A 121,557-nucleotide genomic window follows, 5' to 3' on the forward strand; every position below is an offset into this window, starting at 1 on the left:
TTTATTTTTAATTAATTTTTTTTTTATTATTATTATAACAATATTTCTTATTCTTTCATACAATATATAACACATAAAAGGTGAAATTTTTATATAACACATAAAGAGTCATTACATATGGTCAAAAAAAAAAAAAAAGAGCACCCAAAAAAAACAAAAAATATGTAAAATCTTTGGTTTTTTAAAATAATGCAATTTATTTAAAGAGAACCGGAGAAAATAAGCAAGAAAACAGAAAACATTCAAAATCAAAATCACTTTACATTTATTGTTTTATACTAAAAATATAATATTTTTTTTTTTTTTACTTAAATAAACCGTTTTTATTATATATAAACACAAATACTGTATACATATAAAATATTCACAAAATGTTTAATTAAACATTCAAGATATACGCCGCGAATAATGTTAGTAAGTCTATAGATAAACTCGAATAGTACAGTAAACCCATAAAGACAACAAACCAAAATATTAACACAATATTCTTAAAAAAAAAAAAACCAAAAGAACAGCAAAACGGTTAAGTTCTTCCTTTTGCCTTGTCTTTTTTTTTGCACGCGAACACCACCAAACATTTATTTGTATAAGATCTTCATCTGTTCAACGATAAATCAAGACTGTTTTGCTTCCTATATGATCGTATTACTTATTGTTTAACATAAAATATATAATTTTGCGCTACATATATGTATATACAGTGGAGTTAGAGTAACTAATAACGAAACAACTCTAATAATGTGGTTTTTTGTCTGTTGAACTTAAAATTTATTTTTATTTTTTTTTTTCATTTCTTTTCATTTCATTTCTTTAATTTAAATCAAAAGAAAGAGTATATAAAAGTAACAGAAATAGAGTTGGGTCAAATCAAAATAAATGCTTGAAAAGTAGCACATTTCCTTCTAACAAACAAAAATAATGCTACTTACATACATACTTTCCTTCATATACCAAAATGTTTCTTATGATTGCATATATTTAGGATGAGACAAATAAAAAATTAAAATGGTTGAATACAGGAGTTAATTACGTGAGTTAAGATAAAAAATTAGTTAAGATATTTTTGATGGTATGACATTTACCGTTTAACTTTCTAAATTTATAGAAATTTGTAAAAGTTTACAGTTTTGGAAATATAAATTGTCGAAATTCAAATAATATTAAAATATTAAAAAGCGAAAACTTGAAAGTGGATGAAGATGGGAAAAAATTTTCTTCTAACGAAATAGGCTATTTATTAGTACCTATAGAAGCTACTAATATTTCAGACTCCTACAAGATATCGTAAATGAAGCAAAACAAATGAAGTAAACAAAAATATGAAGAAAACGGATTTTAGATAGCGTTTAATTTTAATGGCCATTTTGTTTTAATTTTTTTTTTTTAAAGTTAAACTATAGGTACTATGACGTGGTAGTAGAAGCCAGAAACTATACTTTTCGGTATTTCCAATATTTAAAAACTGTTTGTGATTTCGTTACAACAATTAGTATAACAATATCAATTTTAAGGAGCAAAAAATTTTAAAGGGATGGAGGAGACAGGTAAAAGTTTTCTTCTGCGGAAATAATTTTCTAGTAAACACTTACATATTTATATATAAAATTTCAGCTTTTTACCTTAAAGGGTGTTGGAGTTTCAAAAACAGACACACAGGCAGACAAAATGAAATTAATAAGCACTTTTTTTTTCAAATTTTTTTTTTTAGAAAAGTACTTAAAAAATAAGAAGTTAAGAAATAACAAAACTAACATCATGAATCTGGCAATCTGCACTTATATAAGTAATAAATATTGTTGCTTTAACTTCGTCATTATTGTGAATATTTATATACTTAGAAAAGTAAAGAAAGTATTTATGCATATTTTGTCTGTGCTAACAAGGCAAAACATCGTATATATAATGTGTAAAAATTAATATTTGTGAGTATATCAAACTTAAGGATTTAAAGCTGTTATTGGAAAAAAAGTTGATGGGATCTACTGATGGTGGTAATGATTGGAGTTGATGAGATAGCATATACATATACATACTTTGTTATTACCACTTTCTAAATGGCAATCGGAGTTAATAGGTTTATTATGTATTATGCTGACAAATTCACAAATTTACAAAATTTTTTTGCGCTTCTCAACTTGCCATTATTTGATATAATGTAAGGTAAATGGATTTAATCACCAATTTTTTTATGTAATGGCGTCATTGTACAGTATTCTAAAAGAAAGTATTATAATTCAAAATTATTTATATACTTTTCTTTATACTTTACTTTATTAATTCGTTTACTTGTCACATTTTTTATTTTCATTTGCTATATTTAGATTTCATGTCGAATTCATAAAAAAATCTGGAGAATTTTTTCATACATAGTATTAAACAGTAGTACTTGCAAAATTTATTAGCGAATTCGCCTTACATTGTAAACCTATGTAAAATTATTTTTTTTAAGGAATACATGTTATAGTTATTACCCAGGCCATTTACTTCTTCAAGGTAACAAAAATATCCAAAAGTTAAAACACACATTTCTGCATATCTACCGTATGGTTTCGTTACTGCAGTCTGTAATTAAAACCAAGTTATAATACCAACTGCGAGGTTAATATTTTTATTCATTTTTCCTCATTTTCGGCTTGCTTTATGTATTTGTTGCTTGCAATTGATTCGATTATTCTAATATATTAATTTTCTTTTTAGCGGGAACTGATGACTTCGGCAATTTTGAATTATTGCCACAGAATAAAAAGTTTATAATGTATGTGTGATGTTGGTGAAAAAAAATATATTGAATATTCTATATATTTGTACAAACATACATTATGGTAATGGTAACATTTTGTTAAAACAAAGAAATAGAAAATAAAAATCAAAAGCACAACACAGAATCAGACACAAACAGAACAAGAAGAAGATGAAGAATACCATAAATTTGTTAAAGAAAAAAGGTGAAATAAAACAACACAAGAGAGTTGAATTGGATTTGAAATTGTTGTTGCCAATTCGTATAGAGCATAAGAAAAGAAATAAGAAACGTTAAAACTTATCGTACATAATTATAAAGCAAATTAACTTTAAAATGAGAAGAAGAAAAAAAAATTTGACTAGTAAAAAAAAAAAGGTGCGATCTTTAAGTCTCTCTATACTGTTTTAATATTATGTGTATAGGTATAGGTACATATTTATGTATATATAACAAATATTTGTACATAATATACTTAAAGGTATGCGCTTTACAGATTTTTTTCATATTTTTTGATTTTACATATTATTTTTGTTAGTACACTTTCTTCATCATATAGGTATATAATGTAGATGGTTTTTATATACGTAAATACAATAAAAATAATTAATTTGTTAAAATTTATGTAAATGTATTATTAAATTAAAATTTCATTAACGGTTAAGACATAGGATGAGCCGTAGAAAATCTTTTTTTTTTTTAGATTTACTTATACCTAATGGTGCATGAGCTTAAATTGTCTTTTGAACTTAAATTGTTAATATTATCCCTGTAAATTGTTATTTATTTATTTTCAATGTAAAAAACTTACAAAATTTTTATATCATACTTACATAATTATATTATTTTAGCAATACTCCGATTCCCAAATAATTTGTATTTTGCCACCACCAGCATTAATTTAATCTCAATTCAATCGCAAATATGAAAAAGCCCTTATATTAATTACAGAAAATTCCATTTACATATATTGTTATTAATTTTTTTTTGCCTTAATGTAAAATTACGTATATACTGTTTAATAATTTCAATATAATTTTAAAAGAATCCCTCAGATCACGTGTTATATATGAAAATGTAAAACCTTATATAATAAACAAGTTTATTCATTCAATCCGGAATTATAATTTAATAAAATATTGTTTAAATTAAATATGTATAGCTAAAAGAATAACAATTCAAACTTATACAAATTTAGTACTGAATACTTATCTTCTCTATTATATATATATATACTAGTTATAATGAGAAATAATCAAAAAAAAATTTGCATAAAATTGCACTATTTTATATCAAAAATTCATGTATTACCAAAATGAAAAGCATAAATAATAATAAGAACCTTATTTTGCCTTACAAAATTAGGAATACCCGATATACATAGGACAGTTAACAACAAAGTCTCATCTATAAAAATGAGAATTTTTTTTTAAATTAAAAATACTTAACAATAAACTTTCTCCACACCTACATATATGTATAACAAACTTCTCTGCTTATCGAACAGTTTAGAGTTTGTTATATTGGAGTTTTACTGTATTTTTAAGGAAAATGAAGACTGTACATTTTTATAATGAATTAATTATAAATATAAAAATTTTTCGTTTCTCAAATATCCTATGATTGAATGGATCAATCACATAATTTTCATAATTTCATTAAAAAACTTCTTTTTTTTTTTTATTCAAGCAATTTTACAGGTGGGAATTTTTATATAGCTGTATTTTTTATTCTTCTTTCTTTTATAATTCTTTAAATTTTTTTTTTTTGAATTTTTTAACATTTATTTTTTCTGCTTCACAATTCGCAATACATTTAAAAGTTTTTTATTTATGAAAATGTAAAAATTTTAAGATATAGTTAAAAAAAAGAATTGCAATTTTTATGGTATACTATTTAAATATAATTATTATTAATATTAAATATTAAAATAGAATTTAAGAAAACGAAAACTAAAAAAAAAAAAATTGTATAACACTTATTAAAAAATTAATTATAATGATGAACCGTTTTAATATAAATGCTCTACTATTTAAATTCAATTACTTAATTTATTTATCTTGCTATTCCTTCTGTAATTTTTTTAATATTATATAATTATTTCATTATAATAATAATTAATGAATTGATTAAATTTAAGAGAATAAAAAATATTAATTGAAATTTTTAACATATTTGTTATATTTTAGAATATAACAAATATAATTTTAAGAATATAATATTTTAAGAATCTAAAATTAATTACCACAACTTACATAGGTACAAATTAAAGTATTAACTAAGAATTTTCGTCGAAAATAAAAGAATTTTCAAGAAGACCCTTAATAAACCAAATAGATAGCAGCCACTATGACGGTATCGTTATTTTATTGTTTATTTGGCAGGATTCTCCTTATTCTATGTTTTAACATATTGTTTGTGGTACTTATATGGCTTTTTTTGATTTCATATCCAGTTGGTGTATGAAAAAAAAACCTCTTTGTTGATCAAATATTTGATCTGCTAAAAAAAACACATAAATCTGTTCTTAGAATATATAGAATATTATTTCACATTATTTCGTTCCTTCTTTTAGTCACAATTAGGAATAATTTGAAAAAAAATTCTTATTATTAATATAAATGTAGGCTCTCGATTACCTGTTCGTCATTTCGCCTGGGTCTCTTTACAGAAAATAATTTCACTATAATAATAAATTATTGTTTCTCAATTAAAATCCTTACAATATAATTTTTTAATAATATATTTGTGCTAAAATCAGAATTATTTTTCAAGTTTTATTAAAAGTACTACTATTTATACTTCTATTATACCTGATTTGAATATTAGGTATAACAGGAGTATTGCACCAATAAGTACAAAAATATGGAAAATTTTGTAAAACATAAAACCGGCTTTTTAAATTAATTTTTATTTTAAGTAAATGTTTTTAATCACTAATTTGAATCACTGCACATTTCAAGAATTACTCTACTCTTTCTATTATATTTCGATTTTTGAGAACGGTTTTTTCTATTTTCTTAGGCGTTGAGTTGAAATGTGTTAAGTACTCGTATTTTACAAGCTATTGCCTTTAATTTACGTATGTTTTTTTTGTTTCTTACTTAAAACTTTTGTTATAAAAATTTGGGAGAAAAGATTAAGCATAATTATTTAAGTAGGTGATGAACATAAAATTCAATATAACCACAATATAATTAAAATTGTAGGTTTGACATCATTTAAGACTAATAAACAGCATGATTATTTTTGCTACCCATTTCGTTTATAACTATTTTTGTTACTATCATCCACTTGTTTTTAGTATCCTCCTGAATACTAGTATACGAATTCTATTATGTTGACTAAATTACTTAATTGTAAATTAGTTGGCAAGTATTACCTGAAGAATTTATTGTTATACAAAATTAGAAATTGATCAAGGCAAAATTGCTGATATTTTCTTTGTTAGCCTTGTTTTTAAAATTATTTTCATGTAGAATTTATAAACATATGTGATTATAAAAAGTTGAATTTGCATTATCATAAAAATCTGATTAAGTAATAGCTACTTAAAACATTTATACAATATTTTAATATTACATTTTAATTAAATGTTAATTAATTTTTAATGATTATCTTAATAAAATCATTTAAATACTCTATACAAAAGTAATACAAGACACAAAAAAAAAAATTACATTAAAATAATATTAATCTTCTCCCACACCCAACATTAACTTAATGTGGATATAAAATATGTAATCCTATTATTAAAATAGACATGTAATTCAAGTTCAACATTAAAAATACAATTTTAAAATTTATAATTGTTTCGATCAATGTATGTATGTATTTATATTATATGAACGGAAATCGGAAATTTGTTTACCGTAATTTATTGAATAGTATTTTTCTTTATAACAATTTCCGGACATAATGTACTACAATTTTTTTTTATATCAACATTTCAAGAAAATGTTACAAGAACCTTAAAATATAACAGAAATGAATTTACTGCGTATTCATATAATAAAAATTGCAATTAAAATATTAAAAAAATGTTGATAAAAATCTTCAATTAAAATTAATAAACACATTTAAATCGTCTGATATTATTATGTACCTACATACATAAATACATAAACAACAAAGATATAAAATAAAAATATTAATAATAAGATTATCACAATATTCATCTGTTATACTCTTACCGGTTAATTAATATTTATTTATATACGTACATTATAGTGTGTACAAAATCTAGTCATACCACGGCATCTGGTATTTTGATAAAAAAAAAAATATTTATTAAGAATTTATTTAGTGCAATAAAAAATATGAAAAAAAATATATTTTATATAATAAAAATTTTTACACAATTTCCTTTTTTAAACTTGAGGAAAAAATGTTTTTTGTTCTATTTTTAACGCAACAAAAAAAAAAAAAATAAAACGCATGAATACTCTAGATATGCAATTTTCATTTTTTATTGCTGCTTCTTCTTCTTCTTCTTTCTTTATTTAAATGTTGCAATTGCGAATATAATATGCAAAACTAGATCAAAAATTAATAATTTATTATTTATAACAATTTTTTTTTTTTCCATGTCATCAACTTGTTCATTTAAAACTACATAGTGTATAATCAAAACATACACAATATTATTTTATCTATAGATATCCCACATAATCTTGACCATATCTTTAAATGTTCTAGAAATATTTTCTTTATAATATTCTACTGTGTGTATGCGTAAATATGCATAAAATGAAAAATATTTTTCAAAAATTTTTTTTTTTGCTTATTTTCTTCATTTTTTATTGATTTTTCATTTCAAAAAAAAAAAAAAAAAAAACAAAAAACCAAGATATCAGGTTCTAAACATGTAAATTTCACCAATTTCACTTTTGTGAAACCGGACTTTTCTTCTTTTACGACTACACTAAATACCTATACGTACAATAATATATAATTATTATATTGATATAATCGTATAGATATACATAGATGGTACATAATATATCTGAAAATCACAAAAAAAAAAAAAAAAAATATTGACCTTCACAAAATCTCTAAAGTAGGCACCATTCATCTTCTGATATTATTCTCTATGCAAACAACCAAAGCATAAAGAAAGTTAAAATTTAATTAATTATTTAAATTGCATTGCATATACAATTATATTATTTATTTATTTACATAATTATACTATATAAATAATGGATATAATGGATAAAATATATAGATAGTATAGTAAGAACTTGTTAATTTTATTATTATTTTAAAAACAGAAGTGAATAATAAAATTTATTCTAAGTAGAAAACTAGTATGTATTTTTCTACATTTATTATACCTTATATTTACATATATTATTATAAATGTATATACATATACGATTTAATTTTAATTCATATTTAAGAAAATAAAATTAAGGAAAAAAATATAAAAGACAAAGAATTAAAATAAAAATTGAATTTCACTTTAGAATCATGCTAAGAACAAGATTTTTCTTTCTGTTATCATCATGTTAATCAACTTTCATAAAAATAGAACTTTTATTTTTAAATTTAGTAAAATTTATTAATAAATTAATTTTGTTTAATTTTCGTTTTTTTATTCTTTTCTTTTAAATTTTTAATTTTTATTATCAAAAATTTGGATGCTTTTCATAGTGGGTGAAAATATTTGAGAGATCTTCATTTAATCTTACCATTCATTATGAAAACTTTTTAGGATTTAAAATTAACATTTAAATTTTAAATATTATTTTTAAAGACACAGACATATTCCTAAAGAGAATTAAATGTTTTTTATATCATTATATATTTTCATTTTCTTCATTATTTTATTAAGTTTTTCTCTATGAAAGCCTACATTTTTACATTAAAACTAAATTTTCATTTAAAATTTTAAAATTCATTTAATATTATTGTAAGTTTAAAATTGTTTTTAAAAATTTCTAAAATACAACTTAGTATTAAAATTAAATAAGAAAATGCGAATTTTTAGAATATCAATTTAATAAAAAAATGCATTCTAGTATACATAATATATTGAAATATCTATGAACTCAATTCACGAATAAATAAAATTTCTCTTTTGGAACATCGCATTATTATTTCTTTGGAAATTGTTTTTATTCTTATGGTTCTTTAATTAACAATTTTTTTGATATTCGTCCACATTCTATTAAAAGCATCAATTAAGATTCTGCTGTATTATTCAAAGTGTAAGGTTTCCAGCTAAAAATTTGAAATTCTCTAATTTTTTGATAATGTAATTGTTAAAAAAAATTACAAAGATGATATAAAATATCATAAAAAAGAAAAGTATACAATCATTAAACTAGGTTATTGATTTGGATAAAATAAAATCAATTTATTTTCTTTTAAAATTGGGTAATCTGAAACAAGAAAAATATTACATTGCCTCATTAATTCAAAGATATTTAAAGATATAAGAGTATAATTTGGTAGAATTAATTTTGAATTAGAAATTAATTTCTAAATTATTTTTAGCTTAGTTATAAAAAAAAAAGCGCATACTGCATTATGAGACGACTATGAAAAATATATTATTACAATTATTAGGTTTTTTAGGTAACGCTTTTTGAAAAATAAAATTGAAAACTTTGCAATTTTTTTTTTACATAATATATATTACTTTTATTTAATTCGTTTTCCATGTTTTTCTTTATTACATTTTTTTTAATTAATGTTATGAATGAAAAAAAAAAACTAATTTTTATATGAAAGAAAATCAATGAGAAACTTTTTTATTAATTAGCTTTATTAAATATAATTTTTGCCCAAGTAAAATTAAAAGAGCTTTTTTTTGTTTTGTAATTTGTAATTTTTTTTTTGATCATTTAACTTTGATCCATTGAAATCGTTTCTGAGTTACTATTTGATATTGAATCCTTTTGTATTAATTCGAATATTTTATTGAGCTCCTGTGTTTCTTTAATTAATTTTAAAAACTCTGATAATTGTTGATTTTTATCTGAAATAAAATTATTGTCTTGAAATTATTTAAAAATAAATATAAAAAAGAAATACACCCACCTGCTTTAGGTATAGATGCTAATGCAACAACAGCTCTTAAGGCTGATCTCTTTAATTCATCTTGTTTTTCATATTCTTGTTTCACAGAATTTGCTTTAACTTTATGCGTACATGTTGTTCGTAATTGCAATACGAATTGATCCAATCCTTAAAAATTTAAAATATTAAAATATATTTTATTTTTACTAAAATATCTATTTAAAATTTACTTAAAAGAACAGCTTCAGGACATAGTACAGCTAAACGAGCTGTCATTAAATATGTTAACATTTTAATGTCATAATGATCACGAAGACCAGCTTGAACATGATCCAAAAATTGCATCACATCTACTCTATCTAATCCTTGCTCTAATAATGTATACATACATTCAAATGCAGCTTTACGGATATCCAAACCATCATCAACTGTATGTTTAAATGGACCCATTTCGACTTCCCGTATTAACTCGTCCTATTTAAAAAAAAAAAAACAAAAAAAAAAACAAAAATTAGAATATACACAATTTAATAAAATACATTAACTATTATACTTTGACTTTTGTTTCGTCATACAACCATGGTAACAATGTTGGAAGTAAGTCTCTGACAAGACTTGGTTTATTATGAACAGCTGAGTTAAATGCAACCAAAGCGACCCGCCTTACAGAAGGTTCTGGATCGCGTAAAGAAAATAAAAATTCTCCAATACATTGTTTTAATAAAATATCTATAGGCTGTGGTTGATCAGAAATTGTAAATTTAACAGCAGTTACAACTGCTGTCCTCATTTGAGGACTTCCAGTTCGAAGTGATTGTTGTAAACAAGGCAATAATTTTTCTGGATTCACTAAAACTAATTTTCCAAGACATTCTGCAACAACATTGCGTGATCCTTCTTCTGAGCATTCACAGTGTTTAAATAATTTATCCCATATTGATGGTACAGATGGTATTAATTGCTCAACTCCCTTCGGTGTAGCTGATAACGATGAAATAACCTCCTTGAGTGAATGCAATAAAAGATATTGCCTTCGAGGCTGTACTTCAATTTCATATAAAATCAATGGCAAATATGTTTGGAGATTGCCAACAGCTACTGCACCCAAAGCATGGCTCGCAGCGCTTTTTACATCTTCAGATGAAGCTCCAAAGCATTCGATAATTGTTTGTGGTAAAAGATCAATAGAACTCAAATCACAATAACGACCGATTTCTCCAATAGTCAACAAACAAAATACTAAATGAGAATCATTGCGGGATTTTGTTATATCTACTAGAAGCTTAGAAGCTAATGGTATAGATTCTAATGATGATTTTTGAGTCAACGCTGCCACACATTTTGCTAAAGAATGATAAGCTTGTTTGTGCAGCTGATCTCCTCCTTGTAAAACTGGTTCTGTAAGCATTTCCAGTAATGTAGAATATCCCAACCCCGGTATTTCAGCTTGCACTAAAGCCTAAAATTTAGAATATGTTACATTTAATTTTTGCGACTTGTATTGTCCATTACTTACTTGGAATAGATCTAGAGTGCAACTCAACGCTGTTCCTTGTAGCAAAGGAGAACGCACCAATGCAAGAACATTTGGAGTAAACTGATCGTAAATTCCAACTAATGCTTGAGGTTGTCTTTGAGCTGTTGACGTTAACAAAACTAAAGATAACTGGGCAATATGTAAGTCAGAATCTGATATTAAGGGCTGTATTTCTATAACAGCAGTTTGTAGTAGTTCAGGTGGAAATGCATGACTGTAATTATTTACTAATTTGTTTAACAAAGCCAATGAATTCAGTTTAAGAGCACGCTGATTTTTCCTTAAAAATGAACCTAAGGCCGGTATAAGTTCATTCAGAATTGGTGAAATATCAATTTTGAGTGGTGATGCAGCTATCATTGTCAAAGCTCTAACAGAGCTTAGACGAGTCACTTCGTTACGCAAACGTTCCATAAATAATGGCAAACAGGTATTCAATTCACTTTTAAGAAAATCACCTAAATTAGCAACAATTTGTCCCATACAAGCAATTGCACGTTCTTTCACTTCTTGATCAACTTCAGAAGATTTTAATTTTTTAAATGTTGCCTGGTATAATTGTTCAATATATTGCGTTGCTTCGAAGTTTGTTTCGTTATCTAATGGTCGTATTACTTTCACCAACTGCTGCAATACAGATAAAGCTTCTGTAGCTATTTTATAAAATGCATCGAAAACCGCTGCGACAACCAATGGTACAAGTACAGAAATATGTTTATGGAAAACTTGTGGATTATGTCCTTGTAATAAACTAGATATAAAAGCCAATGCATCTATCTTCATATTAGATGTGGAATTTTTATCACTCAATGAATAATGTATACCACCAACAATACAATCTAAGTGGTTTGCAAGCGCACCGGGATATGCTTGTAAAAGTTCACGTAACAATAAAAAGCAATCCTGACGCGTTTTAACAGACTTTTCTCTCATTAAGGGTGTTATAGCTTTAACAATTGCAGGAACTTGATCTTGTAATAAGCATATTGAACCGGACACTTGATCCATTGAGTCAGCATTTTGCATTACATTATCAATCGGTCGTGTTGCTTTTAAAAGAGCAATGTATGCATGGAAAATATCAGATTTCACATTTTCTTCCCTTTCTGAAATTAATTTATCATTACGAAAAAATTTTTAGTAAAATATATATTTTGAATAACCTTTAAATCGGGAAATTAAAGTTGGGGACAATGTTCTATAAAAATCTTCGACCAATTCATGTCGTGTAATAATAACTGCTTCGATACACTTGGCTGCTGCTCTTCTTACTTTCCAACTTAAATCATCATCATCGCTATATTCCTCGCTGTCCACATATTCATCATCTTCAGTATCCATCGACACACTAACTTCTCCATCATCTGCTTCGTAATTATAATTTGGATCGTATACCAAATATTTCACACATAATTCAATTATCTTTAATAAAAATTAAATTCAATTTTTGTAAACAAATACTTATTGTATTAATTCTTTATTACCATTGGTATGTGGGGCAAAATAGGATCTGGGCATCGGTAAACAAACGCCTCACAAGCTTGTAAACAAAACTCCCTTAATTCATCATCCTCACATCTACTATATTCTTGCAAAATGACCATTATTCGACCAATATGGTTACACAATCTATGGCCCGCATATCTGCAAATTGAGGCCAAACATTGTATATACGTACGAATTGCTGCAGGATTTTGAGGTTTTTCCAAACCTTCAACTAAATGATCGATAACTTTATTATAGGCATCATTATTGCATAATACTAATAAATGTGATAACGCAACGATTGTTCTCTTCCTCACGGCTTGTCGACTTGAGCCTAATTGCGGAACAAGTGCTTTTAATATCACATCATGAAACGGTGTTAAGAAATCACCAAAACGTGACAATAGATCTGATAAAATATCCAACGCTTCCAGTTTTACAGAAACATCTTCCTAAAATTGTAGAAAATAATATATATATATGTACGTAATTGATGATTGAAATTATTAGAGAATCTCACTTTTTCTATGGCGCTGCTTAATTTTCCAGTAATTCTCTGACAAACATTTGGAGCTAATGAATTCGATGACTGTGGTAATTCCGATATAACTGTCTTCAATCCAATGCTTGATATATCTCTTAATTGTTCACTATTTGAGGTCATATTACCACACAAAGAATCTACAATTGTTTCAACTTGAACTTCTTTAACCTTATTCACAAGGGGACCCAGACACTTAACAGCAAGATTTTGTACTTCGCCATTCTTATCTTCAAGGAGCCGCAAAACCATACGAACAACCTTCTTTTCACTTTCATCATCTAATTTTATACTATCCTTTTGTAATTCAGTCATTAAATCGTTGGTTGCCATAAACCGAAAATCTTTATCAGTTGATGTCATCTAAAATACGAAAATTAAATAAAAAATTAACCAAACTTATTTTTTCCTTCTTCTTTCAAGAAATTGTATATACCAACCTTTTCGAGCAAATTGGCAATTTGATGATATTGATGAGAAGCCATTTTTGCGAAATCCTCTTTTTCAGTAAAATAATTTATAATTCGATTTTACAACTTCTTTTCCAAAATATAATCAATTAATTAATGCACATCCAAAGATGTATAGATATAGAAAAAAAAAATTACTTAAAACACAGATTGCAAATTCACACAAAAATCCTCATTCAAAAATTTAATTTGACTTCTCAAACAGGGCAGGGATGTGTTTAATAAAGTTGCCACTTGCCGGGATATCTAATTTTATTACTTACGCTAGCAACATCCTTAAGTATTATATTTCTTAAAAATTACAAAATGATGATTTTCAGACATTCTTAGGTAGCGTTTGCATGTATGAAAAAATCCGAGATTAAATCTAAAACATAGTCCGATTACAATTTATTGGTGTAAAATGAGAAACAATGTAATTAACGTACTTGGACCACCTGGTTTTCTGTCAGACATATGTAATTTAATTTCAACAATAATGTTATAGGTATATAAGTATCATTTTGCTGAAAATCTTATTTACAAATTTAATTAAATTAAATAATATTTAGGACAACCAATAATTTAATTGTAAGGGTAAAAATCTTAGTTTTTTTCTTTTTATGCAATTTTCTTATAAAATATTTTTTTTCGTTATTCAAGATTAGAATTTGTATAAGCAAAATATAATAATGCCGCCCGGCATTGTTTAATATAAAATGTCGGTTAATTTTAATAGTTTTATATGGCAAATGATCTCTAGTTTCCGAAAATAATTTATTTAAATTTTTAAATTGCACCCATTCCGAGTAAAATGCATTTAAAAATCCCAAACCATATAGGATACCATTTTTTACACAAATGGGAAAAATTAAAAACTATCAATTTTTTTTACCAAGAAAAGTTTCGAAAAAAAATTTTTTGAATACTAGATTAATTTTTTTTTTTTGTAGAAAATTCCAGTTTTTCGTTATTAAAAAATATTTGTTGATAAATTTCAATTTTTAAAAAATCAAATTTAATTTGTTAAAAATTTGATTTGGGAAGTAATTATTTTTCGCTTTGAAATTTTTCAAATTTCATTTTTATTTCAAATAGCACATAATGAATTCAATTAATTGAATTTAATTGAAAAAATCATCAAAAAATATTAAAATATATTCTTTTTAGTTTCAAACACCAAAACCCTTGAAAAATATAAAATCAAACCTGTTGTGGTTGCCACAAAGAAATTGCTGTGGTATAAATTTAAGATAAAAACAGAACGAAACGCGAGCAATTTTCAGCGGCTAAATGTTAAAATTTACACGGAATAAAGATTTTATAAATCAGACTAGTCCAAATAAATTGAAATTAAAGTGCGAAATTAACTAAGGGAAATAAAGTAGCCTAAAAACTCTATTTTATCGCTGGTGTTTTTTTTTTTTGACACCATTTGCTTGCATGTGCGTCTGATATTACATGTAAAATATCGAACAATTGATTTTGCCGTTCCATTTTTATTCTGCATTAACAAAAGAAATTTTCCATCGTTGCCTTTTACCAATTTACTTCTGTTTTTACACATAAATAGAATCACAACATTAATTATTTTTGACAATTGCTTACTGCATTCATTTAGATTTCCATTTAAATTTCTTTAGTGTGCGTTCAGAAAATCATTGCATTGATATACTGAAGTAGGAAATAGGAATTAAATGACAATCCATTTCAATTGACATATTGAAAATAGGTGTAAAGAAAAGAACATAACAAGAATTTTTTTTCATACCTTGGCTTATCACCATAAAAAAATGTATATATATATATATAACTTTATAATATATATTTTTTTTTCAGTATATAATTTTTATTATCAGATTATGGATTTATCAACTCGAAGTTAGTAGTTTATATAAGAGAAAAAAAAAAATTAAAAAAAATTAAAAAATAAATTGAAATGTTTAAATTATTAAATATAAAAAAATATAAACAAATATTTGCAATTAGTTAAGATTTTAGTGAAAATAAAATATAGTTATAATTAAGTTGTAAAAAAAATATAATTAAGTTTTTTCTTTTCTGCATTTTCATTTCCCTATCTTACCATAAAAATCTTATCTTATACAAAGGGAATTAACAAAAAAAAGTATGATGAAAAAATGAAAAATTTAATGTAGATACCCTCTTAATAAAATATTTTACAGTGACAAAAAAAAAAATATTTCAAGTAAATTTTGGAAAAAGCTAAAGAAAATTAGAATTTGTGTTTAAAAAGAAATTAAGTGTAATTTTAAGAGGAAAGAATTATGATAATAAAAAAATAAAATATAATAAGCTTTAAAGTAAGGTATTTGGTGTGCTACAAACAAATTTTAGTTATAATTCTAAAATATACATACATACATACATACATTTATTAATGCAGAAGAATACCTAAAAACCAATTTACCTACTTACATATTTTATAAAAAGAAAAACTTGGATTATGTTGGATCTCTTCACTTAAAACCTAAATTTCCATAACCTACCTAAATGTTGGAGGCAGAAACTTAGAATTAGAATTGGGTCCCCTTTTTGCTTCTTTTTTGTACAAAAAGAAAAGGGAAAAACGAATCGAACACAGAAAGAAAAATATCAGAAGCATAAATTTATTACCTACCCCATTCTACCTTGAAATTAAGTCAAAAAAATTTCTATCAATAATAAAAGAATTTTGAAACAACATGCTAAAAGAAGAATGTCAATTTAAAAAGATTAAAAAGAAAAACAAAAAAATATTGCACAAATTTACAACAAATGTCATCCATTAATTGCTAAGTCTTATTTTATTACAAAAAAAAAAAACAGCAAAAATAAACAATAAAGAATAAATAAATAAGCATAAAATTAAGCAATTCAGCTAAATATTAAAAAAAAAGAAAAACTAGTTAAATTCAATTCTACCTACATATTTAAATCTTTTATCTACAAAATATTTTTTTATATGTAGGTATGCAAACATACATACATAAAATATACAAGAATATGAAAATTAAATCATTATGTACTTAGCCTACTATTAAAGGTATGTAAATAAAAAAAAAAACTTCTTGTACCTACCAACTTCAATTTCAAGTGATTTTCCAAATAGAAAAAAAAAAATCTTTAAAACCATTTTTATTCATTTTTAGTTTCTACACCATATTATTTCGGATTTTCCATATTATTTTGGAAACGTACATAAATCAAAAAAATTATGGATTAATAATGAAGAAAAAATAATAATATTATTGTATATACATCAAGTTTAAGGGAAGAAATCAATTGAATTCATTGAACGGAAGCCGGAAAATTTTTCAACAATACTTCAATTGAACTATACATAAATTTACAACAGTATAAGAATAATGATTACACCAGAAATGTTTATTCATACAATAATACAAAATATTTTCTATATGTACAGCAGTTATATAAAAATTTAACTTTATTAGTAAAATTAAAATTAAATTTTTTTTTGTTTTGTTAATAACATTCATCATCTACAACCCACCCACATTTAAACAACAAATACAATAGCAGCAAACAACTGCAATTTTTTTTTTCTACTTTTATTGAAAGTTAACTTAAAAGAAAATGTAACTATACACCTATATCTACATTATATACATACATATAGATATAAAAATCAGAATTATATTAACGGTGTAAAAAATCTGATTAAAAAAATGTTCGCATATTATTAAGGAAGCCATACAAAAAATAAGAAGAAATAAAAATTAAAATATTTATGACTAAAACTACTTATTTACTACTTATTCGAGAAAAGTTAAAAAAAAAAAACAACAAAAAATATAAAATAAAAAATATAAGTTAAAAATTTCATATCTTTGTAAGAAAAGTAAATTAAATTTAAGTATAAAAAGTGAAATATTAAAAAAAAGAATATAAAATTAGAAGAATTAAGAATTAAGAGAAGAAGAAATAAATTATTAAAGCAAAAATAATGGATTGGATAATAAATGATGAACTTGGATTAACAGTCCGTCATTTGGTGGGATGGGCGGCAGCATCAGCAATGGTTGTTGGCGGTGTTATACCATATGTTCCACAATATAGAGAAATTAAAAAAACTCAAGATGCAGAAGGTTTCTCATTATATGTATGTTTAGCATTGTTAAGTGCAAATTCATTAAGGATATTCTTTTGGTAAGTATTTAAGTAGGTACCTATCCTACCTATACCAATAAGTATACTTTATTTCTATTTCTTTTTATATCCTACATAATTTTAATATTAAATTTTATTTTAGTTCTAATTTATAATTTTATAACTACTTACTAACATTGTATTCATATATATACAATTTATGTATTTATATACATATTATAGTCATGTATCTATAGAACCAGATTAGGGGCACCTATATACATATATACGTATATATAAAATTCTTAATGTTTTTAATCAGGAAATTTATTAAAAAAAAAGTTTTTAGCTTTTTCGCTTTTTGTTACTGCCTTTCCTTTGTTATTGTATTTTTTTTTGTGTTCTGTTCTGTTTTTTTTTTTTGCTGTGATGTGAGTGATGTGTACATGCACGATAGCGTATTAAATTCACGGTCGTTGATACTTAAGTTCATAAAAAAATGCCTACGTAGATTTTAGATTTTTTTTGTTGTTGTTGTTGTTGTTCTCTCACAACTAATTGACCTCAATAATTATTCAGATTGTAAAAAAATCGTATGTATTTTTTTTTTTAAATAATAATTATTTAAAATTTTTGACATGATTTTCTTTATACATATGTACATATATGCAATTATTTAATAAAGAAATTTTTATTTATTCCAAAAATAAATTGAATTAAAAAGCTGGTGACTAACTTGGTTTTTCTTTGATAATAAAATATATGCCACTCGCTACTGCTTACTTATTAATTTACAAAACAGAAATTTTATTTATTTTCTTATTACTCGTACAATTTCTATTTTTAAAAGTACTTATGATAGCAATTTAAAATAATTTTTCGGTATTTTTATTTCAAGATGCTCTATATGCTTCTATGTGTATATAAGTATATGCATTGTGGGAATATAAAAAAAATAAAGCTCATTCTTACAATTATAAGCATTTTAAAATTTATTAAAAGAAAGCAAATGATTAAATAATTTTCAATTCCTTAAGCTAATAAATAAGTAAATAAGGTACTTATTAAGAAAAAAGAAATTTAAGAATGATAGTATTCTTATTGGTAATTTTCAATTATAATTAAAATTTCTATTTAAATACAGTAAAAATCTAGTTTTAGTGTACACAATAAAAACAACGACATATTCTCATTCTATTAAATAAGTTGAACACTATATTAAATTCCAAATAAATCATGAGCTGAAAAGTAGTTTTTAAAGTTCTCTTATGTTTCTAAGAGTGACTTTGGTTGATTATTGAGATATCGTTATCTGTAGCCCATTGTATCTGCACACAAAGTTGATTTTGTAATACCAATTTCTTTAGATATTGTTGTAACACTAACTTACACTTGGTTCCAAAGATTTTTTTAAATGTTTTCTTTTAATATTTTGTTTTCGGCATTTGAAAAAAAATTGACTCAAAATAAAGCTGAACACGATAATAAATTATACACATCCTTTCGGGTATGTATCCATATTTTGCAGTTATGCACTTCTTATTTGATTAAAAAAATTACATGTGGGCAAAAAAGGCATTGCTTATAAGTAAAAGAATTTTGCTTATATGAGTATTGCAAATAATTATTTTCGACTGTATTGCTCTTTCCTCTAATTCAATATAAAAACTCTTCGTTACATTGAGAGAAATAAAAAAAAAAACAGTTTTGTAAAATTTGTTCACTTAATGTTGGGCTCTTCTCTTAAGATTGTTGCACAGTATAAGTAAGGCAGTCAATGCTAACATATTTGTGTGTTTACTCTGCTCGAAAGTTCATAAAATTTTGGTGTTCAGTAGAGCAGATTTCTATTGTAGTTACAATACAAATTATACACAAGACGTATACTTAAATAAGTACCTAAATAAAAAATAAAAAATTTTATTTAAAATTATTTAAAAGAAATTTTTCTTTTATTTTATTAAAAAAAAAAAAATTAAAATAAAAGTAGCAATGCATTCAATATAAAATTCAAGGTTTTGAAATATTGCACTGGCAATGAATGCAGTTAAGTGCATAAAAAAAAAATAAATATTTAAAGAAAATTGATAATGACTTGTACGACTGGAATGCCCTTACTTGATAATATTTTTAAATTATAGTTTTACTACACATGGTTTACAAAAATTGGTTTTCTGATTTAAATTGAAAAATAACTACAAAATCAATATATTTCTGTCTTATCAGTTGTTTCCATCGTGATCATCTTTTATAGTGTCGTTTAGGAACTAAGCTTTTCATATATACTTACATATATACTCATATTTAATTCCGGTTAAACTTTAATTGAATTGAAAAATCAATAAAAATATTTACAATTACATTATTGTAGTACTTAAGTAAATTATTTTAAAAAATTCAGTAAATTAAATTTTAATTTTATAGACAACAAAAAAAACTTTCGTATTTACAAATATGGTTTAAATGGATTCAGATATGGATTAATATTTAAATTGATTTTTGGAAAATTTCAAGGAAACTTGTTTTTAATTTCATTTACTTACTTAATTTTATTATTCAACATATTTATATTTTATTGCTATGAAATTAAACTATAAGACAATTAGACGACAATGCTTATAAAATTTATTAGGATATTTGATTTGAACAGGGTTATCGAAAAATTTAATGAATAATAATACTTAGCTCTTAACAATAAATTCCCTACTTTTACAATAATTAATTGAAAATAATTTTTTAAAAATACTTTAAAAGTTGGGAAAATGAAAGAAATTTGACATTGTCCATATATTTTCAAGGTTTAGGTTTTAAATTAAAGATTTTTCCTTTTTTTTTTTGTGAAACAGCAAGTGGATTTCTAATTAATTTAGACACTTTAATTCAATGATATTGAAATTATTCAAAAATTAAGATAATTTTTTTAAAATTCAATTGACTTAAAATTTTTTGCCTAAAATGTACGATTAAGTTTCTCATTTAAATTTAATAAAAAGCAACATTGGCTTACACCGAAATCATCAGAATGCTGCATATTACATATTATAGTAATTTGTACAATTTTCTAAATCCGATTTTTATTGCATATTAAAAGTCCGTCCTTCTTAAAATAAAAATTCCGTAATTCTTGAACGTTACTTGATATTCATTCAATATCAAACATAACCAAAAAATTCTTGTTACTTTTTGCCATTATCATTGAATTCATTGTTATTCGTACATTATCCGAAATGTTCGCTCCCCAAATTTGATAATTTTATCGTCAATCCATTTAATTTTCAGATCTGAATAAAGAAAAATCCAAACTTCGTAACATAGTAAATTATTTTTTTTAATAAATTTTTTGAAATGTCAAAATTTGTTTGGCAAAATTTTAAAAATTCACTCTTAGTGGTTTATTTTAATAATTTCAGATGGCAAATGATCTCTATTTTCCGAAAATAATTTTTTTAAATTTTTAAAATGCGCCCAGCCTAAGAAAAATGCCTTTAAAAATCCCAAACCATATAGGGTACCATTTTTTACACAAATGGGAAAAATTAAAAACTATCAATTTTTTTTACCAGGAAAAGTTTCGAAAAAAAATTTTTTGAATACTAGATCCATTTTTTTTTGTAGCAGAATATTATAATTTTTTGTACGTAAAAAATAGTTTTGAAATTTATTGAAAAATATTTGACAATTCTCAAATTTTAAAAAATCAAATCTAGTTTGTTAAAAATTTGATTTGAGAAGTAATTATTTTTCTCTTTGGAATTTTTCAAATTTCGATTTTATTTCAAATAATACATAATGAAGGAATCTAATTAAAAAAATTTTTGAAAAATACTACTGATTCATTATGGATTAATTATTATTGTAAGATTTACAAAATTAAAATAGCTATACTACAGAATACAAAATATTACCTGTAGAAAAAAATTGCGGAACAGAAGAAATTCTGAAAATACAGAAAAAGTCCTCAATTCTGGAACAAATATAGAAATCCGGAGATTCTTGCAAGCTCCATAAGGATTTAAGAAGAAAAAATGAAAATAGTGTTATAATTTGAAGGGTTTAAATTTTATTTTCTGAAAATTTCATGAAATACTGTGGAACTTTTGAATAATTTTTTTTAAATATTAGGTAATATCATTTATTTTAATATTTAAATACGGATTTAAATTAATTAAATAGATAAAGTGTGGTGCAACATTAAGTCCACGCTATTTTAAACTTATATTGTTAATTTATTTCATTTAATTTATATAATCTACATACAATTACAAGCAACTTGTTATTTATTGAAGAAACGTAAATTTAAATATTATAAATTTAAGATTTATAAAAGATTTCTTATCTTTTAAATCTCATTTCAAAATTTTATTATATTTTCTGATTACTTAAAATCTTTGTTATCATCATGTATACTTATATTTTCATTTTGTTATCTAAATATCTTTAGGTATGACTCGCTATATGATTTACCTTCAATTTCTTAGAAAATTATTCTGAATTTTTGTAAAAATTCCAACAAATCACCAAATATGATAAATAATTATTACACATACTAGTTGTAAAGATAACATTAGTTCCCTTAAAAAAAAAAATAAAAACAAATATGAGTAATTTGTTATAAATTTTATTTTTTTATGATAGCATTTTTGTGATAATGAAATAATTTAACATTATTTATCTAATAAATAAGATAAGAGCAAACCCTAATTTAACTTGACGTTCCCTTTAATTTCATAGTACAAGAAAAATTGCAGGTGTGCTTTGAGTAAGAGTTACTTCTTTCAAAAAATATTAAAATATATTACAAAGTCAAGATTATTTACTACTTACCTCGTACTCAAAAAATTTTCTTTACCAAACTACAAAAATTGAATTTACCAATAGTTTATTTTTAAATTTTGCCCAAATTCTTTCTTAAATCTAGTCTTTTTTTTCAATTAGAACCCAAAACCATAAAAGTAAAACTTACATACATAATTTATTTTATTATTGTAATATTGCCTAAATGAATTGCCTATATACAGAGTGTCCGAAAGAGACTTGATTATATTACTGAATCATTATAATAAAATGTCTTCAGATAAACAAAAAACATTTAAGTCGAGACATTTTACTTTTTGGGTCCTCCTTCTTGAATTATAAAGCCTCCAATATGAAATTTCTGAAACCCTTATAGTTTGTGCATTTTAATTGATAATTCTGGAAATATAACAGGCTAAACAAACTTTGTAGGCTCGTTTTTCTCATGATATTTTCTAAATTAATCAATCAAAATTAGACGGTTCTTCGAGATTTCAAATTTGAGGGCTAATAATTTGAGAAGTAGAGCACAAAAAATTTATTTTTTTCTTCTAAAGATAAACGCAATCTATCAGCTTGCTTCAAGATTACCGTCGAGTCTTGGTCACCCTGTATGTAATATGAATATGTATAAATAAGATTTTTTAGTAACATTTTGATTTTAAATTTCAAGGTGAAACCTCTTTTTCTATACACACATACATACATTTGATAAGTAAAACACTCGTAATGAAAAGAGAATAAATACAAATTTTAAATATTCTGCTGCTTTTTTTTACATTGTGGAAAAATTGTACTTTGATTTATTCAATTTTATTTTAGCTTTATTTCCGGAATTTTTTCAAAATTATTTTCTACACATATAACCATTTATATATATTTTGAAAATCAATAAATTTGAATAAAAAAATTTACATAATCAAATTAAAAATACCGTTTAATACAAGTTTTGTTTTTATATAAAAAAATTTTCATTGATTAAATTGTTATCAAAATAAAAGCAATAAAAACAGAACTAAAAAAAATACGCTTTTTATATAAAAAAAACGTGACCACCAGCAAAATGTGGTCAAGATATGCTAAAATTTTACAAAAATTATTATTATTCTTGTTTCTTTATTAAATACGGTAAAAAAAATATTTTAAATTATCAAAACTCGTAATTTATTAAAAATTTTAAAAATTATTTATTTCTAGGCTATTTTTCGATCAAAAATTCAAGTTTGTCTGTAGTTTAGAAATTAATGATAACAAAAAAATAAAGAATTTGGTTTGCTTTTTTTTATTTATAAAAATTGTTAATTAATTTCTAAATGTTGTTTTTATCAGAACCTATAAGTACTGACCTATAGTCCGCTCCTTATTAAATGAGTAATTATACATTTTTGTTATTATTATAAAGTCGCTGAACTCGAAATCAAACCGACTATTAATTTACTTACATATATGTATATGTCATTCTGATTTTTAAATCTAAATCTAAAGGGTAGTCCAAAACTAGTGTTAAAGCTTTCGAGAGATGATTTCTTAGAATGAATCAACATTATTTCAAAAATTTTCAGTTTTCTAACCCAAAAATTTCGTTTTCTAGAATTTACATAAGTACTACGTTCGAAACTCCAACTGATTCAAAGCTGTTATAAATATTTGTTAGATTAAAATCCGAAACTAAAATTAGAAGAGTGTTAAAGAAAATAAAAAACGCACATTCCTTATCGTTTCCTGAAAAATTACGCATTCCTACGTTTTGCCCATTATGTTTTAATTCTATTTCATTGTTTCGGTTCATTATGTGTCTATTGATATTCACTGAAAGAAAAATTCCAAATTTTATTGAGAAATATTAAGAATTTCAGAAATATTCATTCAATTCTGTAATATTTTACAGAATTCCTTTTTTTAAAATTGTGCTGTAAAGAAATTCATATTTTTAACACTATTCTTGCTCTTGCATTTATTTTAAATAAATTTATCGGTTTCAAATTGTTAAAAATATGCTTAACATACGGTTTTGTAAAACCATTTTATTCAATATATAAATTAATTTATGTGTACGTACTTTAATTTCTTACTCACCATATACATCGCTTGTAATTTCTAGAAATTATTTTTTTATTTATATTATGTTTTTAAAAAATTTATAAATGAATACATATTGGGAAAATCAATAAAAAAAAAATAATATTTTTTTTATGGTTTGCAAAAATACATTAATTTAATTCAAGTGAATCATTTATTTTGTTGAAATTATAAGTTGGAAATTTGAAACTTTAATAATATGAAGTGCAAAAGATATTTGGACAATTATATGTAAAAAATATAAGGGTTATGAATGCAGATAGATTTTTGATTTTTAGGAAAAAAATAAACTCAAATTTATTTACTTTATTCATATTTTTTTTTTGATATTAAATACCACGGAAAATACAAAAAAAAAATTGAACACGCACTCTTCAAAACTAATTTTATTTTAAATTTAGTCTTACTAACCGCATTGCATGCAATAAGAGTGATTATCTGATGGTACTTACCCTATTTTACAAGACTACGTTTTCCACGGAAATGCGTTTCTTCATGCTATATCGGAAAGCTTAAATAATCTAGTTTTATAGAAATGTTTGTCTGTGTTCAGTTTAGAATCTCAGTTCGGCTTAACCGATTTTAAAGAAAGTTGTAGGTCTCTGGAACCGGATTTTTACTAACCGGCTCGATTTTACGTTTTTGACCATTTTTAAGAAATAATCATATTGGTAATTTAAGTATTATATTCTCCTATAATACTCGTATTTTAAATTTTCATAAATTATTTTTTACAATCCAGAAATTAAATGGTATTTGGAGAAAAAATATAGCCGGAGATATGAAAAGTAATTCACATTTTTGCTATGTTTAAAAATTTTTCTTAGAAAATCCAATTAATATTTTTGAAATTAATGAGTTGTCTTTTATTATGAGGTGTAGGAATATTTGAAGCAGTACTACCTATGTACAGTAGTAGCTATGAAAACATTAAAAATGTTTTTAATTTTTTTTGCAAATTCAAGTTTGTTTGAACACAAAATATAAACCTTTTTGAAATTTTCACTCTATGTTTTAACATTCGCCTTAAAAGTATCAAATGTCCTTACACATAACTACACTGTGTAAGAATATACTTAAATTTCCATTTAATACATTTTATAAAGTACATACATATTATAGACATATTTGATTGATATTTAAAAAGTTAGTTTAATGATTTTATGTCCTAAATTTTAAACTAAAATATTTTCTATTTCTTTAAAAAAAATTCACACTATTACAAAATTGGATCAATATCTTGAACTATATACTTTTTTTTTAAACATAAAAATTTTAAATTCTATGAAGGACGTAACACAGAATTGAAAAAAGAAATTTTATGTGCAATTTAAACGAGGGTATAGTAACAAAATTCATGATATTTTATGCTTTTCGGTAATGATTTGCGAATGCAATAGGCTTAGAAAAGGTTCTACAAAATATAACGCTTCTGTTCTGTGTTGTATTTATTAACTAAAATTTGATATTAATTTTTTATAACTTAAAAATTACTCGCCGTCCTTTTGACGCCCATCATTAGTAAAAATAAATTTAATATCAAAATAAATTAGGTATATAAAGAAATATAATAAAAATTTTTAAATTATATTTTATTTATTTTAAATTTAATTTTTGTGAATTTTCAATAATTAAAGAACGCATTTTTTTTTTGTATTTTTAGGTTTGCAAAACGTTTTGAGCTTCCTTTATTAGTTCAAAGTGTTGTAATGAATATTACAATGTTTCTAATGATACATTTATGTGTTAAAGTTAAAAGAAATAGTACTGTAATAGCTCATCATAAGGATGTTGCATTTTCAGGTAAATTAATTTATTTTTTTTTTAATATATTATAAAATTTTAAATAATTATTATTATAAAATAAAAATATTTTAATAAATAATGTAATTTAAAAATATTTTAAACCAATTTTAAAGTAAAATTAAAATTTTAATAGTAAACTGTACGTGTGTTCGAATATTTTTAATGCAATATTTTAATTACGTAATTTTTGTAAAAAGTTTTTAAACCGGTTGATTCCAAAATTTTTAATTTGATGTCTGTTTTTTTTTTTGTTAATATAATATATTTTATTAGAAAATTCGGAAAATCACATACAATTTTTAAAAAGACCAACTATATAGCATTTATGCTGCCTAGCGTTCGTAATTTTGTTGATTATTGCAATGTTAAAAGTTTCTTACAACTTTATTAATTGCCTTTATTATTTAATTTTTTTTGTATTAATTATTAATATAAATAATATGGAAAATCAGAACCACATTCAGCATGTTATTTATAAAATATCGTACAAAATTACGATATTTTATAGAATCGTATACGATATTTACGATATTTTACCACAATTACGATATTTCATAAAATCGTATATTTATTTAAATAAGTTCTACTTAAATATCGTAACTTTTTATAATAAATATTTCTGAAATAAGTACTTTACTTTTTTTTTAATTTGTTTCAACTGTACTCATTAATTTAAGATTATTGAAATGGGGTGAAGAGCTTTTTTTTTACAGATCAACGTAACCTAATTAATCATTTATTTTTACATGGAATTTGTTCGGTAATTTTTATGCTTTTGTATTGGATATTAAAAGTGCAATAGAATTTATAATTTTTTAAAAATATTGCTGTAACAAAAAAAATAACAAAATTTTATTAACGTAATATAATTGGGGCACTTAATTAAAAATTAAAAATATATTGTATCTAGTAGTAGCAGCACTATTAAAAACGCCTTTCTTACTAGTATAACCGCCACACGGTAACGTCTACTACTAGGCCATCAAATATATTATCCAAAATGTAAATGAAAATGAAATATTCCTACAATAAATTCGTATTAAAATTTAAAAACAAATTCAATTTTTAAATACATAATTTTCTTAAAAAAAATAAATATTTTAAAATTGGTTTAAATAATTTTTGTATAAAATTTAATTTGCTATTATATAATAAAAATTATATAAATATAATTATAAACACATTAATTAGACATAAAAAGAAAAAAATGCAAAATAAAAATTTTTAATTCAAAATCTAAACAAATAGAATTAAAATAATTACAAATTTATATAAAATAAATATAAAATACATGAAATTAATTTTATTATAAATAAATAAGTATATAAATATTTATTATATAATGTATAATACTTGTATATTTATAAACATTCGAAAGAAAAAAAAATTACAACTCAAAAAATTCGAAAAAAAAAAACTTAAACACAAAAACAAAAAAAAATCAATCAATAAAATATTAAAGGTGAAGATAACACTGAGCCTAGAGTACAACAAATAATTGAAGATTCTGAAGGAGCTGGATTATCATCATCACCGGGTGCATTAAAAAGAGTTCGTTCAAGGCATTATTTGAGTGGTATGTCATCGCTTGCACGATATACACACACAATACATAAATAAAATATATATTTAGAGAATTTCTGTCATATTATATACTTATACTCTTTACTCTTTTAATATAATAATCATACAAATTTATAATTATTATGTTTTTAGTATAATTATAAACAACAACAACAAAAAAAACTAAACATACATAATATTTAAACTATTGAGCTAAAAACAAAAACCATGAAAAATTAAACTCATTATTTAAATTGGAATTTATTTGTTTTTTTTTTGTACTTTTTATGTTTTCATTCTGTTTGAAATATTATTTTTCGTGTAAATGATGCATACTCTAATAATATTCTGTGGCAATAAGGAAAAACAATATAAGTATATAAGTCAACTGAAGTATATAATTAAGATATTACCGCATATTTGAATTTATAATCCAAAAAAATTTGATTAAATTACCCAAATAACAAAAAAAAAATTGAGAAACTGTTCTGAAAATTTTTTTTAAAAGAACATTTCCAAGAAAAATAAATGTGGTATATTATTCCACAATGTCAAAAAGCGAAAGTTCAGAAATCGCATACAAAAGGTTTATTTAAAAGCAATACTTAATACTATATGATACTTTTATTGACTAAATGCAATGAATTATCACTTTCTTTTGTTTGACAATTTTGAGTTTTTGTCGTTGTAACTTCTAGCTACATACATACTTAGTTTTTAAAACGTTTTTTATTATCACAAATTTTCTAAGCCAACCTTATGTCAATTTATATATATTTACTAATACATATTGGTAAATATTGATTGTCAAAATTTTATCAAAAAAAGCATCAAAAATTTTTAAATACACGATTTATTTTTCTCTGCATTTCAGAAAACCATTTTATACAATATAGGATGTTATAAATCAGTTATAAATAGTTTTCCAAATATATTCAAAAAGCAACTGTAAATTACTTATAATTTAAATTGTTTTTCGTTATTACCACAGAATTATAATCTATACATTTATGTTAGATTTCAGTTATTTTATTTATTTGTTCGTTTGTTTGTTCGTTCGTTTGTTTGTTCGTTACCGCCCGCCGACTGTTTTTAGTGTTATTTTTTGTTTTGTTTTTTTTTTATAATATTGTTCTTTATATTTTTTCAATATTTAAATTATATTAATAAAATTTAATTAGCAATATTAAAAATTATCATGTTTTTGTATTTTTAATGTCCTTTTTCTAAATTTTTTTGTAATAATTATTAATTATCATAGTAGTGATAACCTATATAAGTAATAAGATATGCTAAATTATAAACTAATAATCATAATTAAATTAAATAATCACACATATACTTAATGAAATATAATTGGAAAAATTATATAAATTATTTAATTTAGCACATCATATGCATTTTAAATTGGAGAAATATTTTATATGTATGTATGTATTGTATATTTAAATTGTATGTGTAATTATTTTTAATTAAGAATTTTCTAAGCAATAAGTGAACTAAAATTTTATATCTAGCTAAAAGATTATAAAATATATTTACGTACTTATGTTTCTTAAATTTAATTTAAATAAGTCTAAGTTAAATCATTTAAAATTTTATTAGAATTCTATTTATGTATAATGTAGAGAAAGGTTTTTTTGAATTCTTTTCATATTTCGCCGTTTGTTCTTCTCAATGAAATAATATTTTTTGAGATAAAAGCTGTCTTCATTAAAGCATAAATACGGTATTTCTGCAATTTACAGTTTTCGGTAACGTACTGCAAAAGTAGTTAGACAGTAGTTTATTTATATTGAGTAATGTCATCGTAATACCACATTGTTGTAGTTAGCGCAGCTAAAAATTTTTATATACGTACTCTTGTGTAGAATTTTGACATTTACGTTTTTACATTTTATTATTTAGATGCAATATAATCTGTTATATTGCGTTTTAATAATATAGCAATATTTTTAATAAAAAAAATAATGTAGTGAAAAGTTTTAAAACCGGTAAATTTCAAAGTTCCATCGATTCCAAAATAATGTAGTGAAAACAAGTTTGACAATTACAGAATTTCTACAATAGTACTACAAAAATGTAATCAGCAGTTTTCAATATTGAAATTTCACTTACTCTACCTTAAATTAAGAGCAGTTTTTTCCCAGATTAATGAAGACTAGGGTAATCATAAAGTTTTTAATATCATTACATAATAAAAATTTTTGATTCTCAAATATTTTTTTTAAATAAATTTTTCCATATTAATTTATCTATATATATATGATTTACTTAAATATTTGATTATAAAATTTTAGTCATTACATTTTAATTTCAAATTTTAAAGTTCTTATGTGCTCAAGTTTGTAATATAATGTACTAATATCAAAATAAATTTATTGTGTTAGATAATTCAATTTTATTCTTTACAATTAATAATAATTGTGAATTTTATACACTTATCTCAATTTAGTGCATGTTAACTTATAATATACTCACATCTATTTAGATTATATACATATGTATATATGATACTCAATTAATAACATTAAAATATCACCGAATTAAAATACATATAGTTGAAAAGCGTTAGAAAAAATTTTCTATTTTGTGTTTCCACTTTAATAATAATACGATGTCTTAATATGGCTTTAAAGTTATTCGCTTTTGTTATTGTAAAAGAATATTATACATATTTTATGTACTTATATGTAGCTTAGAATTTAAATTAAATTATATTATATGAACGCGCATATTGTAAACAATACTAAAATTTATTTATTAAAGCTCTATATATGCTCATGCTAAACTTTATATATATATAACAACTTTTTTTTTGTTCAAATGAAAAATGAGATAAATAATTTTATATTTAAATTTCATTTTCGGTAAAAGAAATTTAATTCCTTTACAAAAATGTTTTGTAACGAGAATGCAACATTTTATTTTTGTGCATTTGTGTTATTTACTGAAATTTAAATTAAATATGTCTGTAGAAGGAAATTTTAAATTTTCTTGATTACAAACAGCAATACGATATAATGATTATTTGGTTTATTCAAAATCGTAATTAAGCTAGTTTATTTAGTAAAATTTTTCATCTTTAATATTTCTAATAAAGTTGCATTTGACAACATCAACTTGGAGAATTTCCATACAAATTTTCAATTGAATGTAATTTTATGTCATTTGATTGCAAAAATAGGCGTTTTTTTTAACATAAAAACAGGTACTGTCAAAAAATATATCCGTGTTTGTTTTTTTTTTATTTCACAGCGTTCAGAGCTAAAAATTACGATTCTCTATGATTAGAGCGCTCTATGTGCTTGAAAAAAAATTCAGATTTCACAGAACTCATTTTGGCATTTTAATTTGAAAAATACTGAAATAACAGAATAAGCTTTATATGGTTTTCATTTTTAAAGTTAGAGCTTTTCAAATTAAAAAATTTTTTCACCTGATGTGTGAGTGCTCTGACAACTGTGAATCTTATTAGATTTAACCTCTGAACTAAAAAAACAAATACGATTAATATAATATAAATGTAAATGTCATAGTCGTCGCATAATTGACGCTCTCGAATAAATATCAAACACTGTCGCAGCGCGACAACTAATAATAATTTTAATTATTTCAGAAAATTAAATAAAATCAAGCTTTTGCAAATAAATAAAATTTATAAAGAAAAAAAGAACGCAAATAAAATGCAACCATGAAATTAAGTCACCGTTTATTTCATTTTTTTTGTAAATTCTATTTTTGTTCTTAACTTTATAATAAACCTATAAATGTGTATTATATATACATATAAATATATGAAGGAATATATATGTACATACATATGTATCTTTTTTCTCTATTACAGTTCATTATCTTACAATTTAATCCGAGATTATTTATGTAAATCTTTTCTATTTTTGTTGTTTTTCTTCTAATTATTTTTCATTCATTTATGTTAGGGTTGATTTGTTTCTCTAATAAGTCTATACAAATACCATATAATAATATGGAAAATATAGCATGTACTATGCACTCGATTTATTTTATAAGTATTTATAGAAAGTATTCAATTTCTTGCTTACTTATGACACAATTGAAATTTTATCTATAAAGTATTTTAAAGAATATTTAGATGGAAGATATCGGCAAGATAGGCGATATTTAAGTAGTAAGAGAAATTTTAATTATTTAAATTGTGGTTTGCAAGTAAACTAAGCATTTAAATTTATTTTTTTTCGAAAATAATATCAAATACATACGTATTATGTACTTAATATTATCGATACTAAAGATCAAATATATACTCATGTCCCCTTGTTAGAGAAATTTAAATAGTTTCTTATTTAATACTTTTCTTTATTAGTTTGTATTTGATATGCATAAGTACGTAAATATAAAAAAAAATGTAACTTATAAATATAAAATCTTTATAACTAGTAAATTTGGACATTTAAACTTCATAAATCCTTTGTATATACAAGTATTACTCTATAATTCGCAATAACTCGTTGTCGTGTCTGAATTCGTATGTCTGCGCGCTTGAATACGAAAAAATACGAATACACAGTAATATACGGAACGAATGCTTTATATGCGAAACATATTTTCTTATTTAAATTTTATACAAAATAATTGAAACTAAAACATATCATAACAATAAACACACTTTCATATTTTTACAATATTTAAAAAAAAAAAAAAATTTTGAAAAATTCAATAATTTCTCATAATATTCTAAAAATTTCAATCATTTTAGAATTCATGACAATTGTTGCTAAATTTTGATTTTAAAATACAATAAATTTTCATTTAAATAATAATTTAAACAACAGCTGGTCAAACAGTTCTTATATACTAGCTTTTTTTTAAAATAAATAACATTTACAATGAAACACTTTTGCAAGCTTACCTCATATTAAGTTCGTTTAATATTAATTTGATTTCCGAATTAAAAATTCGGAATTGAAAATTTTATTTAAAATCATAAAGCATATGACAGTTCTAATAATAACTATTTTTCAAAATATATATGCGTAGGTGTATTATAAATATTAATATAGAATATGTGAGTATAAAATCAGTTCTTTTTTAAAATAAAATTTATTTAGAAAATTAACAAATTACTCTTTTATATTTAAACGCGTTTCATTTAACGACGCGAATGAAATTCGTGATCCATTAGTGTAACATGGTATACATGAAATAAACACAGCGACACATGGTGTAGAAAATTGGTGTTATACTCACAAATTCAATATTATAAATAATTTTAAATATATTGTATAAGCATTAATTTATAAGATCAGTCAGAGAGAGCACACTTAATATTACTTCTTTTGATAGCCATAAATATCATTAATAAAGTATAATTAAGTTATTAATTTTCTTACTTACATTTTTAACTCTTTTTTTTTTAAACATATCTTTGCTATATTGCCATGTTTTTGATTGAGAATTTTGATATTAAAGTTTTAAAAAATGTTTTAGTTATTGAATTTTTAAGAAAAATTTTTATTAATTATTTTGTTGTATAAATAGATATAGTAGAAATTTTTAAGCATGTAACATTAATATTAAATATTATTTTAATTTTCACATACCACAATTAAAATTTCATTGAATACAGAAAAATTATTTATTTTTTATACAAAATTTAAGGTACGTCATTATTGTTATAAATGTGATCAATAAAAAATATAAAAAAATTTACAAAAATACTTGAAAATTTGCCATAAGAACAGAAACAAAAATTAATTTTACATAAACATAATTTTTTAGTTTTGTTATATTTAAAACAGCATACAAGTATATTAATTTTTTTTTTTAAATATTTACATTAATTTATTGAATATTAATTGTCTTATTTATTATTTAATATAAAATTGTATTGTATCTTTGTTATTTTTGTCATGTATGTATGTATGTATATGTAAAGCGTTTTTTTTTTTCAATATTAACCATTTTTATATATTTTTGTTTAATTTATAGTTTTTTAATTAATTATTTTTATTACAGATTTCGATCCAAAATATTTCTGGTCATGGACTGATTTTCAATCATATCTCGATTTTATGTTGTTTTTTTGGGCGGTTGGCGCTGCAATAACATATCTAATGTTACCTTATGACTGGTTTATGGAAACAGTAGGGTTTTTAGCAGTTTTTACAGAGGCTATGCTTGGTTAGTTTCAAAATACTTTATTAAAATAAATACGTTTTCTTATGTTGAGATAATTTTCAATTCAATTTGAAATTAAAATTATTTTTTGTATCTATAATTCTTTTGTTATTTTATTTTTATATATATTATGTATGTATGTGTTATTAAAATAATTTTGTTTCGTATTAAATAAAGGTGCTCCTCAATTTATGAGAAATTTTCGCAATAAATCAACATATGGTATGAGCATACACATGGTTTTAATGTGGACGCTAGGTGATATGTTTAAGACTGTTTATTTTATTGTAAGAAATGCTCCAACTCAGTTTTGGGTTTGCGGTTCGTTACAAGTAAGTAAAAATTTTTTCGATTTCGTTCTTTTTTAAAATATACATATATATGTATGTATATATTTTATAATATAATTTGAATTAAATTTTAGGTCAGTTTAGATATTGCAATTTTATTACAAGTATGGATTTATCGAAAAAATACGGATAGACGAAATTCACATCGTGGAGATTAGCAGTTTGCCCCCGAGGACCAACAACAGGCTAATAAACAATTAATATCATCAACAACATCATTAAATAATCCAAATGACGCATTCGATCAAGACGGAGATCCAAATCAACATTTAATTTGTATTAATACAAAACATTCGCATTATATGTTAAATAAAAAATTTGCTAATAATAATAATATAAGTTTTAAATCTAAAAAGAAGAAATTAAATCCACAGCAACAATTTTTTCATGATAATCGAGGATTTCAGCATGCAGTAAATAGCAGTCAAAACAGTGAAGAAGAGAATATGTCAATTAATAGCATAGGATCAAATCATTTTATTGCAATATCAAATAATACAAATTTATCTAATTATAGTGATAAATCAAGTAAGAAGCTAACTGAACAATTAAATCAAATTCAAATAATTGAATGTAATAATAAAGAGATTATAAATTCGCACGATAAAAAACTCCGTGAAATAGATACTAAACATAATATATGTTGTCATAAAACATGTTGTAATAATATTCACTGTCACGGCAAAAAGAATATCACAACATCACATCGCACTAATATTAAAAGTTGTTGTTTTACAACACCAAGCAAAAAATGCATAAATTTTGAAAAATCTTGTCCATATTCTAGTCAATTTCATGCACAAGAACAACAATTAATTCACTCTTGTAAAAATTCCATAAGATCTAAAAATTCAGCAAGGTCTTCCTATCATTTATGCCGTTGTTATTATAAAGGTAAAAAATCGCAATCATCTTGCCATCACCAGAATCAATGTAATTGTGATAAATATATTCACCCTCATCAAGAGCACGAAAATTATAGAGCATCTAACAATATTAGTCATAATATAAATAAAACATTTCATTCAAATGAGCAAAATATTAAGTGTTCTCACGAGAGAATCATATCAAATGATTCGATCGCTTCCAGTGCATCCAGTACATCAATTCGTACATTAAGCAATAATAATAAAGCAATAATAAGTGGAGCTTCAGACGCTGATAATGAATATGTTTCTGCAGATGATTATCAAAAACAAATCTCAGAAGACGATGAACATCTCAACAGGAGTAAAATTCAAGGGATGAGAAGTTCAAGGCAAAATATTGAATCAGATAACACAAGTTTAAGCAGTAATCAATCATATTTGCCTACTACAAGAGATCATTCTTTTCATACTTGTGCAGATAATAGCTCTAGATTTGATAGCAGTATGCAAAGTAGAAAAATATTTTGTAAGGGTACAAACAGAGATTCAACCTTAAGCAGTAGCTATGATGAGCGCAATGTATTAGAATCAGATGATGACGGTGATAATTTGCAAATGAAATTTCAATTAAAAAAGACGAAAAACCGTCGCTTAAAAGCTGTTATTCATGCTAGTGACGCACTTTCCAAAAGTCTTAAAATTGATAAGAGACATGATAGTGATGATAAAGAACAAAAAATAAAGTTTTTAAAATATGAAAAAACTGAAGTTGATATACACAAAGAATATTATTGCAATGCATGTCGAAACTGCACAAGTTGCAGCAGTACTAGTACACTTCATGAGGATCAACAAACATATAGTCGCAGTCGTGAGAGTCCACTAACTAATGGTGATGAATTCTTAAATATATACTGCAAGCATTGTTCAAAATGCCGAAAAAACAAAACTGAGAAAAATTTAGAAACTCCTTTTCCATCGGAAAATAACACAATCGGTATACTAAATCGTGGTCGTTTACGAGATTTCCATTGTATTTCCTCCACCAGCACAGAAAGTTTTTGTTCTTGTCGAACCCATCAATCTTCTACAATTGCTTCTAATAGTGTTGTGTTGGAGCATGATGATGAAGAAAATATTAACGTCATTGACACATTGGATTGCGGTTGTAATGAGTATATTGGGAGTAGTTGCAGCGATCCATCTGATTGTTGTACACTTTGTTCATGTTCATGTGATGAATGTAATTATTTGAAAGATAAATATGGTAGGAAACCATCTAATACTCTTACGCATGTGACACCACCGCCACAATTGTCTTCTTCAGCCACATCGTTAACATCAAGTTTAAATCAAATTGTTTTAGAAATACAAGATGAGAAAATTTCTTCAAGTTCAAATAGACAATATTCATCATCACAGTCATCATCTCCAGAACGACATAATAATAAAATTATAGTCCAACCATCACAACATACTCAACAGAAATTTGTCAGGGTTACCAGTTTTGTTGCACAACCTGACATTGATGACGACAGTGATAAAATGGAATTCAATACCCAAACAAGTAAGGAAAGTGAAAAATCAAGTGATGGTGAAAGTTCAAAGAAAAAATGTAAACACAATAATCACAAACATCATAAACATAAACATATAAAACAAATGGATCCAGGTTTATGACGTAGTGTTTCTTTAGTTGCATGGCCAGAAATAGATTACAATTTTCTATTACAACAAACAATACGTAAATCAACAGAATTATGTGAAACTATTGAAGCCGCTGAGCAATTGGAAAATATCAAAAAAATTTCAGTATCTAACACAAATTTATCAATTAAAGCAGATGAAAATACAGACGAATCAGTGAAGGATGATGAATGCCAAGATTTATCTATTGAAACAATTCCAAGTGAATTAAAAGAATTACAACCGTCACCGAAACTATCACCTGAAAAAATACAACATTCACAAGAAGAATTAAATAATATTGAATTGAAAACTGCGGCAGCTATTGTTACAAATTTAGATTCTGGTTCATGCACATCAATTATTACAAAATCATTAAGTCAAAGGCAATTATCTGCATCAACACTAACTTTAATGCCATCCACATCAGCAACATCCGCATCATATGGTATGATTACAAGTAATGCCAGTGATAGTCAAACTATTATTGTGCATAAAAAACATAATCTATTATGTGCTACCAATAATAGTGACAATAAATTAACAGCTTACCAAAAAACATCTAAATCATGCGAATGTATTAAATGTGATCCAATTTTTACAAAAAAAGATCATTCAATGGAAATCATTTTATAGCAATTTAAATTTGTAATTAAATTTTTTTCAGTTTATATTTACTTTACATTAAGAACTATTAATATTGCTTCCATAAGCTACCCAAAAAGAGTAAGATATTCAATGATTATTCATACACAATGCTATAAAATTTAAATCATAAAATTATTATATACAACAATATAAAAATTGCTTTTAAAATATAATAAAATTTTAAATGAAAGCAATATAATTAATTTATTTTTGAAAAATTAATAAAATATCTTTATTTTTATAATTATGTTAATTAATGTAGAAAAAATTTACAATGTAAAAGTATTAGAGGCTGGGATTCTAATATTATTAAATTACAAAAAAAAAATATATATTTTTTTTTTGTTTCAGGACTTTAATATCTTATTTATTTAAGATGAAGAAAGATTTACGATACAATTAATTTTTTCATTTTTATTTCCAAAATTAAAAGCTAGTAGATGAAGCTTTGAAATCCCAACTGACCTTTACTTATTAAATATGGCATAAAAGAAATTAAAGAGTTACTAAAATACTTACACATGTTATCTTCTATTTGATTATGTGCAATTTAAACTAATATAATCTGAAATATAAAACTTCAGTATACGAAGAAATATTAATATATCATATATTATTTTAGTATTAATAAAATTATGGTTAATATGCGTAGGTAGCACATTTCAAAGCATTTCGAAAGGAATTATAAGGAATAAGTTGCAATAAATTTAACTTAAAATAATGTAATCAAAAATATTGAAAAACATAATTACAACTTAATTTTATAAAATAATTCCGGTTTCCACATTATTTGAAAAACATATTTAAAAAAAAAAGCACAATACTACTTAAAAAGTTAATATTTAATGAAAAGTTTGAAAAATTTAAAAATAAAGATTTGATAATAGAAGCTTTAATTTTAATTAGTATAATGCTATATAGATGATATGACGAGAGGATTGAAATTGTAAGATAAAAAAAAAATTTACATTTTAATTTTAAATGTTTTCAAAATATAAGATTGAAACGTAATTTAGTTTTAAAATAATATATGTAATTCTGAAAATCGAATCGAATATAATAACGACAAAGACTTAAAAATTAATTCAATCATATCTTTAAAAATATTTTCAATATCCGTGTTTTAACAATAACCTTTTCGCCTATTTATACACAACTATGCTCATAAACTTTCCACATAAAAATAACTTTACTAATTGTATAATTTAAAATAAAATTGCAAAAAAAATAAATTTAATAGTTTTAATTTTATTTTAATAGGATTTCGCAGAAACTGCACTTAATTTTTCCTAAAATCGCTTGTATTTATCTATTATTTTCTTTCTTCATATTCCTAAAATAATATACAAAAATATTGTTAATATAATATTTATTATATAATATTATGATCGAATTAATTGCGCTAACCTTATGATGTCATAAAATTTATGAAATGAATTATAATTAAAAATTTAAATCAATAAGAAAAAGCAATATTAATTATAAACGTCTTAAGAGAACTAAGTTTATTTAATAAAAATTAAAAAAAAATGTTAAATATAATATACATATATTTAATAAAATTTCCATCAGAATGTAATAGCTTTGAAGAAAATTCTAAAATAGAAAATGATTATTTCTCATTTAATATTATAAAACTAAAAACCATCCGCGAGAAAAGTTCCAAAAAAAATAGCAAAATTTTAATCGATATAGTATTCAATTTCAATATATTAATGAAGTAATTACTAATTATTATTAAAAATATCGTCAGCTACTTTAAGTATATAATAATATAAAATTATAATATTGACGATAAAGAAATATAAATTAAATAATTCTATTTATAGAATTTAAAATATATGAAAATATCTAAAAATACAAAAGAATTTTTCGATTGTATTTTATTCATAATAAAATTCAATAACTTAATAATTGTATAAAAATGATAATTTTTTAAATAGAACTGAAAGGAATTTGTATCCGTCCAGTTAATATTAAAAAAAAAAAAAATAAAAAAACAGAAACCCCAAATTAGTTAAAAAATATTTATTTTTTTTTTGTCCAGATTCTCATTGTTTTACAACGATAACAATTCGATTCGATTTTCTTGAATTTAATACAATTTGTTTTTTAATATTATCACAATTTTTTTTTGTGATAATTTAATTATGTATTATAAATTGCATGGATTAGAAAACTAAAAACATGTACTAAGTTGTTGATTGAATACAAAAAATCCTATTTTCAAAAATTTTAAATCCAATTAAATTATATATTTTTAAAAATTGTAAATAAATTAATTTTCATAAAATCTTTAATTTGATCACAATTTTCAATTTATTTCAGTCGCTTATAATCTTCAAATATTTAATTTCAACTCAGCCTAAAACGAAAAAAAAAGCAAAAAAGAAAAATGGGTTGTTATAAAACCAAAAATATTAAATAAATTATATTAATTTTTTTTTTTATTTTAATAATACAATCAAAAATGATCAAAATAAAATTTATTTAATTTAAATTAAATTTAATATAAACAATAAATGTATATATAAATATTTTATTTATGCATATGAAAATTGAATTGAAGAAAAATACAAATAAGAAATATCAATTTTATTTGATATTAAAATAATAATAATAATAATTATTATAATTAGAATTAAATGTGTATTAGTTCTACAATAATTTTTATTATTAATTATAAATTGTTAAAAACAAAATCAATTTATTAGTAATAATAAATAATATACTTATATTCAATCTACAATATCATATTCATATACTATATTATGTACAAATATAAATTAATTACTGAAAAAGAATAAATTGTATATTTTAAAAAAAAATTAAAGAAAATTTCCTGTAATTTTGAAATTAAAATTAAAATCTAATAAAATTGGATTTATCATAATTAAAGTGGTGAAAAATAAAAATTGTTATAACAAAAAAAAACACACATTATACACAAAATAAACGACACGAATTGTATTTAAGAAATTTTACAATTTTTCAAATTTATATATTTAATTAATGCATAATAATCTGTATATTCCATTTAATTAAGGCAACAAAAAAAAAAAAGAAACAAAATTAAAAATAATTAATTAAATTTTTATTTTATTTCGCACTTTAAATAAAATGCAAATTAAATATTCATTTCAAAAATAAATAGAAAAAAAAACCAAACAAATTCCTTTAGTTAAAATTTTCAGTTAATTGTAAATAAAATATTTAAAAAATTATATAATATATATTAAATTAAATTATTATATAAATAAATTTATTGTAAAAAAGAAATTTCCTTTTTGCTAGATCAAATTTTTTTCCTAATTCAAATTTACTACTAATTAATATATGTATATAACATATTTTATGTACATAATCATATATATATATATATAAATATATATTAATAATATCTATTTAAAAAGTGATATCTATATTTAGCTAATTAAAATATTATAAAAAAAAAAAAAAAAACTTCTTTAATATATAGGAAGAAGCAAAATTATTTTAAATTAAAAAAAAAATGTATTCTTTCATTCAAATGATTTGGTTTTATATTCCTTAATTCTTATTCAATTTTCATAATAATTTTTTTTTATTTTATTATACTTTATGAATTAATGAATGTTCTTAAAATATATACCTATTTTTTTAGAAAATTTCAAAAATTCTATTATGTATATTATAATATTAGTAATTAAATTTAAAGACAGAAAAATAATAATATTATATTTGTACATTGTATGTACCATTTGTTCATAATATACCCAATAATATTTAATATATATAACAGTTTTGAAAATTTAAAAATAATATAAACCATTAATTAAAAATTATGTTAATTAAATTTTGATTAATTCAATTTGTTCATTCCTACTCATTATCAGAATCCATCCCTCCTATGTATTACAATTTTTTATTGTATGCATAAAATAATTGCTTAATTTTTAATTTCAAAATTACAATTTCCAATATTTTAGAAATTGCTTTTTATTTTCTATTTAAATATAATTGCAAGCTTTATTAGCTTAGCATTAATTCTACTGCATTAATTTTTTGCATTCAAAACGTTCTGTTTTTATTTTAAATTACTTAATTTACAATAAAATATTAATTACATTCAAATAAAATTACAATTAAATTTTCTATATTCAATTTTATTGTTAAAAATTAATTATTTTTGTTTAAATAATAAGATTAAAAAGGAAAAAAAATATCATTTAATTTGAAAATTTGTAAATTAAAATTAATGTACAAAATTGCGTTTGATTGCACCTTAAAAAACACTCTAGACAAAAATTAAAAAAAAAAAAAAACAAAATAATTATATTTTTTAATGTGTTTTAAATTGAAAATTTTTTTTGCATTAATTATTAACTTTTGCTCTTGACCAAATTAAAAAAATTATATTCTAATCAAAATTATATAACCAAAAAAAAAAATGAAAAAAAAAAATTCTCTTGTTAAAATTTTTAAAAATATTTAAAATTATTATATAGAAAGTGTGTATGTATAAGCAAATAACGTCCCTTTTATTATTAATTAAGTTTATTTTTTTATATATATTTTGATTTTTTTTTTAATTAATTTTTTTAATTGCTTAGATGTACTCGTTAACTGACTTCACTTTCGCCACTAAGAAAGAAAAAAAAATATTGTGTTAAAAAAGTTAAAAAAAAAGTAAAAACCATTATATATTTATATATAAATAATTGAAAAATAAAGCTAATAGAAATGAATTATTAATTAAATATTTTTGATGAATTGCGAAAAAAAACAAATATAATTTATTTCTTCTTCTAGTTCATTAGTGTAGAAATGAAAATTTGGAAACAAAACAAACACGTACATAAAACAAAATATATTTTAGTATAAAAAAATATTTAATTCGCATTATTAATATTATTATATTATATAAATAATTTCATATATTTAATATGACAATACTAAATATATGTTGTATATATATCTATTTTTGAGATCATATGTATTTATTAAAATTAAAATTATTAAATATTATGAAGAGATTATTAATAATTCTTTTGAAAAAAACAAAAAATCAAAATTTAAAATTAATTGTACATTATAAATTTTGAATTATACATGATATATAATTATAAAATATATATTTTAAACATATTTAAAATTGATCAGAATGCTTTTTAAAGTTTAAAACAAGAATAAAAACAATAAAATAAAGAAATAAGTTTATTGGCCCTTGGTCCTTAAATGTGGGGCACAAAACAATTATATATTAACAAAAAAAAAAAATAAAATATGTAAAATATTTAGTTAATTATTATTATTATAATATTTTAGTTTTAAAATAATTATATAATTTAGATATATTTTAATTTTAAAATTTTTATTTTATTATATAGAGTAAATTTTTTTTTTTTTTAAGAAAATGTGTAGTCATTTATATTTAAATTATAATATTAAGATTATTTTTTATATAATTTAATTTAATTAAGATAAATTTAATAGTTTTAAATTTAAAAGTTTAAATTTAAATAAAATTGAAACCTTTTTTTTTATTATTGTTTAATTAATTGCCATTTTAATCTATATTGAAAAGGGAAGGTTCTTAACTAATAACAATAAAAATTATAACATTAAAACTATTAAAAATTGGTTATTTTCTATTACATAAAAAATTCAAAATAAATAATTAATATTTATTATTAATAGTAAAATATTAAATATTATAATTATTTAAAAAATTCAAATTTATATTTTAATATTAATATTTTAATTTTATATTTTCTTAAATATTCCATTTAAATACCGAATTTAAAATTGTCATTATTTTAATAATTCATGGCCTATATCTAAATTATAAATAATAATCTATTGTTGATATATACATAAGATAATATTTTAAATATCTTGTTGCAGTTATAAATTATAGATTGAAGCAATTATGCACCGTGACTTTAAAAAATCTATTATGCCCCTATTACTGCAGTTGATAACCTTCTCTTTTTTTTTGTTTTGATTTTTCATTTTTGCCATATTAAATTTTATTATTAAACATGAATTTACGAATATATAATAATATTTATATTATTAATATAATATAATAAACTTAATTGTGTTATAAATAATATTTATATATTTTTTTGGTTTATTATTTATCAATATAAATATATTCATAAAAATTCATTGATTACATACTGTATGCATAAATTTATATTAAAAATAAAAATTTATAAAATATATTTGTATATAAATGAAAAATATATGTTAAAAAATTATCAATATAAAAAAATTGTTTAACATAAAAAATTTAGTAATAATAGTTAAATTACTTAAATATATACTATTAAATTATGTACATACATACATATATAATGCTTAATAACTTAACTTAAATTTAAATTTTATTCTATTCCACCATTAAAAATTTTTTTGCTGAATAATTAAAATTGAACATATTAAATATGAATTTAAAAAAAAACCCAGAAGTACAAGCTATTCAATTTTTATTCAAGTAATAAAGTACTACAAAAAGTATTTTTATTTAAAAAAAAAAAAATAAAATTAATAAATTATTTTAAAATTTGAAATTTTGATTAAAATTTGAAATTTTGATTAAAATTCTTATATTGAATTTTTTTTACTCCTATATAGTAAAAATGCAAAACTAAAAAAATTATTAAATTAATTTAACTATTTTTAATTAAATAATTTATAAAACCGTGTTTATATTTGATAAAAATTATTGGAAATATAATAATTTCCTTTCAATTGTTAACAAAATTATTTAAAAAACAAATATTTGAAAATAAAATCATAAAATTGTTACAAATTATTAAGATTTCTAAATATAGAAATATTTTAGCCGGAAAATTGTCAACAAAACTTCTATTACAAATAGTCATTTCCAGGGCCCTATTTTACAAATCATTTTTTAATAAGTAATTTGGCCCTAGGTCGTTTGAGTTTTTACATTTAAAAAGTTTTTAACATCTTTTCTCGTATAAATTTAATTTTCATCAATATTAACTAGGACAATAACTAAAAACAAAAATTATATATTGAAAATATTTAACAAAAAAAAAAATAAAAATACATAATATTTTAGTTTCATTAAAATCAAAATCAAAGAAATATATAGAATTTTATGGTAACATTTTAATAAAAATTTATTAAAAACAAAAGACAAAATCAAATATATTATATAATTTTTGCAAAATTATAAATAAAAATCTTCTGTTTTTATATAAATAAATTTACATTTGAGAAAATATAATATTATAAAATATACACTTTTTTTTTTAATAAAATTATTGAAAAATATTTTATGGAACTGACAAAATACAATGCTTTACTTTTTACATTTTACAACTACATTATATAAATTAAAATAAAAATCAATGTTTAATTCGAAAATATGTACTTTAATCACTTGATAAAATCAAAACAGCATTATATATAATATAAAAATTATAATATTTACATAATTTAAAAAGCTATATATATATAAGGTATATACAAAATACATCTTTATGTTCATAAATATCTTCCACTTTATACAAACTCATATAATACTGTAACTAAATAATATTGTAACTATCATTGACTAACTAATTATTATTAAAAAAAAAAAATGCAGAAAAAATTATATTAAATGTTCCATTCTCCAATATTTCTAAAATACTATTAACTATGCTATTATTATTATATACCTATATTTTCTTTTATATTTATTAAATATTATACACAAATATACATATATATATATATAAACGAAAATAAATTGATTACAAATATATTATAAATGCAACAAACAATATTTTAAATAATGTGTTCCATAATTTCAAAATTGCAGTAAAACAACTCATAAGCTGAATTTGTATATTTAATACCGTATTATACTGCAATTTTTGAAGTTAGGGATTTTGTTTATAAATGCATATATATGTACATATAAAATATACAATTATTATACATTGAAATTTAAAAGCGAAAATACTATATTTATATTAATTACATTATAAAATATTTATTTTATAATATTGCTTTTTATCGCTTTACTGCGTGATAAGTTTATAACACGCATTTAAACAACAAACTAATCCTATGATTTTAAAAATTGCAGTAATAACGGTATTAAATTATCATATAATTCAGCTAATTTGTTATAATTGTTGGATTATTTAGCGTAATACAGTATTATTGCAATTTCAAAGAAACGGGAACTTAAATGTTACAGATCATAAGAAATCAATAAATAATTAAAAAACAAAAACAAGATAAATATAGGAAAAACTAGTATGCATGATTTCAAAATTGCAGCAATGCAATATAAATACATAATTTAGGAATTATAAATCATAAGCTGAATTTTATATTAATACTTTATTATTGTAATTTTGAAGTCAGTGAATATTTCAGAATCAAATTTCAAAATAATATTATATTAATTACATAATATTATGAAATTTTTTTGTAATTTACTATAAACACATAATATCATCACAACAAAAAATACAATATTGTTTTCCATTCAAATTAAAATAGAATTTTATATAATTATTGATATAAAACAAATTAAAAGTAAAAAAAAAAAATTGAAAATAAATAAGTAAACATTTAAAACAAATGAGATTCATTATAAAAATTTAATTAATATATGAGAAACCATTATACAATTAAAATTTATTATTTATTATTTAAAATTATAAATATAACATTTAATCAAAAATGATACTAAAATAAAAAAAAAACATTAAATATTACATCATATAAATTATATTTTTTAATTTATTTTGCAAATGTTGTTTTTAATTCTATAAGTTTATTATTATAAAGTGAAGATTATATAGTTATTGATATAAAAATAAAAAAAAAAAGAGATTATTATATTAAATAGTAAAGAAAAGAAAAATAGAAATGATACACTTACATATAGATATATAATGTACCTATATACATATTATATATATATATGTACACAAAATTTAGTTCTCCTAATAAAAACAAAAGGCAAAAAAAAAATATATATAAATATATGTATACATATACAAAAAAAAATTTTAAATTGTTTTATTTTTAGTATAGGTATTTAAAAAGCCTTGCAAAATTTTGCATATTAAGAGATTTTTATTAACGCAATACTGCAAAAAAAAAAAATAACTGCGAAACGCAATATCGCAAAAACGTAACGCAATGCATATGCCATAATATAAAATGTTTATTTAATCCAGAAAAAGTCAAAACAATTCATATGATTCAACTGCACTACTCATGCTAATTTCGGTATTAAGTTGAAAGCAGAACAAAAGCGACAATCTGCGGCAAAATGTCAAAATTCATTTGTATTTGAATAAGGTTAGCAAAACTTGAATACTTCAATAGTATTCATATAAATATTTGACAGAAAACGTACGTTATGCCTTGTCTTTCAGGTTAAAATAAGATTCATAAATAGTTGCTACCGCAAATATAATATTCAATAAGCGCATTCTTCAATATTAGAGAATTGAAATATACAGTGAAACGAACATAAAATAATTTGCCAAATAAAATTTTTTTAATTTCATACAATTTGTCATTTGTACTTCGAATTGAGTATGTTAAACCAGAAAGAAAAAATTTTTTGCATATACATTCATTAACTTCGACGATTCTCAAATGCCGAACACAAATTTAGATTTTGCTTTGTTCAATATTACAGTTTTACATTTATAGTTTTTTTTATACTTGCTCAGAAAAATATTTTATTGAAGTAATTTCACATTACTTGTCAACAACTTTCCCATATAAATCATAATTAATCGCAAAATAAAAAAAATCTCAAAAAAGAAACAAAACTGTTGTCATAAAAGTTTTGTACTCGAAGTAAATTTTTTTAATACATGCAATTATTCCTTTAATAACCGCAAGATGTCATCAAATTACAATTTATCGACAACAAAAAGATCAGTGCTGCCAGAGTACTTTAATGTGATTGTCAAAATTGTTTTGAATTTTGATTTGTATTGTACGTTAAATTTTAGAAGACCGCTGCTGTATGCTGTGCTCATTTATTTATAAAATAAAATTTCAATAGATAATTTTGATTTTTAAAATTGTGCATAAATTGTTTGAAGGACATTTTTCAAATTCAAAGCTATTTTAACTTTAGTAGTATCTGCGGTGAACAATATATTAAAACTTGAGAGGTAGCAATAAATTCTGAAAAATTTCAAGAATCTTATCTTTGATTTTGAGGCTCAATGAAGTGAAAAAATGTCTGGATTGGAAAGGTTTCAAGGAACTTCCGACTGGATGCAAAAGTTTAAATCGTTATTAACAAATAATCGGTATTAATTTGATATTTCTAGTGTTTTTTTTTTTTGTATAGAATTTGATGTAGGTACAAGTTTTAGATAAGTGAATTTCGGTTCAGAAGCATGTACATGCATAGTTATTTTTAGTTTTTAGTTCCTTGGAATTTTTCAATTTCAACGTAAAGTAGCTTTTAGTTTTAAATTTTAGACGTAATTGCTAAGCATTGTTGATTCTAGAGAGTATAATAGACAAAGTTATTATTCTTCTCATCGAAATTTCATTTAATAAAATTTGAATAGGAACCTATTCAAAAATAAACAGGTTGTTTTGTTTGGTAAACAACGTATAGTATAACCAGCAGTGAGCTAACGGCAGTGTTTTTAAATTTTTTTAGTGTTCTTTTTCTGGTTCTCTTTTCAGTTGTCTAATATTTTTGTATTTGTAGAAATCCTGGAACACCACCTAGGGATCTTGACAGCTCTAGTGAAAACTCTTTTTGCTTAGAACTAAGTGGAACTTTTCAAAATATATTACAAGAAAAAAATATTCTTCCAAAAACAATGACAACTTCTTTTAAAATGGATAATAAAGAAAATTTAAATCCCGATACTGCGATGAAAGATTCAATAAATTCAAAATTGATTAAAAACAGAATTTCAACTTGTGAAGACTCAATCATGAATCCGTCTTTTATAGAAGCTACGGAGAATTCTTTTGAAATTACTAATTTTAGTTTTACAGCTATTGAACAAGCTTGTAATAAGTCTCTATCAGATCCAGACAGTACCATTCATAACTATGTAGAACAAATACGTAAAAATAATGAATCGAAAAATTCTAACATTACGGAAGACACAATTCAAGAAAACGAAGCTATAGAACGTCTCATTAAAAATCTGGAAATTCAAGAATCAAAGTATGTGTCAAAAGAAAGAACTTCTTGCACTAAATTACCTAATAGATCTGATAGAAATACTTTTGCTGATCAAACACAATTAGCTGATATTGAAGAACCTTCTGCTCTATGGGAGACTACAGTTACGGACAATAATGGAAAATATATTTCACCAACAAAGATGGTTGGGTTATTAAGACCTTCTACAATTTTAGAAGAATCATCTTCAAGTACTGAATCTAATATAACTGAAAACAGTTTTAGAACAGCGAAAAAACCTGATGCTGATCAAAACAATATTGAAAGTGATGCTGCTACTTCAGCATATGAAACAGCTTGTGATTCAATACCAAGTGATAATAATGCTAATTTTGATAATAAAGGTAATTTGACATAAACATTGTGAATATTTGAATATATGTTTATTAAAATAATTTATTTTCCTTCATTAGACAATGGGAAAAAGTCTCATGGGGAAAATGACATAGATTATGGTGCGCGATTTGCAGCAGACATGGAGGAAAGAAATTCTCAACTGTTTAATCGTTTTGAAAATGAAAAAATATCAGTCGAAAATTCTGCGAATTATGTCTTGTGTGAAGAAAATGTAGCAAAAATCTATGAAGTTGAAATAAAACAAGAAAAATCTTTTGTTCAAAGTCAAAGTAATGTCGAACTTGTCACAATTGAAATCTCAGATGACGAACTTGATGGCGAGGACAAAGAAAATGAATTAAATGAAGGATTTTCGATTCGGAAATCAGAAATAGATAATTTAATCGAAACTGAGAAAACTTTCAGAGAACAAGATTCTAGAGAAGACAGAGAAGACAAAAAACTAGAAATTTCTCATGAGCTTAATGATACATTAGAAGAAGTAGAGTATATTATGAAGCTTGGTATGCAAATGCAGAAAGATTCGGCAAAGAAACTTAAAGCAGTCGAAAATATAAAAACAGAATCGTCACAGATCTTAAATAAGTCACCAGCTTATTTAAAACCGAAACCTATTTCACCAATACCTAGTGTTTCACCAAAAACGAACGCATTTTCTGTGAGCACTGAAAATAAAACAGCTTTAGGAAAAGTTAAATATATGAATTCACCATCTTTTGCTCAAAAGGTATTTTCTCCAAAGGCTACTCAAAATACTCCACCAATAAAAAATTCATTATACGGTAAAACACTTATTAAACAGCAATCAGCAAAAAAAACGCAGGCAATAACTTCTAAAGATACATTTAAGAAACCTACTATTGGTAGCAATATTTCGAAAATTCCTGCACCAAAAGTTTTATCAAATGCAAGAAAACCATTTTATGCTGATGTTATAAGTCCTGTTGGAGCTTATATTAAAAAAACTCCGGTTTGTCCAACTGAATTAAAAATTAAGGATATGACTATAAAATCTTTAGATTATGGTCAAGCAACAGGTAAAGCAACTTTGCAATATCATCCACCAAAAAGATTCGAAAAGAAAAAAGAAAATGGTCCAAGTTTACCTCAAAAATGTTATAAATCTGCTGATTATAGATGCGTAAGTTTTTGTAATATTTTCTAATATTTATATACATAAAGGTAATATCAATTATTTTTAAGGTTGTGGACGAAAGAACACCTTTAAATATACCAGGTGGTGAAAAAATTCATAAATATTTAAAACCAGCTTTAATGCCAGCAATTGTTCGACATGATGGCAAAATGAAAATGGGTTCACCCATGATGTATAATCATTCACGAAACAATGACAATAATAAAACTGTTGATAGTACAATAACAGATTTGGCAGATTTATCAACAATTTCGGGTGATGTTTCAATTTATACATTAAGAGATGCACAAAAATTTAATTTTAATGCAAATGGAAAAAGTATGGTGTCGAAGAAGTAAAAATATTATATAAAATTAAATGCACTCGTCGGTCTTTAAACTTAATTCATATATTAAAAACAATTTCTATATTTGTTTATTTTTCTAATAATAAACAAGATTTCAAGTTTGATTTCAAGATCGTTTTGTTTAAAATTTCGTAAATTTATAATTTTTCATTGGAAAATGTTAAAAAAATCGAATTAAAACAAAATTTTTACTACAAATCTTAACTATTATTTTTTTTTTATTTTATCTTGTTGAATATTCACGTTTTACATTTATATTTTTAATAGCTAAATATAATATTATAAACACATTAAAATAACACATATTTAAAATTCATAAATTAAAAATAATATTCTTTTTTGTATTAATAACAATATTAATAAAAACTTATAAAATTTTTGCAAAAAAAAAAAATTATTTAAATTATTTTAAATTACATACATGCACACCTTAAATTAAAATTTTTAGTTTTCAAATTTCAAAATACTATATAAATTACGTCACTTTGCTATTACGCTTAATAGTCTAATTTAATTTATATTATTAGAATGCGAATGATTATTTTTGTTTTAATTATATAATTTAATACAATTACATTTTGTTTAAAAAAAAGTATTTACATAATATAAAATCAGCGCTACCAGTACAATTTGTTCATATTAATTCTTAATATAAATGTATATAATATGCATTATGTTTTAAATAAATTTGTATATTATTATTATTTTTGAACTAATCTGGTTATTGAACAATTTACCAGATGAAATTTATCAAAGTTTTTCTAAAATTTTCAATATTGATTATAAAATTTTAATACAAATCAAAAATACTAGCTCTTTTGCAATATGCAATTGGTATGTTTTTAAAATAACAATAAAGTAATAAAGTCATAAAATTGGAATCAAAATATTAGAATTGAAACGTTTTATGACCTCAATTTGTAATAATGATGTGTTACAGAACTTACAATGATTATGCGAACTATTCCATTTGGGTTGTAGAACTTTATATTTTAAGCTAATTTCTTTCGCTTTTACAATTTTGAATGATAAACATGATAATATATCATATAATAATTTTCATTACATAATTAAATGGAAATAAAATAAAAAATTTATGTAAATAGAAACACAAAAATTTTATAATTCAATCATTCTGTAACAACTCTTTACTTTTTAATTCTTCATTTTCAATTACTAAAAATTTTATTGAAGTGAATTCGATTTGAGAACGATTACTTTACACTATCTCATAATATTACTTAAAACAATTCTAGAAAACGGGGTATTTTTTTAAAAAATAAGTAAAAAAGAAATACACATTTTTAACTTCTGTTAATATAATTCAAAATTGATGCTCAAGTATTTTTAAAACCTGAATAACATTTTCTTTTATATATAGAATATGAATTTTAAATGAAATGCTTTGTTTTTCTAATCGATTTGGATTTTTTTACTAATTCCAATGGTTTTTTTTGTGGGACAGTCTGCTTGCGCTTATAAAATAATTCGATCTGCATATTTTAATATTATTAAAAGTAGTAATTGAGGCAGTCTATGATTCAATTTATTTTAATTATAATTAATTTTCTATATTGATTTTTTTTCCCTTAAGAATACTTAAAATTGACTTAAATCCTATGAACATTTAATATATTATTGATAGATGTATACCTTTCTATTAATTTTATTTTTATTATAATATGCACATTTCATAATAATCAAATGTAAAAATGTATAAATATATAAAATTTTAACTACAATATTAATATATTAATTAATATATTTTAGATATCGAATTGAAATATTCATTACATTTTTTATTCGTATGGCGTTATAAAAAGTATAAAAAAATTATTAAAACATATTATTTTTAGTAAAATATTTAACTAAAAAAATTTTGTTTGAAAATCGCATCTTCGGCTTATAGTTTTCTTACTTTAATTTTTTTATTTATGTCTTATTAATATTATATACCAATATTCTCTTAAACTTATCATTTGAGGTAATGGGATATTATTCAAAAAATTTTTATAATGTAATATCGAAATTTGAAAGTCTATAGAGTTTCTATAGAATCAGTATACAGAAAACTTCAATATATTTTTAATAATATACAATTACTTTAAATGATGTGCCTAAGAGAATTATTGTTTTTTATTTTTTAAATTTATTACTGATTTTAGTGTGTTTAATAAATAATTTTAAATAACGATTATTATTAGATAATAATAAATAAGTAAAAATTTCTTAAAATTATTTTATTCTCATTCATAATAATTATTATTGTATTATTGTATTATTTTGCAATGAATTGTTCTATTAATATCGACCACATTCATTATCATTGCATTTGTCATGCGTTGGAATAATTTTTCCATTTTCCATTCGTGTTGTTGTTTTTATTTTAGATTTTGCATCATCCTCAATACCAATACCATATTTATTATTTGTAATACCGTTATTATTACCACCTGTAACAACAACCTGTTGTGTTAATAAAATAGATTGTTTAATATCATCATCCGTAATAGATTGTTGTAGTAATTCACCACAGCTATTAGTATTAATAATACTACTATCATGACAATTGCCACCACCATTGCTACCATCCATATTATCAATAATATCATCAGTTGAAATTGTTATCTTTTCTGTTTCATTTTCATTTTTTGTTAACAATTGTATAGGTTTGGGCGGGATATAAAACCACCATGCGCCAAAAAAGAATATAACAGAACATGCTTTACCAATCAGAGCTAATATCCACATATAACTAGAATTAAAATTATAAGGGAAAGATTTATTTTTTTTTTTAAATTAATTTTTAGAAAATTGTTTTATAATAATAGTTAAGAAAGTTTAACTGTTTTACTAATTAATAATTTTAGTAATTTTAATTTAAAATTAGCAAAATATTAAAAGTAGTTATTATTAAATAGTTGTTTTACATACCGGCTCATATATTTATTGTCATAAACTAGGCATGCACCATAATCATCACAAGATTCTTGCCATAATATACATGTTTCATCTATTAAAGTTCCAAAAATCATTGGTGCTGGTATTGTACCCAAAAGTCGTACTTTAATCCATTGTATACCTAATGCAAATGATCGTTGGTCATCGTGAACACATCTAAAAGAAATAATTTTTAATTAAATTTTAAAATTAATATAGGTTAAAAATTAAATAGCTAATTGAATTAATTTTTTATTCTAAAATCATGACAATGTAAAAAATATTTTTTATGTATGTTTACTGTAAACGAATATCAGAATTGCTAAGGCTTTGTCTAGATCGTCATTACATGAAAATATTTTAGATAAATAAAATTTTCATTAGATTTACTGCATTTGAAACATGAATACAAGCCACACGAATCAAGAAACACATTTTGCTATTAGGAAAAAAATTCCAACTGGAGTATTATGAAAGGATAAGTTTATTGCGTAAATTGCAGAATCTCCAGAATTCAGATAGTACGTTTAATTATTAAAAATGAGAAATCATAACATTTATGCCACCAACTTTTATGTTATTACAATCATGAATTCAATTTGAGCCCGCCTTAGGTCCCGGTCTACTCCAATGCTGTTTTAAAATTTAATTCAACTTATTAGTACATGAATAACTGAATTAAAATTAAAAATTAATTTATCTATTTATTCATGTAATGTGTCTAAAGAGAAATTTCGGTAATTTTCTAATTAAAAAACCATATTGTTGCATTGTGGAACTCGTGCTTATTTTAATTAAAGTAAATTATTATCTTCATGGTAGCATTCACATAAAAAGCAAAATTTGATATCATTAGATTTAGTTAGTGGTTTTAGTTTATTAAGTGGTAGTTTAGTACGAAGGTAAAATTATAGCACAATATCTACGTAATATATATATATATAGATTTCTGAATTCACGAAATCTCATAAAACTATTGAACAGTAAAAATATTTTAATATTCATACCTTAATGTTGCTGATAATGCTGGCATTGTAGCTAAAAATGTAAATAACATCAAAACAAAACAGAATCCAATAAAGTATGGTAAATGTGTACATGAAGATTCGCACATTGTATTTATTGCATCATAACTACTATTCTTTGGTGAATGAATACATTGACAATTTAAATAAATTTTTGAATTATCTAAACTTGTTTCTTCTGCACAACCGGCATAACATGGTGAATAATACATAATACCATCACTACCACATATTGGATCATAATTTAATTTATTGCAATTACAATCTGAATTACAATTATCTTTTAAATCATAATCACTGTAGTCCATTATATTGCTATCAGTAGTTGTTGTTACAATATCCGCTATATTATTTCCATTAGAATTTTTATTAGTATCCTTTAATTTCATTGATATCCTTGATATATCATAATTTGATGTAACACCAGCAAAATTTAAATTAGGACAATTTAATAGAAATACTGTTGTAAATGCAGTTGCTATTATTGTTGCTATTAAACATAATTTAATTATACCGGAACATGATAAATTTAATTTTTTTACTAAATAACCACCAAGAAATGTACCACCACCACCAGCTGGTACTGTTATAACACCCATTAATAATGCTGCCCATATTGGTGATATACTAAATTGATTTTCAATTTGTTTTGGTAAAAATGCAGCAAAACCAGCAATAATAAGTCCTTCTGTTGCACCAGCCAAATTTAAAAAGAAAAATGTTGGATTTTTTAATAATGATATTAAAGCTTTTGGCATTTCACGTAATTTTGTAAAATTTTGTGTTGATGAACTACCATGATGTGCTTCAGATATTTTTTCTTGTTGTAATTCTTCTGAACCAGGTAATGATTTTGGATAACCAAATATTGGTATTGCTAAAATAATACATGCAACTGCTGCAAATACAAAACCAATCCACCATGCACCAATCCAAACATTACTTTGTGGTGTTAATCCTAATCTGTATTGAAAAAAAATTAAAATATTAATTAATAATAAATAAAATGAGAATAAAAATTAATATAGAGTAGAAAAAATTTTCATTATTTATTTGGATATTCAATTAAGTACTATATATGAATTAAAAGGACAAGATGCAAAAAATTTTCAAAATTATTTGTACCCAAATTAGCAAATTATAAGCAATGTAGAAGCTCACAATTTCTATATTTTGCTAAAAAATAACAAAATATTTTAAATGTTATATGTGAAATGTTTAATATCGTGTGAAAATAAAGAATATTTCACCGAAAAATATGATCAATCAACAGAATAACACTTTAATATTTTTATGTGCAAGTAAAATTTATCTAGTTTTTGAAGAACTAAAAAAACCTTCCACTCGCTAATTTTTAAAATTGAAGAAATCTTAAGTTATAAGGTTCTAGTCTTCCAGTTCTAGTTAGATGAGCTTGTATTGAAATTCAATATAAACCCAAACAGCCTCCTCCGTATAGCATTTTCGCTTGAAATATTAACTAGGTCACTTCTATTATCACTGCTTCTCTATACAACCTCAGAGTACTTTACATAATATTTCCCAATTTTCAAAATAACATTAAATTCGTAACCGGTGCACATTTTCATATCTTGTTCTTTTTCATATCCTAAAAATACCATAATGAAAGCTCATTTTCATAATTTTATGTTCATTATTATTGTAATGTCCAATTATATTTTACCGTTTTTTAATCCTATAATAAATCATTGTAGAATATTTTTATGATAGGAAGACAAAATACCTACATAATAAACCAAACAAAATAAAAAAATAACAGAGTAAAAACAATATTAGAAGAAGGTCCTTGCAATGTTTTCACTTTAAAATCCTTAATAACATCAACACTATTTTGAAAAAAGAAATGGAGAAAAACAAAGAATTTTTGTAAAATAAAATTATTAAAATAAGTGATTCCAGAAATACCGTTATTTTAAGATTATTTTTGCTGTTTTTTTTTTGTTTTTGTATTTTTTTATGAAAAATTAAAATGCCTGCGGGATATTTGCACTTTTTATTACGTCAGTAAAAGAATGAAATTTTATGTTTTCTTCCTCTATAAAAAAATTAAAAACAAAAAAAAAAGAAAATTTTTCATGAAAAACTCTTAAATAATAATAAAGGATCTAAATGAAAGGAGCAACAACAACAGTATAAGAAAATAACAAATACGCGTAAATAAGAATTATTATGTAAAATGAGAAGTCGTTTGAAATCTTATGCAACGGTAAAAAATAATGGCAATGAATAAAGGTAAATAATAATACAACCAGGTAAATAGGGAAGAAAAAAAGAATGCGGAACACATTAGACTTTAGGGGGGGCGGGGGGGGGGAGAGAATGTAAAATGTACAGGTTGTGGTAACAAATATTTGGTACCCACCTGTAAAAGAAGCCCTAAAGCTGAAATATTACAAATATTTTTTCTGTTTTTCTTTTTTCCTATATTTTGTTTTCATCTCATTTCATTACTCCTAATATCCTTATATTTTTATATATGTATGTACATATTTTTCTTCATATTTTTTGTAGGGAACATTCGGGACATTTTAAAATTAAATTTGATAGGAAGAATTTGTTTCTAAAAAATTATGGTGTACATCATTTGCAAGCAGTTGCATTATTAAAAAAAAAATAAAAATATAAAAGAAAGGAAGAAAATTGTCTTAAAATTAATTTTTTAGTAATTTTACAGAAGCAATGTATGATGTTACAAATGTTACAGGTTGTATTAAAATTAATTGATTGATGATTCCTTTCGTGTATTAATTAATTAAGACATAATATTAGTCTTATATTAATTTTCTATTTGGGAATTTTAAATCGTTGAGATTGTTTTATTTAGAAATTATTAATTTGTTAGCTGCTGAATATGAGCAGGTGTTACTAAGGGATTAGCCGGAGTGAAATTGTCGGGGTCTCCTAAAAGATAAGGATTTATTAATGTTAAGATAGTTAGAGCTGCTAGTATGAGTGCTTCATAAAATTATTCAAATTAAAATATTATGATTTACGTAGTTCCAAAATACAGCAAGTTTTTGATGTAATGTGCAATATATATTCGTACAAAATTATTTTTTGTAAATGTTGATTAAGAAGTTACAAATTTTTGGAATTCATTTGCATTAAAATTATTTGACCGAAATCACCAGGTTTTTTCAGCTAGCTATACCTCATGAATTTTTTCTTATTTCTTTTTTTTTTCATTCTCTAAGATGTTTCCTTAATTTTTAGTAGGATGAATCATTTTTCGGACTTCATCAATATATTCAATAATTAGTCCTAAAAGAATAAGATCAATTTTAATTTTGTGTTTAAAAAAAATTTAAAGAATCCATAAACAAATTCCAAAAAAATTTTTTATTGAAAATTCTTTATTTATAAATAGCATCAAAATTTGATTTTTAAAAATTTGAAATATTTGTCAATTTTAAAAATAAAATTTGAAAGATTTGGAATTTTCTACTAAAAAAAAAAAATCTAGTACTCAAAAAAATTTTTTTTCGAAACTTTTCCTGGTAAAAAAAATTGATAGTTTTTAATTTTTCTCAGTTGGGGTAAAAAATGGTACCTATATGGTTTGGGATTTTTAAATGCATTTTACTCGGAATGGGTGCGATTTAAAAATTAAAAAAAAATATTTTCGGAAACTAGAGACTATTTGCCATCTGAAATTATTAAAATTAATCGCCAGGAGTGAATTTATAAAGTTTCGCCATACAAATTTCGCAAAATTTAAAAGATTGCAGCCAATTTTGCCGGTTTTATATTTTCATGAATTTTACATAATTGAAAAAAATTTATGGTGAATTCTTTATATGTATGCATAACTGAAATTGTAGCAGACGAGGTGACATTGGATTAAAACTGAGAGTGAAGTGAATTAAAGATGACTTGAGAGTATAGGTACAATACGAAAACGAAGCTATCTAAATTACCGTGAAAAGCAACATAAAATTGTTAGACTAAATTGTTACACGTGCTTGTTAAACTAAGTAAAGAATTTATGAATTTTCAGGTTCATATTTTACATTTCAAATTCAATGACTATACTTTTACAACAAAGATTCGGTATCAAAATAAGATAGAATTAAATAAGTTTCTATAATTAAATTAATTCCCATAATTAGAAAAGTATTATATTAATTTCAATTTTATATTCTTGCATTCTATGATTTTAAAACAATTTCATGAATTTTATATACATATGTGTCCACACGCTATATATGCAAATTTTGAATGCGAAAGGATCAAACCAATCACAATATCTTCAATTTCTTATTTCATTAAAAAGGAAGGGTATATAAGGGAAAGCAAATAATTTGTTTATATATTTATGGTTTGTGATTGTTTTTTATTCTTTTGATTAGTTGTTATATTTACTATTATTTGGAATATATACAAGCGTATATTATACAGCATAGTATATTCGCAAAGGAGTGTTAAAAAGATGACACCTTTTGCTTCTGTTGTTGATGTGATACTTGTATAATACAACACAACAAAATACCCAAAGGAAAAATATATAGATGATGAAGCATGTACTTGTTTACATCATTACGTGCACATACATATTATATTGAGTATATACAAAAGGTTATGACTATAAAGAGGGTTACCTTTCATGGTTTATTTTCATAAGTTTTAATACTGAATATTAACTACCGTTTTGTGCTATAATGATGGCTATGATGATGATGATGAAAAACAATATTTTCTAACATTAAGATTATTTTATTTTTTTAATATTTCAGGTACTTGGCGGTCTTGAGAACTTGAAGTAGAATTAAAACCATAGAAAATAACTAAAAAGATGAAGAAACAATAAAAAAGAAACAAAGTTTTAAAAATACAAACTTACAATACAAATGCTTATATATTCTCTTAAAAAAATACGTATACATACATACAGTAGAAGTAAAGTTAAAAAAAATTATTATGGGTACGGAATATAATACCCAAGGGTATGATAAATGCTGTTATAATGATAAGTAATCGCTCTTATTCTTGTATCTTTACTATACAATACGCAATACAAGATTTAGAAGACGTTCTCTCTATCTCTGGTTACCATTGCTATGGGTATATAATGTAAGATCACATTCCTGATGAAATTATTTGTTTTATTTAAGAAAAATCATAATATTTTTATGAAAGACATAATCTAAACGATTGTTATCTCTTATATTGTACAAACGTATCCAAACATACATATTATATAATAGAGTGATGAAAATCTGGCCGAATACCGGAATTACTTGCCATGAATATGAATATTATATTGTATAAGAAAGGTACTATAAAATCAAAATATAAGTATATACTTATAAATTTATAATTATGATAAATAATGTTATAATATTTTGTTCTTATATTTCATATTTTAAGGTGAAAAGGTAATTTTAGAAGATGAAAATGGAAAATTAGGTGAAATTGTTACTTAGCATCAATAAATAAAATTTATGACGGGGTTATATACTGATATTCATTCCATAACATCAGTTCCACAATAATGTTTTCAATTATGATGCATATCAGATTTGATTTTTAGCGAAAACAAAAATATATATTTTAATTAATATTTACTTTTATGCAAGTACTTATTATTTTTGCATTACATTAATGTAGTATATTGTAGAATAAATAAATACATAAATAAATTTTTGCCTGAAAGTTTGTACGTTACTCGATTTATTTTTAGTATTGAAGACTTTACTCTTAATTTCATACTCTTTTTTCTAAATTTCTCCGGAGAGAGGAAGCTCCGTATTTAAATAGGAATGAAATGTAATGTTTAAAGCTAAAATAATAGGATAACCAATATGAATTTGCTAGAGTTGATATTTGTTCTTCTTAGTAATTTTAACGAATTTGTCTAAGCCAGATTCATTATTTTAGAAATTGATACGAAAATATTCGATTTTCTTAACGTTTCATCTGTGAAAGCTAAAATATGATTGTTCTTCCCTGTTCTTCAATATATTATCTGTTCCAATTTTCTTCCCTATTTCAACAATATATAGACATAACATAAAAATAGTTTTAGTTATGCATTGCAATTGAGGTTCTTATAATAGAATTTTTTCTTGAAATTGTTATAAAATTATCAAATTTTAAAATAATATTTGGAACTACTTTTCTTTGATTGTGTTACGCTTACGTTTTATTTCTTTTATTTACAGGAAAGAACTGGCTAGTGCTAAGATGTTGAATATATCGGGTTTTGACATCGGTTACACTGGTTTCTTTAATACATACATATGTATTTGAAATATTAGTTCCGAATTTTTATAATTTACAAAACAATATTTTATTTCGTTTGAAACCAAATTTCTTCCTATTTATTCTTCTGGTGTATTATTTTGAATCAAATTTTGAAAAATTCCAATATTCAATTAGTTTATTTAGGAGCTTTGAAGTTTTTTAAAAGTAAGGATGCAGCCGTAATTATTTTTTATACAATCATAATGCCTTAGTTAAAATTAATTAGTAATTTGAAATTAAATTTAGATTGAAATAGAAAATTAAAAATATTTTGTCAAAAATTTATCAAAATTTAAATTTTTTGTCAAAATATTTGAAAAGAACAACTAAAATTTTCTACAAAAAAAAAAATCTAGTACTCAAAAAAATTTTTTTTTCGAAACTTTTCCTGGTAAAAAAAATTGATAGTTTTTAATTTTCCCCGTTTGTGTAAAAAATGGTACCCTATATGGTTTGGGATTTTTAAATGCATTTTACTCGGAATGGGTACGATTTAAAAATTAAAAAAAAAATATTTTCGGAAACTAGAGATCATTTGGCATCTGAGAATATTGAAATTAACGGCCAGGAATGAATGTTAAAAATTTCTCCATACAAATTTTGACATTTCAAAAAAATTATTTAGAAAGCAAAAATTGTTTTAAGTAAGAAAATGAATTTTATTTTTTATTTCAGGCTGGATAACAAAACAATTAAATCAGAGAATTAAACAAATTGCTGATGAAGTTATGAAATAATGGAATACAAAATTTTAAAAAATGCAGCCTGTTATTGTAGAATTTTAAAGCAAGAATTTAAGATAGCGTTAAATTTTGCGTTAATTCTGAACAATTGATTTGATTAAAATGTTGAACTATCTATGTATTTAGCATCATATTAAATTTAGAAAATTATTTCACGAAACCATCGTTATTTATCTAGGTATATCAAAAGCTTTATTTATAAGAACTAGATTTTATTTTAAAAAACGGAAATGTGCTGTTTTACAAACCAAAGATTTAATCGATTAGTTTTTTACTTTTCTTTTTCACAATTTTAAGAAAATTTTTTAACAAATTATTAATGCGCTTCAACATTTCAATAATAATTTCAATAGAAGGAAAGTAAAACTTTCCTAATTTCTTAAAAAGAAAATTATTTTTCTCGCTTTATTTTAATTTTGACAATATTATACCAGTTGCATAGAGCAAAACAAGAAAGATCTTAACTCTATTAATTTAGACAAATTTATCAAAAATTTTCAAATTTTCATCTTAAAAATTTCTCCCCAAAAATTTCTTTTTTTACATTAGGTAATGATTATTAAGTCGTTTCTAGGGCAAAAAATATATAAAATTAAATAACAAAAGAAACAACTTGATAAATATCCTTTTGTATATACTTTTACACTTTCTAAAAAATGAAACATTAACTTTATTTTATTTGATTGGAATGCCAATAAGTAAATATAGGTAGGTTGAATGTTTGGATTAGGGTGATAGAGTTGGATAATAATGTGTTGTACGCAAAAATTTTGAAATATAAGGAGGAAAAACACGTGCAAAGTGTATTTATATAAAAGGAAAATATTATCTTAGACTTTGTATTGTATTTGAACGTGTTAAACATATGTTATAAAAATGTTGACAAGAAAATAATATTAATTTTTTTGATATTGTTTCCTATTTAATACTAGTACAATGTGTTCCGGTTCTATAGTACTTTATCCCGGTAAACATAGGCCGTCTAGCAAAATGCAGATCTAACGTTAACCAGACTTTTTAGCAATACATTTTTAATTACTGAACAAGTAAATTTAATATTATTTGAATTTTGGTTGACACTCATAGACTCTATAAAATATTTTCAGTAACTAATTTAAAATATAGGGTCAAATTCATTTTACAATAGTTACAATTTATAAAACTGTAAGTATAATAATTAGATTTTGTGGGAAATTTCTGATTTTTATCGAAGTCCTTGTATATAATAAGAAAGTCAACTATCAGAGCTTGAAAAATTGAAGAATTTGAGCTGAAATATGTAATATTTATTCGCAATATACTCATTATAAATAAAGAATGTCTAAGGAGAAAGTCTTGTAATTTTTATTCAGACAAATTTTCTATGAAATTTATTGTAACTTTCCAAATAAAATTCAGTATTTTAATGCAAAAGAAAACTAACCTTACCATTTTCATTAAAATTAACAGGAAAATTAAAGTTTTTATTTATTTTTTAAGAATAAAATGTTTACAATAATTTATTCCAACTTCCAATACGGCACAATGAATAGAATATTATACATAAAAGATTTGGCCAATTCTACACGCTGGCAATGAGAATTAAAACCGAATGCATTTAACCTAAATGGAAACACACAGTTTATTTAATATTTAAACTCTAAGTAAAAATGAGTTTAACACGTATAATATGTTGAAATATTTACCATTCTACATATTAAATATGAGCATATACATATGTATACATGCATAAGAGTATTATACATTCTTCAAGGATATTTGTGTAAAGCAAAAGAAAAATACATATGAAAGAAAAACATTAATAAAATTTAAATTGATTTCCTTATTACTTTCTTCGTGGGAAGTCATTTTTCTTCCAATTTTTCAATATATTTATTAATATTTTCAATGTTATACGTCTTTAAAATATATCTAGTAGAAGTTCCCCATTGCCATGTTTAGTAATAATCAAGTATGTACGTCTATCGGGTACCCAATATGTAATTGCATTCCATTTGATTTCTTGAAGTCATGGTAATATTTAAGATTGAATTTTACTTTTTGATTTTTTTTTAATGAAAAGATTTAGCTTGAAAAAGATAATTGTTGGTTATTGTCATAGCATCTGAAAGATTTGTATAAGAATTACAAGAAAATAAAAGCAAAAATTCAAAATAATATTGGTTTATGGTTGTTGATTCTTATATGTGAGGACGTATAGTTAATTTGTAAGATGTCAAACGCAAAATATTAATATGTAATTTAATAATATAGTTAATGTACTTAGAAACTAAAAGATTTCTTAAAGTACTTGAAGTACTTATTGAATTCGGGAAGGGAATAATCCGTAATTGGATTTATTAGTTAAATAAAGTTTTTTGTTAAAAAAAAAAACAATTGGAAATGCGTGGGAAGGGAGAATGTTTCTCAGGCAATCACGGTTTTCTTGGAAAGAAATTGAACACAAATAAAATCAAGCTTGAAAATAGAATTTAAAATAATTTCATACCTTTTTATTTCAATCAATTTTTAGTAAAAAAAAAAAAGAGGAAATTAGAAGGTTTAAATACTTAATAAAACTTTTACGCGACAAAGTCAAATTGAACGAATAATTTAAGAAATATAAGCATTGCAGAGAATATGAAAAAATTACATATCCAAGTACAAAAGATTCAATTATTTTCATATTTCACATTATACCCCAAATTTACTCTGTCTTTGCTGATTATAGATCGATATAAATTACAAAGTGGAGCAAAACTGCCGAGAATAAAATTACTGATTCCGAATTGGTTTCATTTTGAAATTCATTCCCATTTTTTTTTGAAAAAATTTAAGATCCTCTTTGATGGTGATTTTGGTAGGGAATAGCCTTAATTTCATGATTCTAAAATTGTCTGAGTTATACTAAATTTCACTGCACTCCAGATTTAATTACAAAATATTTAAATATTGCAATTTTTCAATTTTTCTGCTAAGTCAACTTTAGGTAATTTTCCCTTATTCTCACTTGATACTTGATATATTCGCAAAACACGTGAACTGAAATCTTCCAAAAAAAAACGTGAAATTTCCAAAACACTAAAACTTTAAGTAAAAAAAAATTAACTTTAATATAAGCATACATACATATATGAAAATTATAAAATATTTCTCATAAGCCTATCTGTATGGTGTCCTTGTAAAATATTAAGTTTTAAAATTTCATTTAATATTTTTATAACAAATAAATCTTATTATTTTTTGGCTCTTTTTAAAATTTATTGCATCTATGTATTAACTACTAACACAATATGACACGAGTAGTATTCATAAAATTCTTTTAATATCATCCTACAAATATATTTAAATATTTTTATATATACTTAATGAAAATATTTTTTTATTATACTTACAGTTTTGAATCTACAGTCATAAAATCAGTATAAATTAATAGTAACTGCCCTCCAACTACATAACCAACAGCTGGTCCAATTATTGCCATTGTATAATAAATTCCTGTAATATATAAGGGAAAGCCAAAAAAAAAATTGAGCAAACATCATTTTAATTATTATTATTATTTATTTATTATAATTATTATTATTGAGTAGTCTTCTATACATACTCGTTATGTATATTTCAGTATAACACATGCATAAATGTACAGGAGTAATAAACCCGGTACATTTATGTAAATTATTCTAATATTCACAAATACTTAAAATAATATAAGTGAAAAATATAAGAAAAATTAAAAATTTAATTTTCATTAAAGGATTAAAGAGTTCCATTTTATTGTTTTTGTTATTTAATGTATATATACACAAGAGTTATTAAGTAAAAGAGTACTTTATTCCACTTTTGAAAAAGTACTCCTTGTTAATTGCAATTTTATATAACAAAAGGACTATACATACATTATATTAAAGTTAAATGCAAAATATGTTTTTTCTTCTCCTCAATAAAAATAAGTTTTAATATGATTTTATAATAGCTTAGCTAATATAGACCGCCAAAAAATTTTATAAAGTTAATATTAAGTACATACATATATTTTAATTAATATTTGAGTATGTGAACGAAAAGGGTTGAAAATAAACACGTTGTATGGTTGAAAATGGAAGTGATCTTATTTAATATTACTTTAATTGAGATAGCCATAACGTTGTGGACCCCTTATATTTAAATACACATGCATTATACTTGTAGTGTAATACTACCTACATTTGATATGGAATTTTATTAATCTGAAACTAAACAGAAATATATACAGAAAATTATAGGTTTATCATATGTTTAATTATTTTTATAATAATTACATATTAACATAATTATTATTGAGTAAGTTATATGTATATGATATCAATACCACAACCTAAGTATACAAATAACTATAAAATATTGTAGATATGATTAAGAGTTTAAGATGCTGTAGGTTCCGTCCGATCCGATTTATATGTGAAATACGAGGATCAAAATAATGTAAATGTGCTATACAATAATATAGGCTTATGGCTCAATTCGAAATGACCATCAAATGTTTGTTATTATTAATATATGAATTTAATTTCGATTCTGACTTTCATTTCCATTGCAATTTCCGAATATATTTATGTAAAGTAATATATTTAGTAAATACTCCAAAGTAATTAAAAATCCCTGAAATTGTGATTTTCAAAATTCGGTAGGGAGAAAAATCAAAATACTTCCTAGTGTTGAACTTAAGAATTATTAAAAAACACGCATTTATAAAAGATAAAATATTGCGTAATTTTTGATGAAGAAATGGAGGAAATCCATATTTTTCAGAATAAATTTAATTTTAATAATCTTGTCATTTTAAGAATGACTATTCCGATACCGATACTAAGAGTCGAAAAGAGAATGATAATTTTATTCTATTTTGCTAGTATGAAATTTAAAATTTTTATTTTAGATTAAATAGAAATTGTTTTCTTATTTTAATATTTCCCGTCTGTTATATTTCATTATGCTTATATATATATACAAAATTTAACCTAGTTTACATTTGGGAAAAGATACCTCAAGGGTCCATTAGAATACTACACAAAAGTTACTACATTTATCCCATTTAATATATCCTAGTTTTACTTATCACATATAATTAAAAAAATTAAATATTAATTGGATTCAAAGTAGATTAAATATGAAGTGATTCTTTATTATTAATTCAATGGTTTGGTGTAAATGAAGACACCCCAAAGCTATTAACTTTTGGATGTTCATCTCATTTATATGTTTTGCTTTTTTCTTTTTCAAAACTTTGTCCTAAATCAGTTCAAATTTATCTTTTAATACTTGCATAATAAAAATAATAATTTTTCATGTTTTTCTATTTTAGCTTTGGTTGACTTCTGAATTCAGTTCAAATCTTTTTTGCTAAATGCATTTAAATACCCTTTTACATGGCATACAAGTATGTGAGCATTATGTTATTATTTTACAATATAAAAATGTCTAGGATCACAAGAAGGACATATTCTTTACTTCCTTTTTGTTTCTTGTTTTTTCTTTTTTTTTGCTTTTTCATTTAATGCCTGAACACTTGTTCTCCTTTTTTTCTTTTATAGCTTATTCATTCACAATGTATAAATTTTTTATTCATTCCTTACTTCAATTTTTTTAACATTTTCAATATTTTATTATCCTTTTTCTCGTTTCTGATTTGAATTGATGTACTGTAAAACTACATCGATAACTTGAAATTTAAACAGAAAAAGAAAAAAACAATTTTCTTTAAAATATAACTTTAAAGAGTTTTTACCCCTATATTCACTTTTAAACCGAAAAGATTAAATAAAAGAAAAATAACAAGTATCAAAGTGTTGTACAAGTTAAAGTTGTTTATTCATATTCATATTAAGGTATCTTCATAGAGGAAGAAGAGCGGGTGATCCGATTTTTGAAAACGAATGTAAATTTTATGATTTTGAATAGTTTGAAATTTGAATTTAACTACTTATATGGCATTAGGAATAATTAATTACAATTCTTGTAATTTCATTAAATTCTGAATTTTTGAATTAAATGTGTGTCAATTAAATTGAGGTCATTATTATAACTAAAATAATAATCAGGTTTATGGTAAAATTATACTCTTGTAGCATCCGTACGACTAGCGTTATATACGCTAATCTTTTCTTATAAAAGCAATGTGTTTTTTTGCTCTCTCTCATTATTAGTGCAACAATTATGTAGCAATTCTGAATTTTGAAATTTTTTATTCCGAATTCGAATTTTGTGAGATATTTAACTTTCACTATATTATTGCCATTATTATCGTCGGCCAAAATAGACCTAAATCAATTTATTTTAAATGTTTCTGTAAACCAATTTTACGCTAGTATTTTAAGACCAATATGTCCACTAACATTTCGTCTTTCAAATTATATGTACTCAAAGAAATATTTCTTTACAGAGTTACTCTGTACTTATTCCTATATTAACTATATATAATATTTAAACAAGTGTTTTACTGGAGTTTATTATCACGAATGTGTTTCTATATATGCATTACAGTATTTTACACCATAAAAATCAATTTTGTCTCTTTAACATACCCATTTATCATGAACATTTAGGTGTATACAACATAATCTAAAAAGAATTCCTCTATTATTTGTATGTACCTAGTATACATGAGTATTCCTATTGAGACTTTAAGTAGGTTTATTTATTCCTGCAAGGCTTATATTTATTATATAAAATAAAGGATACCATAATATCACTATTGAAACCCCATGTACATCTTGTTTAAATATCAACATATTATATGTATACATAATATGTGTGCAAAACAACCGCTATCTCACATCATCTCATTCTTTTTCAATTATACAATTTGTTAAGCGGTTTAATGCAAGTAGAAAAAAAATCTGTAAATTCTATTTTTAAAAGTTACCACATATACAGGATAATAATAAATCTACCAGAATAGTAAAAGTTTCATAAAATGAAGAGAAACTTCATTGCAATGGTATGGATACCTCCACAAAATAATGTACATATAGAAGAATTGAAAAGATTCTCGTATTTCTTTTTAAATACATTCAATTGGGTTCTATTCTACCACATATTTTAAGTTTAACAATTTAAAAAACAATAAAAGTGATTTTTTTATTCTATATAATGTTGTATTGTAGGTATTTACTGCGAATAAGAAAAATTTTGTTCAATACATACGCACACTGCGGCTAATTAAATTAAAACCTAAAAAAATTTACAAACAAAATTTGATATAGACGAGTTATAGTAAAGAGTTCAGAGGAGTCATTTTTGAAAACTAGTCAGTTTTTAGCTATTCATTTTGAATTTGAAAATTTCTACGTCAGTTTGAGTTTTTGCAAGTCATATAAATTTGTTTTACAGGAACTTGAGCTAAAACTATTAGATAGTTACAGGCCATTGAGCTAAAATCTAACAAATTGCAGACATTTAATACATTCAGGGGCCATTCTAATACATTGAAGAAAATTTATTGATAAATAAAATGGCAAATTCGATTATTACTTCTCTGGCAAATTCAATTATTATTTCTGAGAAATTATAGTATCTTATGGGAATCGAGACGTAACCTCGCTTTCCAAGCCCAACTAACTCACGTGAATCTCATTACGAATTTTTGCGGTTTTAATCTAATTCACTACATTATGTTGCTTCAATAGAAGTGAATATGTTTTAAGGGAGAATAATGTGCTTAATACACTGCAATATATGAAAATGAAAGATAATGTATAGAAGAGAAGATATACAATGAAGTAAGTGGTATTTTCGTTATACTTTAATTCAAATCTAAAGATTTATTTTTCGAAATTTTCGATTTATATTATTGAGAAACTATAAATGAGAAACTTCTTTGTAAAAGGCTTTCTATGTAAAGTTAGGTATCTATAAAAACCCATAACTACCTACTCCTATGCACATTTGAAAAATATTTCAATGAATTTGAATAATAAACAAAAAAAGCGCGCGAAAAGTAAAAGCAATATAATAAATTGTTTCAAATGACTTTTTAACCACCTGTGACACTATGCTATTACGAAAATTGTTAATAAATTTTGAAATAAAAAGAAAACCTAAAAAGAATCATTCTTTTAAAGATCTCCTGTTTAAAGATATCCTTTTAAAAAATATTTTTATTTTATACAATTTGTACAGGTCTGTAGAGTGTATAAAAGATTGTATTATACTAAAATTTCATTTGGTAATACAAAAATACATATACATACATATATTTATGAATTAATAAAGAATTTTTAATATACATAGGGAGACATATTCGCGTTTGCCCACAATTATTTTTTTTGTTTTTGAAATTGAAATAAGTATTGAAAGACACTGTATTTACAACATCCTGAATTTTTAAAAGGATTCGTTTCTTTAAACAGCTGCATACATATGTATATTAAATTTATAAGCAATTCACATTCTGATTGTAAACTAATCGAAAAAGTATTTTATGATGTCCATTTTATTGATATCTTTTAAAATTTACAAAACAAGAAACTTTCATAACGTAATCTTTTAATTTGTAGAAGTGAAAGTTGGAGGAGTCATTGTAAGAGAAAACAAACATTAACCTAGGAAATAAAATTTCTCAAGTATAATGCAAGTACATCTGTATGTACATATTTACGAATATAATATAGTTTCATAATTAGCTGTAAAATTGAAAGACAATGTTACTGCTAATTATGAAATCTGGAGAAAAGGGGCTCATTCACCGTATGGTTTTCATATCCTATACTCAGGTATTAACTATATATACCTAACTACTTAACCTACGAAATCTTAGTAGTATTAAAATGAATGACCTAACTAATTTTTGTAGATATATTTATATCTACATAATCTTAATTCTTCAAATTACCCAGTTGTATATGCTTTGTACGGTTTTTATGCATGCATTGTTAAAAGATTGTTATTATTCTTGGTTTATTATTCGCCTTCATCTTGATTTGAATGGTTTATGCGAATTTTTGTTGTAACATTGCTAAGTACCTAAGTACAGGCATTCCCATCTCAATCTCTTTCCATTTTCAAATTAAATCAAAAGTTGCTTGGTCAGCATTGGTGTTTATCACAAAATACGCCGTATGATTTGTTAGTCATCAATATATGTACATATGTATGTATTTAAAAATAAATGGTTTACAAGACTAAAATGAAATTAAATAGAATATTCTTTCTTAAAAATGTTAGAAAAATATGAATTCCCACCAAAAATTGTACAAATTTTTTAAAATCACCATTCGGCGAAAATTTGTTTTTTTTTATCAAATCCATTTTAAATAAACTGCTTGCGCATCACACCGTTTTAGCTTCATCAACCGTTCAACAATTTTAAAATTTTATAATTCATTCAAAATCTATTATAATCTACAAAAATATTCAGCTTCAATAATTTTGTTTAATCCATGGAACTATTTGAATTTTTTCATCTATAAATTTCATAATTTTAGCACCGAATTTTCATTTCGCAGGAAAAAAATTTAATTTTCGTATTAAAATAAATTTCTTTCTGATTAACAAATTTTTCAAAATGTCAAAATTTATATGGTGTGACTTTCAAAATTTGATCCTAGCGGTAAATATTATCAATTTCAAATGCCAAATGATTTCTAGTTTCCGAAAATATTTTCTTTTAATTTTTAAAATGCACCCAAACGGAGAAAAATGAATTTAAAAATCCCAAACCATATAGGGTACCTTTTTTTACACAAATGGGAAAAATTAAAAACTATCAATTTTTTTTACCAAGAAAAGTTTCGAAAAAAAATTTTTGAGTACTAGATGGTTTTTTTTTTTAGTACAAAATTTTAATTTCATATTTTGTAAAATAAAATCTTTCAAAATTCATTTAAAATATTCACAAATATTTCAAATTTTTTAAAAGCCAAATTACAAATTCGATATACATATGTTGATTACCAAAGTATGTAAAAGGCTTAAAATGCGTGTGTTCCTGTTAACGACAAAGCCTAAGATGAGCATAGTTAGTAGTTGGTAAATGGAACGCAAACTTATGTTTCTTAGGTGAAAACTGACACCTCAGCTGAATATTTAGGATTTGATATTTATTGTCTAAATCAAAATTCAATCCCTCTACCGGAAAATATGTTAAAAAACAATTCTGTCATGAACTGTGACAGTGTTATTGACGTTTTTGTTTCCAAAGGGAAAGCAGCTTAATTTAATAGAAACCATTTACGGTACTTTATAAATTCTAAATTAAATATTCCGGATTATTTTATAATAATTTGTAATTTCTAAAAGTAGTGAAGTGTAAAATTTCTGAAAACTAAATTTTAATGATCTTGTGATGTAATTTTAAAAAGTGCTAAACATAATTTATGCATTTTAATAAGAGCTTGGTTTGTGTAAATTGGCGCAAAACATTACATTGAATATGTGTAGTATTTATAGGAAGGATTAATGAATATAAATATTTTTCAACTAATTAAAGGTACTTAACATAATTTTTTTCACAATATTTAGTTTGAAATTGATTGATTTTACAGGATATAAAATTTATTTCAACCCTCTTATTTTAATTGAATTGCCAAACATTTTATATTCTAAAAAAAAATTCTGCCTAATAGTGTCCATTTTATGCTATTATAACACTTAAATTTAAATAATTTAATCATAAATTGTTAAAATATATCATTTATATACTGACAATAATGATATTTATAATAATTTCCCGTATATGAATACAATATATGTATGCAGCTATACTTGCATATTGAAAATTACACATAAACTAAAAATGGAATAAGAAAAAACTGATCCTTTATTACATCCTAACTCCTGTGGTGGCAGTATAAATCCTAGGATTTATTGCATATTTTCTATATCTGCACCAATTCGCATACCATACATGTATGTACACATATACATACAGTACAAGGCAAATATAACAGTTTTATTTTAATGTTACAGTTTATATATCTTAAATAATAATTATTCATACATATATGTATTTATACAAAATTTCTCACACTTAAACAAACAAAGGAACAAAATAAGAAGAAAAAGCAAAAAAAAATATTACAATAATTGAACCCTTTTAGTTTTGTTTTTACTTATTCCTTTTTGGAATTCATCATAAATAATTTCCATATGTATAGGTACAACTTTTCCCCTTCGTTTCGTCCTTTACAACTTTTTTTTTTTTTATAAAAACTTTCAAAACAAATTAACATTATGTGTATATAAATTGTACAAAGGGTATAAAAATAATTTACTGCACATACATTCATACATGAGTGTATATACATATATAAAAAAAATTGCAAAATGCAAGGCTTTACGTATAGGAACGTTTCTATATTTTTTGCGTTACGAACAAATTTTTTTTTCCCCTATGTACCTTTGACTTTTCAATTGTGTAATATTTTATGGCAATTAAAAAACAATAAAAATTTTTTAATGCAAAATAAAAAAAAAATCGCTAAAAATATAAATAAAAAGGAAGAACAAGGATAAAAACGCAAAGTTCAAACAAGTTTCATGGTCATTGATTCAATTTTCCCGGTGTGTGCACTTTTTACAAACATTTATAGAAATTTCATATGGGGTAAAAAAAAAAAAAACAGTTAAATTTTTTTTTACAATTTTATTCTTGCCTTTTTTTTGCTCTTTTTTTTTGATTTTCTTTTTGTTTTTTTTTTTTTTAGAGTACTCAGCGTGAAAATTTAATTCAATTTTAATATTTAATCAAGTTACAATTTACTGTGCTACTTATTCATGTATGTATGTAGGTACATAATATACATATGAATGCAAGTTGGTAGAAGGTAATCTTTAATGCACATAATGTAGGTATACGCATATGGATGAGTTTAATTTGTGTTGTGTTTTTGTTATTTTTGAATTATATACCTTATATGTTAAGTAATGATGAAACAATTTAGTAAAAATTTCGTAAATGTTTTCGGAAATATTTAGAGGAATAAAGTTCGTCAAGTACTTTACCCTCTAGAACATAATAATTGATTAATACTTAAAAATGTTAATGAGGATATTTTGCTTTACAGTTTTTATAGTCGATCATTACATACATGTATGGGTATACCAAATAGGGTTAATGTTGGAAAATTCTTAAAATTAGATATACACACTAATTGATAAAAACAAACAGCACGCAATAATTTTGTTTTTGGAATAAAATAGCTATGCAGTTGATTTTGTTAATTTTTTTTTTGACCAATTGAGTATTAAGGTGCGATACGAGAAAACTGAAATTATATGCATAACAGGCGGTTCCTGCCGAATAAAACAAAAATAAGCAAAAAATTATTGGGGTAGCTCAGATATTTTTGCGATTCGGCTTTTTTTTTTTTTGGGTTAGTGAGCATACCTATGATTGACTTTTGTATACGGATTTTAGGTATGTTTAAAATGTTATGAAAATTCGCTTGTCAGTAGGGTTGTTTTATTTTAAAAGGTTTTTGATTAACATGTAAAAAATTTAGCATTTTTCTTGAAAGTTGAAAAGTTCCCGCATAAAACTAGAACAAAATTTGAAACTTTTATTAATAATTTTCTTTGAAAGGCGAAAATTCGAAATTCTTTTACGAAAATGTTAAAAACGACGCACTTTCTCAAGGGTTATTTTTAGCAATTCCAGTAATTATTTTGAGTTGAGATTTAATTTTTAGTTTAAGAGTGAAATTCTGATAATTCATGTTGCTAAATACTTGTACATTTCACCATGTTAATCTATATATTGGATTGAATTGATTAATTTAAAAATGAATAGAAAAATATTAAATTTCAGATTATTAGAATAAAAATCTTGAATTCTTCTTGAACAAATTAAACGCAGTTGAAATCCGTATTGTACACTGGAAAAACAATCAACTATTAAAAAACCTAAAACTATTCCCATATATTCAATGAAAATCAATAAATGCATAAATCAATACAGAGAGTGGAAATTGAAAAAAATTAAATATTTTTCAATTATTTTGACTTTATCAAATAAGGATTTTTTTCTTTGTTCGTTATTTTCAAAACCAATAAGACAATATCATGTTAAATTGAGCCCTAAAGTTATTAAGTTACACTAAAATATTTAAGAGATAAAGAGAAACTATAAAATATGAAAACTAAAAAGTTCTTGAGGATAAAAAACCAAAAAAAAAAAAATTTTTTTTTTGCAAACTTGTTTTATTTTTTTTTGTTGTACTCTAGAAAAGATATAAATCCTTAAAAGATATCTTAAAAAAAATATGAAGGATACAATCCAATCCAAATAATGTAAGAAGACAATATGAAAACTGAACCGTATATTTGTAAATTGTATACCTACTTTAAAAATTTGTGTGCTATAAGAAAAACTTTTCATTTGAAGGGAGGATTTACTAATATAGAGACAGTGTCAGTCATATATGTACAATATAAGTGAGTGGTCTGAAAGGAATGAGAGACAATAAGGCGCCAACTACAATATATTATATTACATATTCCAAATCATGAAAATTATAAATCCTTGATCAAATTAAAGATACATGTGCCATTTAATAACCGTGTTCTTATTTTTATATATACGAGTAATTCCGCTATGTAGCTTTTTATAAAAAGGATCAATCTTTGATAAACACACCATATACCATTACAAAAAATAATTTAATGAATATAAACTACACATCCTTCATATATAATATGTGTAAATATAATATACGTTACATACATAGATATGTATATGCATTATACATAATGTATAAATGCTTGAATATTCGTTTTATTTTCATATTTATTTCAATAAAAAATTAATGTTCAAGTCAATTTATCCTAAATAGAAAACATCTTATATATTATTATATCAACCCACCCAACCTCTGTACCAGTTACCAATATACATACATATATAAAGTTCAAGTTTTAAAGTGCGGCGGGTGAATAATTTTTTTGTTTATAACAAAATGGCAAAAAAAAAACAGAAATGAACAGTAAATAATAAACTGTTGCCGTCGAATGATTTACGAGTATCGAGTACTAAAATGTATCGAGAATCGCGACATAATACAAACAAACAATCAAATGAAATGAAATGAAATGAAAAAATATATACATATATATTTATGTATAAAAAGTAATTTAGTTAAATTCATTCAATGCTTGTTTAATGTTTTCTAACCATTGTGTAATATTTAGTTTAAATTCGAAATTGAAATAAAAGACGCGCGCGAATAAATTGAGTAAATTGTTTTTTTTGCTTTGGAATGAGAAAAGTTATAACAAAAAAAAATAACACATGCATAAATGTAAGTGACTACACTTTTACTACTATTATGTGTAGTATAGAAATTTTGAATGGGTGGAATGAAAATGCTGAATTGTCGAAAATGAAAGTGTTATTAATCGCATTGCTGCTTTAACAAGTTCCTCCATCAAATTTTAAATCTTCAATGTTCGATTTATTTTGTGCCTGGGTATTAAAACCTTGTTCATAACGACCCTATATTAATGATTATAAGACATTCCAAGTTGTACGACCATTACCAAATCGGATAAAATTATTTGTTTCAGTAACTTATTAGGCATGTTGCTTTAAACTAAAAATTCTCCTTTCAGAATTGATGTTATTTAATGTGAGTTTTGTTCTTAAAATAATATTAAATGGTTAACTTAAAATTTTAAAATGGACTGCCTATATAACAATGGTTAATTATTTTGCATTTGATTAAATGAAATGAACTTAACAAGTTCAATAAATTTAAACTTAGAAAAAGTAATGTGTCACTTTATAAAAACTTTTGATAGCACTTTTGGAAAGTAGTTCAAATAATTTAGTTAATAAATAGTAAGATTATGTAAAAACTAACCTAAAAATTTAGCGGTTTGAGATTTTATTTTCATTATAATAAAATAAGGCCAAATATATAATGGCTTTGTGTCAGAATAAATGTGTGTCAAACAAATATTTCTCTCTATATACTTTTACGCTTAGTTAGGCTTGAAGTTTAGATTATTTAGTATGCAATTAAATTGGGAGTAATTTAGAGTGTCATACGTTCACTCTATCCTATTCAATTCATAGTACTTATTACGTTTTATTATTTTTTTTCAGAAAAATAAAATAACTGCTTTAAAACATTAAAAATATTGAAAAAATAAAAAATAAAAAGTAAATAAAATTGAAAAATATAATATTATAAAAGTGGTTCAATATTGTTCTTCTTTTTCCACCCACCCCGTAATTTCAATAAATTAAAAATAAAAAAATAGAGAACAAAAAGTTTAAATTTTGAAAAAAAATAAAACATTAACTGTAAAATAGATACACAGAGAATATGTTTGAAGGAAAAAAAAATTCAAATTAAACCCCAATATACAAATAGGGTGATAAAAGAGCAAAGTGTAAACAAACAAAAACAGGCAAATTAGTGAGAATATTGAAATAGATTTAAAGTGTCATAATATTCTCTATATACTGTTAAAATTGTAATTGAACATTCTACTGTGGTATAATGAGGGGGAGAATTTCACCTTCTTTCTATCCACCATCAGAATTTTTAAGACTTAAGTAAAGTAAACGTAAACAATAGAAGAGAATAGAAGAGAGAAAACACAACACAAGGAAGAGATGAAAAGATTCAAGTTTTCTTATTCTTAGGCAAATTAAATGCATTAATTTCCCATTTCTTATTTTATATATTCATTTCTTTTTAAATTTTCCAATTTTTTTTTTATATTATATAAGTGTATATCTAAATTTTTTTTGTTGAAAAATGTAAACATTAATAAAGGTATTTTTTATATTTATGCTATATATAGATCCCAGATTATCCGCATCAAATTATCGCACTCAAAAAATAAATTTTAAATATTTAGAACTCATTTAAGGATAAAGATGTACCTTGTGGAAAGAAAGTAAACAAATAAATAAATTATAACAAGTTTGACCGACTACTATTTTATTTGAAATAAGAATTCTCATCTTGTTCATGGTTATATGATAAATCAAACGTTGTTGAAAGATGTTGTTCGATTTGATTAAAATTTGATGAAAATTCCAATTCTTATCAAACAAGACTAATAAACAAGGTTTAACACATACAATATGCTTTACTTTTAAATTTTAACAAAAGACTTATCATGAAATTAAAGAATTTTTTATAATTCAACTCTAAATATTATTAATGGATCACTAGTATTTTTCTAATGGATCACTAGAATAAAATCCATACTTTTATCACAATTCTCTGTTAACGTCTATCTCAACTCTTAGCGATATTTCTGTCGATTGATAAAGAATGAATAATAAAAGTAAATTTGAGTCCAAAGTAGTGGTTTAGTCGATAATGTTTAATCAATATTTGAATTTTCTGTATTAGACTTGTATTTATTCTTAACTTGGCATGAATTTTATTAGTGGCGATTTATAAAACATTAAAGATTCAGAATTTAAATAAGTTTTCCAATTTCAGTTTTATATTAAAAACCATACCTTCTCTTGATTACATCAGTCCCAATTACAGCCTCTATCGCAGTTCATTTTTGATAGAAAAGAAATTTTCAACTCAAAAAATGCTATATGCATGTACCAAATTTCTGCCAAAAATTAATAAATTATAAAGATGACAAGTCGGAGGCCGCATAAATTCATAGTAAAAAAACAGAATAACAATAAATTTTAGTCCTAATTTAGTTGTTGTAAAATTTTCGTTTAATTTTTTTTTTCATTGTTCCACTTTCTATAATTACTTTTAAAAATTTATTCTTAAAACAAAAATTATTTAACCGAAAATGATTGATGGTGATCCTTTGAAGGATATTTTACTTATTACAAAAAAATCTCTTTTTTTTTCTTTAAAATATAAACTGCAATACGGAAATAAATAGCAAAAAAGAAAAAAGAAAGCTTATATTAAAAAAAAAATTCTCAAGTATTTACCCAAATAAACAGAAGACATTTTCTTTGAAACATTTTCATCTAAATAAGTTACTCCTAGTGTAAATAATGGTGATGCTCCGGCACCATGTAATAATTGAGCAGCGAAAAAGAACCATACATTCCATGTTAAATTTTCTGTACTATGTGATGTTGTCGATAATGATTCACAATTCTGTAATAGAGAAAAATTTTTAATAATTAGGCATTTACTTTAAAAATAATTGATTAAAAAATTTTTGTGGAGATTTCTTTTAAACTAGAAACATTAAAAAAATTATATTTTTATTAAAATAAATTAAAGTTATAAGAATATTTCGACTGAAATTAATTATTGTGAAAATGATGCATAAATTCAAGTCCAATACTCGATGATTCAGAATTTATTTTAAAAAATCTTTAAGACAGTTTCCAATCTTATTTAAAAAAAAGCGATTTAAATGCTCCATTAAAATAATTTTTTATAAAAAATTAGAACCTGAATTTGTAAAAATTTTTCCTGAAACCTGAATTTTGATGTTTGAAAATTGTGCTCCTCAAATACAACAATAACTGAATTTCATTTCTTAAAGCACATATTTTTCAATCTACAGATTCGGCTACGTTAAACGAACAAATCAGGTTTCGTAAACGAGTACAATAACTGAATCGTAGCGAGTACAATAATTGAATCAAACTCTTAAAATTAAATGTTATTTTGATTTCTGAATAGGAGTCAAAAAGAATCTTGTTATGGTTTGTTTTATCATTAACTCAATTGATTAACATTCCAATTGCTTAGTCAGTCAAAAAGACCTGATATATTACTGTAAACAATGGCTACAAAGAAAATTATTAAAAGAGTCCCCACTATACCGTGACAAGTTTTTGTAATTACATCATACAATAAAAAAATTTATAAGTACCATTTTAAGAGTTATCTAAAATAGAAGTCCCATTACAGAGCCAAAATTTTTCTTGATTTATCAATAAAGACCGTGAATCTTTCAAAATAATAAAAATATATTCCAAGAGCGGCTGACGAGGCAATTCTTCATCAGGTCGAAGTGCCTGCCAAAATAATTTTGTAGTTTACTTTTGCTAGGCTTTCTAAACTTCAGGTTTTCGATTGTGAGGCATTTTGTCAGGCATTCTTGGTTTCAAGATTTCAATTCGTTGCCGAAATCTCAATTGTCTTATCAAAATAATTGAATCAGTATATAGAACAACCGTTTTTTTGTAATTTTTTTTTGGAAATTTTTGACATATAGAACAAGCAAATGAAAAATTAACTACTATCTGGAAATTCTTACAACATTTTTAAAAATTTTAAAATTCCTGCAAATTAAAAAAATTTAAATTAACATTGTAAATAATTGAGTTTTTTTTGGCAAAACTAAAAAAAAAAACAAATTTTTCCTTTATCCTTATGTAAAATCCTTATAAAATCTCGTATATTTTCTCTTGTTTTCTTGTTCCACTTTCATGCTAATGCTAACGTTTACTTATATGTTAATAGAGTGTAATAATTAACAATTTTCACATTTGAATCTGAATTTCAATATCCTTACTATTTTATTATATTACCGTTAACGTATATTCTCTTATATTTTATACTGTTATATTGTATAACATTAAGTCAGGTATAAAATTTCATAATTTGATTTGATTATTTATGGCCTTTGGTGTTTTTTTAAGGTAAAATTTCGTTTGTTCTATTTTTTCTCTTTTGTTTTTTTACTTTATTACACGTTTATAATATGCTGAGGGGGAGGGGGGAGAATGGTTGTTGTAAGTAACCATTGTAACAAATATTTATTCATGTAAACACATGTATGTGCATATATATCCAAATATAATAATTTCTTACCGTATTAAATAAAATGATGTTGGGTACCAAGGTAATTTGTAATTTTTTTTTTCATGATTTTTGAAACCTTATATACGAAAATTTGAGATTTTATTGTTTTATTTTGAAAATAGCGGAAAAATTTATAAGCGAAATTTGGAAATAAAAGTGAATATTTAAAAGAAATCTTTTAACATTTTTTTTTGTTTTTCCGGTTTAATGGGAAAATATTATTCTACTTTGAAAAGGAATTATTACAGTACTCTACCATTGTTTTTTTTTTTTCGAAATTTATGAAATAAAATAAAATGTTTTTCTTGTTTTAAAATGTTTTACGTTCCTTAAAATTTGCCATGACTTTTTTTTGGAATTTCTACAAGTGTATAAATTTTAGTAAATTATATTGAAGAGAAAATGTTATACATAGAAAGAAGATGTATTAATTTTGGTATATGATGTAACTTAGTATAATGGGTGCAAATTATGTTATAAGATGAAGGTAATTAAATTAGTCTCCCGTTAATATTTTTGAAATATTATTCATAAAACATATAAGTAGGGTTAAAATTGTTGAAACTGTCTAAAGAAGCAATATAAATCCGAAAGTGTTTATTGTAATAATTTAAATTTAGATGAAATTTTATAATAGGTGGAAATTAAATTTTCTAAATGTAAAGAAACTTAACAAATTGTCAAAATCGACCTCAAAATCCCAAAATTTAACTCACGCACTTGGATATTAAATACTGGAAAATTGCATATATTCAGGCACACTCGTAAATTCTGTGTTTAATAATAAGAGCAAATTTTTTTCTAAATATTTTGTAAAGAAAATTCACAGCCTCACGAGCTCTGAAAATTATTTACTTAGCTCAGTTTAATTTGAGACAACAATCAATAACAACTTCATGTTAAAGTATTGAAAAATACCAAAATAACTGGCTGTTATGTATGTTTTTGCAAGAACTCTTTACAACGAATTATTCCTGTAAATATTATAAAATTGTGCCACTGCTTTAACTATTCTAGTCATAACAAAAATTTAATTATTTTAAATTTGAATTGTATTTTAAATTTATCAATTTCGCGCAAAGATTTGCCATATATCTATGCTATAATATTAATATTGTGATTATGTGTAGTAATTTAATTCACCATGTGGTGAAAAATTTACAAATTAATAATAGTTCGCTGTTTCATTAAAATATTGAAAGTGAAACACCAATCATAAAATTACAAATTGTTGCAAGACGTTATCTTAAACTTACAATTTATTGTAATTAAAAATTCACCAAAAAATCGCATTAAATTGTATAAAATTTATTTCACTTTCACTTCTTTAAATACTCTTCTTTTCTATTAGTACAATAATTAATTATTAACAAATCTCTTACTATAAAATATTAAAATATTTCGGTTCTATTATAAAATAACAACTTCCGTTTGTGTTCTTACTCAGTAATTCAAATATTAAATGAAGGCAAACCATTTTTTATAGTCAGTTTGCTTGAAAGTGGGACTGATATGAATCATTTTTCATACTAAATTCCTTTCAATGTCATCTTTATTAAAAAAAATCTATGGTATTGTTATATTTTTCGCTGACATTTCTATAAAATGCCTCTGGTCATTTTGTAATTTCAACTTTCAATTTCATTTCATAAAATTTCAATTTTTTTTCTTGCCATTTTCTATTGCGACAAAGATTTTTGTTTTTTGCATTATTAAGTTTCAAAAATTGTATCAATTTAGTTATAGTAGTATGAGAAACCTTAAATTTAAAATATTTTTAAAGGATTTAAAAAATTTAAAAATCAAAATAATTTTATTTAAAAAAATTTAATTGTGGAATTTAGAATTGACGGCTTTAATATTTATATTTCTCTTTATTTCTCAAGTTTATAATAAACTGAGATTCGTTTGCATTCAGATCTGAGAAAGATGAATTCATTGTTCACTTTCATTTAATTGAGCTTTGAAAATTTGCTTATTTATCTCGTGTGGTATGACATTATCCGTAATTTCCCCAAAAGTAGAGAAAAAAACCGAAGAAAGAGAGAAATTTAAATTTCATAATTTAAAATGAGAAATGGATTGAAATGAGAAAAATGTAGATTTTTAAAACGCCATCTATTATCAAGAATTCTTTGATAACGCAGCTGTACATTTGTATTAAGAGAGAGTCACTTCAAAAATGCTTAGAATAAGAAATAATTGCATAGAAAAAAAAGTTTGAGTCAAAAATACTTTTAACATTTCGAAACTTTTTTTTCCTAATGTATTACTCCCTCTTCCCAAACTGTAACAAACCCATTAATTTCCCGCTTTTTCTCCATTAATTTCTCCGACCAAAACAAAGAAAAAAAATACTTTCTAACAAAATTTCTAATTCAGGATTTTTTTTGCACCTTCTCACAATTATTTGTTTTCTTTGTTTATTTATTTTGTTTCAAATATTTTGCAAAAAATATTCATTTCTCAATAACTTAAAAAACAATTTAATAATAATAAAAAAAATCAAACCACAAAAAAAATCAAATTTACTTTTCTTTCTTTTCATGTTTTCCATTTATAAAAAGGATAATGGAAAAAAAAAAGCAAAGCAAATTTATTTTCCTTTTATTTTTTCTTTTTAAAAGCAAGAAAAGGACAAATAATAACAAATGAAAGAAAACAAAAATAATATAGAAAAGAAAAAAAAAATATCCTTAATAAAATATTCACCTGCACGGTTCCATTATTACTTGAGCAAACATTTATATCAGCTGAGCTAGCACGATATTGTCCAACTAAAAAATGTGGTAAAGCAAATGTTAATGATCCCATACCCATTAATATAACACCCCATCCTAACCAATGTGGTTTTGATGAATTCAATCTACCACCAAAATATGTTACCGGTACTAGGCATATAAATGATGCAATATCATAACCACTTGCTACAAGACCTGTTTGTCTTGAACGTAATCCATAACGACGTTCTATTGTTGTTATTACCACATTTATAAAACCATTAACGATTAGTCCTATAAATATAAACAAGAAAATAAAATATATATATTTATTTATATATAGGATAAATGCAGTATTGTATACAACAAGGGCTTTAAATAGAAGCTGAAAGGATACAAAGGAATGAGAAGAGAACAAAAATAATACTATGAATTAAAAGAAGGAATAAAAATTTAGTAAGATTTATTCACTCATACACATACAAACTTACGAATATTTATGTAAACATTATGACAAATAAGAAAATAATGTAAAAGGACAAAATAAAAGAATAACAATATTTTATTTTACGTCTATAAATATAAGGATATTATTTTTGTTTTATAAGAAAACATTTTTTTAAGTATTTTGATTGATTTTAATGCTTTTCTTTTGTTTTAATTTTTTTGTAAGTTGGTGTGATATTGAAATTTTTACAGAGTTTGTGTAGACATTTAAGAAAATTCTATCCCGCCAAAGAGTTGCGATTTTAGTTGAAAAATATTTTTATATAAAATGATTATTTTTTTAAAATTTATTGTTAATAAATGAATTAAAATATTCGTGTGTAAAGAGTTCAATAAGAGAACAATTGTGATTCTGAATATTTTAAATATATTTGTTCCTATTGTTCCAATATTTAATTTATTATAGGAAAATAGACGGTTTTTTGTAGGAGAGAGAAATATTTTCTATTCTTCATTTTGTATTCTCTTTCCTATCATAAATTTTCTTGAATCTCTTCTCTCAATGAGTTTAAAAGGGAATAATAAAATTTGTAGCACACAGAATATTACCACCGTTATGATTTACTCGAGCGCTAGTCGCCAATGGAAAATACGAACTCTAAACTTACTCTCTTTGAAACTTGTCGTTTCTCAATAAGTGTCATTCTTCTTGTTCTTTTTGATTAAATCGCCACGAAAAAGCATTCGTCTCTCTAGTTATTTTCTTTATCTGTCAAATAACTTGCTTTACCTGACAAATTGTTCATTCCATCTGATAAATTATTTTGTTCTCCTTTATATATTTTTTTTATTATTACTTTCACTGCTCTTTTGAACCTCAGTTTTTTTTATAAGAATTTTTATTCATCGAATGTTATAATTATGAACGACAGACAGACAGTAACTAATTTAAATTTTGAATTTAAAATATGGAAATATGAAAAAATTGTTTTGATTGCGGATTTTTATTAAAAAAAATCAGTTTAAAATCACTGCCAATAACAATAAAGTATATTTTTTATTATATTGTAAGTACATGGCAGCAAAGTACGAGTATAATAATCTTTTCCTTTTATAAATGATATAAAATTATCTTTAAATTGTCGCTGTCATGTTATTTGTCAATCAAAATGTGATTAAGTGAAATTTGTCAAAATAAACATCAAATTTAATGAATATCAATTTTCAAAATCTATATTTAGTGCTTTTCTTATCACCTGAGACATTTCACTTAAAATATAAAATAAGATGATAATGTTTTGTTTAAGTAAAATGTCATAAAAAATTATTTTTAATTTAATTTTATTTTTTTTTTAATAAAAATTGCAAATTAAAATGAAAATTTTAAGTAATTTTGAAAAAATTTTTATAAAAATTTATTTTTGTTAAGTATTTTAATTGTTTTTAATAATATTTTTCTAAGAAATTGTAAATATAAGTTTGTATTAAAATTATAAATTTAATTAAATTTCGGATACTTTTGCCTAAAGTTGCTAAACTTGCAATTGAATACTTTCTGAATTTATTAAATGAACTCATTGGCTAATTGAATATATTAAATTCTAGGAATTTATGTGGCAATTTTTAATTCTCTTGTCCGAAACAATTGTAGTTGTTTAGTTGCGATTCTGTTTGTCCATATTAAGAGTAAATGTGACAGCAAATTTAAGCTAACAACGTTGACACCAAGCCAATAGTCCGCAAGTTAAAAGAATTGAAAATGCATTCTCAAATATCAGTAAGTCGTTTTGCGACCAGAGACCTCGAAACTATACACAATTTGTTCTGTCACTTACTTCTCTTTACGATGATATCTATATGCATTTAAGTTGTGAAACTCGTCACCTAGTTAGTAAATGATCTAGTTACTAATGACGTAAGAAACTAGTACATAATATCTACAATATCATGTACTAGCCCTATGGTTCTTCCAGGTGCGAAGTAGAATAAAAAAAATTTTTTGTAAAATCTTATTAAAATGATTAGGAAACTGTGTGACTGAAACTCACAACTAAAATGAAGTTCATTAACGCTGAACATTAAGTTTTTAATACAATCATTTTGGATTTTCATTGTAGTTGGGGTTTTTGAATTTCTAGTATTGGATCAAACATGTTTTATATGTCAAAAATATTTGTATTCTCTTTGAAAGTAATAAGCATTATTTTTATTAATTTATCCTTCTTTCTTAAAACTTACTATACAAAATTGTTACTGTTGTTTTTATTTACAATTAATAAAGCACTTAAATTAAACTGACTATATTATGAAGGTAACTGCGTTACCTTCTACCACTTGTACCCTATAATATTATTAAATTCATAACTATAAATCTTAAGAATATAAAAATCTAGAAGTCACTCATGATGATTTTAACTTATGTGTGATTCTATTAATGATGATAATATTGATGGTAAAGATGGATGATGGTAGAATATACCCAGTGAAATAATTATATAATAAAAGAAAAAATAGATGAAATTAATAACAATAAGAGGATGAAGGCAAAAAAAAATTGGAAAGTAAAAAAAAACTTCTCAGGATAAATGATAACAACGTGACTTGTTGAATTTCGATTAACTCTCATTTATCACATCCATAACACTTCCTCACTATTTTAACATTTTTCCTTAAATGTTGTTTTAATTTTATTCTATGTTTTGGTTCCCTTTTAAATTGCTTTATAAACACTCAAAGGCTTTTGTTGTATAACAGAATTTTTCTTATAAGTTTAGGTTATTTTATTTCTGCATGATGAAAAAAATTAGATTGTTAGTAAGAAAACAAAAATTGAAAACTTATGATTTGAAAAATAGCACATTTCCAATGTATTTTAAACCCTAATGAAAATTATGTTTTGTTGCATATATTTAGGAGGAACTAAAAAATTTTAATTAAATTGTAGATAAAATTTGTTATGGCGTGACAGAGAAGAGGATGATTGTTGTTACATATTTGCTTTTATAGAAGCTCGAAAGAGCTTTTTGAAGAAATGAGGGATCAAAGAAGTGGATGCAACAAAATTTAAGGGTATTTTATTCTAAAAAAATGAAATTTTTATCAAAAACAATTGATTTCACACTGGTCAAATCGACAATCTGATATTTGCTTCTAATTTCTTATGACACAAAAAAATATGCGCTTGCATGTTTTAGAAATTTGCCTTGCTTCTTTTCAAAAAAATTTGTCATATCGGGACTTTCAAGAGGCAAACCTTGAAGAAGGTGGGGGAGTTTATTAAAACCGTGTTCTAGAATAATCTTTTCTCTAACATCTAGTTCTTTAAAAATTTTAGATTTTAAATTTGAAAGTTGTTGAAGTTTTGTAAACGGACCCACAGAGTGAAACTAGTAAGTACATTTTTTTCTTGATATTTTTTGAAATTTTCATACCCATTGTTCCAATTGTGACCCAAAATTGTTTTTAGTTTGTGTTTTCATAGAATAGATTCTATTTGAATTGTTTTTATTCTATATTTTTAATGAATCCTTATAATAATGTAAAGGACTTTTTGTATTATTATTTTTCCTTATTATTTGTGTGTTCCTTTCAACAGAACTTATGAAAATAAAAAAATAGAGTATAAAAGAAACCAAAAATTAATTTCAAATTTTTTGATTATCACGTTGATATTTTTTTATTTTGCTTTTTATTCTTCAAATTTTAGTTAATAATGTAATAGAAGTTGATAAGAAGTTAAATCTCGCCATTTTTTAGTTAATGTAAAAATGGTAGAATAATCTAAAATAAGTGATCCATTATAGACTGTTATAGAGAAGAGAATCTATCAATTTACATTATTCAACGTGTTTGAAAGCTTTACACTTCACTTCACACCGTACCGCCGCTTTCCATCTTCGAATAAGCTTTGTTTTCCTTTCTATTTCAATTTATATAGTGTCGAGAATTTGGAGTACTGAGCTTTTAATACGTCGAATTGTGTAAATCTGTAGCATTATAGTAATAGAACAGAGAGAACCAAAAATTCGTAAAATAAATTCTGCGAATTGAATACAAAATAAGGTCATTTCATTTTATCCATTTTCGGGATATAAATTTCAATATTTTGTAAGGATCACTGATTTTAATAGATTTTCAATTTTATGATAATGCAAAATTTATAATATTTTTTTTTCTTATTAATTTTTTTTTAAAAAAGAATCATTAATGTTAAGTTTTGATAAGAGATTTAATCTAATTTTATATATATATACCGGTTATATTGATTTCGATTATCGGATATATATAAGAGGTAGGTGTTTGAATAGAAAAATTCGATTGAAATTATTTACTTTTAGATTTTAAGGTTATTAAACTTGTCCTTTAGAAATAAGTTATTCTTAAACTCGTCGTAAGACAAAATGTGATTCAAAAATTAATTATTAAATTACAAATAGTTGAAGAAATTGATTTTGGATTCTGAATGAAAAATATTGATTGGAGAAATAGAGGATTTCGTGATTAAATTTTTGAAATTGAAAAAAATTAGAAAAGCGCTATATATGCATTTTATAAAATAGAAGTTTGATGGTGTTTACAGTGGCCGAAGAGTCAAAAATTAGAATTTCGAAAAATTTTAATGGAATGGGAGGAGAACATATTTCGGAAGGCAGGAATATACCTGAAGAGGTCGAAATACAGAGAAAGATGGAGTGATGCTATAATAAGGGGAGGAGTCAATGATAGATTAATTAAAATTTGGATTTCCATTTTGAAAATTGCGCTCACTTTCAATAACATATCTAATTTAATAGGAATAAATACAGACTGTTATACGATAACACAATGAAGATTAAGTGAAAATTATTTTCATTGTTTTCTTATTTTTTTCATATTTTCTTAGACCCTTCTTTGATAAATCTCAAATAAATTGATTTTTTTTTTTTTTCTTTTCAAATTCAAAGATACAATAACAACTTCCGTCTGTAAATGATAGTTTCAATTTCATAATTTTTAACAAATATTTTCACTTTTTAATATTTCTTTGAATATAGAAACATTGTCGTACTACAAGGATAATGAAAATATGGAAAGAAATAAACAGGAATATGTAGTTAGTTATTCATAGAAAATATGTCTCTTATGTGCAGAGACACAACCGATCCTTTGATGTCTTACTGTAAGTTTATACAAAAATTTTCAAAAGCAATCCTATAAGGTGGTAATGAAGATGTCTTCAAGCCTATAATATTATATTAAAAACCTATATTTCTTGAATAAAAGGTAAACATTAACAACTAAATCAATGTATTACATCTAAGTTTTACGCTTCAAATATTCCCCAAGTTGCCTCTTTCAAAGCTCTATCTTTTAGCATAACTTTAGATCAAATTTTTCTTAAGAAATCTATTATAAACTTGTCAGCACCAATAGCATTCCACCTTACAATTCCAACTTCCAATTATTCTTTTCAGTATAAAAGAAAACAATATTGTAGACGACGACTTTTTCTTTTTCAAATTTTCCGATACAAATCTTTCGACATACAAGATATTTTACAGAAAAAAGTACAAAATGAAAAATAAATTCGTAATTTAAAAAAAAAATTCAAAACAATTTTAGATCTTGCGATTAGGAAGGCACAAAATAAATAAAATATATTTTTACAATAATTTTATTACATCTATATTATCTATTGAAAAACAAAATGAAGAATAAATTTATTATATACAATAAAGAAAATGAATGTTTTTGTTGTTGTAAGAAATTGGTAACTGCGGAATGATGTTAGAAAACAAGTAAGATCATGTAAAAGAAAAAAACAATGAATTTTTATCTTCAAACATTTAAAAGAAATCAACAGAATAAAATAAGGTCCAAATATGTTATAAAATATAAAGACATGTGGGAAGAAAATTAAAGGGATCCACTTTATAAAGGATGGCTTTTTAGAGAAATGGAGAACCAATTATATTTTAAAAAAAATTTTATATCAAAATAAATTTATTGGTATTTTTATAGAAATAAATGAAAAGAAGGTTTCCGCACAACTTAGTGATCACAACTTAGTAGTCCACAAACATTAAACCATTCCTTTCAAAATTTCAGATTACAATCTTGAGATCCCAAATAATTTTTCCAATCCCTTTTCTGTTTAGTGAAATGTCAAAGTATTGATATGATACCTTTGTAAGAACTCAAGTTCAAAAGTAAGTTGACAACTCAAAAACTCCGAAAATTTGAAAATTAATTGATAAAATTTTGAAAAAATGATGTGCAGATTTTAAAAGTGTGGAAGATGGAATGGTTGTCTCAGATGGATAATTGTTATGAGGTTGCCGAATAAATTTTTAGAATTGCCAAATGGAACCCGAAATTCAGAAACTTCACATCAAATATTTATGAAAAGTCTTTATTGCAATCAAAAGTTGGTTTGTTTTATTATTATTTTGCTGCATTTACGATCCTATCAATCATATCATACAAATTTCTTTACAAATTTAATTTTCATTTTTCTTAATTTATAACTTAACAATGGAGAACTCTCTGTTACTCAAAAATGTTAACTGTTTAATAAGTAATTTATAAATATTATCGCGTATTTCATAAAATAAAAGAACTTATTAGGATAAAATGACTCTTTTAAATAATTACGACATCATTTACGGAAAATTAATTAAATACAATAAATTTTTATTTAATTTTCTAAAGTATAAAGGATACGGATCCTTAATTTGTTTTCCACTGTTTTCTTATTTTCTCCAGTAAACAAATATGAAATATTTTCATAATAATTTTTCTTTTTTTTTTTTGTCTAAATTAACTTTTATATTTTATGAATGAGAGTCAGAGTTAAAAGTAATAAATAAATTTTCTTTAAAATTACAAAAACAAAAAATCAACTCAAATGCTTATGGTAACATTTTTTAATATTCTCGTTAGGTCAAATTTCAAATATAAGCAAGAATGAAAGAAGAAATGTCAAAAATACAAAATGAGAAAAAAAAACCCGTAATTCGTCAAAAATGACAAGATTTTTTTGACCTTCTTGAATAAATTCTCGTCACCCTCTTGTACCTTAAAAATTCCTATTTGATAATTTATTTAAGAATTTCCCTAGTGACACCAACAAAAACTAAAAAAAATAAGAAAAAGAGCAAAAATCAAAATAAAGAAAATGAGAAAAATGAGAAAATTATCACTTTAAAAGGAAGAAAATTGCTATTGAGAACTTAAAAATAAAAACGAAAAAAATAAAAATAAAAATGAATTTATATTGAGTGCAAATTGAGTTCAAAAATCTAATTTACTGTTTATTTTGTTGAATTTAATATACTTACTTACTTACTTATAAATGTACATAGGATTTGACCCCTCTCAATTTATTATATTATTTTTATACATATACACGCACACACGTAGTATACTTTGGTATGGTTGAATTGAGTAGAGGTTAAGTGAAGAGACTAAGAGAGCATTTTTATACCCTGCACTTCGTGAAGGGTATATTAACTTTGGTATGGAGTTTGTAACTACTTGAAGGAGTCATCTGCGGTATGGACATATATATATATTCTTGCTCAGCGTAAAATTCTGCGTTGATTTAGACATGTCCGTCCGTCCGTCCGTCCGTCCGTCCGTCCGTCCGTCCGTCCGTCCGATCGCACGATAACTCAAAAACGAATAATGCAATCGACACCAAACTTTCACAAGTTGCTTCTTTTGTGCCAAGGACGAACCCTATTGTTATTGGACCAATTCGGACAACGGGTTCGGGTAGCTGCCATACAACTCAAAGAGTTTATTTTAATTATTTCGAAAACTAATAAAGGTACAAATATAAAATTTTGTATACATGTGTCCAATTATATTCTACATATGCTCTAAAAATTTTAATGGGATAGTTGCACCGGTTCGGGTGGCTGCCATACAACTCCAACAGCAAATTTTTTATATTCGGCAAAATAATAAAGTCAGATTCATGAAACTTGGCAGTTGTGTGTCCGATTATAGATCAGATATATTTGTGAAGTTTTAGTGGAATTGCTTGACAGGTTCAGGTGCCTGCCATACAACTCCAGAAGCTAATTTTAAATATTTGGAAAAATAATAAAGTCAGATTCATGAAACTTGGCAGTCATGTGTCCAATTATGGCTCAAATATATTTCTGAAGTTTTGGTGGAATTGCTTGACAGGTTCGAGTAACTCCCATACAAGTCTGAAAGCTTATTTTAATTATTTGGAAAAATAATAAAGTCAAATTCATGAGACTTGGCAGTCGTGTGTCCAATTATAGGTCAGACATATTTCTAAATTTTTGGTGCGATTGCTTGACAGGTTCGAGTAGCTCCCATGCAAGTCTAAAAGCTTATTCTTAATATTTGGAAAAATAATAAAGTCAGATTCATGAAACTTGGCAGTTGTGTGTCCGATTATAGATCAGATATATTTGTGAAGTTTTGATGGAATTACTTGACAGGTTCAGGTACTTGCCATACAACTCCAAAAGCTTATTTTACATATTTGGAAAAATAATAAAGTCAGATACATGAAACTTGGCAGTTGTGTGTCCGATTATAGATTAGATATATTTGTGAAGTTTTGATGGAATTGCTTGGCAGGTTCAGGTACTTACCATACAACTCCAAAAGCTAATTTTAAATATTTGGAAAAATTATAAGGTCAGATTCATGAAACTTGGCAGTCGGATGTCCAATTATAGGTCAGACATGTCTGAGAAGTTTCTATAGAATGATTTCAGAGCTTCGAGTAATTGCTACACAATAACGAAAGGTGCAGGGTATAATTCAATCGGTTTATACCGACTGAAACGTTTTTACTTGTTTGTAGTTTTTGTTTGTTTTATTTAACTTGTTATTTTTCTCGTTTTAATATTAGCTTTTGTATTTGTAGTCTTTGGTGAAATTTTTATTCATTGATTATACAGGAGACGTGAGACAGCAACAATCGTTTATCTATTTATCGAAATTAAATTTAAGTATTTTTCGATTTTCTTAAAGGAATAGCAGGAGAAAGAAAAATTTAATAAGAATTGTTTTGTGTTTAGAAATTTAGAGCAGGGGTGCACCTCCATTTCAATGTGGAAAATTTAAGAGACTTTCATTTTGCTATAGTTTAAATTTTTAACAAATTGTTCTTTTACATTTAAATTTTATTTTATTAACAAATTTCTATCCATCAGATTCAAAAATGTAGCGATAATTTAAAAATTACGTCATTCATTTCCGATCAACAGAAATTTGTATGCGCTCTTCGGGATTTTTTCGTATTTAAGCCGAAGCTAAAAGAAATTTAAAAGATTATTAACTTTGGATTAGGCTAGATAAATGCAATGGGCCAGAGCCGGTTTCTGAAAAGCTCGGGCTAGTTGTCGTGAGAGTAGAGGATTTTGTGAATCCAGCAGTATCACAACTACCTTTACTGGCCTATGTGTATCTTGCTCTAGCCGCGTCGATCTAACCTAACCTAACCTCACTTGGAATTATGGAAATGACGAAACTATATGAAAATCGTAAAAAATCTCGTGAGAATTTGAGCCATACATTTTGTTTTAATTTCTGCCCAAATCCATATTCGTAAAATTTGTAAGAATCTTAGAGTACACACAATATACATACAAATATGTTTATAAATAAATAAATATTTTGTTAATTATAAGATTTTCATAATCTCTTAAGAAAATCCTTAGATCTAATAAAATTAAACTAAAATATGAAAATTACAAAAATACGTAAAAACTAATTCATTTTTTTTTTTGAGTTTACTACAGTTGAAAGGAAAAATTAATCGAATTTTTTCCCCGAAATTTTTGTAGTTGATGCCCGATATATTATGTGATTACATCTTCAAAATCAATATTTGCTCTTAAAATTAAAATAATTTTCTATGTATGTATTATATTTTTACAATGTAGATTATAAAAGATAATAATATTCTATATCTGCTTACTTACATAATATTTGTAGTATGATAAAAGGAATAATAAAAATTTCTAAGTTATAGGGGTTGAATATATAATAAAGCAAATTTATTTATTTATTTAATAAATGTAATTACATCTACATAAGAGTGTTATACACTTAAGTGTACCAGGAATTAGTTAAGAGAAAATTTAATGGTTTACTGGAATAAGACAATATAGACTATTGTACTCCTCCAATACAATCCACTCTCCTGGTCTTAAATAAAACCATAAAGTGATATAGCGAAGCAAATAAGCTTATTTTAATTTTTTAGGTTCGTTATAATGTACTAATAACACTTTAGTTTTTTTATAAAATTAATTAAATATAGAAATATCTCACATTTAAGCGGCATAATAAATTACAACATTTACGTTTGTAATGTTATGTAGAGGAACATATACAGTAGAGTGGCGAGTTTCTCAACTAAATTTATAATTTTATAATTTAATTTTATAATTTTTAATATTTTATTTCTTAAAATTCGGAAAAGCTCACAGTTCTCGTTAATATTAAAAATGTTATTAAATAAATTAAAAATGTTATTAATTTATAGATAATAGTCCACCTTATTAATCTCAATTGAGAATATAGAATCTCGCCAATTATTGCCGAAAAGTTGATTTTACTTAAAATAATTTAATAAACTAAAATAAGATGTCCACTCTCTTAGATTTGCAATTTTTCATTTCGGAAAATATGGTTTTTGTCTAAGATAAAAAAAAATCTTTTCTACAAATTGCCAGATTTAACCAGAGAATGTCATACTTTAAGTTATAACGGATTCATAACAGCTGTGAACTAAAAATTTCTTTCTAGTAAATTTTATGTAATTACATAATTTTATCTACTTCCTGGTATTACATTAGGAATTCTTAAAGCTATACCATATAACACTTAACATCTAACAGATTAGCATCTTATTTTATGTTAACAATTTTAACATCAATGTTCATTTTATTACTTTTTTGCCGAAATTACTCTTAAAATAAACAAATTTTCATAAAAAAATATTAGTAAACAAAATAATTTTTTTTTTTTTTGGGAGGTATGAAAGGTTTATATTTGGGTTGATCGTTAAATTTTATTATTATAAGTATTAATAAAATTACAAATGATTTATGACTTGACTAAAGTGTTGAAAATATCATAAAAATGTAAAGACAACATAAGGTTTGAGTACTCACGTCCTCATAAAAAAATTTATCTATAATTGATAAAAAAAATAAAAAAATAGTAAATTAAATAATAGTGTACAGACTAGATGACATAAAATGAAGGACATTTGTAATATAGAATTAATTGATAATTGCATATTTTGTAAGTTTGGAGTGATTTTTTCTTAAAACCTCGAGATACAACTAGTTGTCTGCAATAACATTTTCTTCTTTTATAAAGTTTCTAAAACTGTTTTTGATGTTCGTCTCAGGGTATCTGCCATTTAAAATACTTAACAGACTTCTAGAAGGTCTCTTTTTACACATAAAACACGAAATATTGGATCATATAAAGTACGAATTCAAGTATCGTATCTTCCCGAAACATTTCAGCCTGTACGAGTCTTTTTCAATATTTCTTTAACAAGATGAATGACATTAAATAAACAGGTTTCCCTATTTTTTACCATTACTTAAAATTTTCATTCATATTTTTGCATTTTCTTAACATCCAATAATTACAAAAACATTCTAAGTAGTTTGGTCGCATTAAAATTCAAATTCATAAATTATCATAACAATCATTTAATCTAGTTACATAATAATTGATTCCATAACACTATATACAAAAGAATTTTCAAGTTAGATCATAAAAATAATCTTAAACAATCGACATCCTTTAACTCCTCAATATTATATACAATATATATATATATATATATAGGATAATAACTTTTAATCCTTACAAGGAATAAAACTTTCAATGAGTCAATAAAATAAAAAATTTTTCTTTTCTTTTATATTTTATAGTCAAAGAACAGATTATAATCATGCCAAGTCATGCCCTAAATATTGAATAAAGTTTAGCACGTCATAATCTCAATTCTTGCCATCAAAAGTTACAAGTAAAACCAGAAAAAAAAATAAAAAATAAAAAAAGGGTCTCATCGTATAATTTACAATAGAATCCTTTTTTTTTTACGAGACTTTCAATAATATTTCTGCTTTAAATGAATTGGCAAAAGTATAAATTTTGAGTAGAGTAAAATGAATAGTTTGTCGGTCAATACACCTTTATTTAAAGATTCTACATTAGCATTGTTGTAAAACAAAAGAAATTTAAGAATGTTTTTTTCTTTTTTGTAATTTTTTGCCATATTAAGTACGACGTATGGTAAAGCATTGTTTTTTCATTAATGAAAAAAAAATCGAATATTATGAATGAAAGTCCTTTAAGATAAAAACGAAAATTTTTGTTCTTTTTATATTAAAATTTCTCATTTTTAGCACTTCTTCAACAAAATAAAAAAATTTCTTAATTGATGTAACTCTGTCTGTTTTTCTGTCCTCTCCTGCGCCTTTTTACAAAATTTTTATATTTAATACACAAACTCGCCTCGCTAAGAAACCTATTTCCTTAGAAGGAAATTTTTACCCATTTTAATGTCGTTTTGCTTTCTCTGCTGTGCAGAGGTAAAGCATGTTTTGTAAGGAATACAACGACAAAAAATCCATTGGAATCTGGGTTTATCCGTTTTTCTTAGATAGTAAGCCATATGGGTATGAAATTTCAGCGCCTTATACTTTTCCTTCAGTCTAAATTATTGATTTCGTTAGGAAAAAATGTTTTTGTACATATTCCTCCCTCCAAAATTTATTGCGCATCAGAAATTAGCAAAATTTTTATTCTCAACATCTCATTCTCTTAAAGCTACGTGTACGCAAGGTTTATGAAATTTCTATAAAAATAAATTAGGAATTGTAAATGTCTTATCAAAAAATATAAGCCCCACAAATCCACATATTTGTTACGGCTTTTTTGAATTTTTTTCTTATCCTAAAGGTATGCAATAGATCATTGTTAAATATTAATGATAAATTTAAAATGATACTAAAGGTTAATGTTACCATCGTTTTGTATAAAAGTGTTTTAGCATCGAAATGTGCTATCTACTTTTCGAAATGTGCTATCTAAGTTTCCATTCGAGTTTATTTTTTATATAAAAATTACAATACACTTGACTTGTAAGGATCAATTCAATAAAGGATTAAGTTTAAGATTTTTTTCATATTGTTGTTGTTTTAACTTTGCATACTGCAATAAAATTGAAAAGGGAACAAAAAAAAAAAAGAAAGATGAGAGGTTGCAAAGATGACGAGAATTTTTTCAAAGAGGTGAAAAGTCATAAAGAAAATCATGAGGTTATTAAAATAAATTTTAAACTGTAAAAAGAATAAGATACTTAAGAAAGAGAAGTGATATAAAGAATCAGTTAGAAAAATTTTAAAATTGCTTTCAATAAAAGGACCTTGTATTGAAGCTAATATTATATACAAAGGAGAAGTGTCAGAAGTATATAAAAAATTGAAAAATGAAAAAAGTTTTAATTAATAAATAGTTAATCAGTTAATAAATAATTTACAAAGAATTATTAGATTCTAATAATAGATAAGAAAATCTACAATAATTTAAAAAAAAAAAAAGAGTTTAGGGGTTCCAATAAAAAGTTCAGTGCCATTGCAAAATCTCATAATATAAGTATAATTTATGTTTGGGTAATTATAAATTGCGAGTCAAAAATCAATTAGAACTTTTGAAATATGTACATTGTTTTACCCAAATATTGGTTTGGATTCACCCCTAGATTCATATTCAATTTTATATTTTATATTAATCGAAGATGAGAATTATCCCATTACAAAAAAGCATATTTCCAACCATTTTATAAGTACATAATTGATTAAGTTTTGAATAAATCTGAAAAATATAAAAATTTGGTTAGTTAATATAAAGATGAAGTGACAAGTAAGACGATTCAAATTCCAAATAATTTGTTTAAGTGATAAATTGCGAATTAATTCATAATAATCTCAATACAATTAAAGTTTTTCTTAAATTACTAAAATTTTATGCTTGTACCAAATAATTTTTAAATCAAAAATTTATAAATATTTATTGGTCTTAAACCTATAATCTTACACAATAATTTACATACAAACAAACTATAAATATCAACTTTCAATAAATTATTAAAGTGGTTATCCTTATTTTCTATTTGTATTTCGAAAAAAAATTCAATAGAAAATGCAAGATTTTTAATAAAAAATCAATCTTAAGAACAAAACTATAGTGCTAAAATATATTCAATCCTTAAATTATAAACAGTATATGTAGGATAACAATCCAATTGTCAGTCATTCAGTTATAATTCAATCCATCAATATACGTGAAAATATTAATATGTACATGAAAATAGAGAATAAAAAAATATAAAACTCTATACAAAGTGGTTCAGAGTCGTTGGTACTCCCGGGATTACGATACAATCAGCTACGATTCACTCTTGTTTATATGAAATTGTTTTCAAGCCTATGTCTTAAAAGCCGGTAAGATAAGCACTTCAATAATTTTTTTAAACATTCATAGTTCGTACAAATTAGAACACAAGCAAAAAATTTTTGGTTTCTGACTATTTTTTCAAATATCTTGAATTTTCTTACTTACATATTTAAATTTTTCTCTCATAATTTTATGATTTCATCACCAATCAGTTTAATAATCTAGTCTGAATAGAGAAAAATTTTATTTTCTTAAAATGAAAATTTCTTGCTTTCCAATCAATTTTTCGAAATGTCAAAATTTGTATGGAGAAATTTTAAAAATTCACTCCTGGTGGCTAATTTTTATAACTTCATATGTCAAATAATCTCTAGTTTCCAAAAATATTTTTTTTTAATTTTTAAATCGCACCAATTCCGAAAAAAAATGGATTTAAAAATTCCAAACCATATAGGGTACCTTTTTTTACAAAAATGGGAAAAATTAAAAACTATCAATTTTTTTTACCAGGAAAAGTTTCGAAAAAAAAATTTTTTGAGTACTAGATTTTTTTTTCTTTTGTTTTCTAATAGAAAATTTTAGTTTTTATTTTGAAAATTTTGAAATTTTTCAAAATCAAACATGGTGAATTTATTGAAAAATTTTTTTATTAAAGAGTTGTTTTTGGTATTTTGTAGAACTTCAATTAAATTTCTAGGATAAAAATAATAATTTTGAATTAAAAAGTGTTGTAAATTTTTAATAATAAATGGCGACAAACAACAACTGTTCAAAAATTTGTGAAATTTTATCGTTTCTTGAATTGAATAATTGAAAATGGCCAGCGAATTTCACATGTCGCGAATACCCTATACATAATATATGAAAATTAAATTTTCCTTGATCTACTAAATGTATATAAGGAATTTTTTTTGAATAAGGATTTAACAAGGATCCATCACTTAGGAAACACTTATATTATATTATGTGTTTACTTTTGTATCCTTTTAAAAATCTATATATAAATGAAAAAAAGAAACCAATAATCAAGTTACATGAATTTTTAAGATACCAAAACGAGGATAAATAGATACAGTTAAGAATTTTATTATCCTTTTTGGTTTAATAGTTTACTGTTTTGGTATTTCTTTGTTTATTTTTCTTTTTTTTAGCTGTAAGCAACTTTTTTTTGTTGTTTTTCTTTAAATAATAATAAAAAAATAAAAATATGTACATACATGACAGTATAAACAAAAATAAGAAAGGCAATAAGCGACAATAACAACAAGAACAATAAAAATTAAAAAAGGATTCAGTTTTGTTGTTGTTTTTTTTTTTTTTTTTTTTTGAGAATTTTTGTAAATAAAATTCATTGATACAGAATTGAAGTGAAATGAACAAGGATCTTTTTTTTTTTGTTGTATAGTTGTATATAACAGTTAAATACCCATATCCTTAAACATATGCAATATTTTGAGACTTTTGTACCAGACAAAATATTTTAAAATGATTGTTTGGATGAATGAAGATGTCATGTTCGATATTATAGTGTTTTTTATTTATTGGAAAAAAGAAATTATACAACAAGTATAAATTAAATAATGTTATATAGAGAAAAATATATTAAATGGGAGAGAGAAAGTTGACAAAAAATTGGAAGAGTATGAGTTCATTCCCGAGGCTTTGATATATATTTGTTAATAAATGCTATAGATTTAATATTAAAATTTTGAATTTATTACTCAATATTTCAAATTGATAACGTAGGAGTCAAGTTGATCTACTGCGATCATTATAACCACTAAAATTTATTGCGGTAATCCATGAAAACTAAAAAACAGCCAGATAGCTCGGCCCAAACTATTGCATAAATCCTTTATTTCCTATGTTATAAGTCCAAGAAAATGAGAAAACTAGTACCTACATAGGACGCCAAAAATTATTACAAAATATTATGAAGTTGGAATTGATCGGGAAATTCTCGTTATTTTCTCGTTAACTCCTTATTGTCACTATAATATTCCATTTGCATAAAAATTACTTTAAATATTTTTATTCATTTAACACAAAAGGATATTTTATCATTGAATTCGGTTAAATATAATTAGAATCTATATAAAGTATTTTTATTATTTTTGTATATTGTGTGTGTGTGTAAATATGCATATATATTTTTGATATTCTTTGAAACTTTTAAAATTGAATTTTATATTGAAAAACTATATAATTAAATAAATAAATTAGGATTAATTTCCATTTTTTGGTATGTATCAAAATTGTATTTAATAATGAATGATACGTGCTTATTAAGAAACAGAAAATTTAATTTTAAAAGATATTTAAAATGGGTTAAATAATATGCAATTTGAATTAATTGAATTTCTTTTATAAGGAAAATAGAATTTTCGGGAAAATTCTAAGAAAATTATGGTTGTATTATATATAATATATGTAGGGAAGGTTATGGTTTTATTATATAAAATCACACTCCTTTTACCATGAATACTTTTAATACACTCTAGGAAAAAGCTGGGAATTGATTCTCTCCTGAGAACTCAGGAGAAAATTATGAAGGCGTTAATTATGGAAACAAGAAATCAATCATTTAAAAGAATCAAAGAAATTTTTTTTTTTGACTCCTGACCCTCTTTTTTTATTTCCTGAAAAAAAGAAGCTTGTAAAATGGTATTAAAAGTTGAATTATTATAGGAGTCCTTTATTCAATTTCAAGCTCTTAATAATATAGTAAAATATGGAATATTTCTATATATTTCCATTGCATCAATTTTTTTCTATTTTGAAATGAGTGTTGTATTATTCTAATTGAAGATATAAATTGAAACTCTGAATGTTTTTCCAAAAATGTCCTAAAAATACAATTATGGAATAAATTTTAAACAGATATGATTCAAGGAACAGATATCTATAATCAATTTCTGAAAGAATGTTGCAAATAGTTAGCGCTGTGTAAAATTTTATATTAAATTCGAAAATTTCCTTGTAATTCCATTTTATATAATCACTGTTGATTGTTGCTGCGATTTACTGTTGTTTGTATAAAATTCTTTTAAAGTCTCTTACTTAACCGCGACGTAAGGAATAAAATTTTTCAAACATCACTTCCAATTCGTACAAATTGAAATATTTTAACTTAAAATGGTTGATCTTTTCCTAAATTTCTCATTATTCATGACCAATTCGTTTAAAAATATCGTCTGAGTAGAGAAAAATTTAATTTTTTCAAAATGAAAATTTCTTGCTTTCCAATAAATTTTTCGAAATGTCAAAATTTGTATGCAGAAATTTTAAAAATTCACTCCTGGCGGTTAATTTTCATAACTTCATATGTCAAATGATCCCTAGTTTCCAAAAATATTTTTTTTTAATTTTTAAATCGCACCAATTCCGAAAAAAATTGATTTGAAAATCCCAAACCATATAGGGTACCATTTTTTACAAAAATGGGAAAAATTAAAAACTATCCATTTTTTTTACCAGGAAAAGTTTCGAAAAAAAATTTTTTGAGTACTAGATTTTTTTTTTGTTTTCTAATAGAAAATTTTAGTTTTTATTGTGAAATATTTGACAAATTCTAGATTTTGTAAAATCAAATATGGTGAATTTATTAAAAAATTTTATAAAAAAAATTCTGTTTTATTTTTTTGGTATTTATTAAAACTTCAATTAAAATTCGAGTATAAATGTGATAATTTTATAATGAATAGTAATAAATATTGAAAAGCTAGTTAAATTTGGAAATTAAATTTTTGAAAATTACCAGCAAATAAAAATATAATTAACAAAATTCAAAATGTTAACTCAAGATCTAAAACAATAACATATTGCCTCCCCAACTGTGATATTTTTAAGTCTTGATAGCACGATTTGCTGGCAGGAATTGCTTTTAATGCATACCACGAGAATACCGCGAAAAGATGGTTAATTTAGTCACTAATTGTAGAACTAAGGTAAATTACTTCCACGATTGCTTTAACAAATGCAGTAAGGAGAAGGGTAATGATATTTGTTATATTTTGATATGTTTTTATGCAACAAAGAACTTAAATTTTAATTTTTTAGGTTTGGTATGTGTACATATAACATATAATTATGTTGCCAAATGTCAGTACATGAATCATAACATGCTGGGTTCAAAATCGAGATGTTGAAGCAAATTTATGAGTTTAGAAGTTTTCGAGGTTGCATTCATTTTTATTGCATTCAATACTACCGTTTTTATACTTCAACTACTTAATTTATACTACTTCCAAGTAATGCCAAATTTAATCTACTAAGACATCTGTCCTATAAAAAAAGTAGGTGCATGCAGTGATGTTTTTGATATTTTCCTTTGAGTAAAACTATTTCCTTTAAGTAAAACAATAAGAAAAATTATTCTCTGCGCTGCTTTACTTTCATCACAATTCTAATTTTAATATTTCTTCACACTTTTTGTTATACGCTCGAGTACTTAAAAAGGAATTAATAAATTGGCTGTAATTTAAATTATTAACATTCTCCAACACCTTGCTCACTAATAATTACCAAGTTATTTTATCTGCAGAAATAATAAAATTCTCAACGCACACGCATTTAGTTTACACTATTAAAAAATATTTTTAATAATTGATTAAATTTTTGTAATAAAAATTTTATTACCCGCGTACTTTTAAAAATTTCATTTATTCAAATACGTAATTGAATTTAAAATTAACATAAGACTTATTAAGTAAATTTTAAATAAGGAGCATTAAAATACTATGTACTTCCACTTTACTGTATAATGAAACAATTTATTTTATTTCAAACTAATAAATTTATACAAAAAAGAATAATAACAAGAAGTCAACCATTTCAACCGAAAAACAAAGAAATTCTTTTGAAAATTCCTTTAAAAAAATAATTTAATTCTTTCTCGTGTTTTTACCCCACATGTTTTTAAATTTTGGTATATATGGTGAACAAATGATATGTGAAGTGAACCTTATGCTTTATGTATTAAAAATATTTTAGATAATTGATTGTAGGCGGCGCTCTGAAATTTTTTCACCCAAAAACAAAATAAAACAAATGTTTCCGAAATATATGATAAGATAATTCTTGTTTTTTTGTTTTTTCTTAGTCTTAATACTTGAATTATTAAAATTTATGTGATTTTTTTTTCTGTGTAATTTAGATCTATGGTCGGGCACGTGATACAAATGTACTCATATTGTAATATGGTGGTTTATTGCAATGCATGAGGTTTGTGATTGTAAAAAGGTGATCTTTTGATTATATTGTGCTGCTCGTTGAAAAATATTCATTAGAATAGAAAAATTTAGATTAATTTATTATTTAGGAAATTTATAAATTAATAAAAGTATTAAATCAGAAAAAATAAAATTTTTAAATATATTAAGTTAAATTTAAAACGAGGAAAGTTCCATGGATGGATGAATTGAAAATATTGTTTTAAATGTCAATGAAATTCGATTATGCAGCCAAATATGGTATATTTTTGGCTAGTCCATATAGGAAATATCTATACATTAACAAAACAAGTATAGTTTAAAAGTTTTAGGTAAATGAAAGACTATACCAAATTTCTCGCATATTGGTACCCTATGTAGAGTAATGACAGTCTTCTATAAAGTTTATATCATATTACATTTACCTTAGAAATATAATTGAATTGAAAATAATTAAAATTTCATTCATGTAAAAGGTAGATAAGAATTATAAGAAATTTTTCTTCCTTATTATTTTAGGACTACCTATACACGTATTTGTATACCTATCACAATATTGTTATTTAAAAATTATAATCGATTATAAAAAATTACTGAAATCAATCTTATTTGTTCGATTCATCCCCATCTTTTTTTCATTTAAAAATTATTATGCACGAAATTTTAATCAAAATGCAATCTATTATTATGTCATTTCTTTGTATTAGGAGTTATACAGAAAAAATATTATTTAAATTTGTTGCGTACGTATTATAAATTTGAAATTTCGTTTTATTGTACATTTAATTTATATTCAATTTCTTTATTAGTTTTCTTGCAAGGGTTGCTATACAATTCATAAAAGCTGCATAAAATGTAGTACGAAATAAGAGTGAAAACAAAAATAAAAAAATTAGTTCAATTTCTCCTATAAATAATTATTAGAATAGAAAAATATTGAGTGACGTCACTATTTTAATTTTGTTATGTCATCATCTTAAGTTGAAATAACCACTCAAAAATTGGAACATGGCTGGTACATATAAAGTTCCCGGGGTCCCAAACCGATATCCTTTGGGTTCGAATGACTGGTTCAATCGGAATTGCAATTAAATATATAAAATTTTGATCAATTGAATATTGGAAATAAAAATGAAAAATTATTTGTCGGGACTAGATGACATAGAACGATTTTTATTTTGTAAAGTTTACATAAATCAAGAAATTATCTAATTTATTTTATGCAGCTGATTCTGATGGTTGAGTGTGATTTCTTGAATTTTCTAATAACAACTGTTTATAAGAAATATTTCTTTGCCATATAATCATTTGGAGCTATAGCTTTATAAATTTCCCTGCCTAATTTAGAGTAATAATTTGGAATAATACAGAATATCTCTTCGCGTACATTCATAGCTGTCACCACAGTTCGTATGTGTATGAATTATTTTAACTCGCGAGAAACTGTCGACCCAAGTCTGGAACAAAGTACAAATTCTATTTGTTACCCTTCGCATTACCTCATCTTAGTTCAAGTTCATATAAATTTAATTCGAATAGAATGGTGAATAAGTCAAGATGCGACCTTAAGAGAAGAACTTAATGTTCTACCAAATATTCTTAACCTATAGTTGGCCAACCAAATCTTCTTTTATTAATTTTTCCTGTTGTTATTATTATTAACTATATTCCATAAAAGACATTGCTTTCGATCTCATCCTAATTTCACGCCAATATAAATGTCAATAAAATGAATTTCCTTTCTTTTTTTTTTGCAATATTTTGACAGGGTAATAACCGGGATAATATACACAAACATATCCCCATATACATAACATACACCATACCCGTAACATTATTATAATGATTCATTCTTTCTTATTAAATTGCAATGTCTTGGAATATTTAAGCTGTTAAAGGTATTAAAGAAGCCAAAATAAAAAAGGAAATGTTGGTAATTTAAATTTATTATTTTTTTTTATATATTAAAAATTATTATATGCGTGGTAAACATCAGGTGTGTATTCAAAATTTCAATTGTTGTTATAAATAATCACAGGTATAATGTGTTGGGTATATAAGGAAGGATGAAATAAAAATTGTTATAAATAGAAAATATAACAATAATAAAAATTGCAAAAAATAAAATTCAAATTGGCTATGAAGGAAAATTTTTCTATACACAGCGAATTACTCAAAAACAAATTCTTTTTGAAAGAAAAACTTTAACATTTTGCTATTTTTCTATAAATTTTTTTTTGTTAGTAAATAAAATAAAAATATATACAAGAAAAAATCTAATAAGTGAAATGTCATGAACAGGACACGTTAAACATCAAGACTCAGAAATATTCTTGGATTCCCTAATATGAATTTCATGTATTATTTCAGTGTGTGTGTTTTTGAATATCATAAATTCGAGTCAAACCAAAGTAGCACTTTTTCTTTCTCATACATAGTACATGGAATTTACCGTTATCTTTTTGATTTTATAGAAAATAGTAAAAGCTTGTATTTCCGAAAATATGAGGGAAGGGGAAAAAATTGCTTTCTAACGAAATAAATTATTGTATTTTTAGATTGGGGATTTTAGGTAACGTTTAATTTTAATCATGCTTAATTTTTTAAGTATTCTGCACTGCTGCAGAAGAAGCGCGTCTCTACCTTTCTATGTTTATAAAATTTAAAAAACGTTCGTGGTTACTGCGTGTTTTTACCTAGTTAAAAAATGATATTTGTAAAGGACTTGAGGGGATATAACCTTTTACGGCGAGGGAGGGGGAGGAAGATAGGTAAAAAAATTTTCTACGGAAATAAGTTCCTAGCAAAGATCTACTAGTTAATACAATTAAAGCTTTCTATCTCAAAAGGTGTTTAAGTTTTGTAATCAAACACATTGACGGACAGTTAGACAGACGAACCGAGTGAATCTAGTAAACATTTTTCCACGTTTTTTTTTTTTTGGAAAAGTACTAAGAAATAATTTTCTGTTTTGTATCAATTTTTATTTTTCATATTTTATTTACCTTTCTACGGAAATTTGTCATTTAAATTGTGTGTACATATATGTAAAATGCAAGGTCCTATTATAATATTAGGTATACAACAAATAGGTAAAAAGGTTCATATATGCAAAAAGTAAATCATAATTCTAGATTTACGTTTTGTTTTTTTTTATATTTCAGTAATTTTAATAGTAGATTTGGTTTGTAAATTGAATTTAATTCGAGTCCTCTTTCTTGCTTTTCACATACAAACCACAAAATAAAATATTTAAAAAAATATAAGATGAACGAAATTTGGAATTGTCTTGAGCAGAATGCCAGAATAACATTTGATCGGCGACTTTTTTGAATAAGCAATTGAAAAATGTACCATATAAAATATTCATATATCCTTCAGATTCTTAAAACCCTCAATTTAAGAATTGTCCTTGGAAATTTTTAGAAAATATATACTTGTTCCTGTACAATTAATTTAAATTTTGAATTTCAAATCTTAAATTTTTAAACTTTGAATTTTGACAGCACTTGATTATGAATAAAGATTTTTATTTGAAAAAAAATTTTAGCATTGCAACATCCTTCTTTAGCCGACTTCCAAAATATATCTGATTTATGAAAATTTTCCGAGGAATATGATTGGAAATCCTATCAGGTTCATTAAAGTTATGATAGTTCCAAAATTTTTAAAAAATATTTAAAAGTAATTTTAATACTTATTAAATTTTTACTCTCAAGAAATTATCTTTTTGTGATTTTCATTATTCCCTGCAAAAAAAAAAGAAATTTATAAAGTAGATTAAAAAATAGAATTTTTACAAAAGACCTTAATTGAATTTTAAGCCCTTAAATATAGAAATACATAAGGTATTTCTATTCTTCTATTGGATCAATTCTTTTAAATTCTGGAATCAGAATATCAAGCGTATTGAAGGAACTGATTAAAGGAAACTGATGTCTATGCCAACTTTCTAAAGGAAAGCATGAAATAGTTAAAATCGTCCTTTCATAAACTGGAAAACTTGAATACAATTACCTACCATATTAAATTATTTTCAAACCTCTTGTTCATAATTCGGAAACGTATAACCAACTCAATAAATTTTTCAAATACCATTCAGGCTTATACAAACTGTATAACACAACCCAAATTTTTTTGGTTTCTCACTATTGATGAATTCTTTTACTTATTTTAATTTCTCTTATATTATAATTTTATGATTTCATCACCGATTCGTTCAATAATCTAGTCTGGATAGCTAAAAATTTTATTTTCTTAAAATGAAAATTTCTTTGTCTCCAATCATTTTTTCGAAATGTCAAAATTTGCATGGAGAAATTTTGAAAATTCCCTCTAAGCGGTTAATTTTCAAAAATTCAGATACTATATGATTTCTAGTTTCCGAAAATATTTTTCTTAAATTTTTAAAATGCAACCAGTTCGTGAAAAATGCATTTAAAAATCCCAAACCATATAGGGTATCATTTTTTACACAAATGGGAAAAATTAAAAACTATCAATTTTTTTTACCAGGAAAAGTTTCGAAAAAATTTTTTTGAGTACTAGATTTTTTTTTTATTAGGAAAATTGTAGTATTGTTTTCTAAACAAAAATTTTTCAATTTTCATTTCAAATATTTTTAAAGTTTCAATTTTTTTAAAATCCAATATGGTGAATTTATTGAAAAATTTCATGATAAAAACAAAAAACATTTTTTTTTCCTTTGGGCATTAATTAGTTAAATTTGATCGTTTCTTGAATTGAATAATTGAAAGCGCCCAGCGAATTTTTAAATTAAATTACTGTAACATGCATTTATCATGACGGTGTTGTGTTCAGATCTCTAGATTGTAAACATGCTACTCCGGCAAGCATTATGGACAAAGAAATGGAATTTTATCGTTTATATGCATGTGTGGATAGAGATGGTATGTGTGTGTGTAGGAGATAGAAGAAAGGTAAATATCACTTAGTACATTTTATTCGTTTTAATCCACTCTATTTCTGACTTTCAGGTGTACCATTTAACCACATACACTCTGTATTTGTATCTGTAAATAAATCATTTATAATGATGTTGCAATTTTATAATTGTTTTCATTTATTACTCATATACTATACACACAGTAATCTTTTAGTAATAAAAATATTGTAATAATACTTGTAGGTATAATAAAAATCAAATGAAAATAACAATTATTATTAATACCCCAGAAAGTATTAACAAATTAACTTGTTGATATTTACATATTATTTATTTTCATTCAAAGAGTGTGAGTGAGAAAGGGAATAATGCTCCCACCTCAATAACACCTTAACATATTGTGTTCACTTGTATATCCGTATTGAAATGCTATTATTACCACAATTATTTCCACTGTATCAGTACTGAAAAGTTGTAAAGTACACAGAAAGTAAAACAGAACGCGAGAAACAACAACGAAATAAAAAAGGATAACAATTTGTATCCGAATAGCTAACACTTAACATACAATTTTAATAAATATTTTGTATACCTCACACATGATACCCACTTAAATAATATAAATTAAAAAAGTATATATGTATGTATAGCATATTTATAGTAAATCCCCAAGGCAGACATAAATACTTCATCATTTATAAAAAACGAGATCATATATACGAAATTAAAGCATGGAGAATGATGGGAAAAAATAGGAAAACCAATAAACAAATAAACCTTGAAAATGTTTTCATCCTCCGTTCAACATATTAAGCTGCTCTCTGGTTTTTTCTGTTATATTTATTATTTGTTGTATGATTATAAGCATATAATATTGAAATAACCCCACCGTACTCCTTTATCTTGCATTATTTTTGCCAACTATGTATATTAAAATTGTCGGCTTTTGTTTACATTACAAGTATCTTACTGCACGTTACACCCTCTTACTTATATGATTCTTCTCATATAGAGGAGTAGATTATATTTATGTATTACCTTGCATAAAATAGAGAACAAGTGATTCTTTTACTTTAAGTGAGATATGATATAAAAATTTAAAATATTTTAAATGCGTATTGAAAAGATTGCACTATAAAATCATTAATGATTGTGAGAGTATTTATAGGGTTTGCAATTCAGGATTTTGAAGGTTTATAAAGTCAATAGTAAAAGATTATTATTGAAATGTGATTGTTGAGTTGTGAAATGTGATTATAAAGAGAAAATGGAATCATGGTGAGTAATAATTAATGATACCTTTGACATCAGAACATATTTATTTCGTCAAAGCTAGTCTTGATACGTTTTCATTTTAGTAGGTCTGTATAATATTTAATATTGGATAGCCCCAATATACAAATCCCTACGTACGTATTCGATGGTTTTGCCAGAAATGTGTGCTTCAGCTTAATATATTTTTCACCACGAGAAATTTTTGAGATCAATAAAATATAAATAGTTGGAATATAAAAGATTAAAAAGTTTAATCTTTAGTTTAAGGTAACTCATATTAAAAATGGCGTTAAGATTGGTGCTACAGTCAAATAAGAGTAAAATTCGAAGCTATGCCATAGACATATATAGTACACAATTCTGTACATAATTCGGACCGAAATGAAAAAGAAAGATTGATTTCTACTGAAATTCGTAGCATGGAAAGAGCTAGAGACAACTTAAATGTTCTAGGATTAAAGATAATTATTGTATGTATTGATTTGGAAAATGTTTAATCGCAATCGCAGTTAAATTTTTGTTTTTACTTTAAGGTCGAGATTTGGAAACTTGTTGTCTCTATAGATTTAGCAGGAAAAGTATGGTTTGATTATAGAAAGAGTGAAGAGCGACACTATACGTTTAAGAATTATTCTACGAATTTTCATCATAGAAACCAAAACGTAAACACTTTTTTAAAAATGCTGTTATGTAATAGTGTTAATTTCAACATTTATTTCATCATCATGAAATTTTATATTGATAGACTCAGTTAAATGTCGAAAATGGAATCGAATTTAATTTTTATTCAAATGCATTTTTATCTTATTCGTATATAAGGAGAGAAATTTAATTTTTAAACTAAGGATAAATTTTTTCCTCCATCAGTTTGGGATTGCCACGTTATATTGTATTTTTTTTCCCAGGATATTTACCATGGTTAATGGTTTTTAATATTTAATTTTTCTTGCTTTTTTCTTCTTGTGAATAAACGATCGAATAGTGATCGATTGATATAAAAATTTGCAATAAATTTTATTTGAATTTTTTATTTCCCTTCAATCATTTAAGTTGGAAAAAAAATTGTTTTTATTTATCATCATTTAGTGGTTTTTTCACTTTTTTTTTATCATTAAAATATTAAATTGTGTGGTGAAAAATTTTTTACATAAAAATAACATGTCCATTGATTTATGTATATGTATGTATATATGTAAAATTTCAAATAATACAAAAATGGTTCTCTACTATGGTAGCTAATGTCAATAAACATTGGAAATTGTTAGTAAAAATTTAAGAAATTTATTTCAAAGTTTTCCAATTTAATAATCTCATTGTTCTATGTTAATACCCTCACAAATTGCAAAGGGATGAAAGTTTACTGAAACATTTTCTTAAATAGTTCCTTAAAAATTTATCCTTTTGTATTGTAAGTGATGGAAATTTGTCAATTATTCTTAATAAATTCAATGAGCAATTAATTTTCCTTAACAATTCTTTAAACATCATTCAAATTTCATACAAATTGTAATACAAACCAAAAAAATATTTGTTTCCTCACAAATTTTTCACAATTCTTGAATTATTTTTATTTATTTTAATTTTCAATATTAAAATTTATGATTTCATCACGAGTCCATGTAATAATCTGGTCTAGATAGAGAAAAATTTAATTGCATTGACATGAAAATTTCTTTTGTATTCAATAATTTTTTTCGAAATGTCAAAATTTGTATGGAAAAAGTTTTAATTTTCACTCCTGGCGGTTAATTTTAATAATTTCAGATGCCAAATGATATTTAGTTTCCGAAAATATTTTTTTTTAATTTTTGAATTGCATCCATTCCGAGTAAAATGCATTTAAAAATCCCAAACCATATGGGGTACCTTTTTTTACACAAACGGGGAAAATTAAAAACTATCAATTTTTTTTACCAGGAAAAGTTTCGAAAAAAAAATTTTTTGAGTACTAGATTTTTTTTTTGTTTTCTAATACAAAAATCCTACTTTTATTTTCAAATATTTGACAAAATTTTGAAATTTTTAAAATCAAATATGCAGAATTTATTGAAAAATTTTACTATCTTTAAAATATAACTGTTACATGCATTTATCATGGGGATGTTGCGTTAATTTTTCAGGGAGCAACTACACTATTCCGGTAACCATTATGGTCAACTAAATTAAAATTTACCATTTATTTTTTCATTTGCATATGTACAGAAATTATATATGTGTGTTCATATATATTATTTAATAATTTTTCCTCAATACAAGGGAAACTGTCTCGTGATTTAATGGAATTGAAAACAACAAAGAATTAATCCTGAAGTATGTATATCTTAATAATAAAGCTAATTACAATTGAAATTTAATTAATAAGGCTTGGGAAGCGAATTTTAATCAATTGTTTCTTTTTTTTTTGCAGAAGATGTTGTTGCTGGGTTACCTTGACGATTTATTCGAAACCTTGATTTATATTAATTTACATTTAAAAAGCCTGAAGTTAAATTTTATCCCAGTGGATGGAGAATAGATTAAATAAATTATTCAGAAATAAGGCGAAATAATTGTTCTGATTTTACGCCTTTTACATTATTTTCTTGTGATAGAAATCTATTGTTCATATCAACCCAATCAGCATTGATGGCTTCGGAAAACGTTTTTGAACGTCAAATTGGTGATTTTCAGTTCAAAACCCCATGGAACAAAATCGAAAATTTAAAATTTTCGATTTTTTTTAAATTAAATATCAAACGTTTAAAAATGTATTAGTTATTTATAGAATCCATGAATAAGTTTAAAATTTTTATACTTTTAGGTAAATATCAATTTCAAAACTAAATATGTGGTTTGATCGCCCAAAATAATCTTATAAAATAAACTATATTTGGAACTATCTGTGATTCATTGTAAAATAATTTGGTAAGCATGGCTAACTTTTGGTTAAATTAATTTCCGTTTTAGGAGAAAAAATTTAACATCTGCAAAACAACTGATTCAGTATACTATAGCGAATGTTTGGCACCGCGAACGTATTATTATGTCTCCACGACCAAAACAATTAAATGTACTTCGAGTTATTTAAAGAGAAATTTAATGTTTGCGGAATACATTTTGGAAAACTGAGAAGTATGTATTACTATTTTTAGTAATTTAGTCTTGTGTTTTCCTTATTTCCTTATTGTATATGTTCTTTTTTAAATTAAATACATCGAATATAGCTTCAACTTAACCAAATTATTTTATATATGTGGAAACAATTTTTCCATAATAAACATACATATAGTTCAATATGTATAAATAAATCCAAAAACAAAATATTGATTTGACCTGATGACACACATTTTCTAGACATTTAAAAATTATGATAACAAATAAAATATGAACGGAAATTTCAATGAACGCATTTTGTATTCGAATATCCTTTTAATACAATAAATAGGAAATCATCCTTTACTGTAAGATTCCTTACATATTCCTTATAATATTTTAACAATTTCTTTTATTATACCATGTAATTGGGGTTGTAACCTTTTGGTTAGATTTATTGCTTCTTAATGAAATAGTCATATAAAAAAAAATTGTTTTATAAACTTAAGAATAACATTCGGATCAAAAATCTACATCTAAATCGAATTTAAACGAGAAAAAAAGTAGAGTTGACTTTGTCAACTCTGTGATACCCGTACGAATTTGTTGTGCTATGTGCGAATAACTAATGTGCTATAACTAACTATGGGGCAGACTATGACTTTAAGTTGCCGTATTACCATATTAATTTATGCAAAATTTCAGTACTATGTGTTTTTCAAAATACTGGTTGTGCCAAACTACTATTGAAGTTGTATGGCAGCTACCAGAAAGAGCCAAGAAATTTTAGCGAATTTTATCAAGCACATCGGCCCTACTAATATATTCACTTGTGTGAAATCTCAATATCACAGCTTTTATAGTTTCTGAGATATAGCCAAATAACTTTTGAAGTTGTATGGCAGGTACCAGAAGGAGCCAAGTAATTTCAACGACTTTTATGAGACACATTGGCCCTACTAATATATTCGTTCGTGTGAAATTTCAATACCATAGCTTTAATAGTTTCTGAAATATAGTCAAATAACTTTTGAAGTTGTATGGCAGCTACCAGAAGGAGCCAAGTTATTTCAACGACTTTTATCAAGCACATCGGCCCTACTAATATATTCACTTGTATGAAATCTCAATATCACAGCTTTTATAGTTTCTGAGATATAGCCAAATAACTTTTGAAGTTGTATGGCAGGTACCAGAAGGAGCCAAGTGATTTCAACGACTTTTGTGAGACACATTGGCCCTATTAATATATTCATTTGTGTGAAATTTCAATACCACAACTTTTATAGTTTCTGAGATATAGCCAAATAAATTTTGAAGTTGTATGGCAGCTACCCGAACCGGTACCCCGATCACGTCCAATTTGAATAGGGTTCTGGCACTTACTACAATAAATCATTTGTGAAAATTTGGTGAACTTAGCTCAATTATTTTTTGAGTTATCGTTCGGACGGACGGACGGACGGACGGACGGACAGACAAAGCTAAATCAACTCAGAATTTGACGCTGATCAAAAACATACACTTGAGTCTATATCTAACACCGTTATTTCTTAGCGTTACAAACGGTAAGGCAAATTTAGTATACCCTTCGAACATACGTTCGTACGGGTATAAAAATATATGTGCAGATGAGTATGCACGCACGGAGAAAGATTGCATATATGTATACTATATATATATGTATATGGTTTATTTGGAACACGAAACATTTGTTTATGAAATATACTTTGTTTTATGAGTTTTGTACGTGCACTGAATTCTCAAATATTGTAAAATATCAAGAGAATTCAAACAATATACTCAATTATACTCATATGCATGAGTTATTTATTATATTGTTTTTATATTCACATATACCGACATACATACATTCATACTTATATTTATTTTTACTTATATGGCTAATATCATCGTACGCCATCTGTTGAATGGCGTGCGGTTTACTTTTATTTCAATTTTTTATTCTTTATTCTTATAGTATTATGTGGACTTATTATATAATTTGGCAATAAATTTTTTTCCATCTCATTTATTGTATGAAATTAATTTTAATGCACTATAGATTAGAATTTTTGGTAAAATATGATAAAAAGTTGAATTGAAGTAATACGAAAGTATTAAATTATAATTAAAGAATTAATTAAGTAATATAATTATAGAAGAAGGAAATATAATTAGTAGCAATTTAATATTTAGTACAGTTAAAGGAGGAGATTAAGCAAATATAAAAATACTCGTGGGCTTAATTTTGGAGAAAAATATTAGAAAATTCGAAATCTCCAAGTAATTAGATTATATGAGTTGGGATAAGTTTAATTAATAAACTTATACAACCAATTAAACTAATTGTTTGTAAAGCAGGACAATTCATTTAAATAGCTTTGAAACGAAAATTGAAATTTTTAAGAGGGTACAGATGTTACAAAATAATGTTAAGGTCATAGTTCGATTAAAGCTATTTTTATGTACTTATAAAGAAATCTTTTGCATACACCTTGGAGGAACGTTAAATCTAGGAGAAATAAAGAATCTCTATGCATTTTTAGATAATAACGGCTAATTGGGAAATATTTCGAATTAAAGAGGTAAGTCCTAAACTTTCTTTGTTCACGGAATCAAAAGACAATTTTTTAAATTGCTATAGCTCAATTTTTTATTAAAATCTCATATATTTTTAGGAAATTTATTGTTTAAAATTGTGGCAAGAAAGTATAAGACCATGTATTGTTTCCGGAAATAGAGGCATTCCATATGATTTGCAATTTCAAATTGGCTTTTATTATTATGGAATGTGTATGAAAACTAGAATTCCAGTTAATGCAGTTACAATTTGGTAATTTTAATCGTTCAATTTCCCGTATAAAAACTAATTTTTATATTTTTTTAGAACAAGGACCAAATTTTTCATTTTCCTCATCCAACAACAACAAACCAGACAACAAATAGGAAAAAGAAAATAAAATTATTAAAAATCATTGAGAAAAAAAGAAAAAACCAAATACCTTGCATTGCACCAGCCCAACATAACCAAAATAATGCCCATTTAGCGGTACAAAAACGTTGTAAAAATTTTGGTTGAAATTTACCCCAACCATAAATTTTATCTTCGATTAGTCGTTGTTGTTGTTGCTGCTGCTGCTGTGTTTGATTCTGTTGTTGTTGATGTTGTTCATTCTGTTGATTCATTTCATATTCTTCAATATTTAATTGATTATCACTATTTATTGTTGTTGTTATAATATTATTATGATGACTATTATCATTATTATCATTGATATCATCATTATTATCAAAATCATGTTTATTATTATTTGTTAAATTTGATGAAGTAATTTTTAAATTATTATGAACACTTTTTGAAAATTTTTTACCATTAATATTATCAGAAATTATTTGTTGTTGTGGTTGTTTTAATATTGTTGTTGGTCCATTACTTGTTAAAAATTTATTATTATCATTTTTTGATTTTGAAATTGATATTAAAGATGACGGTGGTTGTTGTATTGGTGGTGTTGGTTTCAATTGTATTTGTGGTGATATTACACCAAAATTAGTGTTTTTTGTATCATTCATCATTGGAACTTTACTATGATGGTTACGATTACTTTATTTCTTTTATATTTTTAATTTGATTCTAATTTTTTATTTATTCTGATTTTATTTCTGTAAATTTAGTTTTGTTCAAAAATTCTTTTTAATGGTTCAATATTTGTTCCCTTTGTTTTTTTTTTGTTTGGTAATAGTTAAAGTTATTATTTATCAATTCACATCATTTATTTAACAATTAAATTATATTAGACACACTTTATAAATTTGTCATCCCGCATTTTATGATTTTTTTTGACAACATTTTTCTAGTGCTGTTCTTTTTTACTTTTGTTGAATGAATTAAATATGAGAAAAAAAATTATGAGTGTTTAAGCCGAAAAAAAATTGTTTGTATGGTATTTAAATTTATTTGCTTATGATTAAATAATTGAAATTGCCAAAAGAAAATGAAAAATTAGATAAAAATCAACAACTTTATTCTAAAGTAGATTTTATAAGAGGGGCAGATTATATTTTTTCTGTATCAGTTAAATGTACATATTTTTTTATTTATTCTTGATAGTTATGTAAGGTTATATATAAGTGAGAATAATTGTAATAAAGGATTTGATTTGTGATTGAAATGCATTCAGTGATTCTTATAGCACTGGTAATGATTTAATAACACAAATATCTACATTATTAAAAAATTAGTGAGTAGTGTCTAATCTTCTATAATAAAACTCAAAATATTGGCCAGTGAAAAAGAGATGAAAATTTGAAAATTCAGATGCTGCACAAAAAAAAGAAATAGGTTTGGTCTGCTTCTCTCGTTAGCAATAAAAGTAAATTATTTTGTTAAATAAAACAAAATTTCAATGTCCCAATAATTGAATTTATTGAAAGAAAATCTAGGAAATTAATTAGAAATTACTATTTAGAAACTAGGCGAGTTTTAAGAAGGCTCAGCTGCTGCAATTATTGTATAAGAGTTTCTTATTAAATACTTTAAGAATATGAAAAATTGATCGAAAATATTATAGATTTGTAATTGAAAATCATTCTGTAATTCATTGTTTTAGAGAAAATTGTAAAAATATAAAAAGATTGAAATGAAAATTTAGTTTAAAAAGTTTTAGTTAAAACTTTGAAGTTTGAAAGGTTTTAATTTGTTTTTTACTTTTATTTTTAACTAGAACAATTTATTCTATGAAGTATAAAGGTTGATAATTTTTAATACTCTTTGTATATTTAACCCTATTTTAAAATATTAAAAAAAAAAGCTTGAAAATATCATAAAACTACATGGCAGTCTTAATTACTTTCATATTTATTATTAAGTATAATAAAAAATAATTAAATTATAACTTTAGCGTTTATAATTAAATTTAAAATCATTTATAAAGATTTACTATAGCCTAGCTATATCTTTAGAAATCTCGAAATATTTATATTTCGATAAACAACATGACAAAGAATGTTTCTTTGAAAAAAAGTTGTAATTTTTATTAAATTTGCAATCATTAAGTAAATTAAAAATATGTGCTAAGCATACGCAGTGAATCATTTAATTCATTGATTCTGATTTAATTATAATACTTGATAAATTTTTTTTTTATTGCCGTTAACTTAATTTTAAAGCTTTCATCTACATTTTTTATCTACAACTGTGTGTATAAATTTAAATTAAATCTAGTAATCGTAAAGCTTTTAAACAGACAGTATTCAACTTATAATATATGTGAAATTTTGAGAAATTTGAGAAATTTTGAGAAATCACATTTACTTGATCTTCAGCATTTGGGTTTGGAAGGTACATACAATTTTGAACATAAGATTAGATATTAGACTTAGGCAAGTGAATCAGATAACTATATCTTATTGTGCCATTGTAATCCCGAAATCTCGCGGAAGTATTGTTAAAATGTTAAATTAATTATCAACTTGCATCCCTCAACTAAACTTCTGTTCCGAACTTGTTTTTTTCTATTGATTTTAGTTATAAAAGCTCAGATTTGTTAAAATATATTTGATTATTAAATTTGAATCTCCGACATTATGTCAACTATTATATAGTCATTTATTATAGAACTTCATATTTTCCTGATCCAAAATCCTGGCATAATTTTTCACAATTTCATTGAGAAAAGCATTTATCAGAGATGCAAATGCAAAAACTTATACACCACAAAATTGCGATCTAAGATTTTAAAAAATTTACAAAACGTGATTTTATTCTCTGGATTCTTAGAGTATTTAAAATTTATATTTACAATGAAAAGCTTTTTTTTTTACTTGTAAAACCGGATAAATAAAAATTTACAATAATTTGTTTAAGTAATGAATAATTATTTTTAAGTTGTTGTTCTTATAATTCTTGTAGTTGTACATCGTAAGATATGTACAATTATAATAATATTTTCATGGCAAATATGAACAAATTAAAATTTTCTGTAAATTCAATTTAATTAAATAGAAAAATTATAATTTATAATAACAGGTGCTTCCAGTATTTTTATTCTATTGGGAAAAAAAAATATTTTTTATTATTATTATTACTTTTGTGGGATAATAAAATGAAAATGCGAAAACGTGACAAGATATTAGCCCCTGTGTCGAACATAAACTAAGACTGTACTAAATTTTACAGAAAACTGTTAGAAGAATAGATCTTACATGAAAACTGTTAATAAATTTAAAATAAACATTGAGCTATTTGTGAGATTTTGGCATTCTACATAAATATTAGTTTATTTACGGATTGGAATCAATATTTTTTTTTAAATAATTTTTCTTTCCAAATCCTAAATAACAACTAACTAAATTTTTAATTAGACAGTTAAAATTCGGTGAAAAATTGTAATTGGAGTAAGATAAATTTTATATTCTATAATTAACTTTGCAAAATTATTATTGTTATTAAAAAAACTTGTTCAAATGAAAATAAAATTATTAATTTGTAAAATTTAATATGTAAATAAAATTATTTTAATATTTTTTAAAATCAAATGCAAGTTATCAAATTTCATATTGATAGATGAAAACCACAAAATTCTATATATTTTGCAGAATATTTAATATTGCATACTGTTCACAACCACTTTATTAAAATTACGATATGTATATGGTTTGCAATGAATATAATTTAAAATTATTATTATATTATGCATGCATAAATTAAATATTCTTAAAATTGAGAACAAATAATATACAAATTAAAAATTACTAAAAAGTTTAAATATCAATAAAAATTTAAAATATTAAAAAATCTGTAATTTTAGTTTATAAACTCAAGTTGTTATCATTATTGTAATAGGTTATAAACTTAAAGGTTACATTTAATTTAAAAAAAAAATTTGTTTTCAACTTTAATTAAAATTATCAATGCACATTTTTATGATTGGATTCAATAATTTTTAATATTTTTTCATTATTTTTAATTAAATTTTGTCTTATCAGATCGGGCTCTTCTTGTATTTATGTTTATAAATTTAAAACCATAATAATTAATTAAAATAATTTTAAAATTAAATTCAATATTATTATATAAATTACATGTTATTTATTAATAAATAATTTTCAAATTATTTAATTTCAGAAATTTATTAATATTATTTGAGAGATCCTCAGAAGGCAGACGTCTTAACGGTACGAAATAATAATCGTAACTGATTAAAAATTTTTTTTTAAATAAAACGGAATATTATCATCGCTTGTTTGTAAGAAAATATTCACCTCAATTCTATTATATTTTTTGTTTTGTTATTATTATTTTTCAAACAGAAATTCAACACACAACTTGTATTTGATTTATTTATTGTGTGTGTTTATTTTCTGGTACATAGTTTTAGAGTTTTGATTTCATTTGTTTTGTGTTTGTATTAGTTATACACTTGAATGCAAATATACATACAGAAATGTGAACACACATTGGATTAAATCCTTCAAATTTTTATGAAAATCAAAACAAAACAATCAAAACCATGCTGTACTTTATTATTTGTTATAAGATGAGGAATTTTTCATTCATAAAAATAAAAGAAATTTACGGAATTTTTGTTGTTTATCATTATTATATGAAAAAGGTGATTAAAAAAGGTTTGTTTATATTTTTATTTAGTTTTATTAAAAAGAGTGGAAAGGTGGGAATTTATGGCACTATTTTCTTATAAAATTTTATCACTAGCAAAGAAAAATGACAGCGAATATAGGAACAGGGGATAGATAATATATAGGGATTAATTTAAAAAAAAAAAAAAACAAATTTCATCTGTAAATATTTAAAAAAAAAGAAAACCATTTATTTCTTTAGAGAAAATTTCAGCTCCTTTCCTTTTTAGTAAGACTCTAATTCTCTTTAAAAATTATTTACGGAAATTTTGTGTAAGCTTGTAGTGCCTCCTGTATTGCAGTATTAGCAGCTGGGCAAATTCTGAATTTGCAATTTTTTGAGAGTGTAGTACAACGCTTTTGCAAATAACGTTTCCGATTATTAGCTAAAATAAAATAATATATTATATGTATGTATATATATAATAATTTGGATATTTTTTTTAAATAAATAATGAATGAAGAGTCATTATTGTGCCTATTATTATAATATTATTGTGTCATAACATTATCGTTATCTCTACCTTTCATGAAACCGAATTAAATTTTAACTCCGTTAACACCATAAAAAATAATAAACTTCGTCTCAGGTGCGTGTTTTTTTTTTCATCAAAAATTATAAATTAATTTTTTGCCCTTACTTCATTTTTTCTAAATTTTGTTTCTCGAATAGACCTTATATTCTTTCTTAAAAACATAGACATTTCTTTTTATATTATTGCCGAAAACTGCTTTCCTCTTAACATTGAATGAAATTCTATTGAAAATACGCATGCCTTGGAAAGTTATGTAACAAGTAATATGGTAATAAAATCTTTTGTTTTTTATATTTGTCATGCCGTATTGTTTTTAAAATGTAAAAGCAAGGGAATTGATGGAAAGTACATATACATAATTCAACCCCTCGAAGGATAATCAAAACAAAATTATAAAAATATTCTCACATATTTAAATTTTTTCATTTGGAAAGGTTTAAATTAAATTACTGTTTATTTTATCAGTGAAAATTGTAATTTTATAAATTTAACAAAAAACAGATTTTTGTAACAAAAATTTAACATTTTATTAATATTTTTCATTATTTTTAAAAATTGTCAACAAGTGAATGATTAACACTTGAACTAAAATTATTAAAAACTAATTAAATTTCTTCTATAACCATTAACTTTCTCCAAGCGGCCAATAGATTTCATAAATATGCAATGGAGGACTTGCATAGAATCTGAAA

General features: G+C 23.8%; 4 protein-coding genes across 6 annotated transcripts; 2 read left to right on the forward strand and 2 right to left on the reverse strand.

Annotated features, from left to right (window-relative positions):
* Positions 1-9,414: 9,414 nt before the first annotated feature.
* LOC129609417 (cullin-associated NEDD8-dissociated protein 1) lies at positions 9,415-14,014 on the reverse strand. The gene is made up of 9 exons (XM_055521321.1): positions 13,770-14,014; positions 13,309-13,692; positions 12,788-13,240; positions 12,467-12,725; positions 11,283-12,409; positions 10,320-11,225; positions 9,997-10,240; positions 9,788-9,934; positions 9,415-9,725 (listed from the first exon to the last, which is right to left on the reverse strand). The coding sequence occupies exons 1-9, from the start codon at positions 13,812-13,814 to the stop codon at positions 9,592-9,594; spliced, it is 3,699 nt and encodes a 1,232-aa protein (XP_055377296.1). The 5' UTR covers positions 13,815-14,014; the 3' UTR covers positions 9,415-9,591.
* A 1,663-nt stretch (positions 14,015-15,677) lies between these two features.
* LOC129609433 (solute carrier family 66 member 2) lies at positions 15,678-34,946 on the forward strand. 2 transcript variants are annotated; one of them, XM_055521341.1, is made up of 7 exons: positions 15,686-16,824; positions 16,931-17,948; positions 26,425-26,564; positions 28,030-28,143; positions 34,128-34,292; positions 34,467-34,621; positions 34,714-34,946. In XM_055521341.1, the coding sequence occupies exons 2-7, from the start codon at positions 17,746-17,748 to the stop codon at positions 34,795-34,797; spliced, it is 861 nt and encodes a 286-aa protein (XP_055377316.1). In that variant the 5' UTR covers positions 15,686-16,824; positions 16,931-17,745; the 3' UTR covers positions 34,798-34,946. The 2 variants fall into 2 exon arrangements, with proteins under 2 accessions (XP_055377317.1, XP_055377316.1); XM_055521342.1 differs by lacking the exon at positions 28,030-28,143 and having other exon boundaries at positions 15,678-16,824.
* A 12,916-nt stretch (positions 34,947-47,862) lies between these two features.
* On the forward strand, positions 47,863-51,844 carry LOC129609469 (uncharacterized). Of its 2 annotated transcripts, none has more exons than XM_055521385.1 (4): positions 47,863-48,140; positions 48,554-49,386; positions 49,456-50,540; positions 50,603-51,844. In XM_055521385.1, the coding sequence occupies exons 1-4, from the start codon at positions 48,067-48,069 to the stop codon at positions 50,891-50,893; spliced, it is 2,283 nt and encodes a 760-aa protein (XP_055377360.1). In that variant the 5' UTR covers positions 47,863-48,066; the 3' UTR covers positions 50,894-51,844. The 2 variants fall into 2 exon arrangements, with proteins under 2 accessions (XP_055377360.1, XP_055377361.1); XM_055521386.1 differs by having other exon boundaries at positions 47,874-47,999.
* A 331-nt stretch (positions 51,845-52,175) lies between these two features.
* LOC129609427 (solute carrier organic anion transporter family member 4A1) lies at positions 52,176-119,876 on the reverse strand. The gene is made up of 8 exons (XM_055521332.1): positions 119,775-119,876; positions 115,694-116,564; positions 83,311-83,612; positions 78,762-78,933; positions 65,248-65,350; positions 54,849-55,829; positions 53,836-54,018; positions 52,176-53,656 (listed from the first exon to the last, which is right to left on the reverse strand). Exons 2-8 carry the CDS (start codon positions 116,265-116,267, stop codon positions 53,203-53,205), a joined length of 2,769 nt encoding a protein of 922 aa, XP_055377307.1. The 5' UTR covers positions 116,268-116,564; positions 119,775-119,876; the 3' UTR covers positions 52,176-53,202.
* Positions 119,877-121,557: the final 1,681 nt, after the last annotated feature.

This window comes from Condylostylus longicornis, unplaced genomic scaffold, assembly GCF_029603195.1.
Source record: "Condylostylus longicornis isolate FDR11 unplaced genomic scaffold, ASM2960319v2 ptg000039l, whole genome shotgun sequence".
Taxonomy (NCBI): Eukaryota; Metazoa; Arthropoda; class Insecta; order Diptera; family Dolichopodidae; genus Condylostylus; species Condylostylus longicornis.

Excerpts from the sequence above, each read along its gene's own strand:
- LOC129609469 (XM_055521385.1), top strand. The coding sequence starts at position 48,067 with ATGTCTGGATTGGAAAGGTTTCAAGGAACTTCCGACTGGATGCAAAAG. Across the intron at positions 48,141-48,553 it reads TCGTTATTAACAAATAATCG|AAATCCTGGAACACCACCTA; the intron begins GTATTAATTTGA and ends TTGTATTTGTAG. Across the intron at positions 50,541-50,602 it reads AATCTGCTGATTATAGATGC|GTTGTGGACGAAAGAACACC; the intron begins GTAAGTTTTTGT and ends ATTATTTTTAAG.
- LOC129609433 (XM_055521341.1), top strand. The coding sequence starts at position 17,746 with ATGGATTGGATAATAAATGATGAACTTGGATTAACAGTCCGTCATTTG. Across the intron at positions 28,144-34,127 it reads TTCAAGGCATTATTTGAGTG|ATTTCGATCCAAAATATTTC; the intron begins GTATGTCATCGC and ends TTTTTATTACAG. Across the intron at positions 34,622-34,713 it reads GGGTTTGCGGTTCGTTACAA|GTCAGTTTAGATATTGCAAT; the intron begins GTAAGTAAAAAT and ends ATTAAATTTTAG.
- LOC129609427 (XM_055521332.1), bottom strand. The coding sequence starts at position 116,267 with ATGATGAATGATACAAAAAACACTAATTTTGGTGTAATATCACCACAA. Across the intron at positions 83,613-115,693 it reads TTGGGCTGGTGCAATGCAAG|GACTAATCGTTAATGGTTTT; the intron begins GTATTTGGTTTT and ends TTATATTTATAG. Across the intron at positions 54,019-54,848 it reads GCATTATCAGCAACATTAAG|ATGTGTTCACGATGACCAAC; the intron begins GTATGAATATTA and ends TATTTCTTTTAG.
- LOC129609417 (XM_055521321.1), bottom strand. The coding sequence starts at position 13,814 with ATGGCTTCTCATCAATATCATCAAATTGCCAATTTGCTCGAAAAG. Across the intron at positions 12,726-12,787 it reads TTTTGCCCCACATACCAATG|ATAATTGAATTATGTGTGAA; the intron begins GTAATAAAGAAT and ends TTTTTATTAAAG. Across the intron at positions 10,241-10,319 it reads ATGACGAAACAAAAGTCAAA|GACGAGTTAATACGGGAAGT; the intron begins GTATAATAGTTA and ends TTTTTTAAATAG.